This window comes from Bidens hawaiensis, unplaced genomic scaffold (assembly GCF_021521415.1).
Source record: "Bidens hawaiensis isolate Kalapana, Puna unplaced genomic scaffold, B.hawaiensis_p1.1 tig00002735_1, whole genome shotgun sequence".
Classification (NCBI taxonomy): domain Eukaryota; kingdom Viridiplantae; phylum Streptophyta; class Magnoliopsida; order Asterales; family Asteraceae; genus Bidens; species Bidens hawaiensis.
In genome coordinates this window covers 2,280,728-2,424,906 of record NW_027491147.1, presented here as the reverse complement: position 1 = coordinate 2,424,906, position 144,179 = coordinate 2,280,728, and the positions used below count along the sequence as shown (strand labels likewise).

The 144,179-nt window shown below is 36.9% G+C and overlaps 2 protein-coding genes and 1 long non-coding RNA gene across 3 annotated transcripts; 2 read left to right on the top strand and 1 right to left on the bottom strand.

Moving 5' to 3' along the window:
* The first annotated feature begins 76,831 nt into the window (after window positions 1-76,831).
* Window positions 76,832-77,956, top strand: LOC143620923 (protein FAR-RED IMPAIRED RESPONSE 1-like). Its single transcript, XM_077092493.1, has 2 exons — window positions 76,832-77,291; window positions 77,376-77,956. The coding sequence occupies exons 1-2, from the start codon at window positions 76,832-76,834 to the stop codon at window positions 77,954-77,956; spliced, it is 1,041 nt and encodes a 346-aa protein (XP_076948608.1).
* A 5,839-nt stretch (window positions 77,957-83,795) lies between these two features.
* Window positions 83,796-139,200, top strand: LOC143620922 (putative LRR receptor-like serine/threonine-protein kinase At1g07650). Its single transcript, XM_077092492.1, has 24 exons — window positions 83,796-83,889; window positions 84,204-84,354; window positions 91,965-92,036; window positions 92,139-92,207; window positions 92,299-92,370; window positions 92,527-92,598; window positions 92,683-92,754; window positions 92,890-92,958; window positions 93,043-93,114; window positions 93,189-93,260; window positions 93,350-93,421; window positions 93,568-93,636; window positions 93,849-93,904; window positions 122,836-122,914; window positions 123,020-123,055; window positions 123,153-123,193; window positions 123,292-123,665; window positions 124,054-124,252; window positions 124,791-124,922; window positions 137,192-137,310; window positions 137,468-137,678; window positions 138,075-138,312; window positions 138,551-138,701; window positions 138,782-139,200. The coding sequence occupies exons 1-24, from the start codon at window positions 83,796-83,798 to the stop codon at window positions 139,151-139,153; spliced, it is 2,964 nt and encodes a 987-aa protein (XP_076948607.1). The 3' UTR covers window positions 139,154-139,200.
* LOC143620951 (uncharacterized) lies at window positions 85,353-87,039 on the bottom strand. The gene is made up of 3 exons (XR_013151426.1): window positions 86,767-87,039; window positions 86,251-86,310; window positions 85,353-86,137 (listed from the first exon to the last, which is right to left on the bottom strand). It is a non-coding gene; the product is annotated as an uncharacterized LOC143620951 (long non-coding RNA).
* Window positions 139,201-144,179: the final 4,979 nt, after the last annotated feature.

The following is a 144,179-nucleotide window of genomic DNA, read 5'->3' as shown; positions in this document are numbered from 1 at the left end:
TACGCCACCGGACCAATGTGCCCAGTTATCCGGTACGGACCAACATACCGTGGGTTGAGTTTGTTTCGCTTCCCAAAGCGAACCACACATTTCCAAGGTGAGACTTTGAGTAACACTCGATCGTTCACTTGAAATTCGAGAGGTTTTCGGCGCTTGTCGGCGTAACTCTTTTGGCGATCTCGTGCTGCTGCCATGCGATTTCGGATTTGAACAATCTTTTCCGAAGTTTCGAGTACCAGTTCTGGACCAGTGATTTGGCTGTCACCCACCTCTGCCCAGCAGAGTGGTGATCGACACTTCCGTCCGTACAGCGCTTCAAACGGCGCTGCCTTAATACTTGCGTGGTAGCTGTTATTATACGAAAACTCTACCAAAGGTAAGTGGGGTTCCCAACTAGTTCCGAAATCCAAAACGCATGCACGCAACATATCCTCCAGAGTCTGAATAGTTCGTTCACTTTGCCCATCCGTCTGAGGATGGTATGCTGTACTCATATCGAGACGGGTGCCTAGTGCGCTTTGCAGCGACTTCCAAAAGTGCGAAGTGAAACGAGAATCTCGATCGGAAATGATTGAGACAGGCACTCCGTGTCTAGACACCACTTCTTTCATGTAGACGCGAGTCAGTCTTTCCATTTTGTCCGTTTCTTTAATTGCTAGGAAGTGTGCCGATTTAGTCAACCGGTAAACGATCACCCAGATGGTATCGCATCCCGTCGGTGTCTTAGGTAAACCCGTAATAAAATCCATTGAGATGTGTTCCCATTTCCACATTGGGAGTTCCGGTTGTTACAGTAGACCAGATGGTTTCTGGTATTCTATCTTGACTCTGGCACAAGTCAAGCATTTGCTCACGTAGGTGGCAATGTCGGCTTTCATGTTCGGCCACCAGTAAAGTGCCTTTAAATCATGATACATTTTATCTGAGCCAGGGTGGATAGAATATCGGGACTTGTGAGCTTCGTCCATCACTAGAGTTCTCAACTCTCCGTATCGTGGAACCCAAATCCGGTTCTCAAAATATCGGACCCCGTCCGATCTGGTTTCAAGTTGCTTGTTCATGCCCCGCATGAGTTCCGATGGAAGATTATCATCTTTCAAAGCTTCAAGTTGCGCATCGCGAATCTGATCGGGTAAGCTGGCATGAATCGTGAGTTGCAATGCTCTCACCCGTCTGGGTTTATCTGTTTCTTTTCTGCTGAGGGCGTCGGCCACCACATTGGCCTTGCCAGGGTGGTACTTGATGGCACAATCATAATCTTTGAGCAGCTCGACCCAACGACGCTGTCGCATGTTTAGCTCCTTCTGATCGTAGATATGTTGGAGACTCTTGTGGTCGGTGTAAATGGTAAACTTGGTACCGTACAAGTAATGCCTCCATATCTTAAGAGCGAACACCACAACTCCAAGTTCCAAATCGTGGGTCGTGTAGTTCTTCTCGTGAACCCGTAGTTGTCGAGAGGCGTAGGCTATAACCTTCTCGAGTTGCATCAGCACACAACCGAGACCTTGTATAGATGCGTCACAGTGTACCTCAAAATTTTCCGTTCCCTCGGGGAGGGCTAAAATAGGGGCGCTACAAAGCTTGGTTTTCAACAGTTGAAAATCGGATTCTTGCGCGTCACCCCAATTGTACTTAGTACCCTTGTGAGTCAAAGCGGTGAGGGGTTGAGCAATCTTTGAAAATCCCTCGATGAAACGCCGGTAGTAGCCGGCCAGTCCTAGGAATTGTCGCACCTCAGTCGGAGTCTTAGATGCTTCCCAGTTTTTGATGGCCTCTACCTTACCGGGATCGACATGGATACCATTCTTGTTGATCACATGTCCTAAAAAGTGAACCTCGCGAAGCCAAAATTCACATTTCGAGAGTTTAGCATACAACTGTTCCTTCTTCAATAGTTCCAGAATTACCCTTAAGTGCTCTTCGTGGTCAGTCTCGTTCTTGGAGTAGACGAGAATATCATCTATGAAAACAATCACAAACTTGTCGAGGTACGCCTTGCATACTCGATTCATGAGATCCATAAATACGGCTGGTGTGTTGGTTAGGCCAAAAGGCATAACCGAAAACTCGTAGTGACCATACCGTGTTCTGAAAGCCGTCTTTGAGATATCTTCTTCGCGCACTCTCAGCTGGTAGTAACCAGATCGCAGATCGATCTTCGAGTAGTAACTCGATCCTTGAAGCTGGTCAAACAAATCATTAATTCGGGGTAAAGGATAACGGTTCTTGACTGTCACATTGTTCAACTCCCGGTAGTCGATGCACATTCGGAAAGTCCCGTCTTTCTTTCGGACAAACAAGACAGGGGCTCCCCACGGCGATGAGCTAGGTCGGATAAAACCCTTATCCAACAAATCTTGCAACTGAGTTGACAACTCCTGAAGTTCCGCCGGTGCGAGCCGATACGGGGCTCGTGCTATGGGTGTTGCACCGGGTGTCAACTCGATTTGGAATTCGACTTGACGAATAGGAGGGAGTCCGGGCAAATCCTCCGGGAAAACTTCCGGGAAGTCTCGCACAACAGGTATATCTTCAATTCGTTTCTCCTCCGCGGGTTTCTCAACAATCTGTGCCAAAATTGCCGGATGACCCTTTCGTAGATACTTCTTCTCCTTCATAAGGGTAATGACGCTGGTGGTCATGCCGCTTCTCTCGCCTCGGATCGAAATGATCTCGCCGGAAGGGGTGGTAATATGGACTATCTTATCGTGGCATATAATCTCCGCTCGGTTCTCGGATAACCAGTCCATGCCGACAACGACATCGAAACTACTAAGCGCAAAAGGAATAAGGTCGATATCAAAGATATGACCTGACAGTTTTAACTTACATCCCGCAAGTACATGAGTCGTTACTATGGTCTTACCGTCAGCTAATTCAACAGGAAACTTAGCATCTAACGGAATTGGAGTTACGTCTAAGAGTTGACTAAAGGCTTTTGACACAAAACTCCTATCAGCTCCAGTGTCAAACAATACAGAAGCAAAACAATCGTTTACAGGGAACTTACCAGTCACCACGTGCGGATCATTGCAGGCTTGACCCGACCCAATCACAACCGCTCTTCCCTTGCCATTGCTTCCACCATTACTGCCACTTCCATTACCCCCATCGTTGTCATTCTGTTTCAGCTTGGGGCAATCTTTTCTGAAATGACCTTCCTGCCCACATTCAAAGCATCCTTTCGTCGTCATAGGTGGCTTAGGAGCACCCTTTGCAGCAAGGTCTCCTCTACATTCTTTCGCTTGGTGACCCATCTTTCCGCATCTCTGACACTTGGCACGGTCACACTGGCCAACATGATGATAGTTGCACCTGTTGCACTTTGGATATTTCCCAGCATATCCGCTCGAAACCTGCCCGCTACCGTTGTTGTTGTTGTTGTGATTCTGAGGGTTAAAGCTCTGAGTGAATTCGGGCTTACGGTAGTGTTGTTGCGGTGGGAGGTTCGAGGATGAAGATCTGGTGTTGTCAAACTTCCTCTTCCCGCTGTTCGGGCTGCTGTTGCTGTTATTGTCGTTACTCTGGTTGTCACGGGCTTTAACGGTCGAACCCCTAGGTGGTAACGTACCTTGGGTCACAGCCTGATCCGTCAGTTTGTGAGCTAAACGGATCGCTTGTTGGATCGTGGCTGGTCTGGAAGACGTTACCATGCCCTGAATCTGCGGTGCTAACCCATCAATGTACATTTCGATCCTCTTGCTCGGCGGATCCACCATCCGCGGACACATCACAGCCAACTCGTGCGAACGGGTAGTGTAGGCTTCGATTTCTGAACCCACCATCTTCAGTGACCAAAATTCCGACTCCAACTTTGAAATCTCTTCTCTCGGACAATACTCCTCTCGCATCATGTTTTTGAACTCCTCCCAGTTCATCGCATTAGCCAGTTCCAACCCAAGGATCTGGACGTTTGAATTCCACCAAGTGAGGGCGGAATCCTCAAGTGTCCCAGCAGCGAATTTGACCCTACTGGCAGGGGGACAATTGCACATCTCAAATGCCGACTCAGCCTTCTCAGCCCAACGCAGGAAGCCTATAGCTCCCTAAGTGCCCTTAAACGTACTGGGCTTGCAGTCAAGGTAGTTCTTGAAGGTACACGTTCCACTCGGACCTCCAGCTTGATTCTGAACGTGTGCGGCTAAAGCGGCCGCAACATGGTCGTTCAGCAGAGTTTGGAGTTCAGCTGTAGTCAAGCTGATGTTACCACGTCCTCGTCCAGCATTTCTTCCAGCCATTTCCCAGAATCACAGTATAAAATGTTAAACATGAATTTTTCTTCCATATACAACACACCATACATGTAATAAAAAGATAGGTAAGAAAGAAATAAGAAACAACATCACATCACAACCACATATTAGTCTAAATAAAAATTCATGATTAAAACCATTGTATTCGCTACAAAGTATTTCCAATCAATCCTTAAAATCATAGAAAAATAATAGTTCGGATGGAGACAACCCCTCCATCTAAGTGTCATCATCACTAGATGTCATCATCTGAGGACACCTCTGAGTGTGCCTCCTCCTCAGCCGGTTCTTCCTCCGGTTCTTCTTCGGGTTCCTCCTCGGGATCTTCCTCGGGATCTTCCTCAGGCTCCTCTTCGGGGTCTTCTTCAGGTTCCACTTCAGGCTCTGCCCCAGGCTCGGCCTCAGGCTCTGCCTCAGGTTCGGCTGCGTTCTGAGCAAGTTGCATTTGTAAGACATCGCAACGCTCTAGAGCTATCTCGGTTCGGGTCCTTGCTTCTTGGAGTTGCTCTTTCAAGTCTATCATCTCAGCTTGCATCTTCATCATAACCTTCATCTGTTGATCGCTACTCTCTTGCATTTCCTTCATTGCCGCTGCCATGCGGGCAATTTCCTCCTTAGTCTCGGTTCCGTCTTTTAACATTCTGGAAACGTTCTCCCTCGTATAGCGCATGTAACCCACGTCACGCTCCAAGCATGAAACAATAGCTGCGAGAACTCTCTCTACAGGTTTGGTTATGGGTGGTAGGGTGTTGGGATAAGCAGGGTGGTTCGGGTGAGGCAACGGGGGAACTTGTTCGCGATAGACCATACGTCTGATCATGTTAGGGTACCAATCCCAGCTAACGTCGTTTTCGTAAATGCCTCCGGATAGGCGGTACCTCTTCGGTGCGGGAGCTTCGAGTTCCGGGACTACTCGGGGTGGCGAGGCGGTAGGAAACTGCGGTTCCTTCCCGTGAGCATGCGTCATCGAATCGGATGATGATGAGGGTGGCGTCGACATTCCTACAGGTAAGCCGTGTATGCGCGCGCGTATGAGTGATAGAGGTAAAGAGATAAGATTACAAGACTACACAAACCTATGCAGTGCGTATAAATATAACTAATGGGTCGTCGCGGAAATAGTCTAGTATGCATGCAGCTTCTAGTTCGCTATAACCAATAGCTCTGATACCAATCTGTCACACCCTCAAAATCCACTAACGGAGTTTTACCGTTAGAGGGTGTGAACTGGCAGGATCGGAATCATCAGTTATAATCAAACCATAGAATAAAGTTTCAAAACCATGAAAACGTTCACGAGTAATTTAAATGCGGAAGCGTATAAACCTTTAATCAAAAGTTGCGTCACGCAGGACGACTTAAAACCAAAGATAATCGTTAAAAATAAGTTTGCAGGACAAAAGCGTTTTCAATCAATGCATGTTCCTAAACCGCGCGCCCGCCTCGGCTACCTGAGAATAACATACTAAAAGTGTCAACACAAGGTTTGTGAGTTCACAAGTTATATAAAATAAATCGTTTAGCGTTTGCGTTCAGCGTTTTACGTTAAGCGTTTTGCGTAACCACGTTACGGCGTTTTGCGTTAAGCGTTTTGCGTAACAACGTTACGGCGTTTTGCGTTACCAGATAGTGTTATGTCAAATTATATATCGATAGGTAGCTAGTCTATACAACAAGTATTACTAAGTGTTCGACACCAAAGCTGACTCGTTTAGTAAGTGCCTTGTCACCAGGTCCTCCAGACCATGGTACGTGTTAGCCAAAGTTACACCCGCTCGACCTCCAGTCGAGTTTAGCCTTGGGTGGGGTTTGTCAAACCCAGTAGTACTACTCAACAGTGACTCGCTATTCTAAATATTAACCGGTTCGATGTGTAGGACTTCAAATATTTCGTTTGCCACTTAGCCTTTACAAGTGATATATAATTTATAACAAAATCTTAAATGCGTTGTGGAGTATGTTATCTCCCCCAAGTGAAAAGCGTTTAAAACAGTTTAAAGGGGTAAGTGAAACTCACTGTTTGCGAAGAATTTCCCAAAATAAATCACCAAGATGCGCGTCACCGAAAAACTCACTCTAACGTTCTAAAACAACAAAGAGATTTTTCTAAGTGTCGAAATATTATCGAGTCTCTAGACCCGGCACATAATACCTATGCACATAACATGTTTCGTGTTTCGTTCGTGAATCGTGTGTGACTTTAACAAGTGTTTTTGTGACACATCTCATGTGTAAGCAATCATATACGTGTCATGTATTCATAACGTACATTACTAGCAATTTTTCCCGTAAGGGCATTTTGGTCAACAAATAACAATTAACTAGCCATTATTCCCCATAAGGGCATTTTGGTCAAATTATGACAATCAATTAGCAGTTATTCCCCGCAAGGGCATTTTAGTTAAAACACGACAATTATCTTGCAATCATTCCCCTCAAGGGCAATTTGGTCAAAACACGATAATAAATTAGCAAGTTTCATTTTTCATGCATTTTCACAAAACTCAGCAGCTAGTTTCACCTAGACATAAATCCTACTAGAAAGATTGTACTACTTCACCGATCATAGCATCTAAATTAATTTACCAAAAATCATCACAGAAGCACATATATCTTAGGTTTCCAGAACATATTTTATTACATTTTTATTCCTCATAGTTTTCTCACAATCATCAAATCATTACAGCAAACTCATAACAGTCAGATTCATGCACAACAGAATGTTATTTGCAATTCCCGTTAAACGAAAAATCAAATAAATGCAAGACCACTTGGGTTTGGTTCCTAACTCAATGAGTCAACTTCCAGAAGTGGAACCAACTCAATTGGTCTCGTAGTTCATGAGATATAACATTTACAACATAACCTAACAGCAGGTCTAACAGCTCAGCTTTGCACAATGTTTTTATAAAATCATAAAAGTTAACTTCTACTTGTCCAAAAATTACAAACTTATACTTTATAGAAACTAGACTCAACCTTGTTTACTGCAGCACCCACAATCTCAACCAACTTTCACGTTTACACTTCGTTACAGTCACTTAAACATCGTATACACATTCTGTCCAGAATCTGTTTGCATCCAAACTCAACATAATAACAATCTATGAACTATCATGCATCCATATAATCCTCTAGACTCCATAAACACCATTCATACACATCAATTACATATTACATACTTGATTAGGGTTTGTGTTTGAACTCAAATCAAAGACACAACAATCAACATGCAACAAGATTCAATCTACTTATCAAATCATCATTCAATCAACCACAATCATGTTAGCTATCTACATACACAAAATCGGCAGGTCTAGGGTTTGTGGTTAACCCAACAAACATCAAAATTAAGCTACAAGAATGTAAAGGATGATCAATTATACCTTCCTAGCACCTAGTTCTTGGATTAAACACTTGATTTCTTGATGTATGTGTGTGTGGAAGTCGACGGCAGCAAGGAGCAAAGGGAAGGGGGGGGGGGCCGATCGGGTTGGGATTAATAATAATAATAGTTAGGGTTTAATTTTTAAGGTTATATTTATAGACACACAAGTTACACTCAAGTCCCTCTACTTTCAAGTGTTGTTTTTCTAACTTAACTAACTTAGTTCTTGTTTCTTGTCTAGCATTACACACCATATAATCAAGTAACACATATGTTAACACATAATTATCCCATAATTATTATGTTGACGTTTTTCGTTTATTCCTCAATCGTTTGCGTCAACTCGTTTGCGTTTCGGTGCAAATCCCGAAAGACTACACATGTAGTAAGTGTTAAGCGTCATTTAAACCCTAGTTTAAATGTAATGAAGTGTGCGTTATAGATTCAATGATCTTAAGTTTGAATTGACGGAGTTGAGTTAACGGAGTTAACCTGAAATTGACGATTGTCACATCATTCCCATGTTAAAGAATTTTCGTCCCGAAAATTTGAGTCAAGTCGTGATGAGTGTCTGAAAGAGTAAGAAAAAAAATTTCAGTTTGTCATATCATCCCCTAGTACAAAGAAATTTCGTCCCGAAATTTAATTCATACCTCCGGTGATGTCTGACGGTTTGCCGAGTTTCGCGGTTTTCTGTGTTTGGTTAGCCCTTCAAAAAGGTGAGGATACTTTTTCATCATTTGATCCTCGCGTTCCCACGTGAACTCCGGTCCACGTCTCGAGTTCCAACGAACCTTAACGATTGGAATTTTGCTGTGCTTGAGCGTTTTGGTTTCCCAATCCAAAACCTCGACTGGTTCCTCAATGAAACGTAATTGTTCATCAACTTGCAGTTCCTCCAAAGGAACTACTTGGGTTTCATCAGACAGGCATTTCTTCAAATTTGATACGTGGAATACATCGTGTACACCACTGAGTTCTGTTGGTAGGTCCAGTCGGTACGCCACCGGACCAATGTGCTCAGTTATCCGGTACGGACCAACATACCGTGGGTTGAGTTTGTTTCGCTTCCCAAAGCGAACCACACCTTTCCAAGATGAGACTTTGAGTAACACTCGATCGTTCACTTGAAATTCGAGAGGTTTTCGGCGCTTGTCGGCGTAACTCTTTTGGCGATCTCGTGCTGCTGCCATGCGATTTCGGATTTGAACAATCTTTTCCGAAGTTTCGAGTACCAGTTCTGGACCAGTGATTTGGCTGTCACCCACCTCTGCCCAGCAGAGTGGTGATCGACACTTCCGTCCGTACAGCGCTTCAAACGGCGGTGCCTTAATACTTGCGTGGTAGCTGTTATTATACGAAAACTCTACCAAAGGTAAGTGGGGTTCCCAACTTTTTCCGAAATCCAAAACGCATGCACGCAACATATCCTCCAGAGTCTGAATAGTTCGTTCACTTTGCCCATCCGTCTGAGGATGGTAAGCTGTACTCATATCGAGACGGGTGCCTAGTGCGCTTTGCAGTGACTTCCAAAAGTGCGAAGTGAAACGAGAATCTCGATCGGAAATGATTGAGACAGGCACTCCGTGTCTAGACACCACTTCTTTCATGTAGACGTGAGTCAGTCTTTCCATTTTGTCCGTTTCTTTAATTGCTAGGAAGTGTGCCGATTTAGTCAACCGGTCAACGATCACCCAGATGGTATCGCATCCCGTCGGTATCTTAGGTAAACCCGTAATAAAATCCATTGAGATGTGTTCCCATTTCCACATTGGGAGTTCCGGTTGTTGAAGTAGACCAGATGGTTTCTGGTATTCTATCTTGACTCTGGCACAAGTCAAGCATTTGCTCACGTAGGTGGCAATGTCGGCTTTCATGTTCGGCCACCAGTAAAGTGCCTTTAAATCATGATACATTTTATCTGAGCCAGGGTGGATAGAATATCGGGACTTGTGAGCTTCGTCCATCACTAGAGTTCTCAACTCTCCGTATCGTGGAACCCAAATATGGTTCTCAAAATATCGGACCCCGTCCGATCTGGTTTCAAGTTGCTTGTTCATGCCCCGCATGAGTTCCGATGGAAGATTATCATCTTTCAAAGCTTCAAGTTGCGCATCGCGAATCTGATCGGGTAAGCTGGCATGAATCGTGAGTTGCAATGCTCTCACCCGTCTGGGTTTATCTGTTTCTTTTCTGCTGAGGGCGTCGGCCACCACATTGGCCTTGCCAGGGTGGTACTTGATGGCACAATCGTAATCTTTGAGCAGCTCGACCCAACGACGCTGTCGCATGTTCAGCTCCTTCTGATCGTAGATATGTTGGAGACTCTTGTGGTCGGTGTAAATGGTAAACTTGGTACCGTACAAGTAATGCCTCCATATCTTAAGAGCGAACACCACAACTCCAAGTTCCAAATCGTGGGTCGTGTAGTTCTTCTCGTGAACCCGTAGTTGTCGAGAGGCGTAGGCTATAACCTTCTCGAGTTGCATCAGCACACAACCGAGACCTTGTATAGATGCGTCACAATGTACCTCAAAATTTTCCGTTCCCTCGGGGAGGGCTAAAATAGGGGCGCTACAAAGCTTGGTTTTCAACAGTTGAAAATCGGATTCTTGCGTGTCACCTCAATTGTACTTAGTGCCCTTGTGAGTCAAAGCGGTGAGGGGTTGAGCAATCTTTGAAAATCCCTCGATGAAACGCCGGTAGTAGCCGGCCAGTCCTAGGAATTGTCGCACCTCAGTCGGAGTCTTAGGTGCTTCCCAGTTTTTGATGGCCTCTACCTTACCGGGATCGACATGGATACCATTCTCGTTGATCACATGTCCTAAAAAGTGAACCTCGCGAAGCAAAAATTCACATTTCGAGAGTTTAGCATACAGCTGTTCCTTCTTCAATAGTTCCAGAATTACCCTTAAGTGCTCTTCGTGGTCAGTCTCGTTCTTGGAGTAGACGAGAATATCATCTATGAAAACAATCACAAACTTGTCGAGGTACGCCTTGCATACTCGATTCATGAGATCCATAAATACGGCTGGTGCGTTGGTTAGGCCAAAAGGCATAACCGAAAACTCGTAGTGACCATACCGTGTTCTGAAAGCCGTCTTTGAGATATCTTCTTTGCGCACTCTCAGCTGGTGGTAACCAGATCGCAGATCGATCTTCGAGTAGTAACTCGATCCTTGAAGCTGGTCAAACAAATCATCAATTCGGGGTAAAGGATAACGGTTCTTGACCGTCACATTGTTTTACTCCCGGTAGTCGATGCACATTCGGAAAGTCCCGTCTTTCTTTCGGACAAACAAGACAGGGGCTCCCCACGGCGATGAGCTAGGTCGGATAAAACCCTTATCCAACAAATCTTGCAACTGAGTGGACAACTCCTGAAGTTCCGCCGGTGCGAGCCGATACGGGGCTCGTGCTATGGGTGCTGCACCGGGTGTCAACTCGATTTGGAATTCGACTTGACGAATAGGAGGGAGTCCGGGCAAATCCTCCGGGAAAACTTCCGGGAAGTCTCGCACAATAGGTATATCCTCAATTCGTTTCTCCTCCGCGGGTTTCTCAACAATCTGCGCCAAAATTGCCGGATGACCCTTTCGTAGATACTTCTGCGCCTTCATAAGGGTAATGACGCTGGTGGTCATGCCGCTTCTCTCGCCTCGGACCGAAATGATCTCGCCGGAAGGGGTGGTAATATGGACTATCTTATCATGGCATATAATCTCCGCTCGGTTCTCGGATAACCAGTCCATGCCGACAACGACATCGAAACTACTAAGCGTAAAAGGAATAAGGTCAATATCAAAGATATGATCTGACAGTTTTAACTTACATCCCGCAAGTACATGAGTCGTTACTATGGTCTTACCGTCAGCTAATTCAACAGGAAACTTAGCATCTAACGGAATTGGAGTTACGTCTAAGAGTTGACTAAAGGCTTTCGACACAAAACTCCTATCAGCTCCAGTGTCAAACAATACAGAAGCAAAATAATCGTTTACAGGGAACTTACCAGTCACCACGTGCGGATCATTGCAGGCTTGACCCGACCCAATCACAACCGCTCTTCCCTTGCCATTGCTTCCACCATTACTGCCACTTCCATTACCCCCATCGTTGTCATTCTGTTTCAGCTTGGGGCAATCTTTTCTGAAATGACCTTCCTGCCCACATTCAAAGCATCCTTTCGTCGTCATAGGTGGCTTAGGAGCACCCTTTGCCGCAAGGTCTCCTCTACATTCTTTCGCTTGGTGACCCATCTTTCCGCATCTCTGACACTTGGCACGGTCACACTGGCCAACATGATGATAGTTGCACCTGTTGCACTTTGGATATTTCCCAGCATATCCGCTCGAAACCTGCCCGCTACCGTTGTTGTTGTTGTTGTGATTCTGAGGGTTAAAGCTCCGAGTGAATTCGGGCTTACGGTAGTGTTGTTGCGGTGGGAGGTTTGAGGATGAAGATCTGGTGTTGTCAAACTTCCTTTTCCCGATGTTCGGGTTGCTGTTGCTGTTATTGTCGTTACTCTGGTTGTCACGGGCTTTAACGGTCGAACCCCTAGGTGTTAACGTACCTTGGGTCACAGCCTGATCCGTCAGTTTGTGAGCTAAACGGATCGCTTGTTGGATCGTGGCTGGTCTGGAAGACGTTACCATGCCCTGAATCTGCGGTGCTAACCCATCAATGTACATTTCGATCCTCTTGCTCGGCGGATCCACCATTCGCGGACACATCACAGCCAACTCGTGCGAACGGGTAGTGTAGGCTTCGATTTCTGAACCCACCATCTTCAGTGACCAAAATTCCGACTCCAACTTTGAAATCTCTTCTCTCGGACAATACTCCTCTCGCATCATGTTTTTGAACTCCTCCCAGTTCATCTCATTAGCCAGTTCCAACCCAAGGATCTGGATGTTTGAATTCCACCAAGTGAGGGCGGAATCCTCAAGTGTCCCAGCAGCGAATTTGACCCTACTGGCAGGGGGACAATTGCACATCTCAAATGCCGACTCAGCCTTCTCAGCCCAACGCAGGAAGCCTATAGCTCCCTAAGTGCCCTTAAACGTACTGGGCTTGCAGTCAAGGTAGTTCTTGAAGGTACACGTTCCACTCGGACCTCCAGCTTGATTCTGAACGTGTGCGGCTAAAGCGGCCGCAACATGGTCGTTCAGCAGAGTTTGGAGTTCAGCTGCAGTCAAGCTGATGTTACCACGTCCTCGTCCAGCGTTTCTTCCAGCCATTTCCTAGAATCACAGTATAAAATGTTAAACATGAATTTTTCTTCCATATACAACACACCATACATGTAATAAAAAGATAGGTAAGAAAGAAATAAGAAACAACATCACATCACAACCACATATTAGTCTAAATAAAAATTCATGATTAAAACCATTGTATTCGCTACAAAGTATTTCCAATCAATCCTTAAAATCATAGAAAAATAATAGTTCGGATGGAGACAACCCCTCCATCTAAGTGTCATCATCACTAGATGTCGTCATCTGAGGACACCTCTGAGTGTGCCTCCTCCTCAGCCGGTTCTTCCTCCGGTTCTTCTTCGGGTTCCTCCTCGGGATCTTTCTCGGGATCTTCCTCAGGCTCCTCTTCGGGGTCTTCTTCAGGTTCCACTTCAGGCTCTGCCCCAGGCTCGGCCTCAGGCTCTGCCTCAAGTTCGGCTGCGTTCTGAGCAAGTTGCATTTGTAAGACATCGCAACGCTCTAGAGCTATCTCGGTTCGGGTCCTTGCTTCTTGGAGTTGCTCTTTCAAGTCTATCATCTCAGCTTGCATCTTCATCATAACCTTCATCTGTTGATCGCTACTCTCTTGCATTTCCTTCATTGCCGCTGCCATGCGGGCAATTTCCTCCTTAGTCTCGGTTCCGTCTTTTAACATTCTGGAAATGTTCTCCCTCGTATAGCGCATGTAACCCACGTCACGCTCCAAGCATGAAACAATAGCTGCGAGAACTCTCTCTACAGGTTTGGTTATGGGTGGTAGGGTGTTGGGATAAGCAGGGTGGTTCGGGTGAGGCAACGGGGGAACTTGTTCGCGATAGACCATACGTCTGATCACGTTAGGGTACCAATCCCAGCTAACGTCGTTTTCGTAAATGCCTCCGGATAGGCGGTACCTCTTCGGTGCGGGAGCTTCGAGTTCCGGGACTACTCGGGGTGGCGAGGCGGTAGGTAACTGTGGTTCCTTCCCGTGAGCATGCGTCATCGAATCGGATGATGATGAGGGTGGCGTCGACATTCCTACAGGTAAGCCGTGTATGCGCGCGCGTATGAGTGATAGAGGTAAAGAGATAAGATTACAAGACTACACAAACCTATGCAGTGCGTATCATTATAACTAATGGGTCATCGCGGTTATAGTCTAGTATGCATGCAGCTTCTAGTTCGCTATAACCAATGGCTTTGATACCAATCTGTCACACCCTCAAAATCCACTAATGGAGTTTTACCGTCAGAGGGTGTGAACTGGCAGGATCGGAATCATCAGTTATAATCAAACCATAAAATAAAGTTTCAAAACCATGAAAACGTTTACGAGTAATTTAAATGCGGAAGCGTATAAACCTTTAATCAAAAGTTGCGTCACGCAGGACGACTTAAAACCAAAGATAATCGCTAAAAATAAGTTTGCAGGACAAAAGCGTTTTCAATCAATGCATGTTCATAAACCGCGCGCCCGCCTCGGCTACCTGAGAATAACATACTAAAAGTGTCAACACCAGGTTGGTGAGTTCACAAGTTATATAAAATAAATCGTTTAGCGTTTGCGTTCAGCGTTTTACGTTAAGCGTTTTGCGTAACCACGTTACGGCGTTTTGGGTTAAGCGTTTTGCGTAACAACGTTACGGCGTTTTGCGTTACCAGATAGTGTTATGTCAAATTATATATCGATAGGTAGCTAGTCTATACAACAAGTATTACTAAGTGTTCGACACCAAAGCTGACTCGTTTAGTAAGTGCCTTGTCACCAGGTCCTCCAGACCATGGTACGTGTTAGCCAAAATTACACCCGCTCGACCTCCAGTCGAGTTTAGCGTTGGGTGGGGTTTGTCAAACCCAGTAGTACTACTCAACAGTGACTCGCTATTCTAAATATTAACCGGTTCGATGTGTAGGACTTCAAATATTTCGTTTGCCACTTAGCCTTTACAAGTGATATATAATTTATAACAAAATCTTAAATGCGTTGTGGAGTATGTTATCTCCCCCAAGTGAAAAGCGTTTAAAACATTTTAAAGGGGTAAGTGAAACTCACTGTTTGCGAAGAATTACCTAAAATAAATCACCAAGATGCGCGTCACCGAAAAACTCTCTCTAACGTTCTAAAACAACAAAGAGATTTTTCTAAGTGTCGGAATATTATCGAGTCTCTAGACCCGGCACATAATACCTATGCACATAACATGTTTCGTGTTTCGTTCGTGAATCGTGTGTGACTTTAACAAGTGTTTTTGTGACACATCTCATGTGTAAGCAATCATATACGTGTCATGTATTCATAACGTACATTACTAGCAATTTTTCCCGTAAGGGCATTTTGGTCAACAAATAACAATTAACTAGCCATTATTCCCCATAAGGGCATTTTGGTCAAATTATGACAATCAATTAGCAGTTATTCCCCGCAAGGGCATTTTAGTCAAAACACGACAATTATCTTGCAATCATTCCCCTCAAGGGCAATTTGGTCAAAACACGATAATAAATTAGCAAGTTTCATTTTTCATGCATTTTCACAAAACTCAGCAGCTAGTTTCACCGAGACAGAAATCCTACTAGAAAGATTGTACTACTTCACCGATCATAGCATCTAAATTAATTTACCAAAAATCATCACAGAAGCACATATATCTTAGGTTTCCAGAACATATTTTATTACATTTTTATTCCTCATAGTTTTCTCACAATCATCAAATCATTACAGCAAACTCATAACAGTCAGATTCATGCACAACAGAATGTTATTTGCAATTCCCGTTAAACGAAAAATCAAATAAATGCAAGACCACTTGGGTTTGGTTCCTAACTCAATGAGTCAACTTCCAGAAGTGGAACCAACTCAATTGGTCTCGTAGTTCATGAGATATAACATTTACAACATAACCTAACAGCAGGTCTAACAGCTCAGCTTTGCACAATGTTTTTATAAAATCATAAAAGTTAACTTCTACTTGTCCAAAAATTACAAACTTATACTTTATAGAAACTAGACTCAACCTTGTTTACTGCAGCACCCACAATCTCAACCAACTTTCACGTTTACACTTTGTTACAGTCACTTAAACATCGTATACACATTCTGTCCAGAATCTGTTTGCATCCAAACTCAACATAATAACAATCTATGAACTATCATGCATCCATATAATCCTCTAGACTCCATAAACACCATTCATACACATCAATTACATATTACATACTTGATTAGGGTTTGTGTTTGAACTCAAATCAAAGACACAACAATCAACATGCAACAAGATTCAATCTACTTATCAAATCATCATTCAATCAACCACAATCATGTTAGCTATCTACATACACAAAATTGGCAGGTCTAGGGTTTGTGGTTAACCCAACAAACATCAAAATTAAGCTACAAGAATGTAAAGGATGATCAATTATACCTTCCTAGCACCTAGTTCTTGGATTAAACACTTGATTTCTTGATGTATGTGTGTGTGGAAGTCGACGGCAGCAAGGGGCAAAGGGAAGGGGGGGGGGGGTGCGATCGGGTTGGGATTAATAATAATAATAGTTAGGGTTTAATTTTTAAGGTTATATTTATAAACACACAAGTTACACTCAAGTCCCTCTACTTTCAAGTGTTGTTTTCTAACTTAACTAACTTAGTTCTTGTTTCTTGTCTAGCATTACACACCATATAATCAAGTAACACATATGTTAACACATAATTATCCCATAATTATTATGTTGACGTTTTTCGTTTATTCCTCAATCGTTTGCGTCAACTCGTTTACGTTTCGGTGCAAATCCCGAAAGACTACACATGTAGTAAGTGTTAAGCGTCATTTAAACCCTAGTTTAAATGTAATGAAGTGTGCGTTATAGATTCAGTGATCTTAAGTTTGAATTGACGGAGTTGAGTTAACGGAGTTAACCTGAAATTGACGATTGTCACAGATTCACTAGCCAGTTCGCTATAATAATTGATTCGTGTTATCTAATTCGTCATTTGGGTTAACTGATTCATGTGACACGCGTCCACTTAAGTATTTGTGTCATAACAACCTTTTCCATGTGGCATAAGGTGTCAGAGTTTGTTACAAACGGTTGTAACAACCTGATTCGTTATAGTTGAATTGCTAATCAACTGTAACTGGTTCGTTATCTATTTCGCTAAGTTTTTCTTAGTGATTCGCTATTGATTACTTTCTAATTCGCTAATTTTTTCTTATCATTCGCTAGCTAATTCGTTAGTCAATTCGTTAGTTCGACTTTCTAATTCGTTAGATTGATTCGTTAAAATCAATTGTGATTCGTTGTCTGATCAATCTTAGCTTCGTTAAGATTTGATTCGTTAATCTACTGTTCACAGTTCGCTACAACTGTTTACAGTTCGTTACAATTCTCATTCGTTAATCTTATTCTCTGGTTGATTCGTTACATCCTAAAATTTTGGAAACTTATCAACAATGGCCGGTATGTATGCATTAGCGTCTCAAAACATGTTGATGCAACAATGTTGCAACTTGATATCGAGATAGGTTCACATTCGAAATTTCCAAGGTTGATGAACTTCAGCGACTTCTCTAAATGGGAACCTCGGTTTCGTGCACATTTTGGTTCAGTTCATCCTGACTGCTCATACAGTTTGGATGAAGTCTATACCGTTCCTATGATTGGGGATGAGACTATCGGCTTCACACCTAAAGCCATATCTCAATACTCACAAGAAGAGAAGAAAGCATTAGAGATAGAAACGAAAGCCTATTCTACTCTAACCACGGCTTTACCTGAAAATATCTTTCACCAAGTAGGTAGTATAAAAATCTGTGCTTCTTTGTTTCAACATATCCGAATGAGAAGTATGGGAAACCCAGCTGAAAGCAAAAAAGGTGATGCTTAAGTTTCAATTCAGAAACTTTAATTTACTTAAAGGTGAAACGGTTGAAGAGATGACTACGAGATTCAATCACTTGATTGCTGAAATGGATAAAATGTAGTTGGAAATTTCTAAGACTGACAAGATTGATACTATTAAGAGTGCATTACCAAGTTCGTATTCTACTTTTCTAATGGTATTGAAAGAAAACAGTTATTTCAATGAAGACTTGACTGCAAGTGAGTTTTTACAAAAGATTGAAGCTCGTGAGTATGATCTCAAATGTCAAAAATCATTAAAGGAAATCCTGCTTTCTATGGTGGTAGCATGCCTTTAAGTTCAACAATTTCACCGATCACTGCTTTTTTGACACATAATGCAAAAGAGAATGAAACAACAATCTATAGTGATCCTAGAGCATGTTTTTATACTACTGGTAACTCCAGATCACCAAATGTTTCTGCTGGTTCAGGAAGTTCTTCTTCAGCAAATCAATACTCATCACCTCCAAACGTCAATATGAAAGAAGCTGAACAAAACTTTTCTTTTCTATCCGCTTTCATGACGTCATATGAAAATCTGGTTAGTAGCAAAATTGCCATTAGTGATTTAACTGATGAAAATTATGATCAGATTGATCTAGATGACTTAGAAATCATGGATTTAAAATGGAACATGGCAATGATTGTTCGAAAGGTGAAAAGATTCATGCAAAGAACCAGAAAAAGATCTTTCCGCTCTAAACAAGAAGTTGGGATTTGACAAGTTGAAGGTGAAATGTTATAATTGTCAAGAATTTGGTCATTTTGAAAAAGAATGTGACAAACCGAAAAAGGAGTATAATGGTCCTCGTGGTCAAAGTTCAAATTCTTCAACACCACGAGGTAATGATGCTGAGAAGAAACCATCAAGTTCCGGGTCACAAGCAATGTTAGCTAATGGAGATGATTGGTCACAACGATTACTGTGCAACGATAATCAAGCTAATTTGGCCTTGTTCGGATTGACTCAAGATTTCCATGGAAGTGAGGTATCTTCTGATAAAGACTCTGGATCGGATTCTGATGATTCATGTGACAAGCCTACAACAGTCTTTGCAAGCATGGCTAAGATAAACGAGGTTAGTCATTCTATTTCTGCTACATCATCTGTTAAAGTAAATTGTGCTGATTGTGAATCTAACAAACCTAAGTTAGAATCTTTGAAGAATCACAATGACAATTTAGTGAGAGAAATAGCGTCTCTAAAGGATACTTATCGACAATCTCTCGAATCTCAAATGAGATCTCGGAAAAGATTGAAGCATTGTCGACAAGTAATCATGATCTCAAAGCTGGGTTATCTGTGAAAATGACAATTAATGACCAAAAGTTTCAAGAAATTTTGAAACATCATTCAAAGATAACTGAGCTTGAGAATGAGGTTCTTGAGTTAAAGAACAAATTGGGTAAATTTCGAAATTCATCTTTTCTGTTGAATGAAATTATCGAAGTTTCTGGAAAACAAAAGGATTCAAAGAAAGGTATAGGCTTTGTTGAAATTCCACCACCATTTCACAATGATTATAAAATTAATCCTTTCGCTCCAACTAAAGAAGATGTTATTCTTAAAGAGCCTGTGATTTCAGAAAAATCTAAACCTAGTAAGTCTGAAACTGTTAAAACCCAATCTGTTTCTCAGAAACCTCATGTTCAAAGAAACAAAGTTTTTGTTGAAAATGTTGACAAAGTTATCATTGAGGATGTGTTTGAACCGGAACTTATACACAAGAACAAGAACATTCCAAGTTCTAATCACATACTGTGTGAACCTCATGAATTTGAGGAGGCTGTGTATGGTTCGCACACAACTAAGATGAAACAAGATGTTCAAACTAAACCAGTGAAGGCTAAGAGACCAGAAAAACCCAAGATTTCTGATGAGGATTTGTTGCGTTTCATAAATCCTAATGTATCTAAGCCGTCATCTGCTCGTGTGTTTAAGTTAAAAGGGATGGACACAATGTTCACTGAGAATGACATTCCAATAAGTATCATTAAACCTGAACTGATTGAGAGTGTGTTTCACAATGAAACTTCCAAGGTTCATGAACTTTAACGTCAGTATGCTCATGCAAAAACATCAGCTTCATCTGACACATTGACTAAAGCAAAACAAGTTTTAAAACAAGCTAAGAAAATTAACTTTGTGAAATCAACTAGGACAGATACGTTGAAAAGTTTTTCGAACTGTTCTAATTTAGATTTTTACTTGAAAAAGAAATCGGAAGTATCTGATGATTTTGCTAAGAGCATGACTAAAAATGTGAGTCATCAGTCATTGTCTGTGTCACATGTTCCAACAAATTTTCAACATCATCATGTTGACATGCGAAGTTGTTTCCTGTGCGGTCAACAAGGTCATGTAGTAAAACATTGTGGCCAGAAGAATTATCAAAATCTTCATCCTTTTATCAAGGACCACTCCAAACCGATTCCTTTGGTAAAGGAGATTCTAAAACGACTTGTGTCATATGCTGATGATACTCATATTATGTTTTCGAATGTACATCCTCGAAAAGTTGTTCATGTGAATGAAACTCATGGTTCCGTTAAACCTAAGTTTATTCCTACTGAACCATTATGCAAAAATGTTAATTCAAATGTGGTTCAAGCTGCGTATCTAAGACGAAAGTCAAAGAAACCTGTAACTTATTCTCAAGTTGCTGAACAACAACTGAATGCAACTAAAGTTAACTTTTCTCTAGGAAACCAAAAGGTGCCCAAGACCGAGGTCTGGGCTGCCTTTTTGAACTAATCATTTTCTTTTGTGTGTAGGGTACATCCAAGACCATTTCTGGTGAAAACTGGATCATGGATAGTGGATGTTCTCGTCATATTACTGGGAATCTCAACCTCTTAACAAATGTGAGAAATATACAAGGGGTTATGTGGCGTTTGCTGTGAATTCTGGGGGTATGATTACACAAGAAGGTGATGTGTCAAATGGGAAGATTACTTTTGAGAAGGTTAACTATTGTGATAAAGTGGATCATAACTTATTAAGTGTGTCGCAAATCTGTGATAAGCAATACACGACAGTATTTACAGATAAAGAGTGTCTGATTTTGAAACCGGGTTATGTGATTCCCGAGGACATGGTTGTCATGCGATCACCTCGATCAAATGATATTTATGTCTTGAATATGAATACTAATGTATCTACATCGATTGAAACGTGTTTTATCTCGAAAGCAACCGAGAAAGAATCAGTACTTTGGCATCGAAGAATGGGTCACATACATGTTCGAAAGATGAATTATTTAATGGCAAACGATCTGGTAGAGGGGGTGTCGTTAAAGAATTTTTAAGTTATCTGATCACTGTGTTGCTTGCAAAAAGGGCAAACAGAAGAAGAAATCGCACTCATCTAAGTTATTAAATTCCATTGATACTCCACTTGAACGACTTCATATGGATTTATTCGGTCTAGTGAATTGTGCTAGTATTTCTGGAGACTGGTATTGCCTAGTTGTTACAAATGATTATTCACGATATTCATGGGTCTTGTTTATGAGTTCAAAAGATCAAACACCGGGTCTCGTTCAAAATCTAATCACTAAGATCGAATCACTTTACAAACTGAAAGTGAGGAGAATTCGAAGTGACAATGGTACTGAATTTAAAAATACTGTATTGGATTTCTTTTGTATTCAAAAGGATATTCATCAAGAATACAGTGCCCCATATGTACCACAACAGAACGGTGTAGCTGAAAGAAAGAATAGAACGTTGATTGAAGCTGCTAGAATAATGCTTGCTGATTCAAAGCTTCATGTCCAGTTTTGGAATGAAGCGGTGAATACTGCTTGTTATACACTCAATCATGTTCTAACTGTTAAATGACTCAAGAAGACCAGTTATGAATTATTAAATAATCGGAAACCTAATTTAAAGTACTTGGAGCCATTTGGGTGTCCTTGTACTATGTTTAAAATGGATGTGGGAAAGTTTGATGAAAAAGCCATTGAGGGTTATTTCTTGGGGTATGCGTCTCCTAAGAAAAGAGTGTTTAACTTTACGTCCGGTTGTGTTGAAGAATGGTACCATGTGGACTGTCAAAAGTACACTACTCCTTCCCAAGGAAAAGGTCCCGACTGGATGTTTGACTATGATGGCTTATTCAATTCATTTACTCCAACAACCGATCATCCAGATGAAGATTTAGTTCGTGCTTATTTTGAAGAACATTTGGAAATTCCAAGGTTCGCAAGTTCAAATGATGTTGAAGCTCAAATTGCTGCTCAACTTGAAGAAGCTGATAATGAGTCTCCTGTTCATTATGATAATGCTTCTACTTCATCTGATGATAATGCAATTGTGGATCAAGTTATTGAACTTGACAGTGATGTTTCATCTCATGAATTGGGTGAACATTACACTAATTTATTTGAAAATGTTGTCGTTTCTGAAAATCCTACTCTCAGGATTCACAATTACCATCCACAAGAAAACATTATTGGAGAACTTAATGTGGGAGTTCAAACACGACATCAAGTTGCTTCTTCAAGTGAAAATAATGCTCTATGTTCTTATGCTGACTTACACTCATCTGAAATTGCAACTGTTGCTAAATTCACTTGTTTTCTATCTCAAGTTGAGCCAACGAATCCTCGTGTGGCACTTCAAGATCCTTCTTGGGTAGAAGCCATGCAAGAAGAATTACAGCAATTTGCACGTTTGGGTGTTTGGGATCTTATTGATAAACCTGCTCGAGTCAAGAAGGCAATTCCGACTAAGTGGGTATATAAGTGTAAGAAAGACGACTGTGGGGTAATTGTGAGAAACAAAGCACGATTAGTTGTGCAAGGTTTTCATCAGCAAGAGGGTATTTATTATACTGAGGTTTATGCTCCAGTTGCAAGATTAGAGTCGATTCGAATCTTCCTAGCATATGCTGCTTACAAGAATATTAAGATGTATCAAATGGATGTTAAAAGTGCTTTTCTCAATGGTGAACTTCATGAGGAAGTGTTTGTCTTACAGCCTCCAGGTTTTGAAGATCCTGACTATCCTGACCGTGTTTACCGATTAAACAAGGCATTATATGGTCTACATCAAGCCCCGAGAGCTTGGTATGGCACGCTCGCCGACCATTTGACGGATAATGGTTTCAAACGTGGAACTGTCGACTGCACTTTGTATTACAAGAATATTGGTGATGATCTTCTGCTCGTTCAGATTTATGTTGATGAAATAATTTTTGGGTCGACAAACGACACGTTGTGTAAGGAGTTCGAGAAATCTATGCAAACCAAGTTCGAGATGAGTTCGATGGGAGAGATGAATTTCTTTTTAGGGTTGCAGGTTCATCAGTCTGCGAAGGGAATCTTCATTCATCAGACAAAATATGTGAACAACGTCTTAAGCCGATTCAAGATTACTGCCGGAAAAATCCCTTCTACTCCTCTTCCCGTGGGTCACAATTTATCACCGGATGAATTGGAGGATACCGTTGATCCGACCCTCTATCGTGCTATTAATTGGTTCTTTAATGTATTTAACTGCTTCTCAACCCGACATAATGTTTGTTGTTTGTTTATGTGCTAGGTACCAAGTAAGTCCCCGAGTGACTCACCTGGTAGCGGTCATGCGTATTCTGCAATATCTAAGGGGAAATCCTGACATCGGGTTATGGTACCTCCAAAGATGATACTTTTGATCTTACCGCTTACTCAGACTCAGACTATGGAGGATGCAAGATCAATTTCAAGTCTACTACAGCGGGATGTCAATTCTTAAGAAGCCGGCTTGTTTCCTGGCAGTGTAAGAAGCAGACAACGGTCTCCACTTCAACCGCCGAAGCTGAGTATGTAGCAGCCTCGAGTTGCTATTCCCAGGTTTTGTGGATACAACAACATCTTCACGACTACGGTTTGAAGTTTCTTACTACTCCCATCTTGATTGATAATTCTACTGATATTAGTGTCACCAAGAATCCCGTACAACATTCTAAAACGAAACATATCGAAATTCGATATCATTTTATACGGGATTGTTATGAAAAGAAATTAATTGATCTTGAGAAAGTGCACACTAATTTTCAAAAAGCCGATCTATTTACCAAAGCGTTTGATAAAACACGTTTTAATTTTTTGCTTGGTTTAAATGGATTGAATACCCTTGCTGAGATCTTAAAATTAGAATAATTATCTTAATTTTAGTTTGTTCTAGTTTATTTTTATCTTGTTTTTTAGGTTTTAGGGGTGAATCTTCGAAAATACGAAAATATTGTGCTTTTAGTTTGTATAGATAAAACCCAAAAATATTAGAAAACATTAAAAAAATCAAAAATATTGTGTTCTTTCTTGTTTTATTTTAATATTTGAAAAACCAAAAACATTTTAAAATTAGAAAATACCAAAAAGACTGTGATTCCTGTTTGTACAGAAAAATCTGAAAAGACAAAAATATTGTGTTTTAGTTTGTAAAGAGAAAAACCAAAAATATTTTTGCTTATGATCGCTGAAAATTATGTCATTTACTTCTATTTTGAAGGACATATACTTGTATATGTTTGGTCCTAATAATTTCTTGTAAATATTCGGGATAGCCATTCACCTGAAAAATGGAAAGTACTTGGGGCGTTCGTTAAGCTTTCTACTTTATTTTTAACTGAAAATTTAGTCAGTTATTTAAGTTTGTGAAGCATGCTTGCATGTATTGATCCTGTTATCTACTTGTAGATGGATAGGATAGCCATTAGTTTATGAACTTAAATTAACTGGGGCATTTAAATTCATTTTGTTTTATGCTCCTCAAAATTTTGAGTTTTTGTAGCAAAAGAGAAAATGATAGTACATTGATTATTTGACCCCAAATCCAGAATGAATTAAGCTTAAAAGATTGTGTGCTTAATCATTGGTGCATTGATAGGTCTTAAACAAGCTTTTAGAGTAAAGTAAGTGATATAAACTTAAAGAAAAGCCAAATTGAAAGAGGTGTCAGTCTCTAGCAAAAGTCTCGGTGAAGATGACAGAAATGTAATAACCGGTCATACTCAAGCCTTATAGTTGTTGATCACCTAAAAATATAATAAATAAACTAACAAGCGTTAGGATTCTGGACACTGAGAGTCTTTATGCGGCTTAATCATCTGGGTATTCATAAGCATGAATATTTTACTCGCTTTCTAGAACAAACCCAAAGTCATTAAACTTGATCACTGCTGTACTTCGTACAATCCAAATTACTGACTTGATCAAAATCCGTTGTTAGTCATACAATTGTTCCTCCCTTGCGTGCGTCTCAATACCAATAAGAAACGGACCCTAGGGGATACAATGTATGTAAGCCGACAGATGGACTCGTGCATACTCACTCACAGTAAAGGAAACTTCAGGCATTGCTCGAAATTTCAATAATTGGTATCAAAAATTTTAATTAACACTATAATGGTTTAAGTCAAGTTGGGGTGATTTGGCAAAAATCAAATTAAGCTTGATAGTTTCTGATATTCTATGCGCTAATTGAACCATAAATCATATCACATAAATGCTCGAAGGTTTGATATAAGATTTTAAGTGGACAGAAATATCAATGACCGACTTAACGCCAGTCATAATATCGATGAAAGAAAAATCTATGATGGAAGGGCGTTTTGGTCAATATGATTCTCTGCTCAAACTCAACAAAAACACAAAAATATGTACTGCTTTTGATAAATCATAGAAAAACACAAAAAGATTGTCCATTTTTTTATGTTCGAATGCTTATATGTAAATACATTCTTTAATTTTTTACAAAATACCAAAAATATTTTTTTTTACTTTACATATTATTTAATGATTTTAAGTTATGTTTCGTAAAAGTGAAACATTTTTAAAGTATTCAATTATCGGGATAAAAGATCCTCGGTAATTAATTTTAAGTTAAAATTTTTATTTATTAATTTTTTTTAATAAAAATTAAATAAATTTTAATTCGCTACATATGGATAACGAATTAGATGGTTTCTAAGCGAAGCCTCTAGTTCGCTCTTTATTTCGCTTCCGCACTTTGTAACAAACCACTTTTAATTCTCTATACATATGTAACGAATCAACACACGATTTATGTTTGGTTCGCTATTCTGGTATAACGAATTGGGTTAAAGAATTACCTGATTCGTTATCTCAGAATTCAAACGAATCGCTTGATTCGTACATAAGGTACTTCGCGAAACGTGTAAGGCTATATAAGACAAAGCAAACGAACAGTTCTTCACTATTCATCTTCTTTCTTACACCTAAAGTTACCTTTTTCAAATTTTTCTCTGAATTTCAAACTTCAGATTTTGACCTTTTACGACTATTATTGTGTTACTAAGGTATAAACGATCACCTCGATGTGATTTTCGTCAAAAATGACTTTGTATTAGAAGACTAATTGTGGACTTTTGTGTTCTAAGGGTTTTCCGAGTTCAAAACCCTGATTTATTTATGATATACTGTGTTTTGTAGTTAATATATAATCATTTGTGATCGGAATGCAATTCCGAGACCCTTGGTAGACTCTAATCAAAGCATGATTCTAGTTTGGCGGGTCGTTTGAGTGTTAATGGTTTCGGGGTTTTTGTATACTCTGGTTAACCTAAGTATTTCTGGGTTTTGAGTCTCAATCTCAACACCATGAGCTTAATACTATGTTTCCGAGTTCAATACACATAATGTTTTTATTATCCGACGATAGTTATGGAATAATTGAAGCTTGATCGTGTTGTTGATTTTCGGTGTTCTTATTAATTTTGACTTTGACTATGCGGGTCAAAGATTAAGTCTAAATTATTGACCATTTGTGATCTTTAGCGAATTGGAACTGCTTCGTGTCCATTTTGTTAAGAAATTACACGAACTAGCTCAGCGAATCAATTTCTTAATGAATCAAATATGGATTTGCCAAATCTGCAACGAACTAGATTCAGTTCGTTAAACTTTTATAGTTGATTCGTTGTATCTCTTTCGTTAATCTATTTACATGATAGCGAATCACTTGAATCGTTACTAAATGGTAACGAATCAAAGTGATATTTACACGAATGACATTTAGTTTTATTTATTTAATTAGTCTATTTATCATTTAAATTAACTAAATTTATTCCAACCGTCTAAACGCGTAAATATATTAATTACACATAACATACGATGTTAAATACACCATTTTAAAATAAATAAGACACTACAACAAAAATGGCTTTTTAGTACGCACAAAAGCGTCCTAAAATGTTATTTTATAGGACCTTTCATTTTATAGGACCAACGAGAAAAGCGTTTCATGTAAACGGGTCGTAATAAGTCTCGAAACTCAAAAAGCGTCCTGATATCCCAAATAAGATTATGAAACCAATTTTATGATCGCATAATATATTCATTAACAACCCAAAAAGCGTCCCAATAAAAACATATTATGACACTTTTACAATGTTTTGACATGTTCTTACCTAATTGTAAACTTTTGACACACATACATGTGTCCTTAAAAATTAATTTATAGGACCCTTATGATGGAACGTTATAATACCAAGAAAAGGGTCCTAATATCCCAAACAAGATTATGAAAATAAATTTTATGGTCGCATAATATGTCTATGAATAACTTAAACGTCCTAAAAAATATATTATGACACTTTTACAATGTTCTAACGTTTAATAGGACAAAAAATTCGAAGTCCTAACAAATCATATTATACAACCCTTTTTTAAACGTCCACAAACACAATTTTACGATACGTTTATGAACATCTAAATATTGAAAGAAATAAAACTTCATTATATTAAATTAGCTTGTTCATAACGAAAAAACTAAACATAAATAAGTTATACAATTATCCAACATAAACTCTTGTAACATTCAACAAAAAAAATTAAAAGCAATAAAAGAAACAAGCACCGTGTCATCATGCGTCATCAATCCTCACGGACTACCTACAAATAAATCATCCATGTATAAGCATTAAGTTCCATATTTGGAGAAGCATGCACAAACATAAGGCAAACACACATCAATCCAGGGAAGACAAAGTTTCTAATAATTTTGTAAACAAATGCTCTTAAAGGGGCTTTACCATAGTTTCTATCTTCTACAATTCATTTTTTTTTATATAATTTTCAAAAATGTCTTGTGTAATAAATTTATTTTATATAATATTGCTTCCACGGGAGGAAAGAGCTAGTTAAGCCTAACTGGTTCAGATTAATATACCAATCAGTAATCAAATGTTGGTAAACAGATTCTATTGTTGAACTGTTGTTAACGGGCTCTGCGTTAATTTCTGTTAAACGAATTCTGCAATTTATTGTTCTCCTAATTGTTAAAAATGTTTCATGTAATAAATTTAATTTCTTCATAAACCGCTTTAATGGGCCGAAACAGCAAACTAAGCCCAACCAGTTCATATTGATATACCAATCAGTAAACAAATCATGTTAATGTCCGTTATTGCCTATTCACAAAACTAGTGTGAACGGACACGAACAAGCTCAATTCCTTAACAAACAAACATGGACACAGAATACGGTTTGGTAAAGTGTTCATGAACCGTTCGTATGCCCAACAAAAGGTTAACAAACAAACACAAACAAGGTCTCGTCCGGTTCGATTCGGTCCGTTTACAGCCCTAATCACTACCAACTGAGCTCACCAAGTTCAAATACTATGACATCTCAATCTTAACTAGAAAACCATAATCCTAACCCTAACACCAGTTCAAATAATGATATCAAAACTCATCACCTGCAAACTCTAACACCATTTCAAACAACAATATCAATACCTGCAATAAGTCAACAATCCTTTCCTGTTGATCGACGTCATCAAAATGCTTCTTTCACCGCTCCCAATCCCACTCATCCACACCTTATCTGATCATAACCTGTCATGAACTAATGATCAAAGTATCAAGCCATATACTAAAACAAAGCAGAAAACAGAACAAAGTATAAAAACAGAAGAGAGCATACTAAGAAAAACATTATCTGATCATAACCTGTCGAAACCAAAAATCACAAAGGCAACATAAATTATATTCAAAAGCATCAGGTACAACATATGAACAAAAGGGGAGACAAATTTTGAAACTTTAAAAATTAAAAGTCTGCTTTAAAGGATTTCAGAGATTAAGAACTTTCTTATTAAGGAACAATAGAGAACAAGCTAAGCAAAAAACAAGACTTTTTAGCCCTCCCTCCGCACTTGAGATGTTATGTGTCTTCAAATAGGTGAACGTTGTTACAAGTCAATTACGGTGTCAATCTATGTAATACCTAAACAAAAAAAAAATGATTATGATGTTTAATTATGCTAATATGTAAACAAATAGGTGCACGTTGGAGAAATCAATGATATTTGGATTCTTGGATATATCTACCAAAACACACACATAAAAATAAAAATTGATCGAATATGGAAAAACGAAAAAACAAAGGAGATGCATAAAAACTTACTGATTCATATCGAATCAAATGCAGACAAAGGATTTGATTAGGGTTGGTGAGGAGCAGTTGTGGAATACTCACGGTGGTGTCGGTTCGAGGATGCTAACTGCGGCTAGGTCAGCTCCGATCATGGATGCGGTTCACTGTGAAGGAGATGATGCAGACTAGGGTTGTGTTTTGAGGCCGGAAACAAGCGTGAAAAAATTAACTTTTGAGTTTTGATTGGGGAGGAAAATTAAGAAAGTTAAATTATACTAGAAAATAAATTAAAACATTTTTTATAAAGTTATGATTATGGATAAAAAAATAAATTAAAGAAATCAGATATTTAATTATAACTATACTTAATACTTTACTTACAAAATAAATTTTATTGTTTTTCAAATTACTATATATTATGTTTTTCTAATATAATACCATATAAAAAAATTCGGAAACATTATTTCTAAAATTTAAATTACAATAGCCACACACATTTCTTATACTTTAAGGCTATGTATAGTGGAATGCTATAAAATGGAAAGATTTACAAGACGCGGTGTCACATTAGTAAAGAGGCGATTTTTATATAATATGTAGTGATTTGTAACCCAATATCGCCTCATCATATCATATACAAATATGGTTTGGAACAAATACAAATAAAGTTAACGGCGACAAATCAATGCCCTCCCCCCCTCGCCCCACATATCGTCTTGGGGTGGTGTTGTAGCCGAATGTCGGCCAAAACCCATCAAATATCGCAACACTACGCATACACTAAAATGTTTTGGGTATTCTTCTTTTACACACACATCTTTTGGGCAGAATTAATAGGTTTTTGCATGAAATTACATGTTTTGGACGGAATCTCGTTAGAAAATAAAGAATTTGGCGGGAAACTTGCCTAAATTTGGCTAGAAAACCACCATTGGCAACCAACATCGTGCGCCGCCCACCCACCCACCAACACGACCATCGCCACCCGCTAGCCACCCTGCTACAATCATAACCACCACTCAATACCATTTTTATTTTATTAATTTTTTTTTCTACTTAACAAACAACATAAAGTGATGATTCATTTCGCTTACACATAGTTACCAAACATATCAATGAAATGGTAATGATTACATTTCAATCGCTTTTATATTCAACTAGCTCATCCATTCCATTAACCCATATCAAACATATCCTAAGAATTTTATCTTATATATGTTTTTCGTTTACAATTTATATTTTAATATCTATTAAGGTGAGAATAAACTAGGTAATACACGTGAGATCCGACCTAGTTATTTACAACAGGGTCCATTCTCGGGGTCCTAAGAATACTATTAAACTTGTTCAGGTCCGGGTCGAATCTTGTGTGTCTGATCATTTTCTCTTTAAATAAGTCAGGTAAGACATGCATAACCCGTGAGAACTAAACCGATTAAACCCGATTATTTACAATAAGGTTAGGTCTTGATTATTGAATTCTAAAATACTCTAAACGGGTCCGCCAAGTCTGACCCATTTCCACACCCATTATCCATGACATATTTAAATATTTTGATATTTTTCTTTTCATATTAACGCATCTATTTTCGTTTCCCTCCATGTTAATCAATTTTCCACCAACTACTAATTCTCCCCCTCTTCCCAAAATTCGCTACCTAATTCATATTCCTCATCCTACTCAATATCTAAATTCTCGCCTGCAAAATAAAAAAAATTGCGCTAAATTTAATGGTTCGCTCCCAAATCAAAATCAAAATCAAAATCAACCCAATTTAAACAGAAATCAAAATCGCTAAAAAGTTCCGACTTTCATAATCAAATTTGAGTATTCTAGTTCTAATAAGATGTTACTAGGTGACAGCCTAGAACATATTAATGATATTTACAGTTTGATTTTTGGTTTGAATCGGAGCAGGAGCAACTGAGATTCATGTTCAGCCCCAAATCTTTACAGTACAACAGAATACAAAGGTGAGGTTTGATTTAAATTTATGAAATTTGTTTTTGTTGTTATTTATTACTGGTTCGCTGGATAATTGTTCTTTGCAGCTAGTTTTATTGATTATGTTGTTTGCGATTTCACATCTTGCTCATCTTTTTATATTTAAATGATTTGATTTTGTTGCAATAATAATTCATTTTATTGTTATCTGACACTTTGTTGGGTTTAATCTACATGTGACTCAGAAAGTAACGTACAAAACCAGTTACGAACCATAATGAAGATGAACTCAATCTCATATCTTTTGAGAGGGGCGAGACCTAGTCTTAACCTTTTTTTGAGGCAAAATGTTGGGGCTACTAAAAATGTTACAAGAAAGTTGTTTTTAACTGTTTGGTGTTTGTAGAATATTTTAAATCGACTAAGTCTGACCTGAACTAAAATGACGTTTTTTAACTGAATTCGTTTTGAACCGAACCAAAATAACCCTTTGTTAAATTGACTCATTTTAACCCTTAACCATTTTAACCCAACATGATGCCTAACCAAAATATCACATGTCTTATTACGGTGTATTATAATAACACCACAATGGTTATGCATTTTATTATGACTTAACTACAAAGTGTACTATTACGTTATGTTATAATAAGACCTTCAATGATAAAGTGTCTTATTACATTACCACATAATGAGACACCAACAACTACATGCCTTATAGATTACTTTATTAGGATTTATATTTTAAGTGTCTTATTAAGTTATATGATAATACGACCCCAAAGAATCATTCATCCTATTAAATAACTTTTTAGGACACCGAATCTGTAGCGTATATTGTAAAAGGACCCCAAATGTTCATTTGTCCTATTAAATAGATTTTAGGACCCTATTTTACAAGCGTCCCACACAAAAGGTCCTAAAAAGCCTTTTTTGTTGTAGTGAGAGAGAGATATATGTGCTAAATGTATACTACATCTTCACAATTCTTATATTCGTTTATACTTATACAGTTAAAATGGCTGATCAAGTAAATCAAGATCCACCGGTTGCTGATCAAGGGCAACAAGAACAACCACCGCCAGAGCAACCACCTCAAGTACAGCAGGAGGATGTTATTATGTTACCATATAACACGAAACACAACATTTGTTCGTATATTGATCAAGATATTACTGACGTTGACGTATTCGGAGATATGTTAGCATTCTTAAGACGTTCAGTGATACGTTATGCAATCACTGCTCGACCCAGAGTGTCTTTGAGTATTATTAGGCAGTTTTGGGATACTGCTGAAGTTGTTGAGACTAAAAATCATATTAGAGCCACGATTAATCAAACTGCTATTACAATTGATGTGGAAGTGGTTCGTCGTGTGCTTCAATTTGGTGATAATGATGCCAACCCGAGTGAATTTGACAAGCAGTTGATCAAGGGTTTGTTTACTCGTCTACGTTATGGTGGTGATATTGACAAGTCTATGTTGAACAAGAATGGTTTATGCCCACCATACAAGTATCTTCTTCATGTTTTAATTCATTGTATGAGTGGTCTTTGTGGTGGATTTGACGAATGTAGAAGTAGTATACAGTCAGCTTTTGTTGCTCTTATCCTCAAAAAGCCTTTCAACTACTCCAAGCTTGTATTTGATCATCTGAAAGAACAAGTTTAGCAAACACTTCAAAAGAAGAATATTTTAATGTATCCTCGGTTTCTACAGCTGATCATTCAAGACCTAATTCCCAATTTAGTCATTGATCAAACTCAGGTGAATGATGTGCTTCCTATGGAACACATGAAAGCTGATACCGTACATAGGATGTTGGTTTATAGAAAGGAGAAGCCAAAGGATAAAAGAATGATTGGTCATATAATTAATCCAAATTATGTATGTCCTCCTGATGAGCGCTGGATCCACGATGACTCGGATTCCGAGCGTGAAGGGGGAGAAGGTGGGAACGATGATGATGGTAATGATGGTGATAGTGGAGCTGGTGATGCTGCCTTTCAAGAGCAACAAGAGGCAGTAAATGCTGCATTAGCTGCCACCATTGCAGCTCAACAAGAATGTAAGAGAAAAGGGAAAGCGGTAGCAACTGGAGAGCCATCTAAGAAACGACGTGTATCAGCCGGGGTTGGGTAATTATTGGTGTACCACCACCTCGTCAATCAACGCCTCAACGCTCGGTAGTGCCGCCTACTACTAGCACTCCGATGCTTACATTGACGATGACGTTGGTGTCCCATGAAAGACTTGTTTTAATTCCACAAATGGCGTTATCTGAAATACCAAGGCCTCCTGCTACATTATCTGCTGTCCCTTCAACACCATCTATGAGGCCTCCTCCTCCTCGTCCTCCTACTCCTCCTCCTTCCATTGATGTCTCTTTTATTATAATCACTCGGCCTCAGGGACCAATCCAACCTGTTCATCCCTCATTGTAAAATCTGCCACCGAATCGTCAGACAGAGATGCTGTTAAATCTTCTCCACCTTTATGAAAACCAAATGGCAGCTGACCGTCAGAATCAAGAACGTCTTATGGAGAATCAAATACGAATGATGAGTTATATCTCATTCTGTCAGAAGGAAACTAAGGCGTTGCGGGCGATTGTTGAGTCTCAGGGGGTGAAAATGAAGGAACATGAAGAATTAATCTTGCTGTTGACTTGCAAAGAAGATGCCCTAAAGAAACTCAAAAACGATGATCAAGATCCTGATGAGTCTGGTGCAGGAGGTGAGCCTAAACAATCACACGGCTCATCTTCCGGTGCTGGTACAAGTGGCGGTGAGGACTCGGGTAAACAGATTGTTATATATCAGGATCCAACTGCCGCTAAGCCAATTAAGATGATTGCAACTAATACTGTGATATTTATGGATGGGTCGGGGATGGTTAGAAGTGTGGTGAACAAAGATGAGATAGAGGTTGGTAAGTTTGTTGATAGGTCTCTGACACGGGAGCATATTTCCATACTGCTTGGGTTGAATGACGATCAGTTGACCGTGTTAGAGACTGTGCCTGATGTCGAGGTGGTGAATGAGGAAGGTATATCAGATGATCCGTCTATTCAAATGAATACGAATTTTATTTATGAAGACGAGGATGTTGAGATGGAAGATGTAACTGCCGAAGAGTATCCGGACTTGTTTCAACACACAAACGTTGATCAAGGTGCTCCTGTATTTGATGAACGAACGGTTAAAGCGGCTGAAGATGATTTGGGAAAGACGTCTAAGGGAAAGAAGGTTGTGGACACTCGGTTCAGATCAATTGAGAACCCAACTGATGCTGACATTGCTGAGTGGTTCAACTACAAAGCGGCGGGTAAGATTATCAAGGCATATCGTTTTGTAGATCAAGAACGAAAAGACACAGCTGCTGCATGGGTCAAAGAAAACCAGGTGACCTCCTTCAAGACTGTTTCCAAGGTACATGGTGATATAGTTTCATGGCTGTATGATTCCGATCTTAAAGTATGTATAATTAAATGGGAGAAGGGGATCAAGTACAACGAGACGATAATGGATGTTCTTACTTTACCGCGTTGGGATGTTCGTACCCTCGCGAGACGTCCATTTATCAATCGTGGGGGTTACCGGACAGCTGAGTGGTTTCATTAACACTTACTGTTCGAGGTCAATCATGGCTTTAAGTTCATCAAGCCACAGGTCCCGAGACGCAAACGTATTGACGAGATTGATCCAAGGACTGGTTGGAGGAAACTTGTCCTTAAGATAAAGCCGCCAAAGACGATGAAGCGGGTTCCTGTGAAGACGATGCCCCAACAGATGCATCTCTCGTTCAACCGCTGGTATTATGACAATCGTACTGGCGAGGCCGTCATTGTCCTTGATTAAGTAGTAGTTCGTGTTTTATTCTTCTTTTATTATTTAAGGTTTTGAGGCAAGTTTATTTATATTTATCGTGTTTTAGATCTTTTGGTGTCTTGCATGTTAAACTTAATTCTTTCTATCAATTCATGGGAAGTTTATGTTTGTCTTGCTCGTCAATGATTACATGATTAGTTCACTTAGACTTTCGATTTGTTTTCATGTAGATGGTGTCTAGAGAGTTAAGAAAAAGAAGGCCTAGAAGTTTCTTATCGTTGCTTGGAAGCTAAGGAAGAGATCTAGCGAGTTTAAGTAATAAATAACAAGAAAATTCCGTAATCCGCACCTGGCACACGCCACGCCGCGCGGCTAGGGTGCCCAGACCTGGTCGCGTGGCGCCTAGGACTTCTGGTCTGTGAATTTTGCAAGTTTTAAGGCCCAACTCGTCATATATATATATATTATTATAAACCTAGACGAGAAAACAACTATTGGCAGCCGATTTTGACAGGAGAACCAAGGTTTTGAAGGTTTTTTGAAGCTAGGAATCAAGGAGGATCGAGAGTTCTTTCAAGGAGGTGTTCAAGGATCAATTGCTAAGGGTTTTATCGCTCTAACTTTCATTCCTTGTTCATTATTTATCATGTTTTGCTTCTTTGTTTTCAATACTTGTTTGGGATCGTTTTTAATAATGATACTAGGCTCGACTTCATGTCTACCTAGGTTTGATGAACATGTTTGATGCTTGATTCTTGCTTTGGACTATTGTTTTGATTATGGTTTTGTTAAATTAATAGTAAAGAGTTGATTTTGCTTTCATGATGCATATGAGTATTTGTTATCATGGTTAATTGTTAACTATTGCTTCACATGGATCTTGTTTTCTATTGATTGTGTTCTTAAGATATTAGGGTTCATGTTTAATCATTACTTGGTGTTTTGATTATTATGGTTGAATAGGCCTATTAGATCATAGAAGCTTGTTGATAGTTGGTTTGGATTTTGAATGTATTGCTAAATTCCAATAGCTGTAAGGTGAGGAGTTGGTCATATGTCTTGGTCAATCGCATGCTAGGATAGATTAGTGACAATATTCTTGCTTAATGATGTGGGCCCAAGTATTGAAAACCGGGCTATTATGTTTCTGGAGGCCCAAGATCGCGCAACAAAGGGTGGCCCACGAAAACGGGCATAACTTGGCCCACGAAGCTCCGTTTCAGGCCCATTACCAGTCAAATCGAAGCTTGAGACAAGGAGCACATTGTGGCAAATGCCTAAAACAGTTTGGCCTCTGTCTGAAGCCCAAAAACGACTCCTAAATAAAGTTATGGGCCATTTTATGTTTTTTTGTCAGTTTTTATGTTTTTGTTTTTGGGTTTGTGTTTGGCCCATGGCCCATTTTAGGCCCATTTTGTATTTGAAACTCTATTTATATTATGTCGATGTAATCTGAAGGGATGGACTTGATTATTAATAAATTTTATTTTTCTCTTCATTTTTTCTAGACCTTTGGGTGGGATTTGGGGGTTGCTTGAAGTTCATCACGGGAATTCGTAGAACCAACGTGATTTGATCTTAATTATCATTTTACCGCTGCATCATTTGGGGGTTACTTGAAGTTCATCACGGGAATTCATAGAATCAAAGTGATTTGATCTTCGTTATCATTTTACCGCTGCATCACTTATTGTGTTGATCCTTGTTCATGATGGCATGTTTAGCTTATCAAGTTATCTAGGGTTTAGTGTTTCGTGAGTTTGCTTGCCTATGATACTATTAAGTAACCCTATTTGATAACTTTAAGAAAATCAATATAACTGATTGCTTAATAATCTAATAATTATTCTTTGGCATATCGTTTGATTCGGTCAAGGGTCCTTTAGGGTTTGTTAGATGAATATGTTTTGAAATCAGTTTCCATATCATGTTATTTGTACATTGGTTGATGATTGTTGATGCATGGGATTCTTACCTAGGTAGATTCCTTCTCTTATTGGTTCTGATCTTGTGTTTGATTGCTTATTTCTTGTTTACTTGTTTATTTACTTTCTTAGTTTAATATTAGTTTAAAAAACCCCCTTAAAACATTAATAATAAATAATCGTGTCGTAAGTCGAGTCTAATTAGTTAATTTACGTATTTTATAGAGTCCTGTGGGTTTGATATTCCGGACTTACTTAGCTTTAGTACAATTGATTGGTTCACTTACCGGTGTTTTGTGTAGTTGAGTCTTAGGTCTAGTTTTTATTACTTGTTTAATTTAGTTAATATTTAATTGACTGATTTCATAACATCATGCTCATATTCTTCTCTGCACTTGTTTTGTTTGAAGCCACTGATGTTTATGCACAAGCTGGATATCTTCCTCAAGATGAAAGCAAGTTTTATTTATATTTGCCTCATCCTCCTCCTTTTTTTTATGAATTCGGGATGAAAAATAATTTTTTTTGTTTTTTTAAAGTTTTCGATTTTTTCGTTTTATAATTTATTTAAAGACTTTTTATAACCCAAAATGGTTCTTAAAGTTTTAAATTTCAAAAAGCTCTCTTAATATCCTCACCCTATATATATATATATATATATGTATGTATATGTAAGGGGAGAGTTATCTTAAATATAAGTAGTTTCTTATGAACATTAGAAATAAATCATAGTCATTGGATCATGTTAATTAATGGTTGAGATTTAAAATTACCAATAACCGACATAGTTTCCTAGAATTACTCTTCCATCATTATAACCGACATAGTTTCCTAGAATTGTTCTTTCACCATAATTTTTAATGTCAAATGTAAAAATTTGTTGTTTTTACCATTCCTATGAAATTCAATATTCTTATTTAAACCCTTTTCTATGTGTATATATATATATATATATGATTGATTTCTTTTGAGAACCACTTTGAGTTTTAAGAACTCGAAAGAACTCAACGTAACAAATTTTTTTTACGAAATTTTTTTACACATGTGTAATACGTAAGTGTAAGTGATGTACAAAAAATTACGGTATTTTTTTACACACCGAATCGACTTTTTACACATGTGTAACTAACGTTTAAACTTGTGTAATTATCAAAAATACTTATTCTCTCTCCTGCTTCATTTTTTATTTAAATTTAATCTCAGCCACATATTTCATATCATTTAATTAAATGTGTAATTCAAAATTGAGTTCTTAACGTTCTTAAAACTCACCATGGTTCTCAAAATAACCCTCCCATATATATATATATATATATATATATATATATATATATATATATCGTTCATTTATATTGGGTAAAGTTAAAACACAAAAGGGAGACAAAAATGAGAAGTGTGAAAAAGATTTTTTTTACCACACAAAAAACCCCTTAAAAATACACAATGACGAAAAGACACAATGACAAAAATAAACAAAAGAAACAATTATAACTAAAAAGACACAATTAATCGTAAAATATAACACAATTCCGAACAAAATATAACATAATGTTCAGTAATATAACACAACATAAATAAAAAAAGACACAATGTTAACCAAAAAAGACACAATCAATGACGAAAATAAACACAAAACGCAATGATAAGCAAAAAGATACAACGACTTTTTTCACTTATTATTGTATTTTTTTAGAAAGAGAAATACGATGGAACATTTTTATGTTTTTAATTTTTTTGTTTTTCTATTAAATTTTGAGATATTATTTATTTTTTTGAAGGGTTTTTATCGTTCTTAATCTTCTTATTTTTGTTCCCATTTGTAAAATAACTTGACCCATAATATATTATCTCGTTATAACTTTAAATTGGACTAACAGATAACACAAATCAATAAAAATTATATTAACAAAAGAGAGTAATCAAAATAAAATAATTAAACACTAAAATTAAAAAAAAAAAAACAATAAAGAAAACAAATTAAAATTAAATTAAAATTAGACAATAAAAGACAAAAATAACTTCTTTTAAGAATTCACTAGACAATTCTCCACTGATAGTGATAATCCAGTGTTTAGACTATTCCCATTTGCAATTTCATAATGAGATTGGTAGACCCAAAGTTTAAAAAAATAAAAAGAAAATAAAGCAATCTAGATTGGCAATCTGGGTTGGTGGAGCAAACCCAGATTGCAATCTAGACTAACCTCTAATAACTTAATTATTCAATTAACTTTTAATATTAAAACTAAAAAAAATAATTAAATACATGATATTTCTTAAAAGATTTATGAACATTCCGATATAAATTTTATTAAAATCGGACTTCGTTAAAAAACAATTTTAAGTTGGGATGGGTTGTGAATGCGTTTAAAAGATTGGAATGAGTTAAATTATATAGATTGAAGAGAGAGAAATTACTATTATAATGTGATATTAGGATTGTGAGATTGTGAATGGGCAAATAAACCGGTTAATCAAACCGACCTGAAAATTGAACCGAAACGGAACTGGTTATGTTGAAACCGGTTTGGAATCTATTGAAACCGTCAGTTTGGAGCCGCTTTGTAATTTTCTCCCCCAAAACCGGTTCCAAACCTATTAACCAAACCGAAACCGGTCAAATCAGACAAAACCGGTCAAAACCCGAACCGAAATCGATCATAAACCAATTTTGCCATTTTTTTGTAAAAGAAATAGGTTTTATGTTTCAAACCAGTTTGTTTACCTCTACCGGTTACCGGTGTGCATAGTGAGCACATGACTGAATGAATTGAATTCTTTGTCGTCCTTCTTTTCTTCATTTGTCGCATTGTCTTAATGACTCTCACCTGCTAACATTGTTCATCAATTTATGATATTATGGTTTCTGTTATAATATTAGTCCTAATTATAACAAGATTATTGAAGTAATATTTGAACTTGAATATAACAAAGAAACAAGAGAATAAAGAAAAGGTGAGAATGTGAATTTACAGGATGCAAATTACTCGTTATAGATACATGGTATTTATAATAGCAAAACACTATTTAGAATCACTATTTAGGGGGACAGACTTATATAATTGGTTTGAAAAATGGTGTCATACAATAATTGTCGGTGATTCATAACACACCCCCTTGGATGACACCTTTTCAAAACTTCGGGATCTTGAAGTACTGCCTCATTAAAAACCTTGCTAAAGAAAAAACCCAATGGGAAAAAGCTTTAGTAAGGGAAAAAGAGTGAAGTATATAGCTCCCCCTCAAGTTGCAGGTAGTTACATTGTCCGTACACGGAGCATGCCAATATCACGAACATGTTTCTTGAATGTTGCTGTGGGAAGTGCTTTTGTGAAAAGATCAACTGAGTTGTTGCTGGATTGGACATATCTCATCTTAACCTGATTGTCTTTAATAAGGTCCCGAGTATACTCCAAGTGTAACATCCTACTTTTGGTTATAATAATAAAATAAATTTCGTTTATTTTATATTGAGTCGTTTATTGGTTTAGATAATAAACTGTACACGGTTGGGCTTGGACTTTAGAAGATGGAATGGGCCTTAGGTCCATGGGCTTAAGGGAGTATAAATACCCCTTAAACCCTAAACCTTTCCATTTTATCCATCTCTACACCACAGCCTACACCTTGGAAAACACACACAAACCCGAACCAAGATCCGAAGGTGAAAACCCAAGCTTGTTGTTGCTGGAACGTCGTGATGGACCAAAACAACATCATGGCTTAACCGTGTTCGTAGTTCGGCTCGTTTAAGGTACGTTTATATCTATAAATCATTCATTTAGGTTCAGATTCATTTAGGAAGTCCTAGATCTGTATGAATGTGATAAAAACGAGTCCAACGAACTAATCCGTAGTAAAATCCATTACAGTTTGATAGGGTAATTGTTAGTTTGAAATACCCGTAATATATATACATAAATCGCACCCATTAAACGTGAATGTATGGATGTTTGGATGGTTAGGGTTTGTGGGCGAGGTGAATCCGAGATGATTGATACCAAACTCATGTGTTTTCGTTGAGATTTGAGGCTGAATAGCTAATCTGGTTCGTGTTGACTGTTATTGTTCTTGACAATTTTGACTTTGACCCAAGAGTCAAAGTCTGGATAAGATTGATGTAAGGTAACGAATCAACCAACCAATTCGTTAAGGCGAGATAACGAATCAGTTCGCCAATTCGTTACGCCAGGACAACGAATCAGTTCACCCCTTTCGTTATGCCCAAATAACGAACTAGATAGCGAACCAGAATAACAAATCAGCTAGCGAATCTGATCAGGAAAGGTAACGAACTGACCTAACGAATCAGATAGTGATAAGATGACAAATCAGGTTAACGAATGGGGACTTATCAAAGACGAACAAGGATAATGAATCGGAATGAAAATTAACGAATTAGCTAACTAATTAGGCTTAATTCGTTATGGCGATATGGGTAGTAATAGTTAATTGATACATGTAATTATTATACAGTTAGCCGTGCACAGCTCAAGAAAGGAATAACTATAAACTGTGAACGTAACCGCATTCAGGTGAATTTCTAGTCCCATTTCCTTGTTATGTTTTCGGGGCTGTGTGCATACTCGACGTGATAGTTAATACACTTACCTTAAATGGTAAGTGTATGCCATGTATGATTGATATGTTATTTATGTCTGTATGTATATATTGAATTTAATGAAAGCTTGTCGGTACGTGAACGATCTTCGGATATTGCACGTATTGACAAGGGAGGTATGTATATATGATAGCTGAATGTGTATGTTATATATATGTATAACATATGAGTATGTATGAATGAGTAAAGAATGTATATGTATGTTACGGGTATGTAAAGACAGAATGTACGAAGACGAAGAAGTAAGGGATCAGACCCTAATAATATCTAGATAGAGAAGTAAAGAGGGATCAGACCCTAATAATATCTTAGATAGACAAGAAAGGAATCAGACCCTAATAATATCTGAGATAGACAAAGGAAAGAGGGATCAGACCCTAATAATATATGAGATAGAAAAGGAAGGGATCAGACCCTAATAATATCTGAGATAGAATGGACAAAAATATATAGTATGAAAGCAATAAAGTATGAATGTATGAACGAAATTATGTAATGGAAGTAAATTAGTAAGTAATTATTATGTACCTTCGGATGCATAATTGAAGGTAAGTATATGTATTGTATGATGTATGATTAACTAGAACTCACTCAGCGTAGCTGAATTTTAGTATGCACGCAGGTGAATAGAATGAGACAGCTGGCTTGAGCAGGGACACATGGCGGAAAAATAAAGAAGCTGGCATCTGAAGATCTATTTGTTGATGTTTGAACTAAAAGACATGGTTAAGTTATGTTTTAAAGACAAGTTATGAATGTTTGTAATGACTGTTGATGTTTTATGTTATTCCACGATAGTTTTAATTAACTTTGATATTTAGAACTGTGTTTATGATTAAATCCAACACTAAATGTAGGGCACCGTTAACGGGGCCTTACACAAAGTATCTTGGTGGTATATGCTTTGTTCTGTCACTTTTGATATACCCTTCCTTCATTTGTGTAACAGCCCAGCTACCACCGCACCATAATATTGCTCGCTTTGGCCGGGACATACCACCATCGCCTCACGGATTTGATTTTGGTTGCCCAGGTGGTCACCCATCCTCACTTCTCCCACCTTAGCACGCTTAACTGTGGAATTATCCTCTCAACCACTACCATTAAGCGCCCAAAACGCGTTATGATGGGGAAGGTATTGTCACACCCCGACCAAAGGCGGGGGAACATGCGTGGTGCAACTGATTGCCCAAATACACACGACACTATTTAAAGTGACAATATTTATTCAATTCATTTTATTTCAACGAATCAATAAACAACACATCTTGTCCACACAAACAAGTTGAATACAAGTAGCAATTATATTGTTCATTTTACTAATATCCTAATAGTCTTGGTAATGTTTTCGTCAAGTCCTCGAGGCGACAAAAGTCAAACCTGTAACATTTCATAAAATAAAGTTTGTCAACACAAAGGTTGGTGAGAAATTCATAAGTTTGAGCATATAAGTATATAGTAATAAAAAGCCACAAAACTTGTATACGAAACTATAAATAAAAGCAACAATATGGATAATATGAGATCGCTAACACATTAGCGACACCTGCCATAAGAGAATACCAGATGGTTCAGGATTTTTATATGAGGTCGTTAATAAGAATACATTAACGGCACCGTCTATAAATAGATTCAGATTTCATGAGGTCGTTAATAAGAATACATTAACGGCACCGTGCTATAAGAGAATACCTGATAGTTCACGGATTTATGAATCAACCTTCCAAAAGCGGTAAACACGTAAGCATATAAGCATGTAAGCATAGAACACCAAATCGAGCAATTATTTAAGTAAAGTATACAATCACGTTTGTGGGTTTAAGATTCAACTAAATAAAGCATTTAGTTTGATAAGTATGAAATGTCACCCCAAAACGAAAGATGGAAAAAGGGGTATGAAAGTACTCACCTCGATTGATGAACCGAGAAATAAATAGATAAATAAATGAAGCTCGAACGGTAAACGAACAGATCCGACTTGAAACGATAAACACCTTAGCTAAAATAAATAATATAATATATATTAATGAACTTGAAAACCATAATGAAACCATATTGGAAACAATGAGGTTCGGTTGTAAATCGGATTACCGGTTAATTTGTTAATGATTAGGGACTCGTACTTAATTGGTAATTTAAAATAAAATAATATTATTTTATTAGGCTTTTAATTAACTAAACCAATATTAAATAGAAACAAAATGAGTTTAATTTAAGTGTTCGGTTTTATAAAAAAATGAATTGATAATAAAGCTTATAGAAATATTATTAATAATAAAGATAGTAATAATAATAATAACTTTAGAACATGTTATATATATATAAGATAATGATGATAATAATAATATATGAATATACTACTCATCGAGAAGTTGTTTTTAAAACTAATAATTGCAACAATAATAGTAAATATGATAACCACAACTTTCGTTGTTGAATACATATTAATAGATCCAAGAATTTTACTAATAATTATTATTATGATAATTATATGTGTCATATTAAAGATAATAATTAATACTTATAACATTGTAATACTAATAGTATTAGTGATAAAAATATAATTCGAGTAACGATGACGTTAGACAACAACTAGGCTCGACATGGGTCTTGGTTTGATAAAACAAATAGATAATATTTGTATAATAGAATTTATAGTATTACTTAATAATCATGCTAATAATGTTAATAAAAATTATAGTAATAATAATCTATAAATTATGAATATAATGATAATAATAATAATAATAATAATAATAGAAAAATAAAATTTGTTAAACAATAATAATAATAACAATAATAATAATGATAATAATAATAATAAATATTATTTTGTTAATAATAATAATAATAATAATAATAATAATAATAATAATAATAATAATAAACTTTATTATAAGTTATGAGATTAAATAATAAAAATGATTCCAAACACTCTCCAAAGTCGGTTTAAGGCGGAACCGGACTCGTGACTCGTTTACCGGTTATGATTTATATACAAAGAAAATTAAAACTATCTCATTACCTATAAATGATATTCGGCCGAGGGAAGACCGTCCGAGCCGAACAGGGTCGTCGGAGACCCCTCGTTGCCGCCATAGAGAGAGAGAAGGCCGAGAGAGAGAGATCGACGGAGATAAAGAGAGGGAGAGAGACGGAGATAGAGATTGAGACGGGGGAGAAAGAGAGGCGGATAAAGAGAGAGAGAGGGAGAGAGCCGAGAGGTATAGAGAGATAGAGGGAGAAGGCACGGTGGCCGGTTTTCCGGTTGCCGGAAAACAAAACCGAAGAGGGAAAGGGGCCGTGGGGCTGCCGGAAACGCGAGGGAAGGAAGGAGAGGTGACTGTGGTTATATGTGTGTGTGTTAGGGCTCGCCGGAGGTGGTGGTGCGTCGGAGATTGGCGTCGCCGGAGTTGATTCCGGCCGCCCGAAAATGGCTACAAAGGTGGGTGGTGGCTGGTAGTTTGTTTGTGAAGTTAATGTTAGGTTTAGGGTTTTGTTTTTATATATATAATATATTTTTTCAAAATACCCCCCTCAAGTTTCATCAAAGCTTAAAACGAGTTTAAAGGTTCGTAAAAAAACTTATAACGACTTCACGAAAAATCATTTTGAACTCCTTATGTTTTTCTTAGCATCACTATAATATGGCAAACAACGGTTTATTAAGATCGATGTCTATTATAATATTATATAATAATTAGATAAGGTTCTAAAAAAAGTTGAGTTGGGTTTGCATAATAAAAGTTTACAACAGGAATACAAATCGAGATTCAAATTTTGACGAATGTCACAGGTATATCCACCTCCTTATAAAGAAGGCTTAGTTCTCATTCCCGACCGATGTGGGAGGTCACAATTTGCGAGACACAAGCTGCATTATCTTCATAAATAGGAGTTGGAATTCTATTTTTCTCTAGTCCACAAGAAATCAATATTTGTCGTGACATAGATCTTAACCATACACATTCTCTTGTGGCTTCATGCAATGCAATGACTTCAGAATGATTTGAAGATGTTGCAACGAGTGTTTGTTTCTGAGAAAGCCATGAAATCGCAGTTCCTCTATTCTTAAATATTTATCCAGTTTGAGATTTTGCTTTATGGGGATCAGATAAATAAATTGCATCTGCATAACCAACTAACCCTTTTTTTTAATCGTTAGGATAAAATAAACCTAAATCAACAGTTCCTTTTAGATACCGAAAAATATGTTTAATGCCATTCCAGAGTCTTTTAGTAGGGGATGAACTGAATCTTGCCAATAAATTAACTACAAAAGAAATGTTAGGCATTTTACAGTTAGTAAGATACATAAGTGCTCCAATTGCACTGAGGTATTGTACTTCAGGACTAAGAATCTCTTTATTATCTTCACAAGGACGAAATGGATCGTTGTCAATATTGAGTGATCTAACAACCATCGGTGTGCTTAAAGAATTTGTTTTGTCCATATTGAAACGTTTTAAGAGTTTCTCAATATAAGTTGACTGATGCACATGCACAAGTATCCCATTATGCATATGCTCAATTTGTGAACCAAGACAATATTTGGTTTTTCCAAGGTCTTTCATTTCAAATTCTTTCTTTAAAAGAGAAATTGATTCATTAATTTCTTTTTGTGCCCCAATTAAATTTAGATCATCAGCATACACGGCTATGATCACATATCCTGATGTTGTCTTCTTAATGAAGATGAATGGACAAATAAGATTATTTGTGTATCATTTGCTTATCAAATAATCACTCAAACGTTTGTACCACATCCTTCCAGATTATTTCAGTTCATACAAGGATCTTTGTAACTTTATGGAATACATTTCCTTAGGCTTTGAGCTTAATGCTTCGTGGAGTTTAAATCCTTAGGGAATTTTCATATAGATGTCACTGTCTAGTGATCCATACAGGTAAGCTGTAACAACATCCATAAGACGCATTTCTAAATTTTTAGAAATTGCTAAGTTGATTAAATATCTAAACTTAATAGCAATCATAACAGAAGAATACGTTTCTTCATAGTCAATTCCTGGCCTTTGAGAAAAACCTTGAGCTACAAGTCTTGCTTTATATCTTGTAACTTCATTTTTCTCATTTCGTTTTATCACAAAAACCCATTTATATCATAGAGGCTTTATTGACATTGGTGTAATGACAATAGGTCCAAAAACCTTTCGATTGTTTATTGAGTTTAATTTATCTTGCATGGCATCTTTCCATTTGTTCCAATCTTGTCGATTTTTACAATCATCAACAGATTTTGGTTCGAAGTAATCATTTTCTTCCATGATATCACTTGCTACAGAGTAAGAAATATATCATCATTATTTTCCTTTTCATCTCGATCCCACATTATATGTGATTGACCATAGTTGATTGACAATTCCTTATTAGAATCATTTATTTCTTCCTGAGGGAATGTTATATAATTTATTCTTTCCTGATGGAAGGTTTTGTCAATCATTCCTTCCTTAAGGTCAGTATCCTTTTCAGAGCCCTTTCTTTTTCGAGGATTTATTATCCTTTGAACCGATTGTCCTTCTACGTTTTAAACGTTTTTGGAATTCATGAGGTGCATTATTATGGTTTTGCTTGTTTGGAATCTCAACTCGAGCTCGAGCATTAGCAGCTGATATTATGGTTTTGTTTGTTTATATCAGTTAATGCATCAGGTAACTGATTGGCAATTTCTTGTAGATGTATTATTTTTTGAACCTTTGTCTCACTTTGTTTTGATCTTGGGTCTAGGTGTAATAGTGATGGCACACACCATGATATATCTCTTTCTTGCTTTTTCATTTATCCCCCTAATGCCGGGAATATTGTCTCGTTAAAATGGCAATCAGCAAAACGTGTTGTAAATACATCACCTATTAAAGGTTCAAGGTATCTTATGATGGAAGACGTTTCATATCCAACATATATTCCCAACCTTCTTTGATGACCCGTTTTTGTGCGTTGTGGTGGTGCAATAGGAACATACACAGCACACCCAAAAATTCTAAGGTAAGAGATATTTGGCTCATTTCCGGAAACAAGTTTTGTGGGAGAGTATTTATGATTTGCACATGTTCTCACACGAATTAATGATCTAGCATGCATAATTGCATGACCCCAAATAGAACAGGGAGTTTTGCCCTCGTTATTAATGGTCTAGCTATTAGCTGTGGGCGTTTGATCAACGATTCGACTAAACCATTTTGTGTGTGTACATGAGCAACAGGGTGTTCAACAACAATCCCCACAGACATGCAATAATCATCAAAATCATGCGATGTAAATTCTACCGCATTATCAAGCCTTACTCATTTAATGGTATAATCGGGAAAATGTGCACACAATTTGATCATTTGAGCAAAAATTTTTGCAAAAGCGACATTACGAGTCGATAATAAAGAGATATTAGACCATCTGCTGGATGCGTCTATTAAGACCATGAAGTATCTAAATGGTCCACATGGTGGATGAATTGGTGTTTGAACCTTAGAATCAATACTTAACACTAAACAGATCTCAGATCTGATATATATGATTAACTCTAAACTTGGATCTAGCTCATTATCACGATTGATTGTATGCTATGTATGTGTATATATTATCAGTATTGAGTATAATGTTAATATTATTAGTATGAAGATTGAGAGAGAGTTTGGGCAGAGTGTCGTTAATTAAATCTCAAAAACTTACATTAATGTGTGAACAGTGTTCACTATAAATAGACAATGGAGTTAGTTCGTTAACATCCTCTAACGAACTAACATCCAATTCGTTACATACATAAAATAGAAAATAACTTAACGAAACACCCCATGATTCGTTAAACATCCTTAACGAATCAGGAGGGAATTAACTTAGATCTAGTTCGCTAAACATTCTTAGCGAACTAGACTATTACATTAACGAACTACAAGATTAATTAATTGTTTATTACATTAAACAAATCGGCAAATACGTTAACGATAAATACAAAGACTCAAGACGCAAAACCGTGTACTAACAGACACCCCCTCGTCTTGAGCTCTTTGTCTTTGATCTTCACTTGAAACGCTTGGACTGCCAATCTCTGCAGGTATGAATTCCGTTCTCATAACAAACATGCACAACGCGTTGGAATTGCATAGCCAAATCATAGTCTTCATTGCGTTCAATCAAAATCTTGTTCTTATGCAGCACGTCGTTATCGGTCTCAGTTAAATTAACCAACCACATCGGGTCAATAATCTTAATCAGCTCAGTCTTCAGACCCTTTCCCAAGACAATGACAGCCTTGTCAGTTCGATAATCGTAATACCAGCGGTTGAAAGAACTGGCCATGTGTTGATTCAGCGTCTTTACTGGCACACGCTTCAAGGTTTTTGGTGGCTTTACCTTAAGTACAAGCTTCCTCCAGCCTGTCCTTGGATCAATTTCATCAATACGTTTACGTGTAGGGACTTGGGGCTTTAGAAACTTGAATCCATAATTGACCTCGAATAGTAGTTGTTGATGGAACCAATCAGCTATCCGGTCACCACCTCGATTGATAAATGGACGACACGCGAGGGTACGAACATCCCAACTCGGTAAAGTAAGAACGTCCATAATCTTCTCGTAGTACTGAATTCCCTTCTCCCATTTCACAAAACATACCTTAAGTTCAGAATCAAATAACCAAGAAACGATATCACCTTTAACTTTAGATACAGTCTTGAATGAAGTCATTTGATTAGCTTTGGCTCTAGCGGCGGCTTCTTCCTTTTGTTCCTGATCAACATATCGATACACCTTGATAATCTTACTCACCTTCTTATAGCTGAACCACTTAGCAATATCAGCATCGGTTATGACTACAAGTGAATCAAATACTGCGTCAGCTACCTGCTTACCCTTAGATACCTTTTCCAACCTGTCCTCAGTTGTCTTGATTGTTTCTTCAATGAATATTGGAGCACCCTGATCAACATTAGTGTGTTGAAACAGGTCAAGATACTCCTCAGCTGTGACATCTTCAACCTCGACCTCCTCATCTTCATAAATAAAGTCTGTATTCATTTGAATAGACGGATCATTTATTATGTCTTCCTCATTCACTACCTCAACATCAGGCTCTGTCTCTAACACGGTCAACTGTTCATCATTCAACCCTAGCAGTATGGAAATCTGCTCTTGTGTCAGAAACCTTTCAACAAACTCACCACCTCAGTCTCATCCCTGTTCACCACACTCCTAACCATTCCCGATCCATCCACAAATATGACGGTATTGGCTTCAATCATTTCGATCGGTTTAACAGCAGTTGAATCATGATAAACAACAACCTGCTTACCCGAGTCATCACCACCACTTGTACATGCACCGGAAGATGAGTCGTGCACTTGTTTAAGCTCACCTCCTGCACCAGACTTGTTTAGGCTCACCTCCTGCACCAGACTCATCAGGATCTTGGTCATCATTCTTGAGTTTCTTCAATGCATCATCTTTGCATGTTAACTGCAAAATCAGATCCTCCTGTTCTTTGAGTTTCACCCCCTGAGACTCAACAATCGCACGAAGCTCCTTTGTTTCCTTTTGACATAATGAAACATAACTCATCAGCCTTCTTTGATTCTCCATTAGGCGTTCTTGATTTTGACGGTCAGCAGACATTTGGTTTTCATACAAATGAAGGAGGTTCAATAGCATGTCTGCCTGACGGTTCTGTGGCATATTATACAAGGATGGATGGACAGGCTGGATTGCTCCCTGAGGCCTTGTAATTCTCATAAATGAGACATCACTAGGTGGAGGAGGCCTCAAGGACGGTGTTGGAGGAACAGTGGAAGGTGCAGCAGAAGGCATTGGTATTTCGGCTAACGCCATTTGTGGAATCATACCAAGCCGCTCATGAGGGACCATCGTTGTCGTCAAGGTAAGCGCCGGAGTGCTAGTAGTAGGCGGCACTTCCGGGCGTTGAGACATGGTTGTTCGAGACGGTGGAACACCAATGATAACACCAGCTTCAGCTGATACACGTCTCTTGGCTGGAACTTTAGAAGCTGGTGCTTTACCTTTTCATTTCCGTTCACGTTGAGCTGCAATTGTGGCAGCTAATGCGTCATCAACTGCAGCTTGTTGCTATTGAAGAACTGCATCACCAACACCACCACTACCACCATTTCCACCATCATCACCATCATTATTATCATTGTTTCCATCGTTCCCACCTTCTCCTCCCTCACGCTCGGAATCTGAGTCATCATGAATCCAGCGTTCATTGGGAGGACATACATAATTAGGATTAATAAGGTAACCAATCATACGTTTTTCCTGTGGCCTCTCCTTACAGTAAATCTTCAATCTACGTACAGTTTCGGCCTTCATGTGTTCCAAAGTAAGCACATCGTCCACCAATATTTGTTCAATAACCAAGTTTGGTATCAAATCTTGAATTATCAACTGCAGAAATCGGGGATACATTAAGAACTTCTTCTTCTGAATCGTTTGCTGAACTTGCTCTTTCAAATGATCAAAGACCATTTCTGAGAAGTTTAATGGTTTGTTGAGAATGAGTGACACAAATGCAGATTGTAGACTAACGCGGCATTCATCAAATCCACCTTTACGACCACCCATACAATTTAATCAGTACGTGTAAAAGATACTTGTAGGGAGGGCATAAACCATTCTTGTTAAACATAGAATCCTCAATATTTCCACCATAACGTACACGTCTGAACAAACCCTTGATTAACTCCTTAACAAACTCACTTGGGTTATTATCATTGTCTCCAAACCGAAGCACCCTTCTAATCACTTCAACATCCACAGTTATAGGTGTTGGTACATGATGTCAGTAGTTCAGTGTCTAGTGTCTGTAATCGAGTTAGTTGGATTTGTGTTTTGGATGTAAGCGAAGTTCTCACAAGTTCGCTGATATAGGCGAACTTGTGGAACAAGCGAAGTTAGGAACAACTTCGCCTGAACATGCCAGGCGAAGTTGTCGTGATATATATGCATTAGGTTACGGCTGAAGTTAACAAGTTTTTCAGTTATCATTGTATCGAGTTTACGTGTTCTGTAATCGGTGATTCATATCACGTGTTTCCAGTTGCAATATAACGAGTCTTTGTTTATTGTAATGTGTGTTTAATCGTGTTAGCTCGTATCGTTTTCTACGCTCGTAACGTCTTACCTAGGGTTTCCGCACCTACGTAGAACGAGATATTCCGTGTAGATCCGGCTGGGAACCTACAATTGGTATCAGAGCAATTGCTCGTGATTGTGTGGTTCGGGATTATCACGCGGGTGTAGAAATCGTTCCGTTCGACTATTCGCGGGACGAGTTTACCGAGTTTTTGTGTCCTACTCACCTCCCACCATCATAAACAACCCATAACACCTTCACAAACCTCGCAAAATCCAGAAATCAAACCTGCAAAACCATCGTATTCATCAGGCGAAGTTGCCGTCACTGTTCGTAGGGTTTCGACGAAGATATAAGGTTAAGCGAAGTTATCCACAACTGCGCCTACCTCACAAGTTCGCCTAAGCGAAGTTACCCACAACTTCGCCTACCTCATAAGTTCGCTTAACTTAAGCGAAGTTATTCTCAACTTCGCCTTTTCAGACGAATTTAAAATGGGAGATGAAATTATTTTTCTAGTCTACTACTTCGTAAGAAGTTCCTTTACTATGTTTAACAGAAAATTGATCCAACCTTGGAAAGTGATAGATATACTGATTCTGTGTGCTTAACTAGTGAAGTTATTAGGCCTAAAAGACTTTAGAACAGTCATTGTATGTCATGGTAGCTTTTTATGGTGCGTAAAAGTAGAAGTGATACTAACTAAATCTACTCGATTTTACGTGGAAACTCCTTAAGAGTTGTGTATGTCTCCATATATACCTTTCCGAATGATAGGCAGAAAAGCGATTACCCAGTCATACACGAGCCCGTGAGTGATCTGATTCCCGTGAAGATAGCGTGTCAAGAAACTGCAGTGATCCAGATTCGGGACTTGCAGTTGTTTACTACTTTGAAGTTATGTAAATATTTAAAAAAAAAATGTGTGTTATTGAGACATTCCAGAGTTCATAATGTTAAGACTTCTCAATCAAGATGCAAGATAGAGAACGGGAAGAAGAGTCTAAGATCGAAGAGTACTTACAATTTAATCAGACACTACGGGTCGAGGTCAACTCGGGGTGACTTGGGGAAAGCCAAATACGCTTTGAGAATAGATAGGAGGCATCATAATCTCTGAGTTGTTGCCCACTTAAGTTTTGAGCTTAATTGAACCTAACCCGTATCACAGAAACGATGAAAACCATTTTAAGTAATTTGCCTGCTTACAACCTGTTTCTTTATGTCATAATACAGCTGAACACGGATCTGTGTGACAGTCACGTAATTAGTATGAGTCCTGTTCGGATCTTTTCTAAAACATGGTAGTCCCTGTCGAGACTGAAATTTGATCCCGCGTACTTTATTTTTAAAATTTTTTCCTACTTACGTAGTTGTAAGCTTTTATACCTGGTTACTTGGTCTTGATCGTATCATTTAACGCTTTAAAGGTTGTTTTAAAACTTAATTGCAAATTGTTCAAATTATGGGGTTTGTTTTGTAAAATTCTAATATCGGCGAAGTTGTGCATAACTTCGCCTGCAATAGGCGAAGTTATCCATAACTTCGCCAGTAAAATTTTGACCCTATATAAAGAAGTTTTAAGGTCAAACTGTTCATTATTTTCAAAAACCCAGCGAACTTATCTCCGTAACCCTAAGCGAAGATATCTTCCAGAAACCTAGGTGAACTTATCCTTCGATTATCATCTGTGTTTATTTTTCTTTCGTTCTAATCCTATTAAAGGTGTGTAGGCTTGTAGTGTCGTAGAATCACTATCCTTGACGTTAATCATCGGTCGTTTCGACCCGATTCACGACCTCCGTATTTCGAAACCTAACCACCCGATTTTCAAACCTTTTTCACGTGGTCATAATCATATTAATAGTCTAGATCATCTCTAAAACATGTGTTTAACAGTCCACGATCTTCAAAATTTACCAAATCAGTTCATTCGAAAACCTAACTGTTGCCGATTCATATTCGGCGAAGTTACAGTTTAGGCGAAGTTATCCGTAACTTCGCCTGATGTTTAACTTCGCCTGATAATTAATTATGTAACAGTATTTGGGGCGATGTTGTGGTTAGGCGAAGTTATCATTAACTTCGCCTTGCACTTTTAATTTTAATTAACTGTTAACAGCGAAGTTCAAGTTGAGGCGAAGTTGTTCCCAACTTCGCCCCACCTCTAACTTCGCCTATACAGAATAAATCACAAATTCGCTCATGGTAACAGGCGAACTTGTGATTTGCCTTGACGTTTATCTAACTTAGCCTGTTTGTTACAGATATGGCTGCTGTAGCTGGAGCAGGCGGTGATGATGGAGGAGACAACCATCGACAGTTTTTCCCGGGTCATAACATGTATATAACATTAGACCCGGATGCGAGCGGTGTTTATGATTTCCGCGAGATCATCACATTCTTACTCCGCTCGCGTATATTCCACGCGATTACTACAACACTGCCGATATCCTTGCCAAACATTGAGGATTTTTGGCAGACAGTGGAGTATGACTGTCGCGTCGAGCCCCCGGTGATACGAGCAACGGTCAACAATCAGATTGTTCAGTTCTCATCTGAACAGATCCGGGCGGCTTTGCGGTTTGGAGACGAAACGAGAGACGATCCGACAGACTTTGTAGCTCCTTTCCGAGATGGAGCGTTTCTGAGAATGGGTCACTCTGGTCCCTTGGGAGATACTCAGAGACGCAAGGGGTTCTTGCTAGACCAGTGGCACTTTCTCATGCATGTGATGATTGTGTGCATGTCAGGGTGAAAGGCTGGTACTGATGGGATGGGCGCGACCATGCAGTCGGCGATGACTGCTCTGACTTATAATAAGCGTTACAGCTTTAGTCAGATGGTCTTCTACGAGATAAATCGACAGAGAAGAGCGGTGGCGCGTGAGAGATTTCTTATGTATCCAAGATTCATTCAGATGATCTTGAATCACGTTGCTCCAACGTTACCTCAGCGCCGCCCTATCAGATATGTAGAAAGTGTGAGTAAAAGGATCTTCGCCCAGTGCAGATCTTCCAGTGCGAGGAGTAAACTTGAGCTCCGTCCTCGACATACTCCATTATTCGGGTACTTGATCAACCCGGAGTATGTGCCTGCTCGTGGGGACGAGTTTCGGGACCCGGCACCACAACAGGCTGGAGCACCTTAAGCTATACCTGATGATCCTGTTGTGTCACCGGAGGAGAATGTAAACCTTGATGCTACATTTGGTGGTCAAGGCTTCTTTGATATGGATCGGGTTGACCCTGAGGAAGATGTACAGGTCTCAGTTGAAAGGGTTTCGAGTGTGAATATTGCTAGGCCAGCTCAGACGGTGGCTGATTCTAATTCAGATGATGATGTGGCTGAAGCGAGACGAATTTTGGTAACTCAAGAACGAATTCATGGGAAAAGAAAGAGAACTGATGATGACAGCGAGTCAGATTATGAGGAAGAAGTACATCAATTGGTTCGCAGATCAAGAAGGGAACGGACAGGTGCAGGTTCGGGAGCTGGTGAGAGCTCAAGGGTGGTACGTTTCACTGCACCCGCACTATCCGGTATGACCATGGTTCCCTCATCATTACAAGTTACAAGGCCAAGCACCACGGATGTTCCCGTGGTGGCTACCTTATCTGCATTCGGCCTCCCACCCACTACATTTCAACTTTCTGCTCCTGAGATTGTATCGTTGCCGCCTCCAACTCTTATTCCAACGGAGGTTGTGGCAAGATTTATTGAGTCGACGGTTGTAGCAACTGCAGGGTTGTCAGTTACGTTGCCACCTGTGGTTACGATTACGCCTTCTTCTGAGGTCCCAGTTACATTGGAAATCCCTCCTCAGTACACTCAAGATATATCACATCTGAGATTTGATTTCGATGCAACCTTATCAGACTCAGAACGAATAGCAGCACTTGAACGGGTCGTCGCAGAACAATCAAGGGTGAATCTTATCCAGACCCATGCTATTCAGCGCCTCGTTGCAGAGAATCAAATACAGTCGTCCCTGCTGATCGAACATGGCAAAATCATTGATGCTTTAAAGGTGTTCTTGGCATCTCAGGGGGAGACGAGCTGTAAGGGCGATGAACTAAGGACTAAGAAGCGAAATGATCGAGACGATGATCCCAATGCATCGAAAGGTGCAGGTGGAGAGTTGCCAAGAACTGAACAAGCTCTTGGGACTTCCACATCTCAGGGGGAGTCAACAAGTGCAGCGGGCGGTACAGGTGATGAGGTGGTGGTTGTGGATGTTGAGGAGATGGATGATGAGTTTATAGGTGATGATGATGTATTACCAGTTGATGAGATAGAGAAGATTGGTGCAGAGATTGTTATTGATAATGATATTGAAGAGGGAGAGATAGTAGAGGAGAATGTGGAGCATGAAATTCCAGATGTTGAAAAGGCAGATATGAGTAAAGAGATTGGAAATGATGAGACGGAATGGGAAGAGCAGCCAAGATGGAAAGAAGGCTACGCTCAGTGTTTTGTAAAAACGAAGAAACCGGCGGTCCCTACTATGTTCAAGAAGAGTTACAACATTAGAGGTTATGCTGAATCGAGAAAGGGGATTATATGCTGGATATATGATGAGCAGTTGAGGCTCTTTGTGATTAAAAGGTATGATGGTGTTCAGTACTTCAAGAGGATGTTGAGATCGTTGAATACATTGCCAGAATGTGAAGTGAAAGACTTAGCCAGATTGGGGTTAATAAACAGGAGTGATGATAATATGGCTAGAGTCATTGGGAAGATTGTTTGGAAGGAAAGTATAAAGGAGAAGAAGTTCGAGCTGTTGAAACCACAAAAGGGAAAACTTATCGAAGACAAAGATAGAGGAATGAGAGCAGATGGCAAGCCTTGGATGATTATGAAGTATAAGCCGATCCGGTGTCTTAAAGAAGTGCCGATGAAACAAATGCCCAAGGATGTGCTGAAAGATCTGAAGTGGCGGTATGTAAATTGTGAAACAGCTGAAGCAGTAATGGAGGACGAAGATGAACAAGAGCTGCTGAGAGTGTATGATCCGATGCATCTAGTGAACTTGTCTCAAGCTGATCTGCAGGTGCTGAATGAGAAGAAGATATTTTATATTCCTGCTTGGAAAGACGAAGCGAAGAAATATCAAAGAGTTGTTTCGGTATGTGTACGAGAGGGAGTTCATGCTTGAAGATGAAAGATACAAGATTGTTGAAGATTACCAGACACGTGCTTGAAGATTAGTGATATAAAGCTACTGCCAAGGGGGAGTCTGTTGGTACATGATGTCAGTAGTTCAGTGTCTAGTGTCTGTAATCGAGTTAGTTGGATTTGTGTTTTGGATGTAAGCGAAGTTCTCACAAGTTCGCTGATATAGGCGAACTTGTGGAACAAGCGAAGTTAGGAACAACTTCGCCTGAACATGCCAGGCGAAGTTGTCGTGATATATATGCATTAGGTTACGGCTGAAGTTAACAAGTTTTTCAGTTATCATTGTATCGAGTTTACGTGTTCTGTAATCGGTGATTCATATCACGTGTTTCCAGTTGCAATATAACGAGTCTTTGTTTATTGTAACGTGTGTTTAATCGTGTTAGCTCGTATCGTCTTCTACGCTCGTAACGTCTTACGTAGGGATTCCGCACCTACGTTGAACGAGATATTCCGTGTAGATCAGGCTGGGAACCTACAATAGGAGTTTGATTCATTGTGGCTCGAATGTGATTCTCGGCTTCAACAAACTCAGCAGTATTCCAGAACTGCCTAATAATGCTCAGATAAACAATAGGTCGAATAGTTATAGCATAGTGTATCACCGAATGTTGTAAAAATGCCAATACATCCCCAAACATAGCTACGTTGGCAACATCTGAATCAACATAAGCACATATGTTGTGCTTCTTATCATATGGTAGCAACTGTACATCAGCTTGTTCTTGAGGTTGTTCTTGTTCTTGGGGAGCAACGGGTGGGTCTTAATCCATTTTATCAGCCATTAAACTGAATAGATGTAGGCAAATATAAGTAATGTGAAAGTTTAATATACTATAAGCACGTATGTATATATATATATATCAATAGACGGTGTATTAAATTTTAGATGTAATGTGTAATCGATGTATAGACGCGTTTAGACCGTTGGAATAATTTATTATTTACAATACTTAGTTAAATTAATAAATATTGAAATGTCATTCGTTAAAACATCAATTTGATTCGTTAAGAAAATATAACGAATCAATTGATTCGCTATCAAGTAAATAATTTAACAAAGAAGAAACAGCGAATTAACTATGAAAGATAACGAACTAACGTCTAGTTCGTGTCAAAATGACAAATCCAAATCTGATTCGTTAAACAAGTGATTCGCTGAACTAATTCATCTGAATCCTTAACGAATTGGACACGAAGAAGTTCCAACGCTAAGGGTAATGAATGGTCAAACTTAAACTTAATCTTTGACTCTCCAGGTCAAAGTCAAAATTAAATAAAAACACTGAAAGTCAACATGCTGAATCCAGGTTCGATTATTCCATAATCATCGTTGAATAACCGAATCGACATTCGTAACGATCTCGGAAACACAATACAAAGCAAATGGTGTTGATTTGAAGTTCACAAGCATGACATAAGTTAGGTTGTTAAGGGTTTTATCATAACATAAACACCCGAACCAACAAACAATCAATTGACCCGGCAAACAATAATCAAACACTGATTAAAGTTCACCAAGGGTCTCGGAATCTCATTCCGATCACAATGAGAACAAAATAAACTACATAAATAAAGTATGAATCCAAATATGAAGGGTTTCAAAGACCGTAAAACCCTGATATATAAAAAAGCATAATTATCATAGCAAAGCTGTATCTTTTTTGACGAAAATCACAAAGAAGTGATCATCTATACCTTATTAACACGCTGGTATACTCAAAAGTCCAAATTTCGATGGTTGATAAATTATGAAAAATTTTGGCAGAGCAACTTTAAGTGTAAGGAAGAAGATGAATAGTATAGGACGATTCGTATACACGCCGTCCTATATACTCTGTCCTTACACGCTTCCCAAGGCACGAAGTAGACTAATTCGTTTGAAATTTGAACTAACGAATCAGCTAATTCGTTATTTAATTTGAACGTGCAGAGTAGCGAATGAGGCTTGATTCGTGTCTTGATTCGTTAAATATGCATAACGAACTAGAAGTGTTTCGTTACAGAGTGCGGAAACGAATTAGGTGAACGAACTAGGGTGTAGTTCGTTAAAAACACCTAATTCGTTATCCATAATTAACGAATTAAACATTATTTGATTTTATCTTTTAAAATTAAATGAATTTAAGTTAAATTAATAAATCAAATAAATAAATAAATGAATTAAATAAATAATAAATTAAATTGATTATGTAAATAACTTAAAAGATTTATCGAGGACCGTTATCTCGATACTCGAATAACTTAAAACGTTTCTCACTTTTGAAACATAATTTAAATAATAAGTAAAATAAAAAGATAAAATATTTTTGGTATTTTGTAAAAAATTAAAGAATGTATTTACAAAACTATCTTAACTAAGAAATAGATAATCTTTTTATGTTTTTCTATGAGTTTCAAAAACAGTACATATTTTTGTGTTTTTGTTGAGTTTGAGCAGAGAATCATATTGACCAAAATGCCCTTCCATCACAGCTTTATATTTCAACAATATTATGACTGCGTTCAGTCGGTCATTGATATTGTTGTCCAATTAAATCTTATAAAAAGCCTTCAAAAATTTTTGTGATATGATTTTAGGGTTCCATTAGCGCGCAGAATATCATAAACTATCAGCCCCTAATCTCGGTTCAAGCTTAATTTGATTTTTGCCAAATCACCCCAACTTGACTTAAACCGTTATAGTGTTGATCAAAATTTTGAAGATTTAAGAATATTTTAGCAATGCATCAAGTTTCCTTTACTGTGAGTGAGTATGCACAAGTCCATCTGTCGGCTTACGTACATTGTATCCCCTGGGGTCCGTTTCTTATTGGTATTGAGACGCGCGCAAGGGAGAAACAATTGTATGACTAACGGCGGATTTTGATCAAGTCAGTAATTTGGATTGTACGAAGTACAGCAGTGATCAAGTTTAATGACTTTGGGTTTGCTCTAAAAGCGAATGAAATATTCATATTTATGAATACCCAGATGATTAATGTGACAATCGTCAATTTCAGGTTAAATCCGTTAACTCAACTCCGTCAATTCAAACTTAAGATCACTGAATCTATAATGTACACTTCATTACATTTAAACTAGGGTTTAAATGACGCTTAACACTTACTACATGTGTAGTCTTTCGGGAATTGCACCGAAACGCAAACGAGTTGACGCAAACGATTGATGGATAAACGAAAAACGTCAAAACAGTAATTATGTGTTAGACTTATGTGTTATGTGATAACATGGTTATAAACGTTAACTCAAGATGTAAACAAGTTAGTTAAGCTAGATAAGTAATACTTAGAAGTGGAGGGGCCAAAGTGTAACATGTAGTATTATAAATAATAATAATAATAAACCCTAACTTATTATTATTCTTCCCCACACCAAAACCGATCAGCCCACCCCCTCCATCCCTCTTGGCTGCTGTCACCTTCACACACACATGCAACCATCAAATCAAGCCCTTGATTGAAGAATTAGGTGCTAGGAAGGTATAATTGATTATCCTATACATCCTTATTACTTGATTTTGATGTTTAATGGGTTAATTGAAAACCCTAATGAGCCGATTTTGTATGTGTGTATAGTTAATATGATTGTTGTTGATTGGATAATGATTTGATAAGTAGAATTGATATTGTAACATGTTGATTGTTGTGTCTTTGATTTGAGTTCAAACAAAAACCCTAATCTTGTATGTAATGTGTAATTGATGTGCATGGATGGTGTTTATGGAGTCTAGAGGGTTATATGAATGCATGATAGTTCATAGTTTGTTATTATGTTGAGTTTGGATGCAAACAGTTTCTGGACAGAATGTATTATTGATGTTTAAGTGACGGTAACGAAGTGTAAAGTTGAAAATTGTTTGAGATTATTGGTACTACAGTAAACTAGGTTGAGTCTAGTTTCTAAAGAATATAAACTTGTAATTTTTGGACAAGTAGAAGTTAACTTTTATGATTTTACATAAACGTTGTGCAAAGCTGAGCTGTTAGACCTGCTGTTAGGTTGTTTTGTAAATATTATATCTCATGAACTACGAGACCAATTGGGTTGGTTCCACTTCTGGAAGTTGACTTATTGAGTTAGGAACCTAACCCAAGTGGTCTTGCATTTATTGGATTTTTCGTTTAACAGGAATTGCAAATAACATTCTGTTGCGCATGAATTTGACTGTTATGAGTTTGCTGTAATGATTTGGTGATTGTGAGAAAACTATATGGAATAAAAATATAATAAAATATGTTCTGGAAACCTAAGACATATATGCTTCTGTGATGATTTTTGGTAAATTAATTGAGATGCTGTGATCAGTGGAATAGTACAATCTTTTAAGTAGAATTTCTGTCTCGGTGAAACTAGCTGCTGAGTTTTGTGAAAATGCATGAAATATGATACTTGCTAATTTATTATCGTGTTTTGACCAAATTGCCCTTGAGGGGAATGATTGCAAGATAATTGTCGTGTTTTGACTAAAATGCCCTTGCGGGGAATAACTGCTAATTGATTGTCATAATTTGACCAAATTGCCCTTGCGGGGAATAACTGCTAATTGATTGTCATAATTTGATCAAATTGCCCTTATGGGGAATAATGGCTAGTTAATTGTCATGATTTGACCAAAATGCCCTTACGGGGAATAATTGCTAGTGATGTACTTTATGAATACATGACACGTATATGATTGCTGACACATGTAATGTGTCACAAATACACTTGTTAAAGTCACACACGATTCACAAACGAAACACGAAACATGTTATGTGCATAGGTATTATGTGCCGGGTCTAGAGACTCGATAATATTCCGACACTTAGAAAAATCTCTTTGTTGTTTTAGAACGCTAGAGAGAGTTTTTCTGTGACGCGCTTCTTGGTGATTTAATTTGGGAAATTCTTCGCAAACAGTGAGTTTCACTTACCCCTTTAAACTGTTTTAAACGCTTTTCACTTGGGGGAGATAACATACTCCGATAAACGCATTTAAGATTTTGTTAGTAAATTATATATCACTTGTAAAGGCTAAGTGGCAAACGAAACAATTGAAGTCCTACACATCGAACCGGTTAATATTTGGAATAGCGAGTCACTGTTGAGTAGTACTACTGGGTTTGACAAACCCCACCCAACGCTAAACTCGACTGGAAGTCAAGCGGGTGTAATTTTGGCTAACACGTACCATGGTCTGGAGGACCTGGTGACAAGGCACTTAATAAAGGAGTCCGCTTCGGTGTCGAACACTTAGTAATACTTGTTTTATAGGCTAGCTACCTATAGATATATAATTGACATAACACTATCTGGTAACGCAAAACTCTGTAACGCAAAACGCTGTAACGCAAAACCCTGTAACGCAACACGCTGAACGCAAACGCTAATCACTTTATTTTTTATATAACTTGTGAACTCACCAACCTTGTCTTGACACTTTTAGTATGTTATTCTCAGGTAGCCGAGGCGGGCGCGCGGTTTAAGAACATGCATTGCTTGAAAAACTTTTAACCATGCAAACTTACTTTTAACTGTTATCATTGGTTTTAAATCGTCCTGCGTGACGTATCATTGTTTCTATGGTTTTATGCTTCCGCATTTATTTTCATTTAAACGTTTTTATGGTTTGATTATAACTGATGATTCCGATCCTGTTAGTTCACACCCTCTGACGGTAAAACTCCGTTAGTGGATTTTGAGGGTGTGACAATTAAGCCGCATAAAGACTCACAGTGTCCAGAATCCTAACGCTTGTTATTTGCTTTATTATATTTTTGGGAGATCAACAACTATAAGGCTTGAGTATGACCGGTTATTACATTTCTGCCATCCACACCGAGACTTTTGCTAGAGACTAACACCTCTTTCAATTTGGCTTTTCTTTAGGTTTATATCCCTTACTTTACTCTAACAGCTTGTTTAAGACCTATCAATGCACCAATGATTAAGCACTCAGTCTTTTAAGCTTATTTTTTTCTGGATTTGGAGTCAAATAGTCAATGTACTATCATTTTCTCTTTTTGCTTCAAAAACTCAAAATTTTGAGGAGCATAAACAAATTTAATCGCCCCAGTTAATTTAAGTTCATAAATTAATGGCTATCCTATCCATCTGCAAGTAGATAACAGGACCAATGCACGCAAGCATGCTTCATAAACTTAAATAACTGACATAATTTTCAGTTAAAGTAAAATAGAAAACTTAACGAACACCCCAAATACTTTCCATAATCAGGTAAATGGCTATCCCGAAGATTTACAAGAAATTATCAGGGCCAAACATATATAAGTATATGTCTTTCAAATAGAAGTAAATGACATAATTTTCAACGTACGTAAGCAAAAATCTTTTTGGTTTTTCTCTTTACAAACTAAAAACACAATCTTTTTGTCTTTTCGGATTTTCCTTTATAAACAAGAAATTCACATTCTTTTTTGACTTTTTCAAGAATAAATTCTGTACGAACTGAAAAACACAATCTTTTTGATTTTTTTCAAAATTTAAGATGTTTTTGGGTTTTATCTATACAAACGAAATGCACAATATTTTTGTATTTTCTAAACTTCACCCCCTAAAACCTAAAAACAAAATAAAATGATAAACCAGAATTTAACAGAAAGACAGATAATCTTCCTTGTTTCAGGATATCAGCGAGGGTCTTCAATCCATTTAAACCAAGCAAAAAGTGAAAACGCGTTTTATCAAAGGCTTTGGTAAGTAGATCGGCTTTCTGAAAATCTGTATGTACTTTCTCAAGGTCAATTAATTTCTTTTCATAACAATCCCGTATAAAATGATATCGAATCTCGATATGTTTCGTTTTAGAATGTTGTACGGGATTCTTGGTGATACTAATAGCAGCAGAATTATCAATTAAGATGGGAGTAGTAAGAAACTTCAAACCGTAGTCGCGAAGATGTTGTTGGATACACAAAACCTGGGAACAGCAACTCGAGGCTGCAATATACTCAGCTTCGGCGGTTGAAGTGGAGACCGTTGTCTGCTTCTTACACTACAAGGAAACAAGCCGGCTTCCTAAGAATTGACATCCCGCTGTGGTAGACTTGAAATTAATCTTGCATCCTCCATAGTCTGAGTCAGAATAAGCGGTAAGATCAAAAGTATCGTCTTTGGGGTACCATAACCCGATGTCAGGATTTCCCCTTAGATATTGCAGAATACGCTTGACCGCTGCAAGGTGAGTCACTTGGGGACTAGATTGATACCTAGCACATAAACAAACAGCAAACATTATGTCGGGTCGAGAAGCAGTTAGATACATTAAAGAACCAATCATAGCACGATAGAGCGTCGGATCAACGGTATCCTCCAATTCATCCGGTGATAAATTGTGACCCACGGGAAGAGGAGTAGAAAGGATTTTTCCGGCAGTAATCTTGAATCGGCTCAAGACGTCGTTTACATACTTTGTCTGATGAATGAAAATTCCTTTGTCAGACTGATGAACCTGCAACCCTAAAAAGAAATTCATCTCTCTCATTGAACTCATCTCGAACTTGGTTTGCATTGATTTCTCGAACTTCTTACACAACGTGTCGTTTGTTGACCCAAAGATTATGTCATCTACATAAATCTAGACGAGGAGAAGATCATCACCAATATTTTTATAAAACAAAGTGCAGTAAAAAATTCCACGTTTGAAACCAGTATCCGTCAGATGGTCGGCGAGCGTGCCATACCAAGCTCTCGGGGCTTGATGTAGACCATATAATGCCTTGTTTAAACGATAAACTCAGTCAGGATAATCAGGGTCTTCAAAACCTGGAGGCTGTAACACAAACACTTCCTCATGAAGTTCACCATTGAGAAAAGCACTCTTGACATCCATTTGATATACTATAATGTTCTTGTAAGCTGCATATGCCAGAAAGATTCGAATCGACTCTAATCTTGCAACTGGAGCATATACTTCAGTGTAATCAATACCCTCTTGCTGATGAAAACCTTGCACCACTAAACGTGCCTTGTTTCTCACAATTACCTCACGGTCGTCTTTCTTACACTTATATACCCACTTAGTCAGAATCGCCTTTTTGAATTTAGCAGGTTTGTCAATAAGATCCCAAACGTGCAAATTGCTGTAATTCTTCTTGCATAGCTTCTACCCAAGAAGGATCTTGAAGTGCCACACGAGGAGTCGTTGGCTCAACTTGGGATAAAAAGCAAGTAAAGTTAGCAAGATTTACAAACCCAGACGAGTGTAGGTCAGCATAAGCACATAAGACATTATTTTCACCCGATGAAGCAACTTGATGACGTGTTTGAACTCCCACATCAAGTTCTCCAATAATGTTTTCTTGTGGATGATAATTATGAATCCTAAGAGTAGGATTCTCAGAAACAGCAACATTTTCAAATGAATTAGTGTAATGTTCACCCAATTCGTGAGATGAAACATCACTATCAAGTTCAATAACTTGATCCACAACTGTATTATCATCAGATGAAGTAGAAGCATTATCAAAAGGAACAGATGACAAATTATCAGGTTCTTCTGTTGGAGCAACGATTGGAACTTCAACATCATTAGAACTTGCAAACCTTGTAATTTCCAAGTGTTATTCAAATAAGCACGGACTAAATCTTCATCTGGTTGATCAGTTGTTGCAGTAAAAGAATTAATTAAGCCATCATAGTCAAACATCCAGTCGGGACCTTTTCCTTGAGAAGGAGTAGTGTACTTTTGATAGTCCACATGGTACCATTCTTCAACACAACCAGACGTGAAATTAAATACCCGTTTCTTAGGAAAAGAATAACCCAAGAAATATCCTTCAATGGCTTTTTCATCGAACTTTCCTACATCCTTTTTCAACATCGTACAGGGACACCCAAATGGTTCCAAGTACTTTAAATTCGGTTTACGATTATTCAACAGCTCATAACTTGTCTTCTTGAGTCTTTTAACGGTTAGAACTCGATTGAGTGTATAACAAGCAGTATTCACCGCCTCATTCCAAAACTGGATAGGATGCTTTGAATCAGAAAGCATTGTTCTAGCATCTTCAATCAAAGTTCTGTTCTTTCGTTCAGCTACACTGTTTTGTTGTACGTATGGGGCATTGTATTCTCGATGAATTACCTTTTGTAAACAAAAGAAACCCAATACAGTATTTTTAAATTAAGTACCATTATCACTTCGAATTCTCCTCACTTTCTGTTCGTATAGTGATTCGATCTTAGTGATTAAATTTTGAACGAGAACCGATGTTTGATCTTTCGAACTCATAAACTAGACCCATGAATACCGTGAATAATCATCAGTAACTACCAGGCAATACCAATCTCTAGAAATACTCGCACGATTCACTGGACCGAACAAATCCATATGGAGTCGCTCAAGAGGAGTATCAATGGAATTTAATAACTTAGATGGTGCAACTTCTTCTTCTGTTTGCCCTTCTTGCAAGAAACACAGTGATCAGATAACTTAAAATTCTTCAACGAAACACCCTCAACTAAGTCATTAGCCATGAGATAGTTCATCTTACGAACATGTATGTGACCCATTCTACGATGCCATAGAATAGAGTCTTTCTCGGTTGCTTTCGAGACAAAGCATGTTTTGAGCGATGTTGATACTTTAGAGCTCATATTTAAGACATAAATATCATTTGATCGAGGTGATCGCATGACAACCATATCCTCGGGAATCACATAACCCGGTTTTAAAATCAGACTCTCTTTATCTGTAAATACTGTAGTGTATTGCTTATCACTGATTTGCGATACACTCAATAAATTATGGTCCACTTTATCACAATAGTTAACCTTCTCAAATTTAATATGCCCATTCGAAACATCACCTTCTTGTGTAATCATACCCCCAGAATTCCCAGAAAATGCCACATAACCCCCTTGAATATTTCTTACATTTGTTAAGAGATCGAGATTTCCAGTAATATGACGAAAACATCCACTATCCATAATCCAGTTTTCACCAGAAATGGTATTGGATGTACCCTCATTGATCTTAGCCATGCATGCAAAGACAGTTGTAGGCTTGTCACAAGAGTCATCAGAATCAGATCCAGAATCATTATCAGAAGACAACTCACTTCCACTTGCATCTTGAAAGTCTTGAGTCAGCCGAAACAAAGCCAAATTAGCTTGATTATCATTACACAGTAGTCGTTGTGACCAATCATTTCCATCAGCTAACATTGCTTGTGACCCAGAACTTGACGGTTTCTTCTCTGCATCATTACCTCGTGGTGTTGAAGAATTTTGATTTTGACCACGAGTACCAGTATACTCCATTTTTTGTTTGTCACATTCTTTTGCAAAATGCCCGAATTCTTAACAATTGTAACATTTCACCTTTAACTTGTCAAATCCCAATTTCGGTTCAAGGCAGGAAGATCTTTTCCAGTCCTTTGCATAAATCTTTTCACCTTACGAACAATCATTGCCATGTTTCACTTTAAATCCATGATTTCTAAGTCATCTAGATCAATTCGATCATAATCTTCATCTGTCAGATCACTAGTGGCAATCTTGCTACTAACCAAATTTTCGTAAGAAGTCATGAAGGCTGATAGAAAGGCAAAATTTTGTTCAGCTTCTTTCATGTTGACATTCGGAGGTGATAGGTATTGATTTGTAGTGGATGAACTTCCCGAACCAGCAGAAACATTTGGTGACCCAGAGTTACCAGCAGTATAAAAACATGCTCTAGGATCACTATAGATAGTTGTTTTATTTTCTCTTGCATTCTGTGTAAGAAATGCGGTGATCGGTGAAATGGTTGAACTTAGAGGCATGCTACCACCATAGAAAGCAGGATCTTGACTTTCCTTGGAAGATTTTTGACACTTGAGGTCATATTCACGAGCTTCAATCTTTTGTAAAAACTCACTTGCAGTCAAGTCTTCATTGAAATAATTGTTTTCTTTTAATACCATTAGGAAAGTAGAGTACAAACTTGTTAGTGCACTCTTAATGGTATCAATCTTATCAACCTCAGAAATTTCCAAATTCATTTTATCCATCTCAGCAATCAAGTGATTAAATCTTGTCGTCATTTCTTCAACCGTCTCACCTTTGAGTAGGTTAAAGTTTCTGAATTGAAACTTAAGCATAACCTTTTTGCTTTCAGCAGTGTTTCCCATACTTCTCATTTGAATATGTTGGAATAAAGAAGCACAGATTTTTATACTACCCACTTGGTGAAAGATTTTCTCAGGTAAAGCCATGGTTAGAGTAGAATAAGCTTTTGTCTCTATCTCTAATGCTTTCTTCTCTTCCTGTGAGTATTGAGAGATAGCTTTAGGTTTAAAGCCTATGGTCTCATCTCCAATCATTGGAAATGTATAAACTTCATCTAAGAAATATGAGCAGTCAGGGTGAACTGATCCTAGATGTGCACGAAACTGGGGTTCCCACTTGGTAAAGTCACTAAACTTCATCAACCTTGGACATTTCGAATGTGAACCTATCTCGGTATCAAGTTGCAACATTTGTTGCATTAACATGTTTTGTGAGGCCAGTGCATACATACCATCCATTTTTGACAAGTTTCAAAATTCAAGGGTTAAAAATTAAAATTAATTAACGAACAGTAAATAGTGTAACGAACTATGAACAGTAAAGTTAACGAATTAAACCTTAACGAAGTTAAGATTTATCAGGTAATGAATCAGAATTGAAGTTTAACGAATTAAGCAACGAATCTGATAGTCAACGAATCTGATGGTCAACGAATGAGTCAAACTAACGAATTGACTAAGCAAATTACTAAGTACAAGCTTAGCGAATTAGAAAATTTTATGTAACGAATTACCAAGAGATACGTAGCGAATTAGATAACGAACAAGCTACAGTTGATAACGAATCAACTTATAGCGAATCAGGTTGTTACAACGGTTTGTAACAAACTCTGACACCGAATGTCACGTGGCAAAGGTGGTTATAACACAGTTTCCAAGATGTAACACGTGTCACACGAATCAGTTAACACGAATCAGAATGTATAGCGAACTGATTAACGAATCAACCAAAATTCATAATGAATTGGTTAAGTATGTTAACGAATCAAAGTGAATACTTAACGAATCAGAAGCGTATTCAAATCTTCAAAGAAGATTTCCATATTTCTGGAAACGAAGAACACTAATCCAGAAACCCAGATTTGTAATACACATTCAATTCTCAACCAAATAATACAAATCAATTACCAAAATATTCTTCATCACAACGCGAAACCAAATCAACAATTCTAGTAACCAATTAACACATATCTCGAATCCAATTGCACTAAAACTATACCCTGTTTCGGCCAAAACCAGATCCAAACCAAATTCTATCCAAAAACAGTCCAAACTTCAATTACAGTCAACCAAAAGTTCACAATTACCATACCAAACACAAATCTAATCCAATCCTTCCTTAATCCATCGAATTAATCTCAATTTGATTCAAAACTTAATCAAACATAGACTTATCAATAAATAAGATCAATTACCAATCAGATAACATTATTTAACATCCAAATCAAGCGTAATTGAGCACTGAAAGCTTTGATACCACTTGTTTGAACCTTAGAATCAATACTTAACACTAAACAGATCTCAGATCTGATATATATGATTAACTCTAAACTTGGATCCAGCTCATTATCACGATTGATTGTATGTTATGTATGTGTATATATTATCAGTAGTGAGTATAATGTTAATATTATTAGTATGAAGATTGAGAGAGTTTGGGCAGAGTGTCGTTAATTAAATCTCAAAAACTTACATTAATGTGTGAACAGTGTTCACTATAAATAGACGATGAAGTTAGTTCGTTAACATCCCCTAACGAACTAACATCCAATTCGTTACATACATAAAATAGAAAATAACTTAACGAAACACCCCCTGATTCGTTAAGCATCCTTAACGAATCAGGAGGGAATTAACTTAGATCTAGTTCGCTAAACATTCTTAGCGAACTAGACTATTACATTAACGAACTACAAGATTAGTTCATTGTTTATTACATTAAACAAAACGACAAATACATTAACGACAAATACAAAGACTCAAGACGCAAAACCGTGTACTAACAATTGGTCCACATATGTCACCTTGAATTCTTTCAAGAAACATTGGTGTTTCTTTAACAACTTTCAATGGCGAAGGCCTTGTAATTAATTTGCCAAGAGAACAATATGTACATTGAGACATTTTATCTATTTTGTTGATCTTTTGATCTTTTAGTGGATGCCCATGTGTATTTTCAATGATCCTTTTCATCATTGTGGATCCTGAATGGCCTAATCTGTCATGTCATAAATTTATGATACCGATATCACAACAATTTTCTTTGACTGCCATATGTGTTTAAGGCACATTTATATATGTATAATGTAAACCAGAATGGAGCATTGGCAGTTTTTCCAATATCTGATCTTTGCTTATGATATGAAAATATTTTTCATTACTAACAGTCCTTGACTGAGTACCATATCCATTATGATATATGTTTTTGAAACTTAACCAATTTCTTGTTTATTTTTGGGAAAATAAAACATTTTCTATTTTGAGCTTTGTACCATTTGGTAATCCTAAATTAGTTTTTTCCCACTCCTTCTATCAAGTTTGTAGGACCTAATATTGTATTGATGATCCCTTTTGTTGGTTTCAGTTTATAAAATATTTTTTAGACCTAAGTATAGTATGCGTGGCTCCACTATCTTCTATACATATATCTTCTTCATTTGTTTGATCTTGTCCTCCAGTAATTTTCATTTTAAATCTTAAAAATATTAAGTAAAATAATTAGTGTATAACGAAGACATTATAATATATTAATAAGAACTTTATTTAATTGAAAAACAAACAGTAAATAAAGGAAAACACATAATTAAAGATAATGAGAAACACACTTAATTGCATATAATTATCGTCGTCAAACAACATTTGTTTCAGAGTTCCACATCAAAGTCTGCAATGCTCAGCTCAGCATTGAGATCATCAAAGTTATCAACATGGTTCACTTCTTTCTCTTTTCCTTTGAGAGAGGCTTGGTATAGTTCACATAGATGTGGAGCTGTGCGACAAGCCTTTGACCAGTGGTTTGTACTTCTACATCTAAAACAAGAAGTGCCATTGTTTTCGGACCTACCAGCTTCATTCCATTTATTGTATTGGTTGGAATTGTTATTTTGTGGAACATGGTAATTATTGGCTCTCTGGCTACGACCACGGCCACGACTATAAGAATTAGTGTTCCATTTAACCTTGTTCCCAATTATGACCAGAATTTTTATGAGAATTGTTGTGAGAAACATTTGCATCTGGTATTGCTAATGAGCCTGTGGGATGAGATTGATGATTTTTCATCAATAATTCATTATTTTTCTCTGCTACAAGGAGTAATGCATTCAGATATGAGTATCTTCTAAAATTCTGCAATCGATTATGTGTTTGCAAGTTTATATTTGATGCATGAAACGTGGAGTAAGTTTTCTCTAACTTTTCTTCCTCTGATTTAGGATACCCATAAAATTCTAGCTTTGAGCAAATTCGGTATAAAGAAGATGTGTGGGACTGAAAATCCTTGTGTCAGTTGGTTCGAATCCACTTCTTAAAGTCTTGTAACCTAAGACTGTTCCATTCATCTCTAGAAGTAGGAAGTAAAACTTCCCTTAAATGACCAAATCTGTTTTTCAAATCTTCCCATATCATATATAGGTTATCACAATTAAAATACTCATGATGTAGTAAGTCATCAATATGTTTATAGATGAAAACATCATATTTGCATTATCATGTTCAGAGAAATCATTGTCTTCTTGGATTGTTTCTAACACACCCATTGATTTCAAATGTCTTTTAACATTTACTGTCCAAGACATATAGTTTTCTCTAGAAATGTTGAGTGCAGGGAATTCAAATTTTGAGATATTTGACATTTTGTTGCTAAACATAATAGAGCAAACAATAAGATAAATATTAGAATCCATATATATCAATCAACATTGAGATACAATACATTGGTAGAGCTATAAACATATAAAAGAAAAAGAAAATGCCGAAATCTTTAGGTGGGAGATTAAAAAGTAGAATGAGAAGTAGTATAAGCATTATAGTGACCAACAACAAAACCGGGTGAATCATTTTGAAAGCTTTATCTTGGATAAACTTAAGAAGAAGAATGTTTGTTGTAAATGAAAAGGAGTTGATAATTGGTTATTTATAGTGAAAATTTATAACCGTTTTACAACGGTTATATTACCGTTTTATAACAGAAATATTACCATTTGTATGTGAGTGTGTGTGTATAATTTTAATTATTTTAAAGTAAGATACTAAATAAGATATTAAATAAAGTTTATTTCATAAAATATATAGTTAGTATGCACACTAATAAGAATAGAATTGTCAGTATAAATAAATCTAACTTTTAAATGAAATATTAGTGTGCACATATAAATAAAGTTAGTTGCGATGAAAGTAAAAATTAGATGCATAATGAAAAGTTTGAATAGTTATCAAATTTTAATAACAATGTTTATACACAATATTATTACTACTTAGTATATGTATATGCATATAAATTTTTCCAATGTATATAATTAAAGAAGTGTTTATGATGCTTATGTGGATACCTTTGTGCATATTACTTTTCTTGGTTAGGATATAAGCGGCTCGTGCTGAACACGTGTTATAATATTAGCCCTAATTATAACAAAATTATTGATGTAATATTTGAACTTGAATATAACAAAGAAACAAGAGAATAAAGAAAAGGTAAGAATGTGAATTTACTGGATGCAAATTACTCGTTATAAATACATGGTATTTATAATACCAAAACACTGTTTAGAAACACTATTTTGGAGACAAACTTATATAATTAATTTGACAAATAGTGTCATACAAAAATCGTCGGTGATTCATAACATTTTCAACTTGTGTAATAATTATTATCATTTTATTGCAATACATCTCTCTAGAAAATCTATTTTTCTTTACATCTATATCTACATTTTATTTGACTTCTTATTTTTATTCTATTTCATTATTTATTTTTGTTTTTTCCACGCTTGAGGTTTCAAACTCAAATGTTTAAGGTACAAGCCTAAATGCTTTACGTATAATTAATATTTAATTTACAAACGTGGTGAAATAGTGAGCATATGTTTAGGGGTCAAGTTATTCTATATAAAAGACAACCAAAATAAAAAAGAATAAGAAGTATTTGTAGCAATACAAAAAACCCTCTAAAAAATTTAAAAAATTAAATAAAAATATCATAACTCAAAATTTTATAAAAAACAAAAAAATGTTTCTACCGTTTTTCTCGTTTTCATATAAAAACACAATGGTAAGTGAAAAAAGTCATGTCTTTTTGTTTTTTATTTTGTTTTGTGTTTATTTTCGTATTGATTGTGTTTTTTTTCTTTATATTATGTTATAATACTCAACGTTGTTTTATATTTTGTTCAGCATTGTGTTATATTTTGCAATTTATTGTGTCATTTATTAGTTATAATTGTGTGTTTTGTTCATTTTTGGTTATTGTGTCTTTGATATTGACATTGTGTCTTTTTTTTAGTTTTTTTTATTTTTTTTAATGAGAATGATGGCGGAAACATTTTAGTTTTTTTTATTATTTTTCGTTTTTTATTTATATTTTGAGTTATGATTTTTTTATTATTTTTTTGAATTTATTTTTAAGAGGTTTTTTGTGTAGTCACAAATTCTTCTCACACTTCTTAGTTTTGTCTCCCATTTTTATTTTAACTTTACCCTTTGTTTAGAGAATCACAATTAAGATATTTTTAGAGATATAGATGGAGATTCGAATAAAAATGAAAAATAATTTAAAATTTAAAAATTTAGATAGAAATTGATTCTCGAATGCGAATGGTCAAGGAACTTCTATTCGTCAACGTATCCTTCACATAACGGAACAAAAAACAATTAATAACTGCAAAGGACGAAGGTTGAACAACTTAAGCAATTAAACAGTGGCGGATCTAGAACCAAATGTCATGGGTAACGTTTAATGCTCAGCTCAACATTGAGATCATCAAAGTGTGATAAAAGGTCGTGAGATCACCCGAAATACACTCTCTTTCTTCATTAATAAAGTCATTCGGATACATATTAGAAAATGTCACTATCTTCGATATGTCAAACGTATAAAATGAATCACAAGGATTTAAATCAGACATATTTTCTATCAAACTAGTTGAGACCTCACTAAATCTTTTTCCAAGTTCTTGAATTTTCATATTCAAAACGGTATTAAAAACTTCAAACTCAAAATGATGTCACTTAGTAATGATATTCTTTCGGTTTCGCTGATTATTATAACTTTCCGTCATATCTAACATCTTAATCTTTTTTTTTTCCACAAAAAAGATGTTACTATAGCCAGCATCTTGTCAAACCCGTTTTGTCTTAGATTATTCAATGTTCGGTTTATCCCGCTTATCAGCTTAGACGCTTCTAACAAGTCTTGATTTTTTAAACGTTTTGATAGAGCATTTGTGAGGCCTAAAATATAGCCTAATAAGTGTATATATATTATTTTAAATGTAACATATATTATTTTAAGGATTAATGTGTTTTATTAGTTGGGCTTTACACATTTGTTTAGGCTTTAGTTGGGTTGAATTTTTAAATTGGTTGAGTTAAAAAACGCATATGGCCGGGTAACGTTATCTTTTTTCAGGGGTAACGAAGCACAAAACCTACCTAAACTTTATTTTTTTTACACTACCGACGAGAAGTTGAGGGGTAACGGAGGTTACCCCCTAGCGTACTAACCTACATCCACCCCTGCAATCAAGCAATGTCCATTTTATTTATCTGGCAATTAAAGGGATCATACATAGTTATGTGAGAACCATGAAACCATAAAAATAGAAAAGCTCGAAGGAAGCAATCAAATAATGTCCATCATATCCTTATGTTTTATAGTGATGGGGGACCGTACGGTCACTGTTGCATGGCTCCCATCGATTAAAAAGAGACACCACCCAAAAATTAAAACACCCACCCACTACGCGGCGGATCACCTGATCCGCGGAGGATTACGGGTTTTTGTCCTATTATGTCCAAAGCGTTTGTCTTATTATGTTTGTATCAAATACGCGGCGGATTTGGCGATACGCCGCTTATTGAGTGCACGTCAACATCGGCAGATCAAATCGGTCATAAATCATACCCAGTACGCTGAGGATCAATCGATCCGCCCATGATCAAGACAATAATTTAATTTTGGCACATCCGTCTCCCTTTCTCTACATTTATCATCTTCTGCTCAACATGTATCAACAAAATATTGTAGACAATATTTGTCGTTGTGAAAATATAGAAAGTATTTGTGTTTGTTAAAATATAATGGACTTATATGATATTTTGTTTAGTGAAGGGAACAACGAGCAGTCGGGCTACGCATACAACGATCAGCCGGAGCAGTCGGGCTTGCCAGACTTGAATGAACTTCCCGACTCGAACCATGAGCCGGGGTATGGAAATATCGAGCAGTACGACTTACTAAATCCTGACCAGGTTATTTAGTGTGTTTATATACTAAAACAGCGCGTTAGTTATTTTTTAAATATTATACGTTGTCTTGCCAAATATTTTTTATTAGGGGTATATCATATACGGCGGTAGTCACCCTTCGTGGCCGGAGGATAATAGGACATCGCCGAATACATATGAGGCCAGAGTCGAGGAGGCTTATGGTCAGTCTTCGCAGTAGTTACATGTAGACAGTCCGTATTACTGAACCCAGAATTCGTACCAGTTACCTTTAGGAGAGCAACCATACATGTCAAGACCAGTCACGAGCAACGTCGTTGATGGCATTCAAGAGGCTCACGGCGAAGGAGGTGATGATGATGATGATGATGATGATGATGATGATGGTGATCTTTACATACGGAAGACGACATTTTCTTATGTAACTAATAATGTATGACCTATTTTTTTTAAAAAAAAAATATTTTATTATACTTTTTCAACACGTTACTAAATATTACTTTATTTACATTGCTTGATATCAGTATTTTGATTCTGTTGCCGAGTTGGTGGATTGGGTTAAGAAGACAGGACGTGAGCATGGTTGTGTTATCTCAGTCCAACTTTCAAGGGAGAGAAGTGTTGAACTTGTATGCAATCGAGGTGGGGAACCAAAACTCAAGGCAACGATGAGGCATACCGGGAGTATTTAAAGGGGTTGTCCATTTAAACTTGTCGGGAGGTACAATGCGCCAGGTCGTTGTTGGAAGCTAGAGGTTTGTCAACGAGACGCACAACCACGATCCTGTTTTGTTTGAGGAGGGGCACCCGACACTAAGGAAACTGACCGACGAGGAAATTGATATGGTTGCGACGTTGCATAGGCAGGGTCTGAGGCCTGCTAAAATTAAGTCAGCCCTAAAGAAAAGCTTTCCCGGTAACAAATGTATTACTAGGGATATATACAACGTCGTGAAGCTTGTTGATGACCAAGATAAAATTGGTGAAACCCCCATGCGGGTACTTGTTGTCTGAATATTACTCCCTCCGTCCCATTATAAGTGTCATAGTTTGAATTTTCAAGTCTTTCTTTTGCAACATTGACCGTAAATATTTTTGTTCGTGTCATATAATACTTGATGAAAATTATATCAATGCAAAATACATTTAAAACCCACGCAATTCATATATTTTACATCAAGTATTATATAACACAAACAAAAATATTTTCGATCAAAGTTAAACAAGAAAGACTTGAAAATCAAACTAAGACACTTATAATGGGATGGAGGGAGTATTATTTTGTAAGTGTCTTTTTAATATATATTATTTTGAATATATATTGTTTTGTTTTATCATATATAAAAAATATATATTCTGTAAGATTTAATAAGAATATTATTTATAATATCATTTTATTATAATAATTTTATTATAATTATGATGTTTAATAAGAATATTTGTAATATTTATTAATTTTTTGTTAAACCCAACGTAGGTACTTGAAACTTTCTTCAAACCCATGGGTTTACCTTTTACACATGGGAGAACCCTTCCACCAATAGGACGGAGAATGTTTTCTTTTGTCACGAGAAGTCGCATACCATGTGGCGTGCTTTCCCAAATTTGTTGTTGATTGACACGACGTACAACACCAACATGTACAAGTGGCCGTTCGTTCAGTTTGTTGGTGTGACGTCGACATCAAAGTCTTTCTGTATTGCGCACACAGTTATCTTTAAGGAGCAAGAGTGTAACTTCACATGGGCCCTGGAACGACTTAAAGACATGCTCGTCGATTGTAGGGAGCCGCGTGTCATCCTGACTGACAAGGACCAAGCCTTGATGAAATCCTGTGAAATAGTCTTTCCCAATGCTACCAAAAACCTTTGTAGGTGGCACATCATGCAGAACAAACAGAGAAAACATAAGAGTCTTTTTCAGACAGATATCTTTGAATCCTTCAATTACTGGTGGAAAGTATTGTACAATTCGCCAACAAAAGCTATGTTCGACTACGACTGCGGTCAAATGGAAGCAACGTTAGCCGGACACGGCAGACGTGGTAAGTCTTTGTCCTGTATGTACACATGATTTTAGATTCTAGATGTACATTGCCTAAATTGTTTTTTTTATTATTTGTTTGTAGAGGCTTGGTATTATATTCGTGACAACTGGTTGGTACCCTACAAAAAGAAGTTCGTGTCCTGCTGGATTGATGACAAACTAAAATTCGGCAAGCATACAACAAACAGAGTAGAGGGCCAGCACGCAAACTTGAAGAGATACCTTACGGGGTCGAACAATTCGCTAGACTCTATTACGGCGTTTTCCCTTGAAGTCGTGAATTCCCAAATGGAAGAAATCAGTACGACCCTTGAAGACTCCCGTGTTAGGATCAAGAAGTACCATCAGTTGACTTTGTTTGAAAAGCTACATAACAGGGTGTCACTTTTTGCTATCGCTAAACTTGACAAAGAGCTGACTTTGCTTGACACATTGCAAGATATTGGGGTGGAGTGCGACCACCGGTTACAAACATCATGGGGCTTGTCGTGTGCTTGTAAGCTTAACTGGTACACTATTAACAATATACGCATTCCATTAAAAGACATAGACCCCTTTTGGAGGAAGCTCGATTTCAGTCCGGCGTCTGTTCAACACGAAGAACCAGACTATGAAGCGGAACTGGAAGATGTGAAAAAACAAGTTCTAGGACTAAACAACTGAATGCAAAAAAAAGTCTATTCTCAAAGATAATGTCTGTTCTTCCTGGGAAATCAAACAAGGAGGAGCCAGAGAAACGAGAGAAACCAACAAGCCAAGAAAAGAGAAACCGCTAGACAGAGCTCGTACTCCCCGTCACCGTCAACTGATCCCCACAAACAAAGCTCCTACGCCCCCTCCCCGTCATTTGATCCCCACATACACAGCTCCTGCGCCCCCTCCCCGTCTTTTGATCCCCACAGACACAGCTCCTATGCCCCCTCTCTGTCATAGGAACCAACACTCGAAACCCCCACCCATTCGTTGTCGCGTTCCCAGTCTCAGGCCCGGTTTAAGATACCTAAACCACCGAAACGCTCATCTAAAAAGAAAGAGACTCCATCCGACCTTGGTTTTCCATTACTGCGGGACCCAAAGGGCGTCCCAGTCATAGAAAGTTATAGGCACCTCATTCCTACCTGGGCATACCCGTTCATTTATGTAAAGCCAGATGGTAATTGCGGTTTCAGAGCAATCGTTGTCGGCTTAGGCATGCGTCAAATGAACTGGAAGGAGGTCAGAGCAAGCATGAGGAATGAGATGGACACTAACAAGTCGTGGTGGAGCCATTGGTTGAACTACGAGGTAACCGGTAATTATGACACGGTTCGTGATTCGTGGACTACTCAACGTCTGCTTTATTCCAGCAAAAGAGTAGGTGGTTTACGTTACCTGGGCACGGACACGTAGTGGCTCAGACGTATGACTGTGTTTTAATCAATCTCCATCTAACTTCCAGTGAGAGTTACTTCCCAATGAGAATGAGTACGGAACCACTATCTCAGATTCCGGTAATAGTAGTGTTAAATGTTAAGGATAATCATTGGCTCAACATATAATTAGAAGGGAATTTCCCCGTGCCACTACCCGCACGTCAATGGGAAGGATACGCCAATGAAGCGGCGCACGAATGGGGGTCTTTGTACAAAGATCGTATAAAAGAGTATATGCGAATAAGGGAAACCTGGCGAGTGCAAACTGAAGAGTCAGTTTATTTATGATGATTTGTAAAATGTTTGAGACACTATCAATAAAATGTTTTGTATTATTATTATCAATAATTAGTAATAAAATGTTTGTGTTATTAACAATTTTTAAATAAAAATAACTTGATAAAATGTATAATATAAAAATAATATATTTATAAAACATGATAATTTAAAAATAATATATTTAAAAATAATATATTTATTAACATAATATTTATAAAACATGATAAAAAATTATTTAAAAATATAAGAAATGATATTTAAAAAAATACTATCGATAATATATTTTTTAAAAAAAATTAAAATTATCAGGTTAAAATATATAATTTAAAAATAATATAAAATACTACCAGAAATATTAAAATAATAATAAATATCTTCAAAAAGTAGATCAGATCCGCTGCTTAGTGGTCGATCCGTCGCAGTTTCTACTACAGATCTGATCCGCAGCTTAGTGGTCGATCCGTCGCCGATCCGATCTATTTTTTGAAGATGTAATATACCCACGGGTTCTAACCGTTCAACTCGTCAAAACCACAATAAACGCTCAACCTTTCACCAGATTATACCACCAAAACCACAACCACCACCACCAGAAAATAATGACGACAGGGTCCGAAAATAGCATCTACACAACCATAATAATTTCGTTCTGAAATAGTGGTGGCTGTGTGAATGTTATTTTGGAGTCCGTTATTATTACAAAATAAAGTCCCAGATAAAACCATATGTTGGCGGAAAATAATGACGACGGAGTCCGAAAATAGCATCTACACAGCCATAATAATTTCGTTCTGAAATAGTGGTGGCTGTGTGAATGTTATTTTGGAGTCCGTTATTATTACAAAATAACAATAATATATATAAAATAGATTTTTAAAATATATATTTATCAAATTACATTCGGTTTTTTTTCAATAATATGTATAAAATAGATTAAAAATATATATAAAATAGATTTTTAAAATATATATTTATCAAATTACATTCGGTTGTTTTTATCAATAAAATATATAAAATAGATTAAAAATATATATATTTTTTGCATTCGGTTGTTTACATATATTTAGAAAAATAATAGTGGTGACTGTGTAGATGCTATTTTTAACTTTTGAGCTACCAGTACAACTGCCGTGAGCAGGAAGAACACTTTAGTAGCCCCCCTTCATATATCCCAACAGTGTACTTTACTTGGGATTTTGGTGATTGTGGGAAAAAGCATTGGTCAGCGACATAATAAAGTCCCGTATCATCCTCCATGGGGTTTTCCATGTAATAAGGAAGATGGCACCGATCTTTGATGAATTCGGTGTCACACCAAACTGTCGCCTTGCCGATCTAAATTCTTCATGACTACATGATAGATCGCAAGGGCTTCAACCAGGTGATGGAGTGCTGCGGGCATAACGGTATCTGTATAGGGTACTAGTTCCGGTGTATCTAAGAGTGCTGCGGATTTGACATATCTGGTGGCTGGAGTGCTCCGACCGACAGAGATACCCGGGCGTAATGATTATACGCCATTTCTAGTGGGGTAAACCTGTAGCCGTGGGCCGACACAGATTCCGGTGACTTGCTTGCTGGTGGGTGGAGAGCCGCGACAAAGAGCTGCTGTGTTGATGCTATTTTTGGAGTGCTTATCAGACGATGGTCTTAGAAATTAGTCTCTGTATAGAATTTGATGTAATATCCAGTGTCTTTTGATGTATTTATTCAAATTTGTAATTTATTATTGGTTTAATATAAAATTTGTATTGCTATTAGTTTAAATCTGTTTATATATTCGAATTTGTAATTTAGTATTGGTTCTATATCAAATTTGTGTTTTTATTAATATAAATCTGTTTATATATTATGAATATATAATATTATTTGATATAAAATTTATTTATACCTTTGATAGTTAAATAAAAAAAATACTACTAAGCGGTGGATCGAGCGATCAGCCGCGGATCGAAGTAAAACAAACCCTAACCTGCCGTCCCCCATCAGGTTACACATTCAAACTCTAAACAACACCACATTTCAAACACAAACCCTAACTCGCCATCCCCCAATAGTCCCAAACTTCGTCTTTCTTTAACAACACCAACTCCGACCTGGCAACAATAAGGTAACTATCATACTTCTGTTTTACTCTATTTTGATATAGGTGTTCATTTAGATTAAGGGTTAAGGTTTGAGCATACCTATCGAGTTTGGATTAACAATTGAAAACTGGTTGATTTAAGGGTTTGGATTCGGGTTTGGTTTACGGGTTTGTTAATCAAACTGGTGGATTTAAGGGTTTGGGTTACGGGTTTGATGATGAAATGGGTTTGGGTTACGGGATGGTTAGAAAACGGGTTTGGGTTACGGGATGGTTAGAAAACGGGTTTGATGATGAAACGGGTTTGGGTTACGGGATGGTTAGAAAACGGGTTTGATGATGAAACGGGATTGGGTTACGGGTTTGACCCTGAAACGGGTTTGGGTTACGGGTTTGACAAGGAAACGGGTTTGGGTTACGGGTTTGGGTTACGGGTTTGACAATAACGTGTTATATTTATATGTTAAGCATAGATGGTGGATAAATACATTCAAGGGGACGAAGTACTTGATGATTACCAGAATTTGAGGTTTGACCCAGAGTCCGATTACTATATCCGGTTTACGCAACTTCGGAGAACGGAGCCAAAACCTTCCTCGACCTTGTCTAGGGAGTTTATAAAAATGGTTCGGGCGGAAGACATGATAGAAAGAATTGTTGGGAAGGATACACCGTGGGAGAGATTGTTTACCGCAGAGTAGCCAATGTACCGGGCTCTCACGCTAGAGTTTTACTCTACGTTCGTTTTCAAGTATTTTTTTTCGTTTTCAATTAACTTATAAATAAAGTAGATTTAACCAACATGTAAATATTGTTTCAGGCCACGCCCGGAGGGAGATGGGCAGGTCCAGATGCTGGTTGAGGGTGCGGATACCAGCCGGGCGGAGGTACGGTTCCGTATTTTCGGGAATTGGCGTTATCTTTCGATGGAGGAGTTTGTCAGGGCGCTAGGCTTGTACACAATTGAGGATATAACCGCCCATGTTTACACGGAGAGCATACACGAAACACCAGATGACGTGTTGAGACGTTTTTGGTTGGCGATTAGCGATACACCTTGGCCTATAAAAGACGAAGAATTCGTGCCAGACTGCAAAGCCTCAGCCATCAGGGACCCGTTGCACAGGTTTGTATATGTATATTATATTATATTATATTATATTATATTATATTATATTATATTATATTATATTATATTATATTATATTACATTACATTACATTATATTATATTATATTATATTATATTATATTATATTATATTATATTATATTATATTATATTACATTACATTACATTACATTACATTACATTATATTATATTATATTATATTATATTATATTATATTATATTATATTATATTATATTATATTGTTTTTTACAGGTGCCTACACAGGCTTATCGCTCACACCGTACAGGGTCGTCAAGGGGGGCAGATCACTGCAACCTCCATGACCTATTTTTTTTGCGATGCCTGCTTACGGGGAGACACTGCAACCTAGCTCACGGTTTCGGCGACTACTTCGCCATTTACTAGCACAGGCACGGCCGAGGGAAATTGGTCGGTGGCACGTTCGTTACGCGGATTGCGATTTCTTTGGGCTACGGGAACCGACTGCCAGACCTACCCATTCAGCCGCCGCTTCCGCCGCGAGAGCTGGACCGTGGACGGGCATAGGGCATGCAAATCGTCAAGAAGATTAACCGCCGGTATCACCTGGTCACTAATTTCGATTCTCCCACTTGTTGAGCCTCCGCCAATCGAAGAGCCGGAGGTGGAAATTCAGGGCCCCGAGGTTGACGGTGATGAGGACGGTGATCAGGTACGTTATATTTTATCGTTTAATTTTCTTTTTTGTATCTTCGTCTTATTAACGTTAACTTATCGTGTTCATAACAGCCACCGCATCAGCACCCGCAGCACGTTCCACGTACACATCGCGCCGTGCGTTTGGATCCGGCCACTGACTCCCGGCTACGGAGACTAGAGCGTCACGTGTCACAGATACGCGGTCTGGATGGTTGGTAATATGTCTGCCCAGCAGCATGGAGCCCAGTACATGGTACCAGCGCCACGTTTCGATGAGGAGGGGAGCGATGACGACGCGGGTGGTGCCACATTATAGAGTGTGTTTTTTGTATGTTGTTACTTATTCCCGAACTCGTTTGGTTTTTTTTCCGAACTTGTATGTAATAATTATTAATATTTTATAAATTTGGTTATGTGTTATGCTTATTTTGTTCGTTTTCAATTTTAAAATTGTTGATTATTGTATAAATCTGTTCCTTTTACACCCGACATACAAAATTGTTTTTTCGTTGTCACCTTCCAAAACCGATCAAGAAACGGTTACACCCGAGCCACAAAAAAACAAACCAAACAAAAGAAAATAAATAAAACAAAAGACAACAAAAAGACAAAAACATAATTAAATTACAAAAAAAGACAATAAAATGACAATAAAAACACAAGTTTCCAAAACACCCAACCAATATGCGGCAGATCACCCGATCCACGGCTTAGTGGGTGGGTGTTTAGGAAACACCGCATGATGTATGTAAAAAACCCCTTAAATAATGCATGTTACTACCTACCACAAATTTGAGTCAAGTCATTACAATGTCGGTAAACTCACTTCCATTCCATTAGTTTATAGACATCACAAGAATATATAGCTCTTATCACAAAGCTCATTTTAAAGGTGGACTATTCACAATAAAAAGTATGAAACTGATGTTGCTCATATTCTTCTCTGCACTTGTGTTGTTTGAAGAAATTGATGTTTATGCACAAGCTGGATATCTTCCTCAAGATGAAAGCAAGTTTTATTTATATTTGCCTCCTCCTTCTCCTTCTCGTTTTCCTTTTTTTTTTCATTATATAATAGTATTTTATCACTTAATTTAGTTGTATTTTTTTCCAGATTTAATCGCATATTTTTTTAAACTGAAAAGAAGTGATTATATCGAAACATAAGGCAAGTGAGCAACAAGTTGCATCGCTGCTGCCCCATTTTGAATTGCAAAACTCAATATTTTAAAAACTACATTGGCTTATCTTGATTTATAACATTACTTTACATGACCGATTTTTTTTTAATTTCAATTTAACATTTTTTTGTTGTGTTTGTAGTTGGTGCTCTTCGTGATATAGCAGAAGAATTGGGTAAGAGGGACTGGGATTTTAACTTGAACCCATGCGATATTAATTCCAATGGGAATTTTAACAACACTGTTGAGTGTAACTGCTCCTACCCTGGGGATGTTTGTCACGTCATAGCAATGTACGTTGTTCTAATCTTCTAGTTATTGTTCTAATCTTCAATATTATATGATTATGAATGGCACATTGTCAATAAAGTTGACTTAAAAATATTTATTTATTTATTTATTTATTTATTTATATGTAATTATTAAATCCATAAAAAGTTATTTGTGATTTTATTAGTTTTTAAAATTGGAATTTTTGTTATACATCACTTCCAAATTTAACCCGCTAATCACCACCCTGTTGACCTAGATTCTTAAAACATACAAATTCGTAGTTAGCACGAGTTTTTTATTATTATTTTTTATTATTATCTTTTTTATTTAACAAAATGGGAGAGGGTGGAAATTTATTTATCAAAATAAACAAATGATTCTAAAAGTGTTTAGTAGAATGAGTTTTTTTTCTACTATTCAAATAATATTTTATAACTTATTTCTCTTCATTTATTATTTAAATAAACTATTCTTTCACTGTCTGTTACAGTTTCAGCTCATGAAATAATTAATTTACAAACGTGTTAGTTATTAACTCAGGTCTTTGTAGTTAATATTTTTTTAATTAAACCAATACTTCATATGTTATCATTTTGGTATTGAGACTCAACTGTCATGAACTATTGGTTTAATTAAAAATAATTAAAAAATTATTAACTATTAAAGACCTGAGTTAACACGTTTATAAATTATTGCATGATGTGAAAATATAAAAGATAGTGAATGGATAGTTTATTTATTTAAATAATAAATAAAGAGAAATGAGTTATAAAATATTATTTGAATAGAAGAAATAGAAAAAAAAAACTCATTTTGATAAATACTATTAAAATCACCTATTTTGATAGATAAATTTCCCCTCTCTCCCATTTTGATAAACAAAAAACTCAAATTAGCACCTACCAAACCACCAAATACCGAAGCCCTAAACCCATATTACCGTGAAAGTAGATACCCATTGATAATTGTTTCACCAAAAAAGTTTCCACCTAAATTACAAAATCCCACTACAAGAAAATTGCTCTGATAGGACCGCCTTTATCGACCACATGTGGTAGGTACAGGTTTTACCGACCACATGTGGTCAGTATAGGATGGTCACTACAAAACGGTCGCAACAAGTCATATTTGTGGTCGGTATAAAATTGGTCGGTATAGCTATACCTTTCCCGACCACAAGTGGCCTCAAAAAATTCCGTCACAATTTTTTCTCATTTAAAATAAATGTAAAATAAAAAATTAAAAACTATTTTCGACAACATGTGGTCGGTACAGAGTTTTCTCAAAATACTTTTACCGACAACTTGTGGTCAGTATAGGTAATATCAATTTTCAAAAAAAAAAAAATTTTATAATTTTTCTAGAATTTTTACCAATTAAAATCTAATTACAAAGCTGTAAATTTTCTAGATATTTTAACAAATAAAACCATAAATCATCAAATTACAAAACGTTAAACTAAAAAATTAAAATAATTGTTATACAAACCCACAATAATTATAACTAATAAGTCGCTATATCTTCATCCATATCGGTTTCTTCATTATCTTGACTCGGCCTTCCTTTGTTTTGTTATTCACTTAATTTCATCATAATTAGCGCGCAATTGTGTCAATTGTTATTGCATGACGTTTCATTGTAATGGTACGCCTCAATGGTGGTTGTATTTTCAACTTTCGCCAAATATCAAGTTTCCAACAACGACGTACCTAGACGAGTGAACGTCTAAGACACCCGACCACATCAACCGACAAATCACCCGCTTCACTTTGCATCCGGGTGAGCTCGTCTTGAATTGTATCCCTATATTAAAGACACAAAAAAACATGTCAGGTCAAACAAGCCGTGTTCATAATATTAACATAAATATGCATAGATGAATTATAGATGAACTCTGAGCGAGGGACCGTTCATACCTCAGATGGATAAGAACATAGGACGGGGATTTAAACAGAAGATCGATATGTAAAAACAGCCTGCATTGTGAACAGCAAATAAAAAACATAAATCAACTCTCTATAGCAGGTTATCTATTACACACACACATATCTTTATTCATTCATGATGACTATATTATTTTGTTAGACTTTCAAGATAAAACCTAACACTTTTAACATAGTTACGAATAAAAATGTCTAATTGTTAGAGTTGTAAATGAGCTGAGCCAGGGTGAGTTCAGGCCCGGTTCCTTTAAAACCTGATTCGAGCAACTGGCTCATTTATCTTAACGAGTTCAAAATGTGGGCTCGGATCAGCTTGTTAATAAACGAGCTTAGCCCAAGCCCCTCGCATCAGACTAAGTGTGAAGTTTAATATTATGAGTCAAACCTACTTCATTAAAACTCTTATGAAAGCCACAAAACCAAAATTCAAAATGAAAGAATATATACAATAGACAATGATAAAGTAAAATCAACATGTATAACAATTACCTCCTGTAAATATAAGTTGTAAAAGAAATGGCAGGTATAGGTGTTATATTTTTTATTGAAAGCCCATTTTCATGCTCCATAGGTGATGTTATTTCCAGTTCTGCCCCTCTGTTAGCAACTGTTGGAGGTTTCCTTTCTTGTCTATTTGATCAAGGAATAGGATTCACATTTGTTTTGGAGGAGTACTCAGGACTATTTCTATTGCAGCTGCAGCACCAAATGACATCCCCACCTGCAACAAATATGACCTGGACCGTCTTAGAGTCTCAACCAGAAATAAGCTTATAATCATAACAGCAACACGGATGAAAAAAGTGACATTATTAAATAAAAGAGGTTAATACATGAAATACATAACTATTGTAAGGTATAAATCTATTCAAAATTGACCCACAACACAATGTCATTTAGTGAATACAATGTAACAGAGGTATATTCTTGACAGAATTACAAATTTTGTCCTTTAAAAAAAGCCAAATTACGGTTTGTGTCCTTTTCTAAGTTTCCTTGCAGGCGGTGTACTTTAAACTTTTTTTTTCTACACGTTATGTCCTTTACGCTAACTGGGTTAGAAAAACTCAGTTAAATGCCCTCACGTGAGGCGCATGTGAGGGCATTTTTGTCTTTTCACCTGTACCTGCAACTTCTTCTTCCTCTTTCTTCTTCATTTTTGTTCTTTCAACAAACACCTGGCAGACCTTTCAATCTCCATTGCTACCAATAACCCCAAATCCTACCAACACACTCTTATAACAATCAAACCCACAAATTACACAAACCCCTCAATCTCCATTGCAATTCTCACATACCTTTCATCCTCTTGAATCACCTCATTAAAGAGAACCAACGCCTGCATCTTCATCTCAACTCGCCCAATTTTAAACCGACACAGCAAATCATTAACATAAAACCTAATATCGTCTCTTGACGCACCAATCCCAGGTTTCGAAACCACAATCGCGTGATTATTATTCAAAAACAACAACAACCCATTATCATTAGTAACATATTCAGACAAACCCTAGAAGGAATTGTCGAATTTCGCGGTAATAATATCAAGATCACTCTGCATTAACAGTTTGCCACTGTATGTGTTTTCAATACACTTCTGGGCCAATTTGTTACAGCAATTTATTGTTTCTTCAAGGGTTTGAATGATTGTGAACAGGGTATTACTTTCTCCGTTGCCGGTGCCGGAATAAAATTCCGGCGGGAAGGAGTTGAGAACGTTGAGGATTTGTTCGAGTTTGTGTCGGATTATTTTCCATTTGGATTGGAAGGGTTTGATGGAGTGAGAGAGGAAGATTAAGGATGCGATTTGGTCGGTGGTTTGCCGGAGTTTTGAAGTTCCGGCGAGGTGGTATGCGAAATCCCATGTGCGAAGCTTGTATGCGAAATCCTCGGATGTGTGGCCGGAATTGGAAGGGGCGACGGTGGTGGAGCCTTGAAGTGAGAAAGGTATGTGAGAATTGCAATGGAGATTGAGGGGTTTGTGTAATTTGTGGGTTTGATTGTTATAAGAGTGTGTTGGTAGGATTTGGGGTTATTGGTAGCAATGGAGATTGAAAGGTCTGCCAGGTGTTTGATGAAAGAACAAAAATGAAGAAGAAAGAGGAAGAAGAAGTTGCAGGTACAGGTGAAAAGACAAAAATGCCCTCACATGCGCCTCACGTGAGGGCATTTAACTGAGTTTTTCTAACCCAGTTAGCGTAAAGGGCATAACGTGTAGAAAAAAAAAAGTTTAACGCACACCGCCTGCAAGGAAACTTAGAAAAGGACACGAACCGTAATTTGGCTTTTTTAAAGGACAAAATTTGTAATTCTGTCTATATTCTTAAACATATGCTTAAAATTTAGACATCCTCTAAGTTGAGAACCTTAATTAAAGCACAGGTTTCATATTTAATGAAAAAAAACACAGTTCATACTACATATGTTAGTCACAAAATATAACCACCACAAATACAGTGCTTTGTGAACTCTAATATGCGATATATATATATGTGTGTGTAAATCAAACCATTGCCTAGTGTAAACATACATCAAACAATTAACCTACCCATAAAGTCCAACTATTAGCAAAACACAAAGAGCACAAATGTTTTCTTAACAAAATAGACAGGTAAATACAGTTAAATTAGCAGATTTATTTAACCTCCGGTTGAGCAAACCATGTAGAGAACTTGAGTGTAGCAACTCCAAATTTGCACATGAATCACGAACCTGAACTTGAGTGTAGCAACTCCAAATTTGCACATGAATCACGAACCTACGAAAGAACCAATTCGAGCACAGAATCCCAAAGAAACAGAAATTAATCGATTACTTAGGAACAAAGATGATAGCATATACCTAATCGATAGTGATGATAGCACGACACAATACGGTGGATGGCGGTGACAACGGGGTTAGTTGCAGCAAGACGGGAGAGAGATACAAAGATTATAAAGGCGACTAAATACAGGGGATGCGGCTTGTGGCAGTGGAAAACGGTGGCTGGTGGTGGCTAAAATCAAAAATTGGTCGTATATATATATATATATATATATATATATATATATATATATATAATAGAATAGAATAATATTAAACTTTTCAAATGTTACGATGACCAGTTATCGGAACTAACAAAAGCAAACATATATATATATATATATATATATTAATTTTTAATATTATTATATACTAAACATATATATAAAAAATTATGTCGGGTATATCGGGTATATAATCGGGTAAATGGGTCAATGTTATCGGGTAATCGGGTCGGGTAACTGGGTATTTTATAAATCCCAAACCCGTCCCAGACCCGCAAAAAATTTCAAAACTAATCCCAAACCCTAATAGGACGGGTAATACCCGTCCCAATTATGTCGAGTTTCGGGTATTCCCATCGAGTCCAGGTTTAACCGCCATCCCTATTCCCAAACTAAATCGGATAATAAAATATTTCAAAAAATAAAATAACTAACGTTATCCAAACCATAAGTGATCGGTAAAGTGAGCCTTCCTAAGACAGAATATTAGCCGTCCACATACAAATACATAGTTATAAACACATAGACATTCATATACACACATACTATATCAAATAAGTATGTGTATCCATACACATATAAATACATAGTTATAAACAATGCACAAACATATGAATATACTCATGCACATAGACATCACACATATGTGTATCAAGACATGTATTCATACACATGACATAATTATACACAATACACATACATATACATTCATATGCATATACACACATACATCAACATACATGCATACACGTATCAATACATGTATGGGTACACATAAATATACATAGTTATACAAAATACATAGGCATCATATACATTTATATGCATACACACTGTAAGTCCCGAAGATGGGTCTTTCAGTAGCGGAAACTAACTATGTGGTGATTCAAGAACATGAATGAAAATAAGAATGATAAAACACAATAATACGACTTCAAAGCACACGTATATTACGTCGGGTACTTACCCTTGAGAACCGGTTACACTGAATGTTACTTATTATGTCGAACCCTAATCAATATTAAACATATCTATATATATGGTGTTTAAAAGTCACGTAAGGCCAAACCATACAAAACCCAATGCTCAAAAGCCCACCGAAATCCCTAATAGGGATGGTTATCATAACAAAATCGTTAACCCAAACACAAAAGCATAAACCATAAATATATCCCAACACACACGCATAAATGGCCTGTAACATGACAAAAAAAGGCGGTTATTTGTTTATCCACCTTTAAACACACTGTAACACGACAAAAAGAAAGACGGTTATTTGTTTATCCACCTTTAAACACATACGATGTCGTATGAAAAATGAAAAGGAAAAAATAAAACAAAACATTCATAATTAATATATATATATATATATATATATGTAATACTCAATGAAGAGAACATTGTCGTTTCGTTTAACTGCTATAAAGAAATATAAGATATATAAAAGGAACTTGTCCCGACAATATGTCGTCGGGGAAACAGGTAACCTAAATGATGTCAGTTTATATAATGTATATACAGAAAAAAAAAACCATCTAACTCTCTCTACTCCCTCTCCTCACCCTTTCTACATCCGACAATAACAAAACCACAACAAGTTCCAAAATACTGGTTAACCACTAGTGATTTCCGATAGCTAGGTGGTCTAGATTGATCAAAGAACATTAGTTGTTATTTGATTCGTGAATAAGGACCTACAGTTATCAAAACAATCTTGTTTCCTGCTTTCAATAGTTCAAGATAAAATAAAATCAAAATTAAAATAACAAGCAACCTATCCCGACCACATGTGGTCGGAAAAAAGTTTTCAAATGGCCACAAAAAGTTTGGTGATCCAGCTAACTTAAAATAAATAAAATTAAAATAGAAAACCCATGTGGTCGGGAAAAGTTTTTTAGATCGCGCCCAATTATTTAGTGTTCCCGCTAACTTAAAATGAACGAAAATTAAAATAAAAAAATCAATCAATCCCGACCACATGTGGTCGGTATAGGGTTACCCAAACCCTTCATAGCTAATAAAATTAAAAAAACAAATATTACCAACCCTATACCGACCACATGTGGTCGGTAAAGGTGTTGCGAAAACATTTTCACACGGTCAAGGATTTAAAAAAAATCAAAAATAAAATTATTTACTTTTTTCCGACCACATGTGGTCGGGATAAATTTTCACATGGCGCCAATATTCCCGATAAATCTATCCCGACCACATGTGGTCGGTAAATTGTTGGTCATAAGTGAAATCTGGTCAAACCCTATACCGACCACATGTGGTCGGTACATGTGTTCTATAGCGACCACAATTGTGGTCGGTATAGGGGTGGTCATGTCAGAACAGTTTTCTTGTAGTGTCAGAGCATCAATCGAAACCTCCAAGTTGTATAAATTTTGATGAGAGAGAGGGGGGGGGGGGTAGGTACTTTTTTTTAGATAATTTACCCAATATCATTTAACAAAAATGTTTGCACTTTCCCTCATATTGCAAATTACTTAAAAACACTTAAAAATTTAGTCAACCACTTAAAACTCTCTCTCTCTTATATTTTTATTTTTTTATAAATCACCTAATCCAACAAAAAAATTCTAACATTTTCGGTGGATGCCTAGAATTTGTGTTACATGAAACTAAGAGCTAGGTCGAACTTTGCTTTATGAACAGAATTCTCAAAGGGCAGGATCTTGATGGTGTTCTTCCACCTTCCCTCGCAACGTTACCTTACATCAAAAAAATGTAAGGCAAATATTTGTACTTTTATGAACTACGGCCGAACCTAAAACAAAAATCAGAGATCATGTTTTACGGCATTATAATTATACCAATTGCTTGTTGCAGTGATTTAGCTCTTAATTTTCTAAGTGGCACCATACCGCCTGAATGGGCTTCAACCAAGCTGGAGTTCTTGTGAGCCATTTCTCAGTCATATTTACTACAAGTTTAGTGAATATCAATATGAATCTTTGGTTCATAAAGAACATAAGTTTCCTAAATGTAGGTCTGTATTTGTAAACCGTTTGTCTGGAAGGATTCCTACATATTTGGGCAACATAACTTCACTTGTATATTTGTATGTTCTCTCGCTCTGCATCTCACACACGAAAACACACTTTTGAGGAATATAGTACTTCGATGAGTTATCCTTTTAAGTCATCATCATTTACTCTTTTCGCTTAAGTTATTATGCTTCATAATAAATTGTGTTTGATGAATAAATAAACATCAGGAGTCTGGAGGGTAACATGTTCTCTGAAAATGTTCCCGCTGAGCTTGGAAAACTAGAAAATCTAGAAAACTTGTATGCCTTCTTTCTAGTACTCGTGTATTTACCCCAACTGGTCCTGATTATTGCTTATCTACAACTTTTATTCTTAAATCATAGGACTCTTAATGCGAATTATCTCTCTGGCGAGTTGCCGTTGGAGCTCAGTAGTCTAGCCAATTTGGCAGAACTGTAAGAAAACTTCAATCTTCAAACTAACCATACTTTACAAAAGTTTAGACTAACAATATTATCTGTTTATATATTGTTTGCTTCTTGTGAATAATTAGTTAACTAGTTATCCATTTTTTCACCTTTTCGCGGCAGCCGATTAACTAGTAACAACTTCAATGGAAAAATCCCAAGCCTTGAAAGCTGGAGACAACTTAGAAATCTGTAAGTCTTTAATTTATATCCATGCTCTAGACTAGCTTATTCTTTCTATCAAATAATAAATATTTTATATTGCAATATTATCAGAGAGATCATTGGTAGTGGGCTGGAGGGACCAATACCATCAAGCATTTCCCTCTTGAGCAATTTAACACAACTGTAATTTACTTAAACACTCTCAAAATTTATTTTTTGTTATTACTAATCTTCTAGTTTACGTAATCCACATGTAGAAGAATCTCTGACTTGAGTGGAGAAAGTTCACCGTTTCCGAATTTAAGAAGCATGTCAAACATGAGAAACTTGTAAGTCATTGTTGTATTTAGGAACCTGTTAAAAGTCTTTAATTTATATATTACTGGTTTTAACTTCTAGATCTTTGGGTACTTTGTAGGGTGTTGAGAAGCTGTAATATAACTGGAACAATTCCTACTTATATAACACGACTATCCAACTTAAAGTTTCTGTAATTACTTGTTCTCCCTTTATCTTTCTTGATCCTAACCTATATTTGACATGTATTGTTTGTCCTTTTTACATTAGTTATATGCTTTAGTTTTTGTTTAAATTTCCTCATATATTCTCTTTGATCTAAACACATATATTATACAGAGATCTTAGTTTTAATGATTTAGTTGGCGATATACCAGATCTAAGTGGACTAGGCGATCTACAATATGTGTAAGTATATACGATATAGTTTTTTCACCTTTGTACGATTTGCTTCAATTAAACTTCTAAGTTAGTAGCTTTTTTTATTATTAATTCATCTATACACTTCTCTTATTGTTGTTAACATAAAACTTTATAAACGGAATCAATTCACTAAAATGGAATATAAAAGAAAAGCGATATATATAAATTTTAACAAGTTCATATGGTGATATGACTAGGTATTTCACCGGTAACTCCCTCAATGGCAGTTTTCCTCCTTGGCTTAAGAATACAGGTAATACACATTTAAAGCTATCAAACTTCATTTCAACATTACTTTTGTATAACATATGTACACTTTGCTATGAAAAAGGAATTTTCTAAGACCAAGTGTTGTGAATAGGTTAGTTAATCCAACAGTAAGGCTGTGTCACTCCTACATAGGTAGTCAACAAAACTATTAAACAAAACACAAAAACATAAAAGTGATTGGCTAAAATGAGGATGGACCCCACCTTTTTGAGCCCTTGGGCTTTATGGCAATGGCTAGCATGGGGCAACAAGAGTGGTGCCGGGTAATTATGGGTATGTGTTGTGGATTTTAAGTGTTCAAGCATGGTGAGGGTTGCACGAAGGGGGCGCCTCTACCCCACCACACCACACCACACCACACACAAACTGTGTCTGTATTTCAAGAATGTATGTATGTATGCATGTAAGATGTATGTATATGTATATACATGTACATACATATTGTGATTATGCGAAACTTGTGTGTGCATATGGAATATACAAATGTATACATGTTTATATATGGTATGCATTATATGTAAATATACTACAAATTGGGTGCCTATGTAGTAAGCACTATGGATGAGCTCGGTCCCGGTACCGAAAATATCGATCCTGAGAATCACAAATTCTTGTTACCGGCACCGAAATATTCGGTTTGGTACCGATACGGTACAGGTAATGAAGATAAAAATCCGGGAAATGCCGGTACCGTACCACACCATACATATCCCGAAACTCAAAACTTTGGTACCCATTAGTATCACCGGTACCGAATTTGCTCATCCCTAGTAAGCACGTATGTACGCAGATCTCTTATTTGGGTAGTATGTATTGGGATAATCAATTGGATCAAATGGAAAACTAAATGGAAACACAAAGTGGTAGACAACAATCTATAAAACTTTTCTTATTTATACTAAATGTTAAACCGATATTGGAAATTAATATTGAAACGGATTATCGAAAAAGTTGAAGGGACTAAGTGAAAGTATTTTAGTATGTTTATTTTGGTACGTGTATTTAGTATGGTTGTAGGTCCCGACACTAGATCTGACAAACGGACGGATTTTGTTTTTAATAAACGATCGAGACGGGAGCGGTAAATCAAATGATAGAGTAAATAATAAACGGATAATATAATAATAAACGATCTTGTTATCATTTATAAAAATTATAGATATGATAAACTAACCGACCCGACCCGACCCAAGGTGAGCTCCCCTTGGGTGGGTGATTTACAGCATACAAACACACACACATAAAAGACAATGTGTGATATAGTTATAGCAAAAACAATAATATTCTAGAAGTCTTTTTTCCCGTTGAAGCTAAACGCGTGCGCCAAAGCTATCGTCTAGTATCAGGATTTCCCGCCCACTTTAAGTATTAACTTGACCATAATATATTTAACGGGTTTCGTTGTTTTGATATCGTAAGTCACATTTTTTTCCTTACAACCACCCCCTTGACTTGTGATATCAAAACTTTGTCATACCGTATCTCGCATCTTCAAAAATCACCAGATAAACTGAAGCCTCTTTGTTTCAATTCAACCCTTCAAGGTATGCCCCACTTAATTCATTCATGTAGGAATTCCCGCTTCTTTATCCATCCTCTCGAATCTTAAGCAATATAGGTTGAGAAGGCCTCGAGTATCCACAAATCGATTTTGAATTACCGGATTCAAATATCAAATGACAAAACTCATTATTTATTCTTTAAATCCAAATCCATATCCAATTTTTCAAAGTTCACCACACAGATTCAACTTCTCGAACGTCTTAAAAATAATATAAAAATAACAAGCTTTGAACAAGGTTAAACAGTGATGAAAACCCAATCACTTTTAACTTTCTTCAGTTTGGTCAACCCGAGCATCATCAATTTCACCGCCCAAAACTATTTCCCAAACACATGCCCAAACAAAATAATCTAGCTGACCACATCCATTATCAAGCCCAAAAATAACCATCCCAATACCAGACAAAAACATCCATGAAAATCCCCGGCAATGTGTGTAACACGAATAGATTGATCGGCCACTTTTTCACGAACAAAATGGAAATCAAGTGCTAGGTGTTTCATACGGGAGTGAAAAACGGGATTGGCGGAATATTGAGTGGCACTTAAATTGTCACAAAAAATAGTTGGGACAGTGGTTGATGTAAAGCCGAGTTCTCGTAGAAGAGAATTTATCCATGTAATTTATGTGGTTGTGGAAGCAACAGCTCGAAATTCCGCTTCAGTTGTTGAACGAGCAATTGTTGGTTGTCTTTTTGAGCTCCATGCAATTGGGTTGGACCCAAGATACACGATATAACCGGTTGTACTTCTATAGTTGTCTTTATCACCTACCCAATCCGCGTCGGTGAAAGCGTGTAGTTGTAATGGAGATTTGTAACGAAGCAAAATACCTTGATCTATGGACCCGTGAAGATACCGAAGTAGTCGTTTAAGGGCATTCCAATGGGTAGTAGTGGGTGCATGCATAAATTGAGATAATTTGGTCACGGTAAAGGCAACATATGGTCGTGTAAGAGAAAGGTATTGTAGTGCACCAACTAATAATCTATATTCTGTAGGGGACGGTAGAAGGGTACCACCATGTAGGGTGATTGTCTCGGAGCATGTAATAGGTGTAGGCATTGGCTTACAATCACTCATATTGGCTCATTGTAGGATATCATGAATGTATTTAGTTTGAGACAAGAAAAGTCCAAGGGAATAAGGAAGAACTTCAACACCAAGAAAATAGGAAAGGTTACCTAGGTCCTTGAGTGAGAATTTGATGGCAAGGGAGGAAATAAAAGCATCAAGGATTTGAGGATTGGGGCCGGTGACAATAATATCATCGACATAGACAAGAATATAGATGGGAGACGAGCCGTTAGTGTGGATAAACAAGGAAGGATCCGATATAGTGGGTTGGAATCCATTTAAGGTAAGATGATATTTTAATTCTTCGTACCAAGCGCGAGAAGCTTGGCGAAGGCCATATATAGCTTTATTTAGCTTGCATATATGAGACGGGAATGATGGGTTGACGAAACCGGGTGGTTGTGCCATGTAAACATTTTCAGTCAATGTGCCTAGCTTGTAGAAAGGCATTGTTGATGTCAAGTTGGCAGAGGTTCCAATTGTGTGATAGGGAAAGAATGAGACGAAGGGTTGCGGGTTTGACGACCGGACTAAAGGTTTCGGCATAGTCAATTCCCGGGCGTTGGTGAAAACCTTTGGCTACAAGGCGAGCTTTTAGGCGATCAATGGAACCATCGGGTTTATACTTCGTATGAAATACCCATTTAGATCCAACAAGGTTTGGAGCATGGGTGGAAGGAACAAGAGTCCAAGTGTTGTTTTTAATTAAAGCCTCATATTCTTCGGTCATGGAGTTTCTCCAAAGAGTATGCTTTAATGCTTGGGTAATTGTAGAAGGTTCGGAGATCGGTCCGTTAATAGCTGTATATAATTGGAAAGAAGGGTTGTGATAGCGTGGATTGGGATTGCGAATACGAGTTTGGGCAGCAGGTTCGGTGGCAGCAGGTGAGGTGGTGGCGTGAGCTGTTGTTTTGGTTTGTTGGATGGGTAGGGGGTCCACACCAGATGGATTGTTAATTTGAGAGGGGGTGGAGTTTGTTTGAGTGTGAGTTTGGGGTGGAGAGGGGGTGGGGTCGGTTTGTGGGGGGGGGGGGGGGGTTATAGAGTCCACGGTAGAGGGGCTGTTAAGTTGGGATGAGAAGTTTTGGTTGGAAATTGCTATTGTGCTTGAGTTAATGGGTTGAGAAGGTGTGTTAGTGGATGAAATGGGTATTTGATCCAATGGCAGGGAGGTATGCATTGGAGAATTTGTTGAATGAGAGTAACAAATGGTTTGAATGGTGAGTGGAAACCATTCAATTGGGTTGGGTGGGGAAACTTTATTGGTTGTAAGTGTTTCATAAGGAAACTGATTTTCAATGAAGATAACATGTCTAGAGGTATGTATTTTATTGGAGGTAGGGTCGAGTGCTTAATAAGCACTTTGAAAAGGAGAATATCCAACAAAAATACATGGTTTTGATTTTGGATGGAGTTTATGTGGAGCATATGGTCGTAACCATGGATAACAAAGACAACCGAAACTTCTTAGTTTGTCATAATTGGGTTGTTTGTTGAATAGTTTGTGGTATGGTGAGATGTTTTGGAGGGTGGGTGTAGGAAGATGATTGATGAGGTAGGCGGCCGTGGTTATGGAAAAAGGCCAAAAATTGGTGGGTAATTTTGCATGAGTAAGGAATGATAAGCCGGTTTCAACAAGATAACGGTGTCTACGCTCGGCATATCCATTATGTTCTGGTGTGTGCGGTGGTGAGGTAAGACGAGAAACACCTCAAGATTGAAGATGAGAGGAAAGTTTTATATATTCCCCGCCATTATCGGAGAATAGTTGTTTAATAGTAGTTTGAAAGTAATTTTCAACCAAGTTTTGAAAATGAATGAAAGCGGATAAAGAATCGGATTTGTTTTTCAGTGGATATAACCATATGTATTTTGTATAATTATCTACAAATATAATGTAATATTTGTAACCATCGACTGAGGTAATTGGTGATGTCCAAACATCTGAGAAAACCAATTGCAAGGGAGCATTTGAGGATAAAGTGGATTCAGAAAATGGCAATTTATGACTCTTGTTTATGTGACAAGAGTTACAATGGTTATTTGAATTTGACATACAAGTAACAAAAGACGATAAAAATTGTAGAATTTTAGTATTGGGATGACCCAAATCCATGATGCCATAACTTTGATGGAGTCTTTTGGATAGTGAATGTGGACGGCTGTGGATGAGAAGTTGAACGAAGTTCATATATCCCGTGTGTAGCTTTTCCTTCAAGAAGCAAGAGATGTGAATTGGGATCTTTGATAAGAAAAACAGATCGAAAGAATTGAATTAGAACATTATTATCATCACATAAATGAGATATGGATATAATGTTTCTAGATATGTTTGGAACGCAAAGAACATTTTTGAGTATAAGAGTAGTGGTTGGTGTGTATATGACAAGTGAACCAATATGAGTAATTTTAAGAGATGAACCATCACCGATTATAAGCTCCTCGGTTCCATCATAAGGCACATCGGTGGCCAATGCGCTTAGATCATTGGTGACATGGTGGGTTGCTCCACTATCCATTAGCCATGTTGTAGTGGATTGGTTAGGCATATTCATCATGCTAACTTGTACGGTGTTGGTGGAGGGTTTAGGGATGTAGGGAGGAACGGTAACATGTGGCAGTAAATTCTTGAACACCAGGAAATTTGTAAGTGTATGCCCTTTAATATGACACCATTGGCATTTTCCAAGAAATTGCCGATTACCGTTAGGTGTTGGTTTTGAGTTTGGAGTTGGTATTTTGTTAACATTGAGAATTTCATTGGTGTTTGACATGCTTAATTAAGGGAGAGGTAGTGAAAGCATCAACTGAATGAAGAAATAATAGAGAACAGTGGATAATGGCTCTTGTTGAATATATGGAGAGGGGCTGCCACAAAAAAATTGTAGGGCAGAAGAGAGTTTTGATCGTAGGCTTATGATACCATGACAAGGATATGATATTTGTAATTGCAATTCATTATATTATTGAGAAAGTAACTTACAATATATAACCAGAATACAAAGCTAGAATCAAGGAGTAAAATATGACAAAATAAATGTATAATGAATATAGATATTTTCCAATAATAGGTGCAAACATCAAGGCATAAAATAAGCATATGATTAATTCAAAGTATTTGAATTAATGATGCTAATCTTTTGTATCTTGTGTGTTAATAGATCTTTACAATATGGATATGCAGATGTTATCCAAAGGCTGAATCAATGAATACAATCTATAATCATGATAATATAAGGTGTATAGTAGTGAGCAATAAGGTAAATAAATGTTGAAAGCTTCATTTCATCATATAACAAGTTTACAAAAATTCGAAAGTACATATGGAAAGCAAGAACTTTGTAGGTCCTCTTTGGATGGATCTAACAACTTTACTTGGATCAATCCGTGTTGTTAGCTAGCGGAAATCAATAACAACACTCGGATCTCGGATCTTAGTTTGTAAGAAAGAAAAGCTAGAAAGGTAGAAAGTGGGTGTTTGGTAAAGATAAAACTTTTCTTTATTTCCTTGAAGTTGGTTTTTAATTGTGAAAAGGTTGGTGGAGAAATGGGGTAAAGTGACCCTTTTATATGGTCCCATTTATCCAAGTTTACAGAACATGGTTACAAAATAAACGTACTGAGATATGTATTACACCGACTCTAAGCAAATATAAATACATACACAATCCTAAAACTAATAGAGAATATTGGCCCTACAATCTCCCTCTAGGAATATTGTTTATGTTCAGGAACCTTCATCAAGTTCCTTGCTTCGTCTATATTTCTTGAATGCTAGTACTTTTCTTGATCCAAGAGCTTGAACGAGATTGGATCTTGAACAGTTCTTTATTTTCCGATCTTAAAGACTTGTACTTCAATCTTATTTCCTGGGAAGGATCGACAACAGCAAATTTTAGAAACATCAGATGCGGGAGGCTCGACATCTTATTTTGTTTTGTTGATTTTCTTGTGCCGACTTGTTTCTTTGCTTTGTCCTTCGACTGATCTTCAGACACGATCAACTACTTTTTAGGTTTAACCGCCAACTTTCACGTTCTCGTTTTTTGTTTAAACGCTTCAGCATTTGCAACTTCAATCTCTGCAGCCCAGGACACTTGATATTGATATACCTGTTCATGTACAACTGCACAAATTTAGAGCGAATAAGATTCGTTCACAGACCCTCTCAAGGGTCAAAGAAAAATTTTCCTTTTCAAAGCATGCCCTTGGTTTGAAGTATTTGCAGAATAACTATGAAATTTTATTTTATCTTGACTTTTCATAAAATATCAATTTCAGTCCCTCAACTTGTAAATGATTTATTTAAGTCCCAGGTTTCCAACAAACTTTGCATAAACGACCTTGACAACAAAACATATGATTTTGAATAAAACAAATATTTAACAAAATATGTACAAATACATAAAAATTTAAAATCTTTTTGGAATTTTCATATATTATAATATTTCAAATATATACATACATAATATATTAAATTTGAAACATAAAATAAAACAAGAAAATATATGAGTAAAGATGAAATTAATATTTGTATAACCATAATATTTACATAATTTTCTAATGACTTTAATAATTTTGCGAGATAGATCACAACATGGAATCACATTATCGATAACGTCCTAAATCACATTTCTATTTGGATATTATTATGCCAAGAACCCAAAGTCGATTGTAGATATGTTGGTCCACTTTAAACTTAACAAGTATTTTGATTTCACCATGATACGTTAAGGTATTAATTAGGCACAATACTTGTGTGGTCCCTGTTAATCCAACATGTTACAAACTCCATCATACATCGGGCATAGTTTGTGCTCATCAGCATCACCCCGAATTGACTCCGACCCCCTAATGATTGATCAAAACATTTTGAGCTTTCATAGACTTTTTGCAAAATTTTCTTTCAAACAATATGTAAAGGTTGAACCATGGACTTACTAGCCATGTTGACTTATGCATTCATATAAAGTGTTTAGGACTTACTTGTTTGCCTCACGTTACGTAGTTCTAATATACCCCTTTTTGTTTGATAAAATTATCAACTTTTTGTTGTTGATTTTGAATACTTTTTGAGTATTTTTCAGTTTTCTGCTTTTTCAGTAATATTTGATATTTTTCAATATTCGAAACTAAAGCAAGAAATAATAAAATTTACTTGTGACCAATCACTAATGGGCTCGTGTATGACTGACTATTAGGATTTTTGCCTTCATTGATATGACTTATTTGGAGTCGGCAACCGCTTCATAAGAGTGTAACCACTAGCATAGACAGATATTTAAGTTTATATCACTATGATATTTACTCATTTGTCAAGCCTATCTACACATCAAGCGATGATCTTGTTGGCTTTTGATCTACTCTTTTCATGTGCTAGGATCACCTAAGACAATTTCTTATCATATTCCAAAGGTCGGATCGATTTATTAAAGTTTTCTAATTTTTATATATTATCCGATTCCCTCTACACAGGAGCTCCCTCTAAACAAGAGAATATACTTTTAGATCTTTTTCTGATTTTCTTAATTTAAAGATATTTAAATAATATAAAATATTTTTGGTTAGTCAAGTGACTCATTTTTCAATATTTGAAGAAGGTAAAATCTTTTTATTGAGTTAAAGTTAACTCATTTTCTCCCTCTAAAATTATGACATATTTGAAAAATATTTACAATTTTACATACCAAAAGATAGATAGGTTATTTTAATCAAAATAGAACAATGGCTTTAGTGAAAAGGTCAACAAAGCTATTGTCAGATGGACTATCCTAAACATGCATTGTCACATCATATAACAAAGTTGAAAAGATTCAAACTGAAGCCCGCAGCTAATGCTGGATCCATCACTTGAGAAACGCTTGACAAGTTGTGGTTGATCCATTTGAACAAGTTTAGAGTAATTGAAGCACAATTACTATTTCCCTTCCTTGAAGTTTGTCATCCCATGTCGCTTATGAAAGACTCGAATCCGCTATCAAATGGTTTAGCATCAAATAGCAAGGGTTCGTCTTCCATTATATGTCCGGTGCAACCACTATCTAAGTACCGAATACTCTTGATAGACCTCCTTGATTGACCCTACATGCATTAAGTTTTTAAATGGACATGGGTTACCGAGACTTAGTTTTCTCGGGAAAGTCGACTATTAATCGACTAAACTTCATTTTATTTCTTAAAAACAATTTATTTCTTGACGACTCATCACTTGAAGAACAGTCCTTAGGAATCCAAGCACAAACTTGTTCCTTAGTTTTGACAATTTTGGACTTTTGTTTTCTTGATTTTAAAACTATTTTTGGTGAATCCCTAGACTTTTCAGTTTTAGGTTCCTTTTTTATTTTATCCTTTTTAGTTTTCCAAAATGGTTTTCTCTTGCATTTTACTTTATTGACTTTGGATCTCACATCCACATCACTGGCTTCACTATCAGCTTGATTAGTTCTTGAATCTGGGCTACTAAAAGCACCTTTTGGGGACTGACTAAGCCGCCTTTGAATATCAAGTTGTTGCTTGAACCAGTGCTTGCAATGTCTTGTAAGGTGAGAAGAATGACCACAAACAAAACAACATTTTCTCCTATGAGCACTATAGAACTCATCAGAGCTATAAAGTGGTTGGTGTGGTGGGAAATGTGATCCGTGAAAGGGAACATGATTATAAAACACATTTGATGATTGACCCCGATCATCAAAAACATTAGTGTAATATGGATCAATAAAATTTTGTTGATAATGACCATAGTAGTTGTTATCAAAACAATTGTATGACTGAGGACTTTGTGACTGATTAGTTGTTTGAGAAAATGATCTTTTATTTGGTGGCACATATTTACATGAAGTACTCGGTTTATTATCATTTTCAAACACTTTTATTTTACTTGAATTATCCTCAGTCTCACAACTTGATGATGAACAACTTGATATGTTCACCTCAACAGGCCTTTCCATCGACCCACTTTCTTCTACACAAACTGCTACAGAAGATGAACTACTATTAGGATTAACTAAAGAAACAACCGAATTAACACTCTTGGGAGCAGCAGGGACAAATGTCTTTGATATGGGCACATGACCAATACCATAGACCATTTCTTCCTTAGGTGGAGAGTTAAAACTAAAATGAGGAAGACTAGTATATTATTATTAAAAGGAGGTGGAACAGCAGAACTATCATAGCCTATTCTTGTCTTTATTCTTAACTCCATTTACGCCCCCAATTAATTCATTCAGCTTTTCAGAAGCTAACTCAAAGTTTTCTATGGTAATTTTTCTTTGGGTGTTATTTCAAGTTCTAACTTGACAATTTTATCGTTTAGCTCAACTACATGTCTTTCATGATGTTCGGCTAAATTTTTAGCAATAGTAACATTTTCCCTAAGTTTTGCCATATCATTACCGTGAGTGTTAATCCTAGTAGCATAAATCTTTGCAGCCTTTTTAAGATCATCATTCTGACATTTAATGCTTCGGATTTGTTCTAAGATTTTAGCATTATGATTTCTATAGTGTAAGACTTTATCTATGCAAGCTTGTGAGCAAAGTTTGTGTACCTTGGGAATGAGAGAGGCAGGTATAGGTATTCCAGCAATGTAGCTTGATGAGGTGCTTGCTTGACTACTTTCACATGCAGCACACTCGGGGATAATAGGACTTGCTTGAATGCTTACACCCGTAACACTTGTCTCATCTTTAGTTTCTTTACACCAAAACTTGATGGTAGAAGTCAACTCTGAGAGTGTTAAGGTATCCAAGTTTGTTGTTCTCTTGATGGTAATCACACTGCTGCTCCATGTTTAAGGCAGTGAATTCAACAACTTCATGTTAATCTCAGACAACTTATTTGTGATACCGACACTACTCAATTTAGTAACGAGTGACTCAAACCTTTTGATGAGAGATGCAACTGATTCTCCTTGGATATTTTTAAACATGTTGAATTCTTCTTTTAACATGTCATTTTGGCCTTCCCTTATATTGAGACTCCCTTCAAGCTTAGAATTGCAAGACATTTTTTTTTGTCAACGGGTCAAAGTCAACGGTCAACTCGAATTACTTTGACTCGATTAGATTAGAATTATTATTTTTAACCTTTTTTAATAAAATGATTATAATAATATTAAAATATAATAATATTAAAATAAAATAATATAAAAAAATTTCATTCGAAAACAAATTTCATTCGAATAGATTTTTTTATAATAATATTAAAGTAAAATAATATTAAAAAATTCCAAAATCTCATTTGAATACATATTTCAATCGAATAGATTTTTTTTATATAATAATATTAACATAAAATAGTATTAAAAATAACTTCATTTGAATTCATATTTCATTTGAATAGATTTTTTTTATATAAAATAATTATACTAATATTAAAATAATATTAAAAAAATTCCAAAATCTCATTCGAATACATATTTCATTCGAATAGATTTGTTTTTGATAAAACGATTATGATAATATTAAAATAAAATAATATTAAAAAAATTCAAAATCTCATTCGAATAAATTCAATTCATTCGAATAGAGTGATTTTTTTTTCGGAAAGATATGAAGCCAAAGATTAATAAAGTCTAAAGGAATTTAGTCTAAAAACGAATAGATTGTTCTAGATCTGAGTTTTTATACCAGATCTGAACCCGGGCACGAAAACCAAGAACACCAAAAACTTAAATTTGAAGATTTTCGGGTATTTATTTGATGTAAAGCACTCCAAAAGTAGTCGGACCACGAAGATCAACCTCAAATCTACCAAAAACAAAGATCAAAACACAAAAAGTTTGATCCGAAAACCACAAAAAGTTGAGCCGAAAGCTCTGATAACACTTGTAGGTCCTCTTTGGATAGATCTAACAACTTCTCTCGGATCAATCCGTGTTGTTACCTAGCGGAAATCACTAACAACACTCGGATGTCGGATCTTAGTTTGTAAGAAAGAAAAGATAGAAATAGTTTGTAAGAAAGAAAAGATAGAAAGGTAGAAAGTGGGTGTTTGGTAGAGAGAAAACTTCTCTTTATTTCCTTGAAGTTGGTTTTTAATTGTGAAAAGATTGGTGGAGAAATGGGGTAAAGTGACCCTTTTATATGGTCCCCATTTCTTCAAGTTTACATAACATGGTTACAAAATAAACATACTGAGATACATATTACACCAACTCTAAACAAATATAAAAATATAAAGACATACACAATCTTAAAACTAATAGAATATTGGCCCTACAAAGTTACTAAAATGACAAAACCTATTTATACTAAATAGCCTTGTAGTTTTCACCTTTGCCAATAGGTTTTCTCTTGCACCAAAGTTTTCTCGCAAGATCTTCAATATACACAAATTTCTTCAATATACACAACTTTCGCATTGGATAGCTTCACTATGGTTTTCGCATGTGAACAAGTTTTCCTATAACATCAACTCAATTAAGTTTTTGATTCCTGAGCATTATTTATAGGCTTGCCAATCTCCCAAATGTTCGGGTAAGTAACCGCACCTCAAATATCAACCTTCCTGTTGTTGCCACCATAGGCATATAGATTCTTCTACAACATCTTCTGTACCATTTTCTAAAAGAAATAACCATTTACATTATCAAACTATGGAGTCTCTATCATCTTAACCTTCAAATGTATCACATTCTCTTTGCTAAACTTCATTAAAGCAACCGGATCCATTATTCTGTAGATTTTATCCATACAAGTAATTACCGCAAGCCATGTACTATATTCTACCATTTGATCATCTTACCAAGACTGTTTTAAGGCAATGGAACAGGAATATATCTTTTCATGATTGTAGGTCTTATGAATGGATCTCAAAAACTTGTTCTTGAATCAATCCTTGTTATAGGCTAGCGGAAATCACCTACAACAACAAGGATCTCGGATCTTCTTGTGTTTGTTATTTTCTATTTTAGGAAAGAAAAGAGTTGGTGGGAGGATAAGGTTGGAGAGAGAAAGTAAGATTTGAAATTGCAAAAGGTTAGTTTGTGCATGAGAAGCTTGCACTATTTATAGTGCAAGTCTCGTGCATTCCTCTTTATTTCCAAAGGCTTATACATACGCAATGAGCTCTACAATCTCCCTCTAGTCTTTAGTATTATTTAAATCTCAAAAGGTTTGAGGGCATCGATTAGTTGATTGTCAACAAGATAGTGAACAAACTTGTTGAACTTCTCAACTATTTGATCCGTGTTACCCCGAGCTGGATCTTCAAGGGTTTGGAGAGGCGACTTGTACAACCTCATGATGTCTGCTTCGTTGAACCGCATCTGAAAGATCGCATTTGCTTGTAGTAAACGACTGCTTCACCAGTTTCAGCATCAAAGTGCCATGAAGTAAAGTCTGAATGTGTTGGGCTCAAAAGATCTCCATGACAGAATGCACGCCCGTCTTTCGGCATCTTGTACTTCCATATCTTCATTCGTTTGCCCGTTACAACATCAATCTTAGTTGGATCCTTGTATACCTTTCCCATGTTGAGCTTGATGTTCGGGAAGTCATCTTTTGCCAGCTTGTGGAGGTGTCTCTTGAATCAGCCTTGAAGCCCTTTCTCACCTACACCATCACCAGCTGCTCTTACAAAGAAGTTCATGTCAAGATGAGGCAGCGTATGCATTTCAGAGTAGTGCATATAGGTGAGATCTCCATTATGGCATCGAATAGACCAAGCCTCGTTACCCACATGCCACTTACAGTACATGATGAGAGAATCGTCATGATAAGCGACATTTCTACATCGAATACTATGATATTTTTCAAAGCAATGCCACCTTTTCTTTAGAGGCTTCTGGCTTTAGGCAGCTTCAGCAGCGTGTACAACAGGTTCAGCGACAACAGTAGCAATAATTGAAACTATATCATCACCGGTCCTAACAACAACACTTGTAGGAATGCATGAACTTGCATTATTAACTTGATCTACATCATGCACATGATCATGATTCATGAGAAGAAAATAGATGGTCAATACTATAAGTAGAGTCCACGCTTCTATCCTTGGCAAGGGATCCTGAACCTGCATTTTAATTCGCACCAAAAACAACATTAAAGTCGCTCTCTAACTCGGCATCCAGGTCCCTTGTTTCCTTGGAAGCATCACCCGTATACGGATCATCTCGAGCAGTATTATCAACATCATCATGTGGAGCAGATTGACTACCTGCCCCATCACCACCACCAATGCCATCACCATCATTATCACTTTCTTATCATCACCAGAACTGTTGTAAAACTATGGTGATCAAACAATTACATATAATAACAAGAACAAGAACACGATGATGAACGAATTCTTATTGATAAATATTGTCTGATACAATTACAAAGGATCGATGGGGTTATTTATAAACCCTACCAATCAATACAGTCGCGGCGTTTAACAATAACGGTTTCAACATAATTACATGAATGACCCCTAATCTATTTACAATGACACTATTAACCTAAACATACTTTAAACTAATAACAAACAAACCCTTATAACTAATATTTTGTTTAACTTCAATACTCCCCCTTAAACTAAATATAGTTCAAGTGAGGTCTTCATTCTTCAATATCTTCTATAATAGAGTTGGTTCATCGTCCTCCTCTTGGATCAGATTCGCCTCCTCTTTCTTTTCCCATGTTGGACATTCATTTTTGTAATGCCCAAGTTCATGACACTTGTGACACCGTATGTGACGCTTATCCTGTTGTACTCGACCATCGCCTCGACTTCTACCGGAACCCCGACCTTTTACTTGGCCACGTCCAAAGCCTTCCCGATATGAGTTCCCACAACCGCAATGCTCACATTTTTGGTGTTTGCCCATTTCCTTTTCATTCATTTTAGTGAATAGAAGTTTACCTGACACGTCTTCCTCCTTTGTTTGCTTCTTAGTGCGTTCCTCAAAAGCCTTCAATCTCCCAGCTGCTTCTTGGAACGACATCGTACTAAGATTTGCAAACTGTTCAATCGCTGCTACTATCTGAATTTATTTTTCTGGTACAGACCCCACAAGCTTTCGAACTAATCTTTTATCATCCAAAGTGTGCCCAAGACTACTTGCTTGTGATGCGATTTGACTAATCTTTCCGGCATAAACATCGAGTGATTCGTTAACATTCATCTTTAATGATTCAAAATCTGACTCGAGTGTTTCAATGCGTGCTTGCTTAACTCTATCAACCCCCACGTGTCGAACCTTTAATGCATCCCAAATATCTTTTGCTGAAGTAAGATTTGCAATTTGCAAAACCATATTTTCTGGAAGTGCTTGATATAGAAATGCGATCGCCGTATTATTTTTCTTTTCATCCACTTCCACTTCTGTTTCTGTACTTGGTTCCACTATTTCCCAAATTCCATGGACATTAAAAATTGCTCGAATCCTTACAGCCCAAATTGTGTAATTTGTGGAGTTTAGAATTGGACATTGGAAAGTCATTGACGTTCCTCCTTCCTTAATCGCAACCAGTTATTTGTTAGATGATTCGTCCCCCATAGTGTGTGCCTACTTTTCTATTCTAAACTAAAAACCCTTATACTAAAAAACTTTCTTTATCTTCCCACAAGTACTAATTGATAATACTTGTACAAGATTTAAGAAAACAAAACCTAGTTATCCTTTTGGTTCCTAATTTGATCAAACCCGCTTCGTTGTTGAAAGTCAAACCTGCCTGCTGTTGATGCCAATCCTGCCAATCTGCTGTTGACAATCAAACCCGCCTATTTGCCGTTGACAATCAATCTCGCTTCTCCGCCGTTGATCATGATTCCCCTTAACCAAAAACTAAACCGTTTGTTTTCCTATCGTATCAATTTATTTTCTACCCAATAATCAAGACTTGCAATATCTTAATGTTGAGAAAAATAACACTTTTATCTTCAACAACTTCTGTTGTTTTCCTTATCCAGGCAACAAGAACAAAAAATCTTACTTTTCTTGTTTTGTTTGCCTTTTTCTTCCAACCAACCAACAACAAACAAAACAATAATTGATGATGATGGCCAAAAAATAATCAGCCCTCAAACTTTCTGCCTATTCTTAATCCCACCGAATTCAGAAATAATGAATTTGGAATTGAAAATATCAAAGTGCAATAATATATACTTAAATTCTTGATTGCCTCGTATATAATATCACTAACCAATTCCTTTATTCATGAACAGACTGATGCAGATGCAAAACAAACAATGATCAAACCTTTAATTCTGAACGATGATGACTATGTTTCTGATTTCAGTTTTCCGATAATAAACATCCCAATCAACCAATATTCTGAAATAAACAACCGATGCCTAATCTGACTCTATTCAGAATCGATTTCTTGATTTGAATTCAACCAGGCGATTCTCTTGAACCCTTCCTTGTTCTTCCTTTAATCGATTTTTTTTTCAATAACCGCCGATTGATTTACGTTGATGTTAATGGCCTTTCCCAGAACGATTGATAAACTGCTCTGATACCACTGTTGTAAAACTATGGTGATCAAACAATTACATATAATAACAAGAACAAGAACACGATGATGATGAACGAATTCTTATTGATAAATATTGTCTGATACAATTACAAAGGATCGTTGGGGTTATTTATAAACCCTACCAATCAATACAGTCGCGACGTTTAACAATAACCGTTTCAACATAATTACATGAATGACCCCTAATCTATTTACAATGACACTATTAACCTAAACATACTTTAAACTAATAACAAACAAACCCTTATAACTAATATTTTGTTTAACTTCAATAAGAACCGCCAATATTACCAACACCACTAGCATCACCACCACTAACTCCGCTCGCACCAGCACCATCACCAGGTTGACTAGGACTAGCCGTATCAGACTGTCCCGTCTTCTTCTTGTTGTCTTTGTTATTGTTGGAGTCCTCCCAGCCCTTGAATACTTTCTTTACTCGCCTCTTCAGATCAGCAGTGTCCTCATTTGATAAGGTAATAAGCTCAGAAGCAGCTTTATACCTTTCTATCCGGTCTTTAGTGTCTCTTGGAGGCCTTCTTCAAAAAAGAGTCAAACACCGACTCATTAACTATATCAGCATGATGAGGCTCGGCAAGTTGCACATGTTCCTCATCAACTAAGTCTGACCCCTTCTCTGACCTCTTCTCTAGTACAGTATACACTGGTTTGGGCACCTCGGGCATCGTATGATAAAGTAGCAAGTGCACAAATCTTGGATAAAGTGACCATCTATTATCCATAACCGAGTGTGCGTGCATGCAGAGAATGAAGAACTTGGAGTAACTGAATCCAACTTGTTTACCATCGAAACCAACAACCCCACCCGGTCAATCCTCAAACTATCGAATCCTCCTTTCAATTTAGAAAGACGGTGTGAGATGATGTGGAACAAGTACTTCAAGATACTTTTTTCTCAAAGGTCCCTGAGTCCGTATCATATCCCATTAACGTCACAACATCCTGTTCATCCTCCTTTTTGAACTTTTTGAAATGATGATTCGGAGCATCTCTAATCTTTAAAACTCTTCTGATGTCACCCTCGTCAGTAACCAACTTCTTCCCGCCGCCTTTGTAGTAATAATCAACCTGACAGATTTGTCTTTTGTTTTCATGGCATTTTCTCATAACCCTTCTACCCTGCACGTATGAATATGAGGATCGGCTATGATAGCTTAGGAGAGTGGTTAGTTCTGTAATCCCTTTCTCATGGAAATGAACACCTTATGCTTCGGGTTTGTAGGGATCTCTAAAGGTGCAAACATGTTATGTCGCTGTAAGATAAGATCAACTGAACTCATTACTACTGATACAATTAGAGACAAATTATAATGCAATTAGAGACAAAGGTAAAATTAAAATTAAAACAGAAACAGAAAATTAAAAAAAAATTAAATTTTTGAAAATTTTTCTAAGTGATGAGAATCGCGCTGGCATACAAATCGCATTCGCATGCTGGTCACAATCGCATTGCAAAATGCGATTCTGATTGGTTTGCATTTTTTGATTGGATTGCGATTGCGATTCATGGAGGACGCGATTGGGATTCAAGGATGTTGCGATTAAGAATTTTTGAGAAAATGCGATTCAATCAAGAATGCGATTCGCATAGTTTAAGTTTCTCCAAAATTCAATTCTCTTTAGATCCTGGGTCGCAATCTCGCGTTTAACGCACTTGCACAATCCCTTTGCATTACCAGCATTTCATTTAATCCAAATATGAACTTAGAAACTACCAAAAACCTAGAAAATCTAAAGTCCTATCAAATCTGTATAAAAACTCAATTAAATCAGTACGAGAGTCCTTTATGACGTTGATAACAAGAATCCATTATCAATTTTCGTTTCAAACAACACCTTTTTATTTCAAAACCATTCGGTCAGAATCAACCCGTGAACAACAAGATCAGTTAGATTGAAACCGATGAACTACCTTAGGAGATGATTCTATTATGATGTTTAACAATATGAATCAAGTGTAAAATCGTTTGCAAATCGGAAAATTAGGGTATGTAAGTTTTCTATAGAGAGAGATGAGAGTGTTTGGTTTTTGAAAAGTGACAGACTGAAAGAGAAAATGAATTCCTCTTTATATAGGGTTAGCCTATCTTGCGATAGGGGTCAATCCTCTAAAGTTTTTGAAATATTTTACACTCTTAACCCTCGGAATTTGGAAATATTTACCCTTTAAAGACCGAAAAATATTTAGACACCGAACCCAAACATTCAAATATATAAAAGATATTTTTTAGTCCACTCGTTTGACAACGTTTGTTCAATGGACCTTGTCGTAAAGCAAATGAAAGCTTAAAGTGTAAAAGATAAATAAAATAAAGCTAAAAGTAATATTAAATGAAATTAAAATAAAAATAAAATAAAAATAACATAAAAATAAAGCAAGCTTAAGAATAAAGTTTAGGTTGAAAATAAAAAAAACAAAAATAAAAGTTTGAAAATATACATTTGATAAAATATATGCAATAAAGACTTATAATTAATTTTTACAAATTTTCGAGAAAGATCACAACGTACATCAAATCATATTGACATAGATACTCTATGCAACACGTCTATTTTGGTTGTAATTACAACTCTAAGTCAGATTGACTACCAATATATTGATCTACTTTTAAATTACACATGTGTTTTCAGAATCTTATAATACTTATTAAGTTATAATTAGGCATAGACTGTGTGATCCCCACTTATTAGGATAATGATGCCTCATATCTATTCTCCAAGCTTATCTGCTTTCTCTAGATCACCTTGAATTAACTCCGACCCCCAATGATTGGTAAATACATTTTAGATAGACTAGCTTTCAAGCCATTTTGTAAAACTTTTACAAACAACAAAGGTTGAACCACATACTTACATGCAGTTCAACTTACATGCCTCTTATTCGAGCTGTTTAGTACTTGGGGCTATCAAACTTATTTCACCACATTAAGTAGTTCTAATATGCCCCCTTTTGTTTGCTAATTATCAACATTTGTACTGATATTAAACACTTAAGCTCTTTTGCAGTTTTTCTGCGTTTTCTTTTGATTTTTAAGCATTTAAGAACTGTCTATTTTTGCCTTTTCTTTTGAATTTTCAATATTTAGAAACAAAAACAACAAATATTTTTATGGTGACAAACCATTAATGGGCTCGTGTATGACTGGATAATTACATTCCTGCCTATTATTTGGAAAGATGTATCTTGAGACATGCACATTCTTTCAAAGGAAAAAATCACTTAATCCAGCAGATTTTAGTTTATATTACTTGAGTTCTTACTAGACAGGTAAAGCCTATCGAGCACACCAGATTCCGAGCTTATTGTTCTTTTTAGCCTACTTTATACATGATCTAGAAGCATTCAGTCAATTTCTAATCATTTTCCAATGGTCGGATCAATTTTTCAAAATTTAAATTTCCCGTCTAAATGAGAAAACCTTCTTTTTGCAACATTTCTTGGTTTTTTTAAAAGATAAAGTTTTAAACTTAAACTATAAAATATGAATATAAAATCTTTTTGCTTATTCTTAAAATTAAAGTTAAACTCTTTTTGGTGAGTTATGGTAACTCATTTTCTCCCTATAATTTGTGACGTATTTGAAAATATTTACAAAAATATAGTATAAATTTAATCAAAGTTGATCATGCCAAGCGATTCGACAAGATATTCGAATCGGGCACAATTAAAGGCTTTAGTAAAAAGTCTGCGAAGCTGTAGTCAGAGAGGACTTCTTCAATATTGACAAGTATTATGTCATAAAAGGCACGAATGAAATGCATTCAGATGTCAATATGTTTTGTCTTTGAGTGTTGGACCAAGTTTTTTGATAATACATACCGTTGCATCGTTATCGCATTTGTTGTGGTGTTAAAGAAATTCAAACCGTAATCCAGCAGCTGATGTTGGATCTAAATCACTTGTGAGCAGCAGCTGGAGGCATAAGTGTATTCAGCTTTAGCAGGGAAGGTGGATACCGCTACTTCTTTCTTGATTTGCCAAGAGATTAAGCGATCACGCTAGAACTAACATCCTCATGTTGTTGACTTTCGATTTAAGTTGTAGCCATCATAATCACTTTCGATGTAAGCATGTAGTATCAAAGGAGAATCTTTTGGATACCATAGAACCAAACGAGGCTTTCCCTTGAGATACCGAAAGATACGTTTGACAGCGGTTAAGTGTGACTCCTTAGGGTTTGATTGATATCTGGCACATTACAAAAATGGAACACAATTTCTGGTCTGCTTTTCATGAGATACATTAGGGAGCCAATCATAGACTTGCAAAGGTGTTGATCGATTGACTTTCCCGATGAATCTAGGGCTAACACTGGTCTTGTAGGAATCGGAGTGGTGAAAGGTGTAGCATCCTTGAACCCATACTTTTGAATGATATGTATGTAAATATCTTCATGAATCAAAATCCCGTCCTTCTTCTGTTTAACTTGTAGGCCCAAAAAGAACGTCATCTCTCCCAAAGAACTCATTTCAAACCGATTCTGCATCACCTTTGAAAACTCTCTACACAGATCATCATTCGTTGACCCTCAAATAATATCATCAACATACATTTGGACTAGGATCATATCACTTGTTTAAAAAAAGTGTCTAATCAATAACACCTCTCTTATAGCCATTTCCCAATAAATGTTCTGCTAAAATGGCATACCAAGCACCGTGCTTGTTGGAGACCATAGAGAGTTTTGTCAAGACGATAAACATAGCATGGACGATCAAGATTTTTAAAACCTGGTGGTTGCTTATCATAAAACTCTTCCTTCATTGTTCCATAAAAGAAAGCAGTTTTCACATCCATTTGATACACTTTGAAGTTCATATATTATTTTTATGCTAAGAAGATAAGAATAGCTTCAAGTCTAGCATGAGAGCATAGACTTCATCATAATCAAGACCTTCACACTAAGAAACAAAACCTTGTACCACAAATCTTTCTTTGTTTCTTATAATCAGACCCTTGTCATCATTCTTGTTTCTGAACACCCACTTAGTACCAATCGGTTTCTTGTTCTCCGGCTTTTTCACAAGTTTCTGATCATTTAGCTTCTTGAAATGTAGTTACTATTTTTTCATACCTTCAGCCAAGGAATTCTCTTTGAGAACTACGCGATGATCTTTAGGTTCAATCTGAGAATTAAAACAAGAAAAAAGACATATGTTGATAGTTTCAGACTTGTTTCTAGTTTGGACGCCAACAGATGGAGAACCAATGATGTTTTTACTGGGATATGTTCTATGAATGCTCATATGAGGAATCAGATCCACTTGAAGGTCAACAATCAGATTTCTAATAGGGTGGAAAACTCTTGGGGCTTTGCTAGAACGTCATTTACCGGTTGAATATATTCTGGTTGATCAACTACATGTACTTGAGCAACGGGACTGTCCCAAAAATTTTCCATGAATGGAACTTCAATTGCTAGAATTGGAGTAGAGTCAGCAGTGTTTGAAGCATCAGAAGGAACTTCATTTGCAACAGCTTCTTCAGCAGTCGCAGGTGCCCCATTTTTAGAGGGAGGAGGCATGTATATAGATTCAACCACACTTGGCTCTAACTGAGGATCAACTACAGGCTTTGTGGGAGTTGGATCAATGTTGTTTTCAATGTTGTCAACTAACATATAAGGGGAATCTGAGTCAACTTCTTCTTCATTAAGAACTACATTGGTTGTATATGCGGCTTGAGAAGCTGGATTAACTACAGCCGGTTGAGTAGCTATAGGTAATACATTTCCAATTTGAGGACCGCCCGACACATTTACATGACCCAGACTTTCTATAAGAGCATGAATTAATGTCGACTGAGATATTGTAGCTGAAGTTAAAGAAAATGTAACTGGAGGGGTAAACAGAACACAAACCTGGTTGAACAGATAATCATAATTAAACATCCAATATGGACCGGTGCCTGCATTTGACTTGTTTACTTCTTTCCGGTCAACATTGAAGGATTCCATAATTACATCTGCCCCTTTTATTGTAAACCCGATAAGCGTTTTTGTTAGAATCATATTCTAAAACAATAGGCTTTATGGCCTATCGCCAAAGGATAAATTAGACCAAACAAATCCATGTGTAACAGCAGAAGAATGGAATCTATAGAATTAACAGTTTTAGGCATGTGAGGGAGTTTGTGTTGTTTGCATTTAGAACATGAAATACACTTTTCAATAGTTGAAAAGGTTTTAACAGGCAAACCCCTCGCATGCTCACCTTTGATAAGTCTGTTCAAATTCTTGAAGATGACATGACCAAGACGTGCATGCCACAGCGATGAATTATTCTCTGAGGCCTTAGATATCAAACATGAGGCAGTTTGTTGTGAATACGAACTTCTCATGTCCATTATGTAAGCATCATTATGCCTTGGAGTAGGCATAATAATACATTCCTCAGGTTTTTTAAAACCTGGTTTTAAGATAAAGCATTCATTTTCTGTAAACAATGTAAAGTATTTCTTATCATAAATTTGGGATACGCTGAGTAGATTGTGATTGAGTTGTTCGACGAGATTGACATCCTCTAAAGTTAAAGTGCCATTTGAGACCTTTCTCCTCTTAGTTATTTCCCCTCCCATGTCAGCTGCGAAAGACACAGATCCACCTTTGAATGGTTGAACGTCAAAAAGTAAGAATTTATCTTCCGTTATATGTCGGGGTGCAGCCACTGTCTAAGTACCAAATACCGGTTACATGCCTCCTTGACTGACCCTAACTGTCATTAGAAATTAATAAGACATGGTTCCTGAGACAAAATTGTCTCGGGTAAAGTCTCCAAATTTTATGTTATTTTTTGGAAACATGTTACTTCTTGGTGAATCGTCACATGAAGAACCATCCTTAGGAATCCATACAAAAACATGTTGTTTGTTTTAACGGTTTTGGACTTTGTTTTCTTTATTTTCAAAACATAATCCTCATTTTCTTCAACCTTTGGATTTCTTTTCTTTTCCTCCTTTTTGGTTATCCAAAAAGGCTTTTTCTTTTTCTTGTTTTTATTAACCTTGGATCTCACATCCATTTCACTGGTCTTCACTTTCAGTTTGATTAGTCCTTCACCCAGAGAAGCTAGCAGCTGTTGATAGAGACTAATTAAAGTGCTTTTGCATATCTCTTTGTTGCCTATACTAGTTCTTGTAATGTCTTTCAAGGTGAGATGGTTGCAACACACAAAACAGCATTTCCTACTATAAACCCCATATACTTATCAGACCTATAAGACTGGTCATAGTGCAGAGTGGGTGATCTTTGGAAGAATGGATCGTGACTGTGTTGACCATTGAATTTTTTATCACGATCATCAAAAGTGTTTGTGTAGAAAGACTCAACATAATTATGTTTTCTATAACCATAGTAGTTGTTCTTAGTAAAGTTGTAAGATTGATGATCTTTTATGTGATTAGTTGTTGGAGAAAAATATCATTTCCACGGTGGAACATATTTACTAGAAGTACTAGTTGATTCACATTATCAAATACTTTGCTTTTATATGTATTATCCTCATTCTCAGAACTTGATGAAGAGTAACATGGCATGCTCATATCAACATTCTCATTTAAATTTACACTATCTTCAACACAAGAATCATTTCACACATTAACACAATCAACATCTGAAATAATATCAATGTTTTCATCCAAAATATCGTGAGCAATGCCAACATTAACATTTTCACAATTTACATTAATATCCAAAAATGAGTTTGACGTATTTTGCATAGAAACACAATTATTATCAGTACATACATAGTTGACATTAGATTGTTTTAAATTCACGTCACACTCAAAAAGTGAATTTAAAACTCCATTCTTCTCACAACTCATGCCATCCCTCAAAGATTCCATAAACCATTTCGTCTTTTGGGGGAGTGTTAAAACTAAAGTGAGGTATGGGTGTATAGTTATGATTAAATGGTGCTGGAACAATATCATATTCATAACCAATACCTTTCTTTTGTTTAACTCCCATTTGTGAACCAATAATACCATTTAGCTTATCAGGGCCATTTCAAACTTATCGACAATTATTTTTCTTTTGGAAAGATCAAGCTCAAGTTTTTCAATTTGAGCATTTAAACTGGTTACTCGTTATTTGTGAGAATCAACTTGTAAATTTGCTTCAAATAACTTTCGATGTAAGTTTTCCATGTCATCATGATGAGTGTTAACTCTATAAAATCTGGTTGACACCTTGTAGAACCTTTAACTCTAATTTGGATTGAAGGTTTTACAATTTGAAACCAAACTTGCACTCTCGACGAAGAATGCTTCTGAACGACCTAGGCGCATACATAAAATAAACCCGAAATGAATCATAATATAATTTGAACAAAAAAACCCAAACTGATAAAGATAACACATGTTTGAACGCCGGAATTTGTAGAGATAAAAATGGCGGTGAGGTGTCGCCACATATGGTGGATCAGATAAAGATAGAAGTTTTTCTGGCTAAACTGGGGTGCCACACATTTCATATAAGATCAGGGATGGGAGATTGGGTTAGTTTGGGCATGTATGGAGACGATAGAAAACGTCATCTTTTAGATATTTGCGTTAATTCTATGATCAAGTTTGATAAAATGTTGCGGGACAATTTTGTAATTAATACAAAGTATAGTTTAGGTTTCTTTACGCAACATTTGTAAGTTAGGGGGTCTTGCTGTAAATATTAGGCGGTTATTGGCGGTTATTGGCGGTTATAAAGTTAGTTATATAACTACCAGGTAGTTATATAACCGCCAGAGGTGATTAATTAACCGCCATGATGATGCCTATAAATAGATGTTCAACATAAGTGTCGGTGGGGCCAAGGTTTTGCGGTAGGCCGAGGAATGTTCAACCAGGATGAGATTCGGTTGATGGTTACAAGGATTCTTTCATGAGTGAACCGGGCATGATAATGGATGATATCTCGAGGAATGTCCAGGGTGTTCCCTATGCCGCGAACAATAAGCCATTAGGGTTCAAGAAGAAAGATCGGTTACTTGAATGTTAAGTTTGGGAAATAAGGTTCAAGAAGAAAGATAGTTTATTGGAATGTTAAGTTTGGGAAAGATTAGAAGGTTCAAAAGATCAAGATCATTGCATTCAATCATCATTCAAGAATTTAGTGGCGGTTAGTGGCGGTTAGTGGAGGACCCAAAAACTGAGTGGCGAGGTTCGCTGCGAGTCTTGTACATCAAACAATTTTTGGTGTAAGGGCGAAACAATAAAGAAGAAGAGGATGGTTGTGATAGTTCGGTGACGGTTATAATAGGTTCAAGGTTTAACGAGTCAGGTGTGACTTGTGGTGTCGGCTGCAGTGTGATCTGGAGAAAAAGATGCAGCGACGGTGGTTCGTTCGTTGGAACCGATTCAGAGTAGGAAAGGGTTTGGTCATTGATGGCAGTCAGGAAGTGAAAACTATGTGGCAACATCAAAAGCGGCGGCAGGCTGCGGGTATTAATGTGTAGGGATATGTGTTTTGCATTCAGGTTTGGGAAATAGATCATCACTGATGGTGGTTGGAATCCCGGTGTTTTGTCCTGATCACACAGAAGGCGTCCAGAGGGCTATTTGAATCCAAAGGTATTAGAAACACAAGAAGTCAATGGTTCGAGGGTGACCGAGTGCGTTCGGTCGTTAATAAATGGCGGGCAGTACTTCTATATGCAATATAACTGGGGAGAACCGAAGTTCGGCATGTGGCTGAAGGAATTCGATCAGAAAGCGTGTTGGTCGAGGACTGCACAAGGTGTTCGCAAGGAAAGCGAAGAGTGAGAAGGAAGGCCATTTACTGAACCATTAAGATGCGAGAAAATACAAAACAAGACGAATCAAGACCAAGTGAAGAAGACTCAAACTTGGATCAACAATTAGGGTGTGAATGTTGGCCTTAATTGTTTGATCAAGTTTGATAAAATGTTGCGGGACAATTTTGTAATTAATACAAAGTATAGTTTAGGTTGTTTTATGCAACATTTGTAAGTTAAGGGGGTCAATATTAGGTGGTTATTGGCGGTTATAAAGTTAGTTATATAACTTTCAGGTAGTTATATAACCGCGGAGGTGGTTTATTAACCGCCATGATGATGCTTATAAATAGATGTTCGATATAAGTGTCTTGTAACAACGTTGATCGTATAATAAATATTGTTTCTTGTTCGACTAATAAAGTTTGTGTTTCGGTGTCATCCCTTGTTATTCTATTTCTTTATGTTATGTTCTTGATTGTTGGTTGAATCGTGATCTTCTGGGTCCTGCATTAGAAGTGTCGAGGCTCTCAGAGTAGAGTGGAGGAGAAGAGGTGTGCCCAAACTAATGTTGGATAATCTTGATGGTTCAGGTAGAGTATGGGACAAGTCGGTCACGGGTGAGAAGTTGGTTGATGGATCAATGGGTCAAGTATTTTTGTATTTAATAACATGTTTGTTTTTTTAACAAGTTTTAGTTAGTTGGTTAGATAATGGGCTTGTAATCCCAGGTATTTAGAATGAAGTTAACGTGTGTTTAGAGTTAGTTTGTTAGGTATATTAAATAATTGGTCATTTATTCATCGTATGCACGCTTTCATTCAATCAATAGAAAGAGTCGATCAACAGTTTCGATCAAAACCAATGTTATCTGATCGTGTGTTTCGAGGCCTGAACCAACATTTGGTATAAGAGCCTAGGGCAAGGCTATGAGTGGGAAGTAGGGATGAGCACGGTATCGTACCGGTACCGAAAACACATATCCCGAAAATCTCAAATTCTTGGTACCGGTACCAGAACCGAAATATTCGGTTTGGTACCGGTACCGGGACGGTAACTGTATAAAAGGTAAAAAATCGGGATATACCGGTACCGTACTGTACCGGTACCGTACCGATCCCAAAACTTAAAATTTTGGTACTGATTCGGTACCGACGGTACCAAATCGGTACCAATTTTGGTACCGCCAATTGAACCGGTACCGATTTTGCTCATCCCTAGTGGAAAGCCTCCGCTGCGGGCGGGTGTGCCGGTTAGTGGAGGGCAGGTGTGAAAGAACGCATTGAGGAGATAGTGAATGAAGGAAATATATTATTCAGTAGTGATTACCGTAGAGAGAAGAAAGAAAGAAGGAAGGAACCAACAAGTTCTATGTGAGTCGTAGAAGAAGAAACAAATGATCTATGTGATCGTAGAATGATTGTGAGTGAGTAGCAGAGACGGGCAAGAAGAAGTTATGTGTGAACCGAGAATGGTTTTGAGTGAGCCTAAAGTGATAAGGAAGAATATGATGTGTGTGATCAAGAAAGAGTTATTGGTGAGCCATACAAAGATTATGTGTGAATCAGATGAAAAGACGAGATCAAGAAAATATGTGTTCTACATGAAGAAGTTCTATGTGAACAAAAGGAAGAGTCAAATATGTGTGATTCATGTAAGAGAAGAAAGAAAATAATTAATCTATGTGATTAAGGCGTTTTTGGTTCTGTGTTATACCGATTGAAATCGACCTGTGTGAGTCGAAGAGATAGTTGTGTGTGTATCGTATGTGTGAAGCATCGAAGACCTAAGTGGTTATGTGAAAGTCGAGCAAGAGGAATTGTGTGAAAGAAGAAATGATCAACAACATGTGTAGAAGAAATCGAGACCATCTTGATGTTTCTGTGTGAAACCGAGCTGAAGATAATTTGTGTGTTAGTGACTAAAAAGACAGGTGTTGTGGACAAGTCAAGATTGAAAGCTTCAGTGTGGAACAAGGTTAGAGTACTTTGAGGTTTCGTGTGGAGTTGCAACAAATCTGCATGATCAGAAGAAAAACGAGGCAGTGAAGAGGAGACAAAATTATAGCCAGAAAACGGTTCTTTGTGAATCGAGAAGTGTGTTGATCCGTGTGATCAAGATAATGGGTTGAATGTTGGATAATCTGATGGTTCGGGTCGAGTACAAGTCAAGTTGGTCATAGGTCAGAAGCTGGTTGATGGGTCAATGGGTCAAGTATTATAGTATTTAATCACATATTTGTTTGTTTAACAAGTTTTAGTTATTGGGTAAACTAATAGGATTGGTATCCATGGTCTTTAGGATGAAGTTAACGTGAGTTTAGAGTTAGTCTGTTAGGGTTATTGAATAACTGGTCTTTTATTCATTGTATGTACGCTTTCATTCAATCAATAGAAATAGTCGATCAAAATTTGCAATCAAATTTAGTGTTATCGTTATCTTATCTGATTGTATGTTTTGGGGCCTGAGCCTACAACTGACACAAGATGAGTAAATTAAGCAAGAATTAGTAGACTTGCAACTCTCTGAAGGCATGTTCGTTGCTAATAGTTTTTAAAGGCGTAAGGAAAAAAGAAAAAAAAAATTTAGGGAGGCTATTGATGTGTGTTAGCTTTATGTTGGTGTCTAGGATCATCAAACCTTTTGTTTGCCTTTTGGCTAGGTGTCGGTTCTAGGTAATTTGCAGCTAGTTCAGGATCTTTTTATTACGTTCTATTTTTCTGTTAATTATTTTCTTCTCTTCTAGTAAACACTATATGATATTGTACTTTATGAAAAAAGTGAAGTTTTGTTGAGTCAGGGTTTATTAATTAGGAGCAACTTTCCTATCTCTAATCTCTTGATAGGTAAGGTTTGCCTTCATTTTATCCTGCCTAGACCCAACTCCATATATAGACCATCTCTAATTAACATATTACTATGTTTACGACCCCTAACATTTTTGAACCTCTACATGTATTATGTTATACACTTGGACTCAAAAATGTTTTTATAAGATTTCTCGGCCATAGAAATGTTTTGATGCTAGTTAATAAATGACTTTGTATATTCTTAGGTAACTCGCGTTTCGTAGTGGATCTTTCCTACAACCACTTTAGTAAAGAAACCGTGCCTTCACTTTGTCCTAACTCAGTGTAAGTTTTGTTTTGAATCATTGTATGTTTTCAGATTCTAGATACTTCTTTCTTGTTCACATAGTACTTGATGTTATATTTATGCATGGCCTCTTCATTTACTAGGAACTTATTCCGAAGCTACATTGGCGTGAATGAATCGTAAGCTTATACCCTATTTCTAGTACTCTTTATTATGAATGGAACTTTAATTTAACAAAACGCACATACTATTTTTTGCATGTTTCATTTGATGCAGTGACCTTGCGAACTGCTTTAGCCAATATCCTTGCTCGAAGAGTAAGCAATATTTTGTAGTGATATTGAACTTCCTTCTTAAAAAAAAAGAAAAAAAAAGCTAAAATGGTCCATATTATGTGTCTATTTTGTTTCTCTAGGCTACAATTCAGTTCATATCAATTGTGGTGGGATAGAAGTCACCATAGGGAACAAGTTTTATGAAGCAGATGATCAAAATCCAGCTGGACCTGCAAAATTTAGTCCTTTCAATGATCATTGGGGTTTTAGTAGCACAGGAAATGTATGGAATGATCATAATTATATATATACAGCAAATAATGTTTCTAGACTCACCATGAAGGACTCTAAGCTTTACACAGTAGCTCGCCGCACTCCATTATCTATCACTTACTATGGCCGTTGCTTAGTAAATGGAGGGTATAAGGTGACACTACATTTTGCAGAGATAGTTTTCAGAGATAATAGATCTTACCAGAGTCTTGGAAGGCGTGCTTTTGATGTTTATATACAGGTTGAATGTTAATCTAGCTTGCTTCTAAACTTTTTAGAATTTTCTTATTTACATTTCACTTAGAATTTTAAAAACCGAAAAAGGGTTTTGCTAGCTACACCACCCCCAATATTATTTCACAGCATCTAAAGGCTGTCCACAAAACACTCAAAAGACAGTTTTGACCAAAAGAGTCAAACTTTGAAAATTATTGGTCTTAACGGTCGTACGACTAATATACGGACAACTATTCTAATCATAAATGGCCAAACTATGACTTTTTTTGTCAAAACGGTTGTCTGAACTCTATATGGACGGTCATCTACAACTGTGTGGGATTTAATGTTTGATGATGTCTATTACTGATCTCCAAAGAATGGATTTCATTTTTCCTTCCTTTTTTATGCAGGGTGCAATTAAATTAAAGAATTTTGATATAAAACAAGAAGCAGGAGGGGTTGATAAGGCAGTAATAAAAACAATAAAAAATATTCATGTAACTAATAAAACATTAGAAATTCGGTTTCAATATGCTGGGAAAGGCACAACCGTAGTCCCGGTGAATGGAGCATTTGGACCTCTAATTTCTGCCATTTCTATGGAATCTGGTATGCTCAATGTCCACGAGTTTTCGCTTTTCATCAACAATTGTCACTGGCTGTTTGGTAGCCTCCTAATTCTATTTAGAGGCAACCTCTGAATCGGTTAGAGGTAGAGTGTGTTTGGTACACTTAAAAAACACCTCTTAATAATAGTTTATTGAGCCTATTAGTGGATAAGCTTTGTAAACATGCTAAATGATTTGGAGGCTACCTCTTAATCGGCCAGGTCTCTTAATAGTTCAACACAAGCGGGTTGCCACTGCATCTATCTACTTCTATAGTTCTTTCACACAATATTTTTTCTTGAAAATTTAATACTTGAAATCATTACTTTTACACTTTCCTTATAACATAAATACTGATAAATTAATATGTTATTTTCAAAAAATTTATGAAAGTGTGGATAAAAACTTATATATATGAACCTTTTCAACCCACCAATAATAGATAGGCCACTATAATTTGCACTTTCCTAGTAGCATAAATAGTTATCATTTAATATATAATTAACCTTAGAATGCTGCTAATATTTTGCTTTCCTTAGAGACCAAGCATGGCCAAACAAGTACATTCAGAGTCATTGGAACAGTGACTGCGGTGTTGTGTCTCACTCTCATAGTCGTTGGTATTGCATGGAAGAAAGGTTATATACGGCACCAAATATCACGAGAAAAAGGTATTTTGATCTTAGTATACTTAAAAAAAATATTTCACCTAAACACGACCAACATGGGCACAATTGTATTTTATAATTCATTCTTTATAGTTCTTGATTGTATTTCTTTTATGCGTGTTATATGTATAAGTTTTCTATAACCTATAAGAGTTGGTATCAGAGCTACGACTCAAATTGTTTAAAGAATTCATTTGATCTTGAAATGATTGAACCTTAGAGATGGTGAACGCAAAGTTTGATCTGGAGAATTTTGATAGTAAGAATGGATTTGGTCTATGATGGGTGAAGATGAGGGCTCTTCTAGTTCGTCATGGTATTAGTGATGCATAGTTGGGGGGAGATGGATCTTCTAGAAGAGAATAACCGATAATGAAAAGAGAGACAAGCACATATAGACATTGTACTGATCGAGTTTGGGTAATCGGGTACTCAGGGAAGTTTTGGAAGAAACAAGGTTGTTGGTGTTTGGGCAAAGCCTGAAATTCTACATAATGAAGTCAAGAAGAGATTGTATACATTTCAATTGGTGTCAACTAATTCTGTTGAAGATCATACTGATGAATTTAATAAATTTATATTGGATGAGGTTGTGTTAGATGAGGAAGGTAGAGCCATTATCTTCTAAAGAGTGTGCCATGTTATATTTGGAGGCCAATGATCGTGCTTTCAAAGGTGGCCAAAGAAAATGGTCATAAGTTGGCCTACGATGCTCCCTTTCAAGCGCACATCCAGTCAAATAGAAGCTTGAGACGAGGAACACGTTGTGGCAAATGCCTACAGCGGTTTTCCCCTTGTGTGAAGCCCAAAAACGCCTCCTAAATACAGTTATGGGTTTTTTTTTATGTTTTTTCATCAGTTTTTACATTTTCATTTTTGGGTTTGTGTTTGGGCCATGGCCTTTTTTGGCCCATTTCGAATTTAAAAGTCTATTTATATGATTCTAATGTAATATGAGAAGGCAGACTTGAATTCTATCAATAAAGAATTTTCTCTTCATTTTCCTTGACATTTGGGTGGGATTTGGGAGTTTTGACGGCCGTTCATATAATCATCATGATCTTCGTTATCGTTTTACCAGTGTATCAGTTGGTATCAGAGCCGAATTCCTGGCTCAAAATGCCTCCTAGGAGAAGCAGACCAATCGATGAGGTTTATGAATGAGAGTTGGAACAACGATTTATGGCACGGTTGGAGCAAATATTGCTCACTGATCGAATGACTTACTTGATGAATCGTAGAAGGCAGGCCCCTGAAAACAGGGATGGGCATGAGTTTGATAATCCATTTTTTGGTAATGATGGTTCTTCTTCCGAAGAGGGGTACGGGAGGGAACCAAGGCGAGAACATGGAGATGGTAACCAGCGTTGGAATGCAGGGATCCGAACTGATATCCCAGAATTTGATGGGACTAGTTTGGATCCGGAAGGGTTCATTGATTGGTTGGCTACTATAGATAAGGTATTTGAATTCCGAGAGGTTCCTGAAAATAAGTGGGTACCTTTGATCGCTACCAGGCTACGTGGGAGGGCGTCAGCATGGTGGCAGCAATTGAAGTTGACACGAAATAGACTCGGGAAGTCAAGGATGGTGACATGGGCCAAGATGAAAAAGTGTTTGTGGACTAACTTCTTACCTCACAGCTTTCAACGGTTGATGTATCAACGTTTGCAGATTCTGAAGCAGGGATTCAGATCGGTTGATGAATTACGACCGAGTTTTACCATTTGGTTCCTCGTAATGACATTCAAGAAACCGATAAACAACTCGTTGCTCGGTATATTGGGGGTTTAAGGGTTCAGATCATGGACTCTTTAAATCTTTTTGATCTGTTAACATTCTCCGAGGCGCACTAACGGGCATTCGCTTTTGAAAAACAAAACCGTCGGGTGGGCGGTTTATATTCACCGGCCTCTGCAGGAGGAAATTTGGGGTCGGGTGGTGGAGGACCTCATGTTGTACCTAGTCAGCAGAGGTCAGGGGTTAACAACACAGGGTCAACTTCTAAGGGGGCTAGTAGCAGCGGGGTGAAGTGTTTCAAGTATGGTGAGACAGGCCATCGACAAGTTGACTGTAAAAAAGCTGGTAAGAGGCAATTGTTTGTTGTGTCTGAGGATGAACGGTATGAAGAGTATGAAAAGGCCCCAGATTATGATGAAGAACCCGAGTATGAGGAGAAGATTGTAACCGGCAATGTTGGGGTGAATTTGGTGGTCAGGCACTCATGCTATACACCAAAGGCTGATGGGGATGAATGGCTTAAGTATAACATCTTCCACTCCACATGTACCATTCTGGGGAAGGTTTGCACGTTTGTTATCGATTCTGGAAGTTGTGACAAACTGATTTTTGAAGAGGCAGTTCAAAAGTTGGCCTTGAAGAGGAAGATTCACCCCAAACCTTATAAGCTTCAACGACTTAAAAAAGGAGGGGAGGTAACGGTCTTTAAGAGGGCCCTAGTTTCTACTTCTATCGGGACCAAATATAAAGATGATGTTGTGTGTGATGTGGTTCTTATGGATGCGTGTCACTTGTTGTTGGGAAGACCTTGGGAGTATGAAAGAAGTATAGAACATAACGGGGGATCCAATTCTTATAGCTTCATGTTTGGTGGGGTGAAGATAACTCTTATTCCTAGCAAGCCCAACCAGTTAACCACAAAGCATTCGGGTAACCTGTTGATCATTAGTCAGTTTGAAGATGAGTTGGTGGAGACATACAGTGTTTTTGTTTTGATAGGGAAACCGGTGCCCGAGGAAGTTGAGATTCCTGAAGCTGTGATTCCTTTACTTGAGGAATTTTCTAATGTTTTACCTGAGGAATTGCCGGATGGGCTGCCACCTTTGCGTGACATCCAACATCATATTGATTTGGAGCCTGGTTCATAGTTTCCCAATAGGCCACATTACATGATGAGCCCAATAGAGCATGAAGAGTTGCGTAGACAAGTTGAGGAGTTGATTTCTTAGGGTCATGTTCGTGAAAGTATGAGCCCTTGTGTTGTTCCTGCTTTGTTAACTTTAAAGAAGGATGGCACCTGGAGTATGCGTGTTGATAGTCGAGCCATCAACAAGATTACTATGAGGTACAAGTTTTCCTATTCCTCGACTTGATGAGGATTAGTGGTGCTACTATTTTCACAAAGTTGGATTTGAAGAGTGGTTATTACCGGATTCGTCTTAGACCTGGGGATGAATGGAAATCTGCCTTCAAGACTCATGAAGGGTTGTACGAGTGGTTGGTGATGCCTTTTGGTTTATCAAACGCGCCTAGTACTTTTATGCGTGTGATGAATCAGTTGCTCAGGCCTTTTATTGAGAAGTTTGTAGTGGTATATTTTGATGATATTCTTATTTATAGTGCTTCTTTCAGTAAGCACGTCGTGCATGTAATGAAGGTTTTGGCCTTACCCTGCAGAGACAATTTCTATGCAGCAACAAAGTGATGTGTGTTCATGACCGCTAAAGTTTTGTTCTTGGGGTATCTTATTTCTGGTGATGGGATACAGGTGGATGAGTCTAAAGTAGCAGTTTTTCAAAACTGGCCAACTCCTACCACCATTACTGAAGTCCGAAGTTTTCATGGGCTTGCTTCTTTTTATAGACGGTTCATTCCACACTTCAGTTTCATTATGGCCCTATCACAGAATGCATGAAGGGAAAGATGTTTGTATGAACAAAGGGGGCAGAGTTAGCTTTTCAAATTATAAAGGAAAAGCTCACTACCGCACCAATTCTTGTATTGCCTGACTTTTTGCAAGTTTTTAAACTTCATATTGATGCCTCGAAGGTTGGGATTGGCGGGGTTCTCAGTCAAGGGGGTCGACCTATTGCTTATTTTAGCGAGAAGTTAACTGGGGCAAAGTTGAGATATAGTACTTATGACCTGGAGTTTTATGCAGTTGTTCAGCCTGTAAGGCATTGGCGCCACTATTTGTTTTATAGAGTTTGTTTTATTCACTGATCATGATACTTTAAGGCATATTCGCACGCAAGACAAGATATCTCATAAACACGGACTTTGGTTAACATTTCTTGAAAAGTTTACTTTTGTGGTCAAACACAAAACTGGAGTTTCAAACTGATTTGCTGATGCCTTAAGCAGGAGGGGAAATCTACTTTTATCCGTGAGAGTCAATGTGCCAGGATTTGATGTTATTCGTGAGCAGTTAGCCATTGACCCGTATTTTGCAGCTGTGTTGCAGGGTGTGCAAGCGGGTCAGAAATCAGACTTTCTTTTGCATGATGGGTTTTTGTTCAAGGGGAATCAGCTATGTATTCCTGATTTCAGTCTTCGGTTGAAAACTATTCGGGAGTTACATGGGGAGGCTCATGTTGGTCGTGATCGTACTTTACAGTTGGTGCAGTCTTCTTACTCCTGACCTACTATGAGGAAAGAGGTAGATCGTTATGTTAAAAGGTGTCGAATTTGCCAGGTCTAAAAGGATGCGGCTACTAATGTGGGTCTTTATATGCTTTTGCATGTCCCTTCACAGCCTTGGAATGATATTAGTATGGATTTTGTGTTGGGGTTACCTCGGACTCAGAGGGGTAACGATTCGATCTTTGTTGTTGTTGATCAGTTCTCTAAAATGGTGAACTTTATTCCTTGCAAGAGGACGACAGATGCAGTTATGTGGCTTAGTTATTCTTTTAGGATGTCTATCATTTGCATGGTTTACCATCTTCTACTGTTTATGATCGGGACACTCGTTTCTTGAGTCATTTTTGGCGTAGCTTATGGAAGTGAACACTCAGCTTAACTTCAGTAATGCCTACCACCCTTAAACAGATGGGAAAGCAGAGGTTGTTAATCAGTCACTTGGTAATCTTTTACGATGTCTTGTGGGTGATCATGTGAAGTCTTGGGATCAAAGTTATGTCAGGCGGAGTTTGCTCATAATCACGATGTTAATCGGAGTACTGGTTTTAGCCCGTTTGAGGTGGTCTATTCTGCTAAGCCCCCCAGGGTACTCTTGATTTGATATCATTTCCTTTTTCGAGTTTTGTTCCCAAAAAGGTACACGATTTTGTGATGGGGTTACATGAAGTTCATGCAGCTGTGCAAGAAAACTTGGCCCGCGCTAATTCAAAGTACAAGCAGGCTGTAGACCAAAAGCGTAGGCAAGTTGATTTTGAAGTGGGTGACTTTGTTTCGGTTGTTTTGAGTAAAGATCGTTTTCCAGTTGGGGAGTCTAATAAATGCCAAGAATATCGAGCCGGTGGAGATTGTGCTGAAGATAAATTCTAATGCTTACCGTCTGAAGTTACCAAGCCATATTTATTGTTCGGATGTTTTCAATGTCAAACATTTGCTTCCATTTCAAGGAGATTCATTTGATTATTAGATCACTGCAGATTCGAGGTTGAATTTTGTCATCCGGAGGGAATGATGGAGGCCCAAGTATTGAAGAGTGTGTCATGTTAGATTTGGAGGCCCATGATCATACTTCCAAAGGTGGCCCACAAAAACGGGCATAACTTGGCCTACGAAGCTCCGTTTCAAGCCCACGACCAGTCAAATCGAATCTTGAGACGAGGATCACATTGTGGCAAATGCCTTCGGTGGTTTATCTCTTGTACGAATACCAAAAATGCCTCTTAAATAAATTTATGGGCATTTTTATGTTTTTTAATCAGTTTTTACATTTTTATTTTTGGGTTTGTGTTTGGCCCATGGCCTTTTTTGGACCCATTTCAAATTTGAAAGTCTATTTATATGATGCTAATGTAATGTGAGAAGGCAGACTTGAATTTTATCAATAAAGAATTTTCTCTTCATTTTCCTTGACCTTTGGGTGGGATTTGGGAGTTTTTAGAAGTTCATCACAGGCATTCACAGAATCAACTTGATTTGATCTTCGCTATCGTTTTACCATTGCATCAGTGTAAGGGGTAGATCAGAGCATAGATTTATTAGGAAAAAGAATGAATACAGATCTAAGCCAAAGTGTAAGAGAAGATGTTTGGTTTGTAATTTAGAAAAGCATATTAACAAGGATTGACCCTGATGGAAGAACCTAAGGAAAAAATATCATATGAAGATTCCCTGATGGATATGCTAGTGCTGATATTGTGATGGTGTCTTATGGATTCGGGTTTCTCTTACAATATGATTTAGCGGTATAAACAAGAATGAAGATCGAATCATGTTGATTAAGAGAATACCCGTGATGAACTCCGAAACTCCCAAATCCCACCCAAAGGTTTTGGGAAAATGAAGAGAAAATTGATAATTATTAAAATTCAAGTCTGTCCATTCACATTACATAACCAGCATATAAATAAAGAGTCTAATATGAAATAGGCCTAAAATGGGTCATGGCCGAACACAAACTCAAAAACAAAAACATAAAAAGTGCTGAAAAAACATAAAAAGGCCCAAAACTTTATTTAGGAGGCGTTTTTGGGCTTTGGACAGGGGATAAAACTTTATATAGGCCGTTTGACACAATGTTCTCCTCGTCTCAAGCTTCGATTTGACTGGTAATAGGCCTGAAACGGAGCTTTGTGGGCCAAGTTATGCCCGTTTTCGTGGGCCATCTTTTATAGCTCGATCTTGGGCCTCCAAATACATAATAGCCCGGTCTTCAATACTTGGGCCCACATCACAATATGACTCCAATCAAGGAGTATTTCAAAGAACTAAACATGGTTAACCAAAGTACAGTCAAATTGGGAGATGATAGGCCATGCAAGATACAAGGTGTTGGAACTGTTTTGTTACTTTAAAGGGGTTCCAACATTGACCTTGAGAATATTAGGTATATAACCTGACTTGAAAAGGAATTTAATCTCATTTTGCACATTTGGGATTATGGGTTATCATGTTAGTTTGAAAAATGGTAAGGCTAAGTTGGTGATAAGTGTGTCTATGACGGTGCTATTACGCTTAATGAGGGCTAATAACGTATATTTCTTAGAATGGGAAGTGTCGTCTACTATGAGGGCTCTTTATCAATTGCATAAGAGTAGATGAAGTCTAAGGCTATGCTATTACTTAACAGAATGGGCCATAAAAGTACACAAGGTCTTATTTAGTTAAATAAATAACAAGAGATTGGAGGTCTCAAGAATTGTGATGTTGGATTATGTGAAAACTGGGTTTTCAGCAAGTCTAAAAGAGTAAGGTTTACAAAGAACACTTTGGTTAATGCTTATGCTAACTTGGGGAGGCCGCTAGATCTCAATCTCAAGGTGGAGCTAGGTACTTCAAGTCATAATAAATTATTATTCAAGAAGAATTTGGGTGTAATATTGAATCGCAAGGATGAGAGCTTTGGCAAATTCAATAAGTGGTAGGTGCTATTAGATATTAGACTATATTATTATGTATTTTTAGTGTGAGCCTACAGGCTATTGAATAAAACAATGAACCAAGTATTTACCATTATTTTACATTGTATCAGATCCAACCGAGGCTCTCTATCACTTCTGCTGCCCCACACACATGCAAACCCTAGACACCTAAGGTGGACCCATGGGCTCACACTAATAATAATAATATCGTCTAATAGTAGAGACTCAAACCGAAAGGAAGGTTAAAACGCAAAGATGCTATGCTTAAAAGATTTTGGGCAATGCTTTATCTATTGCAACATACGTAGTGAATAGATTACCTTCAAAATCCATAGCATGAAGACTCCTATGGAGTTATGATTAGAGTATAAAGTCATATGGAGGAGGGGAAAACTTGAACCAAGAGCTCATAAATGTATGTTTCCAGGATATCCTAACCATGTAAAGGGGTATCGGATACGAAGATTATTTGACGAGGGTTCTAAGGTATTAATTAATAGGGATATGGTGTTCAAGGAAGATGTGATTTATAAAGATTTTCATATGAATAAATTGTGAAAGTCTTATGGAGGGGTAATATGGTCATATAGATCAGGTCGAGGTGAAGGTGGATTTGTTTCTTTATGAATCAAGTAGTGAAGTTAAACCTTTTTGGCAGCCTAACCACCATGGGTGATCTAAATCAAGTAACACCGGCTATAGCATTATTGTTAGAGACTGACCTAGATAGGAAATTGTTACTCGCACCAAGTATAAAACAAACGAAGATTTGTCGTTATTGTGTTTAAAGTTGTAGAGGTAGAAAGTGTGTTTAAACCAAATATGATTAATGAAACAGTCACTTCTAGGTGAATAAAAATTGTATTCAAGTAACGTGTGAGTAGATAAACTCATTGCATAAGAATGGTAATTGAATGAGGGTATTCAAGGTGTTGAAGCTCCTAAACTTTAAGGCTAGAATGGTGGGGAAAAGATTTACACAAAAGGTAGTGGTGGATTATAAAGAGATTTTTTTCCCGTATTTAAGCATTCTTCATAAAGGGCAATATTTTCGTTAGTAGAGGTTTATGATTTTGAGCTTGAACAACTTTATGTGAAGACTACAATTTAACATGGGAACCTTGATAAAAATATCTACATGAACCAACCAATTGGTTTTGGGGTGGAGGATCAAAGGGATAATGTTTGTTTGTTGAAGAAGTCATTTTATGGGTTGAAATAGTCACCAAGACGATGTTATAAGATATTTAATGACTATATGGTGACTCATGGTGTATGTAGGAAAACCTATAATAGTTGTGTGTATTATAGAGAGCATAGTAAGCGTGCCTTTGTTTACTTGTTGCTTTTTGTTGATGATATGCTAGTTGCTTGTGACGAAATATAAGAAATAATTGCAACAAAAAGAGATAGTGGTCAAGGAATTTAATATGAAAGAGTTGGATGCTAAGAATCTTTTTGGAATGGAGATAAAAAGAGATAGAAGACTTAGGTTGATCATGTTATCTCAGCGCTTCAATTTTGGAGAAAGTTTATCAAGTTATTTCATGTATCAATGTAAGATTGATATTTGTTTATGCATTTTGTGACCGTCGCTATGCAATTCCGACTGGCTGGGGAGAAGTTGTGCAGGGATCCAACTGGTGAAGTTAGAACAACTTCACTTTGAGGCCCAAACCCAAGCCCACGAAGATGTTTATCTATATATATGTATGTTATGTTTAGGGTTAAGGTTGTTGAAATAGAATAAAAAGAGAGAGTGAGAGCAGTAAAGTTGTCTAGAGAAAAACAGATAGTGAGAGTCTCGTGGGCAGACCCGAGGTAGAGCTCACCTCGGTCGGCCGTAACATGTTTTCTCTTTTGGTATGTAATGTGTTTTGTTTAATATATAAAGTGATCTGCATATCCGTTTATCCCATTCGTGTGTGTTTGTGTATAATCGTGTTCTTCGTCTCCGACACTATAAACGGGTCTAGGAGGATTCCGCACTCCTAGACTTCATGCGGATCTCGTATCGATCAGCGACGCACCAGAGGAAACTTATAAGTGGTATCAGAGCCTTAGGCTCTTATGCTATGGTTCGAGATCTGCGTTTTGGTGTTTTTGGCCCGTTTCAGAACTGATTTTAGTTGGGGAAATGGCAGTTGCGAAGTTACAGGTTTTGGCGAAGTTGTCGCTAGAATTTTAGGGTTTTGGCGAAGTTATTAGATGGTGAAGTTAACAAATGGCGAAGTTATAACTAGGCGAAGTTGCTGGTTAGCGAAGTTATAATTAGGCGAAGTTATTAGGTTGTGAAATTATTAGGTAGCGAAGTTATTAGGTAGCAAAGTTATAACTAGGCGAAGTTGCTGCTTAGCGAAGTTATAACTAGGTGAAGTTATTTGGTGATGAAGTTAAAGAATGGCGAAGTTAAATTTTGGGCGAAGTTACTTGATGGCGAAGTTCACGAAGGGTGAAGTTAAAGAGGGGTGAAGTTCAGGTGAAGTTATCAGGTGAAGCTATCGATATGTTTTCCTTTTTCCTCCGACGTTCAAAATATGGTATTCCAAAAAAAAGTATTTTTGGGAAATTTTCTTGAACGAAAATTTACATATGTCATTCATATGAGAAGAGGATTATTGAGGAAAAATTTGGTGATAATATTTTTTGGAGTTTCAGTCCGTATGACCGGGTTTACACGATTATTATGAGTCTGAAAACGTTGTTCCGACAAAGAGTGACAATTTGTATCTCTAAGTCATACATGTGAACAACTACAGTGCCAGCTATTTAAATGAAGATGCTCGGGTAATAAAGATCATAGAGGCTGAGTTAGCTTTTGATGATTATTACAGGGCATGTGTGTTAGATTCTATCAAGGTGTTATCGTGATGAAACTGATCACTTGTTATTGAGTAGTTGAAGATTGAACCTTATCTTATAAACCGATTATAGTTGAGATGATTGATTAGGCACCGGGATGCGGATCAAATATTTCGATCGATATAATTTGGATGGGCTTACACTGAAGGGGAGATCTGATATGGAAGACGTTGGGTGATTGGTAGATTTGTGAAGCTACAAGACACATGCAACATCAATCCTGTGAAGCTACAAGACAGATTCAGACACTGCTGGTTGAGGACAGGATTGATGTTGCATGTATATGTGAAGTTCAACCTTGAAGATCATAGTGCAATGTCTAAATATCGAGTCCTACCAGAAGAAGAACACATAAGATCATCAGTTATGGGGTGTCTGTTGGTGCATGTTTTGTAACAGATGATCTTTAGTCTTTGTTAGAATTGAGAGCAACGGTCAAGGGGGAGTCTGTTGGTACATTTTGTGACCGTTGCTATGAAATTCCGACCAGTTGGGGAGAAGTTGTGCAGAGAGCCAACTACGACATAGGTGAAGTTAGGAACAACTTCACCTGTTGGTAAAGTTAGGAACAACTTCACCTGTTGGTGAAGTTAGAACAACTTCACCTTGAGGCCCAAGCCCAAGCCCAAGCCCGCGAAGATGTTTATCTATATATATGTGTGTTAAGTTTAGGGTTAAGGTTTTTGAAATAGAATAGAAAGAGAGAGTGAGAGCAGTAAAGTTGTCTAGAGAAAAACAGATAGTGAGAGTCTCGTGGGCAGACCCGAGGTAGAGCTCACCTCGGTCGGCCATAACATGTTTTCTCTTTCGGTATGTAATGTGTTTTGGTTTAATATATAAAGTGATCTGCATATTTGTTTATCCCATTCGGTGTGTTTGTGTATAATCGTGTTCTTCGTCTCCGACACCATAAACGGGTCTAGGAGGATTCCGCACTCTTAGACTTCGTGCGGAACTTTTACCGATCAACGACGCACCGGGGGAGCTTACAATATTACTCCTAAGAGGAAACATTTCAAATTGTCAAAATAGGATTCTACTATGTATGTATAATGAGGAGGTGGAGAAGATGTTGGGTGTTCCCTATTCTAGTGCCTTTGGAAGTTTAATGTACCTCATGGTTTACACTAAACCAAATATTGGTTACGCTTTGAATCTAGTCAGTAGGTAGGTTAATGAGTAAGCTAGGAAAGCTTCAATGAGAGGTTCTTGAGTGGATATATACTTAGGTATCTTAATAGTACCACAGATGTTGGTCTATTATTTGGGAAAGATCGCAGTGTAGACAATGTGGTACAGGATACGTAGATGCTAATTTGACAAAAGGCTTAAATAGAGGCACGTCAGTGTCATGCTTTTAAAGGTATGTGAAAGCCTAGTTAGTTGGAAATCTACTCCGCAATATATAGTAGCTTTATCAACTACATAGTCTACAGAAGCATTTATGGAAGCCTTATGGGTTAAACGTTATGTGTCAGAATTGGGCATTGCACTTTCCTAAACATCAAGGTTATCATGAAAGGACTAAACACATTAGTGTTAAGTTGCATTTAATTAGAGAGGTTGTTAATTCTCAAGAGGTAAGAATGAAGTATGTGGATATTTTGGATAATGCGATACCAAACTAATTCCTGGTTCTAAGTTAAAATATTGTTTGGAGTTACTAAATATTGGAGTTTCGTTGTCGTTGTGACTTAATTAGTATAAAGGTGGAGCTTGTTATAATGTGTACAAAGTCAAATGAGGTCAACAGAAATAGTCAAACTCTAAGTCAATGAAGTTTTAGGTTGATTCTGCCAATCACTGATACTTGAGGAGCTTATTGTGTTAAAATGATTAACGCGTTTTTGAGATGTGTTAGTTAGTTAAAAGGGAATAGGCATTTAGAAACGGCTAATTGCTTTTTTCTTCGTTCTTTCATTAATAATTGTAATCTTTTGCTTTGTATCTGCAATTTATTAGTGAAATATGTAAAGGTAAAACATAATTGAATTTGTAGTTCATTCTTTCTTAATTGATTCTCAATTATATTGTCCGTATGTGTTCTAGGTTTAACTATAACCTATTACAAGTACATATTAATATCATTTATAATATATTGTTTACTTGCAGATTTGAGGGGATTGAACTTAAAGACCGGCATATTCACATATAGACAAATAGAAGCTGCCACTAACAACTTTGCTGATTCAAATAAACTAGGGGAGGGGGGTTTTGGATCAGTTTACAAGGTAAAAGTACATATTTTTACCAACTTTGTTGTTCTACATTGTGAAATCTACAAAGTTCATTTGTACGTGCTCAAATGCAAATTACAGAAAATATGAAACAGTTTTTTTTCTCAATTGAACTCTAATCGCTATGTTTAATACCAAATATTAATTGTAGGGTACACTACTAGATGGAACTCTAATAGCCGTAAAGAAACTGTCTTCTAAATCAAGTCAAGGAAATCGTGAATTTGTGAATGAAATAGGGATGATAGCCAGTATTCAACACCCCAATGTCGTAAGGCTACACGGGTGTTGTGTGGAACGCAACCAGTTACTACTTGTCTATGAGTACATGGAGAATAATTCTCTAGCACATGCTCTATTTGGTATTCTCCTTTTTCTTTCATCCACATTTCACCCAGTAAGACAAGAATATTTCACTCCAACATCATCTGTAGTTATAGTGAATTATGTATAACACATGGATTCAATTTCCACAAGATCTTTGTATCAAGAACCATAAAGATGAAAAACAAGAATCAAGAATACAGAACGGTTTTTTATTGAAATTAGGTCTTGAATAATATTTGTGTGGATTTATCATGAGGAAATGACATCTAGTAGTACAAAATATACACAGTTAAGAAAATAAAACCGTATAACCCTACGGGAGAGCGAGAGAGTGAGAGAATATATATCACCAGAGGTACCCATATATCACATTTGCATATTTAAGAAAACACAAGTTATTGATTAATATTCTTTGTTTTTCCATAAATCAGAGAACGACAAAGCTAAGATAAAATTAGATTTTCGTACAAGACAGCGAATCTGTGTTGGCATTGCCAAAGGTTTGGCCTTCCTGCACGAAGAGTCGGTTATAAGGATGATTCATAGGGACATCAAGGCAACAAATGTACTCTTGGATAGAGACCTTACCCCAAAGATATCAGATTTTGGTTTGGCGAAGCTTGATGACGAAGAAGACACACACATTACAACCAGAGTTGCCGGAACTATGTGAGTGTCTTCTTAACTGCTTTTACCTTCAATGTCTCCTAAAAAAAAACTTTTGGATTAAAATGACAATTTTGATCAAACCACATGGACAAAAAATGCACTTAACTCATGTTCTTAAACAAGCCATGAGATCAGCTTGTGCCATAAAATCCACCAAAATAAGCCGTTATCATATTCTCTCTTGTTTATCATGATCAGTTTCTTTTACTTTTCTATCATTTTGTATTTGGTTCTCCAGAGGGTACATGGCCCCAGAATATGCATTAAGGGGCCAGTTAACCTACAAAGCAGATGTATATAGTTTTGGCGTTCTTGCACTTGAAATCGTTTCAGGAAGGAATAATATGAAATATCGACCAACTGACGAATCTATTTCTTTTATTGATTGGGTAAAACACACTCTGTTCACTGAATTAATTAGACCCAATTATCTCACAATCCTATGATCAGTATGTTTCTTCCATTCTAGATTATTTCTCTAAAACAAAAGGGGAGTTTGATGGAGTTGGTGGATCAAGAACTGTGTTCTAATTTCAACAAAAAAGAGGCATTGCGAATGATAGAGATTGCCTTATTATGCATTAATAAGTCTCCAGCTCTTAGGCCTACGATGTCTGAAGTAGTAAATATGCTCGAGGGTCACATCGAAATTACGGAAACAGATAATCTAACCACCGCTGATGATGAGTTCAGATTGCAAGCACTCAAATTAAAGCTTGAAGAGATACAGTCCCCTTACTTTGATGAACAGGAGACATTCACTAAAGCATCATCTTCTATCTCGCACGACTTGTATCCGAATAGTCAAATTTCTGAAGCAAGTTGTTTGATGCTCGAGTAGGCGATACTCTTTTCTAAATCCTTCGTAATGGATATTTCATAAATATATTCAAGTGTCACCGAGCCTTGAAGTTGAAAGTGCCAATAGCACAAATGTTTAGAGGGATCGCAAACAATTATGCTAAATAATTCAGTATCAAATGTGCTACAAATAGTTATTCATTCTGAAATGCATGGATATGTTTCATTAGAACTTTTTGTTATTTAAAAATTATAGACTTGTCTTTTCTATTTTTTTAACTTTTGTATTTGTTTTTTTAGAATAACTCCTAGTCTTAAATCTGCACGTTGCAAGATTTAAACCCTTCACTTTTTGTATAGGATAGAGAGGAGAAACCTTACAACAAGGATGCCTAATGAAAAATTTAAATTGTTTAAAGGATTGATATAACATGAATTTATCATCACTTCAAGAATTTTACTCTTAAAACGACATGTGGTCTCCATAGAATTTGTTGGCAATCTATAGACACTAGATGTCCTAACTGTTGTGAACAAGATTCAAATAATATCTTGTAGGTTATCAGTACTTAAATTATCACAACAATGTATCGAAACCTGCCAACGACTTAATTCGGTTAATAACGGTTAGGTTCGTAACGCTACAGACGATAAACCCAAAAAAATAAACGTACATAATAGAATTAGCACTCGTATAACTTACGATAAAAAACAAACGTGTAGTGATCGGTTGGTAAACCTGTGTAGGTCCCGTGACCGGATCAAACAACAAACAAACTAATTACTAGTTGTCTTGGACCAACCTCTCAACTAGTTGGCGGAAACAACTAGCTAGGACCGAGATCTCGGATCTTGTGGTGGGGTTATTACGGCTGAGAATGGAAGAGGAGGGAGAGAGAGTTTGTAGGTTTGTAAGATTGTATTTTCAAAAGGTTACATTGTGTATGTGATACACACACTTTATATAGTGTGTGTATTCTCATACACATCTTTCATATATCATGCCAAATGGGCTCCAAATACAATAAGCCTAGGGCCCAATACATACATAAGTAAACAAACTAACTGATGGGCGAAAAGATATATATAAATATTAATAACTAATTCTCGCAATTCAACACTAAGTCTTAAATTTATAAAACCAAACAATCCTAACTAAACTTCACACAAACGGCAAGTGTACCGGTCGTGTAGCAGCATAGTCCAATGGAAGTCCGGATGTCGAACACAAAGACACGTGAGAACGGCTTAGATAATTAACCCTAATCTAAGTCTTGCCTAAATAATATATTTATTTATCTTAATTAATTAAAACTAACTTAACTAACTGTGAAAATTAACGGAACTAACGATAATAAGAAAACGAATCACCTAGGTAAGATGACTTAACGGGTATAGGATGGCTCAGGTGCTAACAAGTGTTTGAAATCGGCTTCTAAAGATGAACTAAGATAGATAGAATCAAGGCAACTTGGTCCCTACGGTCAGTTTTACCAGAATTCCCTAACAATGTCTATTTAGCTTTTAATTTACGGTTGTTTATTTACGTACCCTAATGATTTATTACTTGGTCCGTATCAAAATCACAATCCTCACTAAGGCTTGAGCTAATTACAAACCTAGGAAGAGATGGGTAATTCAATAATAAGGATAAAATAACTCAACTTACAAACTAACCTAGTCGATAGCTAGAAAAACGCACGTGGTCTCGCAACGGGTAACTAAATCAACTAAAGCAGAGAGATAAGCTAACCCCTAAGGTTTTGGTCCAACTCAAAGAGGATGATCCTATTTACCTAAATGATTCAAGAAACATAAACCCTAATGGCACGCGTCTACCACAATCAATCAACACACTCAATATTAACCGAACTAGCAATTAACGACTACACGAAACAAATTCAAGCAATAATCAACTACTCAGGGCTCATGCAACCTAAAAGACATCTAATGGCAGCAAGGTTCATGGAATAATATCAAAAATTATGAACTTTACAATAAATAAACAATCAAACACGAAATTAGCACCCGAAAACTGATAAATCAACCGTTAAACATCAAACCTAGGTGATTCTAACCAATATAGCCAATCATAATCAATGAACAATATCAAATATATATAAAAGTGATGAACATGTTCATATAAATCTGATTACAAAAGGTTTGAATGCTTAAAAACCAAAAACGAACTTAAAATCGTTAAAATAGTCAAAACCGACAACCAAAGGATAAAAGATAAAACCGTAAGCTCGTCCTCCTTGGTTTTTCTTCTTTTGAAGATGTTATGGCTGGAAATATGATGTTTTTTTTCGTTCATAGGGTTTAGGGCTTTTAAATATATCATTAAACACCCCTTCCTAATATAAAACAGGTTAAAACAAGCCCACAAGGCCCTTCAGAAGACAAAATAGATGTTTTTATGATTTCTCAATATTCTTGGCAGCCTTGGGACATGTTGGAATCCACCACATGCTGCTTCATAGGTATGACCTGCGCGCGTAGCGCGACCATGCCATTTTCTGACGTATTTCGACTTCCGGCTCGTTTATCTTCGTACGCGCGTACCGTCTTCATCCGATCTCCGTTTTAGTTGATTCTTTCTCCATTTAACTCGTTTTCTTGCTCTCTTCAACATGAGACCTATCACATACCCAAAAGTGTAAATTTTATGAAAGAACTATTGATATTCGTTAACGTTTAAGCACAAATTAACGTAAAACTATTAGGAAAACATGTGGGTTTTACACCACATCAAACATCCCCACACTTAAACCTTTTTCGTCCCTGAAAAAGAAATCTACACAGGATCATAACCAAGTGAAAACAACAAACTCTTAGATTATTTAATATTATTAAAGCACAAGAAACAGCTCGACATATTGATCGCGATTGCCGATATTGTTGTCCGCTTAAACCCAGCCACCAGCCAATCAAGCCCTAATTGCATTAAGCGTTTTAAGATCAAAATCCAAGGCTCCAGCTTCCCCATCTCAGACAAAGAGAGCTAGAAGAACTAGAGTCAAAGCAAACTGGCTCGACAAATCACCATAAGCCAAGGACTAGTTGATGGTACTAATTAGATGCACTCGGTGAAATTTAATGGATGAATGGTCCTGTGGAGGTCCTACGAGCTATTCCTAAATATTATTGGACTTTGTCCTATAAAATTCCTAATTTGATATTTATTGACTAAGAACCTTCGAGCCCCAATAGTGTATCCTCAGAATCACTATCCCCTTGGTAACACGTAAACTCTAAGTCCCGTCTAGTATGTGCATCTTTGGCCTCTTTTACTAACTTTAAATAATGCTTCTTTGGCATTTTACAATACATAATTTTCTTCACAGGCATTTTACAATACATAATTTTCTTCACAGGCATATGCTTTTCTTGAACAACTTTTGATAATACACATAACTTTCAAAACATACTTTTTTTTCTTCTTCTTTTTTTCTCTTTTTTTTTCAATCTTTTATATCACCCTAAAATATATAACTATTTCTAAGCTCGTAAAAAGATGGACATGTGGTGTGTGCTGGTTTTGAGTGCATCTAAGTATAACCATCTCAAAGTTTTCAGATTATGGTAATCCTCCCTAAGCATCGAAATTCGGTTTCACCGTTTTTATTAAATTATTATATATATAAAATGTGCTAAAGAGGACTATCAAAGCTAGTGGGGCCTACCGACACATCCCAAATCAGATATGCAAACTATCTCTTCTTTTATTATTATATTATATTTTTCAAAAGTTCCGAGAGTTTGTTAACACAACGGTAATAATATCATTTCTTGCTTAACGTAGAAGAAAAACAATTTTTAAGGGACATTTTTCTTTAAAACTTTTTTTTTAAATATTAACTCCCAAGATTTTCAATATTCTTTTATTTTTCTTAAAAATGAAAATGTCAGTTCCCCATCCCCACACTTAAATTTCACATTGTCCTCAATGTGAGACAATGAAAAGACAAAACTAAACATAAAGAAAAATAAAGTGGAACAGACTCCCCTGGTATATGTGATCATGAAAGTGTGCGGTGAATCATATTCCTCGCCCTCCTATTCGAACACAAGCTTAAAACTCCAGTGCTCTCTATCAAGCTATCACTCACGAACGAAAGCGGCAATCCTCTAAAACAAGTGGCATCCCCATACTTGATCATAATCATCTCATAAACCGTCATCAACCAACCATAGAATAACCTGCAAACAAGAAAAGAAGAAACTGGAGTATTAGAGAAACAAAACCAAAACTAAAATAAAATGAAACATATTACCGGGTTGCCTCCCGGAAAGCGCTAAGTTTACACAAAAATTCTTCAGCCAGACTTGCTCCCGAAACCTCAATCAGGAGGCGTCTCATTTATCCGTTTCCCATCAATACTTCTCAACACTCTCCTCTTACAACTGGTTGGGAAGAAACCAACTGCACGGCTCTCATAAGCCCAAACATACAACATGAACTTGGCCCACCAACTCGTAGACTCCCCCAAAAATGATTCCTTAAAGTGTAACGGGAGTGACGAACTCTTCTACACACCATGATCTCTGAGCCTAGATATCTTCCTTATTCTTTTAACCAACTTTTTAAACCTCGACACGTCCCGAATGGAGATTGAGTACGGTTCATGTTTTGGTTTTTCACAATCAAAGTGCAATGGTGGGAAGACTGAATCACCAACAACCTCATGGCTCTCCTCACAAGGCTCCTTCTTGACCCCCATACTTGGCTCGTTATATAGTAAATCTTCGAGCAACTTCAAATCACCAAGTGGGTCAAACTCTCCATCATCCATCACTGTAAAATCCACCAACTCGTCACCAAACTCTCCCCTAAACTCTTCCTCCCATGAAGGAACATACTCCTCTGACTGATTTTCCATCCCCAAATTCTCAAATTCAAAAATCGGCTCACTATGTTGTGACTTACTCATTAAACCAAGCCGAATTCCATCTAAAGCTTGTTGGGTCGGAAATGGGGCATTTGGATTTGTATCATGGATGATGCGTAACCAATCAAACATTACCTCATCCGGATCTGGTATTTGCTCAATGAATTCACCGGA

Coding starts and splice junctions, on each gene's coding strand:
- LOC143620923 (XM_077092493.1), top strand. CDS start 76,832: ATGTGGCGTGCTTTCCCAAATTTGTTGTTGATTGACACGACGTACAAC. Junction 77,292..77,375: donor AGCCGGACACGGCAGACGTG/GTAAGTCTTTGT, acceptor ATTTGTTTGTAG/AGGCTTGGTATTATATTCGT.
- LOC143620922 (XM_077092492.1), top strand. CDS start 83,796: ATGAAACTGATGTTGCTCATATTCTTCTCTGCACTTGTGTTGTTTGAA. Junction 92,599..92,682: donor CTAGAAAATCTAGAAAACTT/GTATGCCTTCTT, acceptor CTTAAATCATAG/GACTCTTAATGCGAATTATC. Junction 138,702..138,781: donor CTATTTCTTTTATTGATTGG/GTAAAACACACT, acceptor CTTCCATTCTAG/ATTATTTCTCTAAAACAAAA.